Consider the following 144,179-nt stretch of genomic DNA (forward strand, 5'->3'; position numbering starts at 1 on the left):
CTTTGACAACTTTAAGACTTGTGTACTTCAACTCTCAGAAATCCTCAGCCACCAAAGCTGGCTGAGGAATTCTGGGAGTTGAATTCCACAAGTCTTAAAGTTGTCAAGGTCGAAGACCCCTGCTCTAGTCCACCTTTTTTTTTAATCCTGTAAAATTTTATGTCTTTCTTTTGTTGGGTTCCCCCCCCCACTTCTCCGTATGAATGTATTGCTTGTTCTTTAGCAATCCTGAAAGTTTTTGTATGAAATTGGGAATGGTGCCATTTGGAATAGAAAGTTCATTTGAGGTAATATATTCATTTTTATGATTGCATTAAGTCCTAGTCAGGAAAATCACAGACCTCTCCATATTTTGAGAACTTGCTTTATTTCTTTCCATCATTTGTTGTAATTGCTTTGAAATATATCTTTATTGCTTCTTGTCAGATGGAGTGCTGGTTAACTGAGTCTTTAGTTATCTCATCACCAGTTTGTGTTTTCACAGCATTTCCTTCACCAGAGGTTAAGTGCCTTAGTTTTCTTTTCATTAATTTTGAATCCAGAAAAGCAACCAAAGTCGTCGTTATTAGTCCTGCAGAGCTCTGCGATTGCATAATTCTTAATACTATATCATCAGCATAACACTTCACCTTACATTCTTCTCCTTGAATTTTAATCAGATTATTATTTTTTGCATCCAGTATGCAAGGACTTGAAAGCAATTACAGATAGTAAGGGACAGAGTGGGCACTGTTATACTTTACCTTAGGGAAAATTGCAGAGAATATCCCATTCACTATAATCTTCAGTATTTTATTGTTCATATGCATTCTCCTCCCAGGTTTTAAATTCTTCTGTGGCTTCATTTTGTTTAAAAACCTTCAGTAAAATAACCTTTTGAAATTGTCAGAATTTTTTCTTTGTTTAAAAATATTATCGTTTCTTTGCTTTTCTTATTGATATATTCTAGTGACCTACCTATCTTGGCGGCTGAACAAACATAAAAACACAAAGTGTTACCGCTCACCATTGGCACTTGGAAGGTCCTTCACATTTCTATTTATTTATTTATATATCAAACTTCTTAATTGCCCATCCCCCTCACAGATGGTTTTGGACAAACCTACAGCAGTCAGGTCAGAGGCAGCTTCAGTTAGCAAAGAGCTTGCAAGATTACAGCACTGACATTGCAGCCCTGAGTGAGACTCATCTTGCCAATGAAGCTCAGCTTGATTAAAACTGGAGGTGGACACACTTTTTTCTGGAGCAGTCATCACAGTGTTAAGCATTAAGGAACTGGAACTGGATTTGCCATCAGGAGTTACTTGGTTCTGAGACCTGGCTACTGTCTCCAAGGGTTTGAAAAACCAGTTCATGACACTGCAGTCTTCTCTACAACAGGGGTCCCCAACCCCCGGTCCTTGGACCAGTACTGGACCGCGGCATGCCAGCAACTGGTCCGCACAAACAAGGAAAGCCCCATTCACAGGATGTAGGCAGCACGGAAAAACCTCTCTCCATGTAACCAGTCCCTAGTGCCCAAAAGATTTGGGACCTCTGCTCTAAAAAACAAGTCACGGCACTCTGCATCTACACCCACAAGGACCAACCTGGATGAAATGAAAGACAGTTTCTATGAATAACTAAATACCTTACTGTCAGCAGTGAGTAGCACCAACAAACTTGGTGGATTTAATGTAAACGTAGGGTGCCATTACGTAGCCTGGCAGGGAGTTGCTGGGAGACATGGAATGGATGAGTGTAACAGTAATGACCTACTCTTACTGAAGACCACTGCTAGAATGTTCTGCCTACTTGCCTGTAACATGACTTCCTAGATCAGGGGTAGGCAACCTTGGCTCTTTTATGACTCGTGGACTTCAACTCCCAGAATTCCTGAGCCAGCACAGCTGGCTCAGGAATTCTGGGAGTTGAAGTCCACGAGTCATAAAAGAGCCAAGGTTGCCTACCCTTGTCCTAGATGCACTGCCACTCTTAACATTGGTATCTTAATGAATATGTCCTTGTCAAAAGAAAAGACAGGCAGGTTATCAGAAAGATTAAGATCATGTGTGGTGCTTACTACTGGACAGATCAAAGGCACATTGTCTTCAAAATGAAGACAATCGGAACCAAGAGGTGACCACAAGGAAGTAAGGCCATGAAAATAATGGATTTGGGCAGGCTGGAGACCCCTACACAGCCCCAGCTGAAGGCTTAGAAACTAAGCTTGCTGACCTACATTTTTCTGGCAATGCTGAGGATGACTAGTAGTGCTTCAGACATGAAGTGCATTCATCTGCATTGAAGAGGCTAGAGCCCTCTACTCATAAGCAGCATAACTGGTTCCATGAGAATGATGAAGAGACACAGGCTTTCCTGCTTGAAAAGCATCACATTCATCATGTCCATCAGAATGATTTATCATCAGCTGACAAAACAAAAAACAAAAAACATCTTCACCAATTCCAGTAGGATAGTTCAGAATAAATTGCCTAAAATGCTAGATGCCTGGATGAGCACCAAGACATAATACAGGGATATGCTGATGGAAACGACTTGAAAATGTTCTGTGAAGTTCCTAACACTCTCTATGGACCTCAGTCTCTTGGGAGTTTCTGTCTCCTGATCATGGATGGCACAACTCTCATTACAGAGTAGGTTCATATCCCACAGAGATGGGCTGAACACTTTGTAGCAGTCCTCAATCAACAGTCATATATGTACAATGGAGTGATAGATCAGTATCGACAGTGCCATGGATGATCCCCCAGTAATAGCTGAACCCATGGAAGCTGTCAGTCAGCTATTCAATAGGAAAACCCCAAGGGCAGATGTTACACCTTCAGAGATATACAAAGATGGTGATCCTGTATTTCTAGAGAAAAGCATCATTCTGCATAGCAATAAACACCATGCTGAACAATGTGTGTACAAGCACACAGCCCTATTTAACACTATTGGTGACTGGGAATGCCTTAGGATTTTCCACTGTGGGAAGAATCCAGAGAATGTTTAGGGCAGGGGTGTCAAACTCAATTTCATTGAGGGCCGCATCAGCATTGCAGTTGCCCTCAGGGGGCTGGGTGGGCGTGGCCTACTGGGTGGGCGTGGCTAGAGTGCGTATGGCCAGCTCTACATCGTTCACATCAAGGGTGCCTATGGGGGCCTGGGCAGGAGTGGGACAGATCTGAGGGTCTCTGGCAGAAGGAGGGTCTCTGGGCCAGGGCCAAGGCAATGGGGGCCGTTCCCTCACTGTTTCCAGGATGGCTTCACGGGCCACATGAAACCACTTTGCGGGCCGGATCCAGCCCCTGGGCCTTGGTTTGACATGTCTGGTTTAGGGAATATTAAAAAGGCAGAATGTTGTATTTCCCCAAAGAATCTTGAAGGCAGAAAAGTTTTTCTTATTAACCCCAAGCCAGAAAACTCAGCAGAAACCAGCCTTTAGAAATGCAGATGTAACAATCTATTCAGGAAGGTTGGAGCCAAGAAGCTAGAAGCTAATGAAATTAGGAAGACAAAGACCCCTAAAATTTACATGCCCCCACCCAATTTCTAAGGACAGGAAACATAATAGGATTAACCCACCAATACCAAAAGGACACACTCAGACTCAGGTCAAAGTACATGACACAGGAAATACAAAGCCTCAAACAGGAACAGGAAACAACCTCAGCCCCAGAAGGTATAAAAACCCACAATTCCCTGCTACACGTAGTCAGCTTTCCCAGAGCCATCTTTCTGTCTGGCTCTCCTCTCCAATAAACTACAACCTTCTTTCTAAAGCAGTCTCCATTTTGTTTATTCCCAGCTTGGACTAGACCAGGGGTCGGCAACCTAAAAAAGAAAAAGAGCCACTGGGAACCGGTTCCATCACAAATTAAAAAAAGAGGGAGCCGCGTGCGTGTGTCCATGCACGCGCATGCGCAAAAAGGTTTTTTGTGCATGCGCGGACGCACGCGGCTGCCATTTTTTTTAAAATGAGATGGAACCGGTTCCCGGTTGCCCGATGGCGACGGCCCGTCTGCAAAGCTGCCGCTTTCGGCAGCTTTGCAGACGGGCCGTGGCAGCTTCCTCAAAGAGCGGCGCCCCTGCCCATTCCGAGAGGTGCGCGCGCAGCTCTCCGAACGACCGGAGGTGCGCGCGTACCTCCGCGCGAATGGGCAGCGGTGCCGCTCTTTCAGGAAGCCCGCCGCGGCCCGTCTGTGAAGCTGCCGAAAGCGGCAGCTTAGCAGACGGGCCGCGGCAGCTTCCGCAAAGAGCGGCGCCCCTGCCCATTCCGAGAGGTGCGCGCGCACCTCTCCGAACGACCGGAGGTGCGCGCGCACCTCCCCAAACCTTTGGGGAGGTGCGCGCGTACCTCCGTGCGAAGGGGCAGCGGCGCCGCTCTTTCAGGAAGCTGCCGAAAGCGGCAGCTTCCTGAAAGAGCGGCACCGCTGCCCGTTCGCGCGGAGGTACGCGCGCACCTCCCCAAAGGTTTGGGGAGGTGCGCGCGCACCTCCGGTCGTTCGGAGAGGTGCGCGCGCACCTCTCGGAATGGGCAGGGGCGCCGCTCTTTGCGGAAGCTGCCGCGGCCCGTCTGCTAAGCTGCCGCTTTCGGCAGCTTCACAGACGGGCCGCGGCGGGCTTCCTGAAAGAGCGGCACCGCTGCCCATTCGCGCGGAGGTACGCGCGCACCTCCGGTCGTTCGGAGAGGTGCGCGCGCACCTCTCGGAATGGGCAGGGGCGCCGCTCTTTGCGGAAGCTGCCGCGGCCCGTCTGCTAAGCTGCCGCTTTCGGCAGCTTCACAGACGGGCCGCGGCGGGCTTCCTGAAAGAGCGGCACCGCTGCCCATTCGCGCGGAGGTACGCGCGCACCTCTCCAAAGGTTTGGGGAGGTGCGCGTGCACCTCTCCAAACGGGCGGTGCCACTCTCCATTTGGAGAGGTGCGCGCGCACCACTGCCCGTTGGAAGAGGTGCGCGCGCACCGGGCGGCTGGGAGCCGCAAGAGACAGCTCCGGAGCCGCAGGTTGCCGACCTGTGGACTAGACCCTGATGAAAATTTTTCTTCCAATACCACCATCCAGCATTCTGGCCATTGTGCTTTCATGGGACTGGCATACCATCTGAATCTGATGGGGCAGCCAAACTTTGATACAATCCTCCACAACAATCCTTGTTGGCTGATGGTATTGAAGGCTTTCTTGAGGTCAGTGAAGATTGTATAGAGGTCACAATTGTATTCCTGACACTTACCCAGAAGTTGGTACCCTGCAAAAATGTTCACCTCTTTGGAAGCTAATACAACTCAGGCAGCAAGCCCAGCATCAGACAACTTAGAACTCTTGCAAGAATTTTTAGAATTTAGAACTCTTGCAAGAATATTTTTTCCTGCAATAAAGAGCAGAAAGATTCCTTGGTGATTATCACGTACTTTTTGATTACTCTTTCTATTTCTGTGGTGTACAATGGATCCTTCTGTAAGTTCTTTAATAATGGATCCTGGTTTCCAGAAAGATGGGAATAACTCAGTGAGTTTCTCTAGTCAATTTATTTCATTTTTCACCACATTGCGCTTTCCCACGTACATTCTTCTTATGCTCCCCTGTAATTCTGTCTCTTGCCACTTCTGATTTCCTTTTACTGCAGGTCAACGGTGTCCCAAGGGCTTTAATCTATTCATGTCATAAGCAATAATAATATTCTGAAAGATCCTCACCTTTTCTTCAGTAGTATGTTGAGTTCCGTATGATCTAAGAGGCCTACCATCTGACATTATATCATTAGTTATTTTATCTTGTCTGACCATGTACTTTTCTTGGTCAAATACAAGAGTGGTTTTCCACTGCTTTCTCACGTACAGCATGAAACTTTGCTATTGTCATTGCAGTGATCATTCATTTCCAGCTTCTTCTTAAACTACTGCAGCCAATATAAATGCAGAGTTGCTTTAGCTGGACTAGTCATACCTTGAATGATCCTGCTGGGATTAAATAGTCTTTGCATAAACAGCTGGCATTCTTTGCTCATCCACCTACCATGATAAATAAGGCAGCACAATAGGTGTTGAGATAATTTCATGGAGCACCCTTTAATGGTCATATACTTTATCCAAATTTCTCCATGCCCCACATGATTTTTTTTCATTTAGACCAGAGGTCCCCAACCTTTTGGGCACCTGGGACAGTTATGTGGAGAAAGGTTTTTCAACAGACCAGAGAGTGTGTGGCTTTGTGTGCTGTCTGCACACCATGGATGGGGCTTTGCTTGTTAGTGTGGACCGCTTGCTGACATGCTGCGGCCTGGTACTGGTCCACGGACTGGGGGTAGGGGACCCCTGATTTAGACTGTCTAAATGATAGAAAGAAATGGGAAGTACTACACTTCAAAACAAAGTGCCATGGTTAATAAGCACAATCTTTCTTTTCAATAATGCTTCTCAGCCTGCAAATTTATTCTAAAAGCAGTCTTAGAAAAGAAAAATTATAGGCAGTTGAAGTTAAGTTTTTTGTTTCAAAATACAAGTGGCAGAAATTATCCAACAAGATAATGGATGATGGTCAGCAGGAACCTCCTAGTTCTGGTACTTAAGTGATTCACCAATTCCACAATGGTAGCCATATTGTGTGGGTTGTGTGGTCTCCAAAATTAAAACTTGTCCTAAAAATTGTGGACTCTTGGCTTAGCACGATTTCCAAACCCAACCATTCTTCTTAAAGAACATGGGTTACGTCATGTTTTTTTTTAGTTTGGCATTTCAAGTTAAGAGTTTTATAAGTGAAAAGAATCCAAAACAAACAGGATGGTGAGGTCTAAAATTATTCCAACTGAACACATTACAATAGTGGAATCCAAGTAAAAGTCCCTCTGTATAACTACATTTGTGAAGAATTAAATACATTGTTATCAGAAGACTGTTCTTCTCCTCCTCCTCCATCACAAAAACAAATTCAAATAAAGTTAGCATTCCATGTAAACACAAGGAAACTCAAATAAACTTAGAATTCCATGTAAAAACACATCTACTCACACACCTACAGCCACATACACCAAAACTAGATAAGGAGACATTTTTGGCCTTGAGTTTCTTTCTAAAGGCTGTATCTAAATTCTATTCACATACAAGACATTTTATGGTAGCTGGCCAATAGGGACATAATTCAGAACTTTTTTAAAAAATGACAAAAATCCAATATCCAAATTATATGCATCTAAGAGATGCAGGAACAGTTATGCGATGGATTTCTGTCTGTTAGAAGTACAGAAAGCCTGCTAAAAGGACAAAAAGACACAGCAATCTTATTTGTAAAACCGTAATTCCTGTGATCCAGGCAAAGGACAGCCCAAAGACGGAGGCATTCACATGTATTGTATATGCTTGGTTTATATACAAATATTGTGTAAGTTGGGGAAAAAGCTAACCAGATATAAATCTAGTTGAGAAACTTTAAAAAAGATTCTCTCCCTTCTATAGCATGTGTTAAAAATTAGTGGCCATTTTAGGATTCTTAAAACAAAGTTTCCTGCTTGTTATTTTTCCATAATGCTGCTACAAAATTCTGAACAGCAACTAATTCCTTCCTGCCTTCTTTGATGCTTCTCTCTTCCTTGGCAGAAGTGCTAAGCAGATTCCCTTCCAGTCATTAACAACTGCCAATTCTCCCTCCAACAATGATCCAAATAAATGTACAACTCTCAGTATGTTTTCATAATAACTTTTTCCAATTATCCATAAGAAAATGTTATCTTCTGTTCCACTGTGCCCTCTTTCTCCCAGCAACATCCCAAAATTTCCAACAGCCCCCCCTTCATCTACAATACAGCCTTTGTTCACCCATATGGCTTTAATTTATAATATGAATTTGGAGGAAGGAATAATTGCTCCGATAGATAGATAGATAGATAGATAGATAGATAGATAGATAGATAGATAGATAGATAGATAGATAGATAGATGATAGATAGATAGATGATAGATAGATAGATAGATAGATAGATAGATAGATAGATAGACAGACAGACAGACAGACAGACAGAGAGACAGACAGAGAGACAGACAGAGATATGGATGGACAGCATGTATTGGTGGATGCATGGCTAAAAGAGAATGAAGCACATATCACTAAGCACAGACAATATTTCACATGTTTAATTGCCTCCATGTGCATTTTAAAGACTTCAAGCAACCACGTTTTCTATAACTTAAGCTAGTTTAGATTACTAAGGGAGCAATCCTAAACACTTGTTAGGTCCTTGCTCCTTCTGAGTCAAAACACTAAGAAGCTGCCTTTAGGATTAGGAGAATGAACAACCATTCTTTTAATCTCTGACAGTTTCCCCCCTCAGGTGCCCTCCAGTTTGGTGCTACACCACAACACCAATCCTTCCCAGCCCACCTGGCCAGGCAACCACTCAGGGTAGGATGGGCGGTGTTGTAGTAAGTCAGTGAGTAATTAACCGGGCGCATCATTAACGAGCAAACTGCGGTTGGTAAATTAGCGCGGGTCGTAAACGGATTTATTTCGACCCGAGGTTAACGAACGGGCTTCCACGATTAAGCCAGCATTGTTGAGGGGTTTTCGTGAAGCTCACGCGGGCGAAACGGCTAGTAACTGGCCGGTCCTCGAAGGCTTTTCTCAGGACTCCAAAAGTGGGAGACACGGCAAGCGGAGCGAGAGTCCGCCTCACCGGCGGGGCTCCTCCTCCCGTGGCCGGGACAGGAATGGCTCTTGGGCTGGGAGAAGAGGCGCCAAGGCTGCTCTCTGGGCCGGGGCGGGACTAGAAGTTTCGGAGGCCGTCTAAGCCGCAGCGGGCGCCGTCAGCCAGCTTGGCCCACGTCCCTCCCTCTCCAGCCCGGCCCGCCCTCGCGCGCTCGCGCCCCACTGGCAGCCCGGAGCATCCAGTCGAGCGCGCAGACAGGAGAGCTTCAGCCGCGTCCCCACCTCGGGCACCGAGACCGACCCGGCGCCGCTCCCGCCGCCATGACTCACTTTAACAAGGGCCCCTCTTACGGACTCTCCGCCGAGGTGAAGAATAAGGTAAAAAAGCACCGCCAAGGAGAGGAAGCTGGAAGCGCCGCGGTCAAAGCCCGCCCGCCCGCCAGCTAGCTCCGCGGCTGGCTTTCTCTCCCGCTTTGTTTGCGCCTCGGAGGCGGGGGGGGGGGAAGGCGTGGGATGGAGGCAGGCGGGCGCGGGAAGAGTTGAGGGGAGGGAAGGAAGGAAAAGGGGTCGTCGCGGCGGCGGCGGCGGCGGCGGCTCTTCCCTGCGCGCTTCGTTGAGGGAACGGAGCCCGGCTCCTGCGCCCACCCACCCACCCCCTCTTTTCCCACATAAGTTTCAGGTTTTGGGGAAAGCCGCCTCCTGTTCGCAGCGTCTTTTGATTTTCCCCGCCTCTTCCACGACTCCCCCCCCCCGCTCCATTGTTTGGTTTTAAGTGTCCGTGTGTGTGTGGGGGGGGGGGGTGTAGGTGTGCGCAAAGAAAGAGTAGCTTCGGAGGAAGGTGTTTCTGACGTCCCTAACCTTGTCCTTAAAAGAAATGTGTTGCTTCGGTTTGGGGGAGGGGCGGAGGGAAGCTGTCCCGGTCTTATTCCCGTTGGCTGGAACCTCGGCGAGAAATGCCCCTCATGTCTTAACTCGGTTTAGGGAAACATTAACGGCAGACCTACGCGTCCCGGGTCATAGCCTATGCAGAACACACACACACACACAGCAAAAAAAAAACAAAAACCCCGGGCCTTTCTGAGGCTTCCACTCCTGGACCAAAACATGGGTTCCCTTGTCTCTCCCCCCGCCTTCTACAGAAACCCTGCCGGCCTTTCCCGTTTGCTAGACATTCTCCCTACGGGGTTTGCTCGTAAGTTACGACCAGGCGCACCTTTCTTGTAAAAAGATCCAGGACACCCAATAGCCTACACAGGCAGGCAGGCACGCACGCACACACACACACACACACACACACACACACCGCCTTCCCAGGTCCCTCTTTATGGAATAGCACAGCGCTGTCTCCGCGTCGTCGTCCTCCTCCTAAGAAAATGCATTTGTCCCGCGATTCTCCTGGCGTCCTCTGGGTCGCCAAACTCCCTTTTTACTCGGCCTTTTCTTCCGACCCCTTCCCGCCGCCTGCTTTGCTTTTCGGTCTGGAGGGTGTGTGTGTGTGTGTGTGTGTGCAGAGAAGGATTTAGGAGTAGGGTTTTCCCGCCCCCCCCCCCCCGGGAGATTTCTGTTGGCTTGAGCGGCGTTCCTCTATTGCGGCTCGCTTTTCCTCCTCCTTCGGTGTCGACCGGAGGAGACCCGCTCGTCTCTTGCCGGGTCGACCTGAGCTGGGGGGAGGAGGCCTCCCGCTCGCTTCCCTTTAACTTTTCTTGGCCTCCGCGCTGCTTTCCTCTCGGAGTGGAAAAGAACTTTCCCAGAAGGGGGGGAGAAAAGGGCCTCCCTTCCTCTCTCTCTCTCTCTTCTCTCTCTCTCGTTCCCTCCTTTCTTTCCAACTACTGTACTGCAGATGCCGAGGTGAACCTCATCAGTCCGGCGAGCCGCTGAAGGACAAGCTCCGACTGCTGGAAAGAAACGGGACAAAAGGCAGCAAAACGCTGCTTGCCCGGTGGCTTTCTTTTTTGGCTCGGGAGTTTGTGCCGGACTTGACAAACGGAACGGTGGGGGGGGGGGGAGAGGAGGAGGAGGTTCGGGGTTGGGACTGGCTCTCCTGCTGCTGCTGCTGCTGCCTGTGGGACCCACCCAAGCTCGGGAGATGGCGGCAGCCGGGGGGGGGGGAAGCGGGAGGTTCTCCCAGCCTACGTGGCTCCAATCTAGCGCTAGCGAGCGCCAGGCGACGATGGAGCGTCGGGTGGGGGGGGGGGAAGACGGATGCGCGCCTGCCTCTCTCTCTCTCTCTCTCTCTCTCTCTCTCTCTCTCTCTCTCTCTCTCTCTCGATGGAGCGTCGGGTGGGGGGGGGGGAAGACGGATGCGCGCCTGCCTCTCTCTCTCTCTCTCTCTCTCTCTCTCTCTCTCTCTCTCTCTCTCTCTCTCTCTGTGTGTGTGTGTGTGTGTGCCGCAGCGGGCTTTCGCTCCAGGAAAACGATAAAACAAACAAAACGGGAAGAGCAATCAATCTCCCAAAGCCCACAATAGTGATTTGAAAAGCCCCAAAACAGTTGTATTGAGGGCAGGCTGGTTTTCTGCTTTTGAACCATTGTGGTCTTGAAGACTTGCTGGATAAAAAAAAAAAACAAATGCCAAACCAGAATAAAGTAGGGTGGTTGCTGGAAACTAGTAGTGGAAATCTGCAGGACGCTCTGAACGTCTTGCCTCCCCACCTCCCCCCAGCACTGTAACTCATTTAAATCCTTCCATCTTATCCTGCTAGTTTAGGGATTTTTTTAAAAAAAAAACCCAACCCCTGCACTTTTATTTGATGCATCGCCTAATTTATATTCATTTCCTGTCTTAGGCGGTCATATTTCCCCAGATAACAGTGATGTACTGATTCAGGAATTGGGAGCCCTTTCTCAGGTTTTTAAGAGGAACCCTTCCATCCTAAATAGAACATATAAGAAAAGGTAATGAAACTTGGCAGACTGCCAGCTCTGCGAACCTCTTTGGTTTGCCAAACAGATGAGAAGTGTCATCTCTGTCCCCTCCCAACACTTCCAGCTCAAAACCCCAGCACATTCCAACTGCATTACATCATAGGGTACTGGGGAGAGACCAGCCAATCAATGTGGGTGTTGTGCACAGAATATTCATTGTCTCCATACTGCTGCTCTGAAGTCCAAAGTGGTGGGGAGGGATGGGGAAAGAAACACAAAGGAAGCTTCTTCGCCTTGGGCTTAAGTTTCTCTTAAGTCTCCTGGGAAATGAAGTATTCTGAAATATTGCCACTCTTCCTCTGGGAAAAAAAGTGCAGTGGTGGTACCTAATTCCAGCACTGTAATATACCCCTGTCATAACATCAAGGTGACAGTATGAATTTAACAAAAGTTTTTTACAAAATGTTACAAAATGCAAGTCTTTGGTGATAGAGCAGAAAACTCAAAAAAAATTATTTTACGGTTCTTCAATACTGCTTGATCCATCTTGTTTAAACTTGGACCACCCAATTCTGTGCATGTTTACTTGTAATTAAATCCCAGCTATTTCAATAGGTATTTATCCATACTTACTCCAAAGTAAGTATGGATAAATTCTATTTCCTAATTAAACTTCCCCATCTAGTTCTGTAAATGGTTACCTGTCTATGATCAGCCATTTTTTTATTCTTGGCATTTTGCTTTCTGGGCTACCTGTTGGAACAAACATCACTTCTGCTATTGGTAACTTTTAAGATGATAAATTATTACTCATTAACTTTTTAAAATCGCACATAAAATTGGTTGGTTTTAAATAGTCATTCCTAAATATAAAGGTATTTTAAATAATTAGTAATATAGTCTAATAAACTCTTCATTGAAAAATTATTTGTTGGCATGTATTGGAAAAGGAAAGATGCATACTCAAAAACACTTCTTAAAGGTTAATTCACTTCTGAGAATTGAACAATCACTCTTCTTTATTACGTGTAAGGAGGTACCTAATACACAAAGCATTTAGAAAATGATATATGTAGTATTTCTCCTTTAACCATCAGCATAGAAGTTCAAAGCAGTTACTACAAGAATTATAAAACACAAGTAGGTCAAAATAGACCAGCCTATAAGGTCTTTCTCTCCTATAGACAGATGTACAGATAGCAAAGGTAGACAACTACTCAGAAGAAAGTAGTTCAAGGTTTCTCTTTTTTAATTTGTGGGGATGGGCAAGATAACAGAGCTAGAAAGGCTTCCTTATGCTCTAGATCAGGGGTGTCAAACTGCCAGCCCGTGGGCCGGACACGTCATCAGGAAACCACGCCCATCCCATTGCCGGCAATAGGGAAAAAGGTTCGATAGGTTGTGCGACGTCGCGAGTTTGACACCTCTGCTCTAGATCAGACATGTCAAACACAAGGCCCGGGGGCCGGATGCGGCCCGCGAAGTGGTTTCATGTGGCCCGTGAAGCCATCCTGGAAACAGTGAGGGAACGGCCCCCACTGCCTTGGCCCTGGCCCAGAGACCCTCCTTCTGCCAAAGACCCTCAGATCTGTCCCACTCCTGCCCAGGCCCCCATAGGCACCCTTGATGCGAACATGTAGAGCTGGCCATGCCCACCCAGTAGGCCATACGCACTCTAGCCACTCCCACCCAGTAGGCCACGCCCACCCTGGCCATACCACCCAGCCCCCTGAGGGCAACCACAATGCTGATGCGGCCCTCAATGTAATTGAGTTTGACACCCCTGCTCTAGATGCTTTACCACTCAATTACATGCCCTGTTTTCTCCAATAGAACTCATAAGTTTAATGTGGTTGGCAACACATCACTATATTTAAATACAATTTTTAATAATGCATGTTTGTGTTTAATAATGGTAAAACATTGAAATAAGAAAGCACAGTACGTGATAATCAGTTTTCTTGTCTGCTTTAAAGTAGCAGCACAGCTCAATATTTTTACTGGTACATAAACCATAACTGAAGTTTTCTCATACTGAAAAATATTTTGCTATGTGACATAAAGGGTTGCAATCTTAAGAAATTTAACTTAACTGGTTGTGCCATTCTGACCGTATTTGTTGCACGAGGCAACCTTGTTAGATACTTTGTAGAAAGAATGTCTATGGAGATTCTCAGTCATCCAGGTCACAGTTATCCCAAAGATGCTTTTTCAGGAGGCAACTGGACTTTCTTGCTTTTCTTTGAAGATGTTTCGCTGCTCATCCAAGAAGCTTCTTCAGAAGCGAAACATCTTCAAAGGGAAACAAGAAAGCCCAGTTACCGGTATCTCCTGAAAAAGCATCTTTGGGTTTGTACAAAGAACCTTTTCCATATTTTTTAGTTCTGAATAATATTCTTGATAGAGTAAGAACTATGTACAGGTAGTCCTTGACTTACAACCACAATTGAGCCTAAAACTTATGTTGTTAAGTGAGACATTTGTTAAGTGCCCCATTTTATGACCTTTCTTGCCACAGTTGTTAAGTGAATCACTGCAGTTGATAAATTAATAACCTGGTTGTTAAGTGAATCTGGCTTCCCCATTGACTTTGCTTGTCAAAAGGTGATCACATGACCTTGGGACACAGCAATGGTCCTGAGTATGAAATGGTTTCCAAGCATCTGAATGTTGATCACATGACCATGGGGATGCTACAGTAATTGTGAAAAATGATCATGTCACTTTTTTCAGTGGTGGTGTAACTTTCAGCGGTCACTGTTGTAAGTTAAGGACTACCTGTATTCACACAGGAACATTTTAAATATCCTCTTTCATTTAAGCTATGGTTTTTTGTATTTTAACATTATGGATCACTCCCGTTTAGTAGATCTCTTCACTTCAATGGAGTTTATTCTAAGAGGAATTTTGAATCTCAGAGCAAATGGGTTTACTTAGAAATAAGTCAACAGAACTTAGAAGCAGGTGTGCTCAAAACTATAGTCTTAGTGGAGTTTATCATTTTAATTTGTTAATACCTATGTGCAGTGCTTTTTTTGTAAAAGAAAAAGGTGCCGGAACTCACACATGTCATACAACCTGCTTTGCCTACCCTACAAGGTTCCATCCAAAAAAGGTGCCGGGACTGTTCTGAGCGTTCTATGACAAAAAAAGCCCTGCCTATGTGTATAATACTGACCTTATTCAAGATTTGTCCTTCTATAGTTAGTTTCCAGTAACATGCAATACAGTGCAAAATCAAAGGAAACAGGAAGGGACCATCAAGTTATTGAGGAGTGAGAACTATATCCTCTTGAACTCCTTTTAACAGAAAATGATGTCTAGCCAGATTCCTGTCTTTATTTGTAAAGGCTCCTTCAGCAGGTAAATGTGTATGCTAAAGCAACAGTATGTATAAACCAAAGAATAATTGGAAAAAGAAATCTAATTTATACCCTAAGCCAATGCAGACTGTGATGTGCATAAATCATTAATTTCAGTAACATTAGATAGAACCCCTCTGTTAAACAGTTGCATGAACAACTAATAACTGTTATGATATGTAATGGCAAGGGCTGGTTAACAATGGTTTACTGCTGATCTAGGAACACTTCACTAATCCATCTCTGTCTCTCTCTGTCTCTGTCTCTCTCTGTCTCTCTGTCTCTCTGTCTCTCTCTCTCTCTCACTCTCACACACACACACACACACACACACACACACACACCCCACAGAAAAGTCTCACAAACCCTGTCCAAACACCTCATAACTTCAATAATTTGGAAATCCAATTTCAAATATTGTTACAAGGATATTCATTTGAAGTATGGTTAGGAGAATATAATGTTAGGTTGTATTGTCATAAAAGACATGGTGAATCCAAAAAAAAATTATACGATGTAGGTTGGAGGTTTTTAGACTAAACTATGCGCCAAGCTGTGATGAGTATTTAAAATATTTTTAGGACCCTCTTCTCCAATAAAATCAGTGTGTCCAAGTTATTCTTCCCTAAAGAAATTGGCTGTGGTTCTTTAGTGAGATGAGGGAGAATGAGTCCCAGTTGTGCTTCCTGTTGTTAATTGCCTTCCTCCAGCAATTAGATAAGTTTTTGACTGACTTCCAGAAAACGTTGAAAAGAGAGTTTTTCCAGAGTGTTTTCACAATAGGATGACACCATCTCTGTATTTTTTTGTTGTTGATGAAGCTCTATTATATTAATTTTGATTTGAACTCTATAATTATGTTGCTGTCTCCTGCAGGTGTTTTTATTATCTTGATGTACATATGTAATTGTTGTTAACTGAAGTCCAAGGAAATTGTGGAAGTTTACAAGGTTGATAAATAAAAGTAATAATTTTCTGATAAAACATGAAATGTTGAATATATGTGCAGGTCAGTAAAATACCCAGTACGTTTAAATAATTGTAATATTAAACTAGGAAATTTATATAATGTCTCATTAAGGAACTGAGTTTTTTTCAGAAACTTTCTAAATAATACGGATGTTAGGGCAAGTATTAGCTAGCAACTTAATGAGGGCACTCTAACATTGTTCAGTTGAATCTATATATTTAAATACTCTGTTGATTGGTATAATACCCAATACTTGGATTGGATGATTATGTAGTTCTTTCTCTTTTTATATGTCATAGTTGAAGCCTTCTGCTTGATCATCATCATAAGACCAAATATCAAAAACAATTGTAGAATTAAAAGGGATTTAAAGTCTAATGGTCCATTTCAAATGTATTATAATGTACAGTGAATGGAGAAAATCTCATAAATAAATGGAGTGAGAGGGTCGTACTAGGAAACGTCTTACAGTATTTGCTCGATTGAATAATAAAGGAATGTCTTCCATATTATTTAATAGGGCTCTAGAAGGACCATGTTGCTTGCTTGTGATTGGATGTTTAACCAGAAGAAGCTAGATTATATCAGTTTAGGAAGTAGCCTGTCCTAAATTGTTTCCAGTTTAGGAAGTTGAATCCAGAAAATTGAATTCTACTTGCAGAACTTTTTTAAAAAAAGCTCTTCAACCTAAAAAAAAGGTGTACTTCTTTGTTCTTTTAACTGAAAAAATAGCCAAGCTCAGGCACTGATAGAGCACTAGGTCCCTTTTCATTCTCCCCTCCAGTACATACATAGATTTTGCCCAGCAGCCAGCTCTTCAGAATTTCTCTAAAATTATTTTGGTATTGAGATGCCAATCTGGAGTTTTCTTTTTTACTAATTATCTTTTCTATATGACTCTGTAACCTAACGAGTTCCAAGTCTGTACAGGTTGGCCATTTTCAGAGGGAAGGAGCAAAAATTATATTATGATACCAACTGCTTGTTGTTCTCACTTAGGAAACAGTATATAGCATTAGGATTAGCACTTAGACTTAAATAACACCCCCATAGGGCTTTATAGCACTGCCTGGGTGGTTTATGGAGTTAGCATATTTCCCCTAACAATCTGGGTCTTAATTTTACTGACCTCAGAAGGATGGAAGGCTGAGTCAACTTTGAGCCGGTCAGGATTGAACGCCTGGCTGTGGGCAGAGTTAGCCTGCAATACTGCATTCTAACCACTGTGCCACCAGGGTATCCCATATCCTCAACTGGATGTTGTTCTGACGTAGAAGTAAATAATCTTGCAGTGTCCAAACCAGACCATGTCCCTTTTTTTTTCCACATGGAAAACAAAAAACAAATGAAACAAATATATGGTACTAGTTTAATAATTATTTTCCTCCAGTCAATTGGTTGCTTTTTTACAATTGTCTTTCTGTGCCTGGAAGGACTAGAAATACTGTAGCACCCATTGTGTGTGGAGCAGGGCTTTTCAACTGGTGGTATGCAGGTTTACTAACCTGCTTTCAGCTGCATTCCGTTTCTCCATTCGCTTCTCAGGCTCCAGTGTTTGTGGGACACAAACACAAAAAAAAAGTTCCATGAGACTTTCTAACTTTTCGCGAGATCTCACGAGAAGTTAGAAAGTCTCATGGAACTTTTTTTCCTTTTTTACCAATAGTCCCACAAACATGGGGAAGGCTGAGAAGGGAATGGAGAAACGGAATGCAGCTGAAAGCAGGTTAGTAAAAAAAACGCTTGGGGGAGGCAAGGGCATCTGGGTGGGGGCGGTCACCTTACCCTGCATGGTGGCAGGAGGTTAACGGGTGTGGGGGCCCCAGGAGGAGCTGTGTAAAGCAAGCGGAGGGGAAGCCAGATAGATTGTGGGCGCTGCTTGGGGCGGAGGGCGATCACACGCGCGAACAGGACAGCCACACATGGCAGAGGTGCTGCTCGGGGCTGGAGGGGAGGCCGGGCAGATTGGGGGCACTGATGGCACCGGCGTGGAGGGCAAACACGTGAGCGGGACATGTGCACGGCAGAGGCGCTGCTCGGGGCCAGAGGGTGATCACACGGGCGAGCGCCCTCCACTCCGGCACCACTGCCAGTGCCTGCAATCTGCCCGGCCCCGAGCAGTGCCTCTGCCGTGTGTGGCTGTCCTGTTTGCGAGGCCTTCTCTCACCTATTGGATATCAGCAGTCCAGATTTGGTAGCTCCACCTGCTGAGTTGATTTCACTGAGCAGGAGATGTGACCCAGGGCCTGCCGCTGCAGCTTGCTACTGTTCCCCATGATTTTCAATTGACAACCCGTAGCTGCCCTTGAAAGCGGCTGGCTGGAATGGGCAATCTAAAAGCCTGATCGGCCGAGACGTCTCCAAACCAGGGACCTGGCTGTGCGTCGCTCCTCCGTCCTCCTTCGCCTGGCTGGGAGCCAGCCCTCCCGCCTGGTTGTGACGCGGAGGCTCCCATGCAGTGTTGCTTCCAGCTGGCGGAGGCTGCTGTGGCAGCGGGCGAGGAGGCGCGGCGTCGGTGCCCTCCTCTCCTCACTTCCCTTCTCCTCTCCCTCCGCTTCTGCCCACAGTGTCCTTGTCTCGGCATAGATAAGGCTGAATGAGCATGTGGGAGCCATAGGAAGGAGCAGCCAGCCCTGGACGGAGCTGCCCCATGCAGTGCACGAGGATCCAGAACAACCTCAGCTTCCTTCTTCCCAGCTTCGGGAAACTGAAGTCTTCCGTGCCTGCTAAGGCCACCACCTGGCCTGCCGGCTCCTCCTGGGGAAGGAAGCTGTGCCACCCCGCCCCTGAGGTGTCTTCTCCCGCAGCTGTGGGAAGCGGCCTGACTACGCTTGCCTTCGCTCGCCAGCTTTTCTCTGCCACTTGGGCTGTCCAATTGCAGCAGCCGGAGCAGCCCCTGAGCAGCTATGCTGGCTCAGGAATTCTGGGAGTTGAAGTCCACGAGTCATAAAAGAGCCAAGGTTGCCTATCCCTGCCTTAGCCCTAAGCACGCACCTAACTTGGGAACCAGGCGGGCGGGCAGGCAAGCGAAGGCACCCCACTCGAAATCCTGGAGTGGATTTCCTGTTTGGTCTCCACAGAGAAAGTGGGACCAATTGGAGGAGAAGCTGCAGCCGGAGGCAGAATCTGGTGGATTCTCTCCACTCTCTCCTCACCTGTCCCCCCGCCCCCCCAAGCCTTAGACTTAGGGAGGGAGGGAAGGAAGAAAGGAAGGAAAGAAGAAAGGTAGGGATAAACAGTAACATGCCTTTTGAAAAGTTTGGTTTCCCTCCTGCCCACTCACAATAGTAACCCATAGATTACACACACACACACACACACACAGGCACCCTGCAACCTGAGGGAGGGAGGGACAATGGAAGGGAGGGAGGGAAGGAGGAAAGGACAAAGAAGGAGGAAAGAAAGGAAGGAAGGAAGGAAGGAAGGAAGGAAGGAAGGGACAATGGGAGAGAGGAAGGAGGGCACCCACCCCAGTCAAACCCCCCTCCACCAGAGACCCATAGATTCCCCACACACAGGCACCCTACAACTTCAGTGATGAGCTGCCCCCCTGCCTTAGACTTCACTTGTCAAAAAGTTGCAAAAGGTGATCACATGACCCTGGGACACTGTGACCGTCATAAGTATGAATCAATTGTCAAGCATCCGAATGTAAATCACATGAACCTGGGGATGCTGCAACAGTCATAAGTGTGAAAAATGGTCATAAGTCAGTTTTTTCAGTGCCGTCATAACTTCGAACAGTCACTAGCGAATTGTTGTAAATCGAGGACTACCTGTATTTTTATCATTTTTTTCCCTTTTTTTGGTCAAGTTTTTGACAACTTGCTGGGCAACTGGTGGTACTCAGACATTGCCTTATCCTAAAAGTGGTACAATGGGTGAAAAGGTTGAAAAGCCCTGGTCTAGAGTAATGATCATATCAGAACATGTCTAGATAAATTTGCCACTTTTAAATCTTGTCTTCTGAAGTTAATATTGAGTAGGATATAAGAAATTGACTATAATGAGTGGTTGACTTCAACTGGGAGACTCATAAGATTCAAGTCACTAGTCAGTCATGAAATTCACTGAATGACTTTGAGATTGGATAAGAGGATAAAATTAGAGTGGGAATATTATGTGTGTTGCTTTTAATTCCTAAGGAAAGGCAGGATATAAACACAACAAATAAATTAGCTCATTAGAGAGCCCAGATTATATCCTCCTTGGACATGCCTCAAGAACTTGCAATTACATAAGCTGTCCTCTGGCAAGAAAACAGTATTATTAAATTGCTGTCCTATCACAGATAAGCTCCACTACATTTTGGACACCCACGTGTTAAGGGAATAAATAACTATTCTTGTAGCTTCAAATGAGCATTTAAAACGTAGTAATGATAACCTTTTGTAGTTTTAATCTTCATATCCATATACATTTACCCCTGGAAAAATCTTTGCTCAGACTAGAGTTCTAAAAGTATTTTGGTTTATTCCCACCCAAAATGAGGGAAAACAGAATAATAGAATAACAGAGTTGGAAGGGACCTTGAGGTCTTCTAGTCCCCCTCCTCAACAAAACAGAATAGAAAATGAACTTCCAAAGACTCCAATTGGATTCTGAAACAGTTTCACAAATTCATGTCCCAAAATGAAATTGCTTCAGGAAGAGAGACTAGTGAAGAAGGATCAATGATGGACTTGTATAAGAAAGAAATCTCTGTGTATACTTCTATCTCAAGGAGGAAGAATACAGAAGCAACACTATGAGGGTGACTACAAGCAGTCATGATGATCATTCTTAGTAAACTTATCTTCTTCAAAAGTCCAATGTGAGCATATGATCTGAACCAACAGTCATGGTATATATTTCCCTCTTGAAGAAGGAAAGGGGGGAAAGAATGGGTGCTAACTTGATTTTACTTGTTTACCTCAGGACTGCAGATTTATTTATGGCATACAGTGTCAGGGAAATCTATAAATGCTAGACACGAAGCAGTTCTGACAGCCTAAATTGCTAGTTCATTCTGTTTTACGCTTGGTGCCTATCCTTGGTGCACTTCAGGGGGCGCATACCAGCTTAAACTACCGTAGCTGACTCGCAGTGCTCAAGTTGCTGGTTCTTCCGAGCTCCTCCATCGGTGTCACATTGCCTCGTGTTGCATTGCCTGGCACCCAGCCAGGTCCAGTGCTGGCTTCTGTTCTCTTGCATACATGAGCACAGGATTTTCCTACCAAAGTGGTACCCATTTATCTACTCACAATATTGCATGCTTTTGGACTGCTGGGTGGGCAGGAGCCAAGGAGCAAGCAGCGGGAGTTCACCCCTTCTTGCGGAGTCGGGCTCAAACCACCCATTTCTGGGTGCAATTCCAGGATCATTAAGCCACTGCACCATCGCATCCCCTAGGACAGCGGCTCCCAACCTTTTCTATTGCCCCATACTCCTAGAACGCTTCTGATATATTCTCGCACCCCTTACAAAAGTTCGAAATAACGGCAACGAATTATGCATATACACTATAATTTTGAAAACCCAAGTTTTCGCAACCCCTGGAATATCGTCTCGCACCTCCGGTTGGGAACCCCTGCCCTAGGACTACAGAAAGCCATTAAAGACAGTATCTCTTCCCTCAGGAGGTACTTTGTAGATTCTAAAAGCTACAAAATCAAGACAACAAGGAAGAGCAGCATGTTCCAATTATCCTTTTGGAATGACACACGATTTGGGAATTATAGGGGCTCTGCGCTTAATGTGTAGTTTACAGATCTGATGTCTAGTGGGTGGGGGAGAAAGGGGTGGGCGCTAGTTTGCAAAACCCTATAATAAGAAGTAAAGCTTCTGTTACCGCAACCAACCAGCAAATCTTAATTCAGTTCTCTTCCTTTTCATTTGCTATAAAGTAGCTGTTATTTCCACTATCTTCTCTTTAAGCCAGTGAAAGCCATCAAGCTGCAAACTAAAAGAGCGTAAAGGTAGTCTTCAACTTATAACAATAATTGAGCTCAGAATTATAGTCATAACTTATGGTCGTACGTTGAGACATCACGTCATTAGAACCATTTTTTTTTTACATTTTTAGCAGCAGTCTTTAAGCAAATGCATTTTTCCCAATGGGATTTTTTTTTTGCTAGAAATTGGATGCAAATACCTGAAACTGGCAAAAAAAATATATTGCAAATTGTGATCATGTGACTTTGAGCCACTGCGAAGATGAACCAGTTGCCTAGTGCCCAAAATACATTGATGAGACCCCATGGAGAGTGTAGCCATTGTAATTTCAAAACTGGGTTACAAGTAGCTCTGGGGAGATCTGTTGTAACTTTGAGTAGTTGTTAAGCGACAAGTCATAAATTGAAAATTACCTGTAGTTCATTCCAAAGCCAGCAGTTACTTAACTTTGCTTTGCATAGGAGGCACCAACAGAGAACATGCTTGCTTTGTAATCAGGCAAGTGTAGACAGCTACCCTGATTCCCAGTGCTCCCTCTGACATAAAGCAGGGAGGTGGATTTTTAAATCTCTAAACGTTTGGACTCAGTTTATGTGTAACACATCCTAAAAGAAAGAATCTGTCAATAAGAGCTATACACAAATAAAGGAATGCATTCTGTCAACATCAGTGGCAACCCATGAGTGGCTCAGTTAAATTATTGGTTTTACTTCTACTTGGTGACAGTCACTACTAGCGCTTGATTAATGTGGCCACCGTGCTGCAGCTGACTGGGTGGATTACAAATTATGCATACCTGAGATATAACTATAAGCCTAATTTTACACAGCAGCAATTTGTAATTTGTAGTTATAAAGATAATTGTGAGGTTGCCTACATGCAATAGTGTTCCCAAGTGCATTTGTATATTAAAGGGATCACATTTAACTTTACATAGATGCATTCTGTAATAGTTTTTCTGTGTTGTTGAAGAGAAACACACAGTTTGATATACCTGCTTCTGAACTGCAGGAGGACTAACCCTCTTGAACTGGATTCTTTTAAATAGCAGTCCTATGCCTGTTTATGCTACCATTTATTCTGGTTTCCCGAAAGGTAGCAATGAGTATGTCTACAGTGTTGCCAGTTTTTATACTTTTAGTGTAGCTTCAATATAGACATTTTTTTAAAAAACAGTCTCAGAATTAAATAGAATGTACAAAATGGTAAAAAAAAACCAAAGGCATTTCTCAAAGTGTTACTTCCAAAGTCATGATGTTGCTTGACTACAAGAGCTGAAATGCACTGTATTGTTACACTAAAATTATTTGGTGTTAGAACAGTAAGTTAATAAAACATATTCTGCTTTGCCCCAGTACAGGTAGTCCTTGACTTATGACCACAACTGATCCCAACATTTCTGTTATTAAGTGAGACATTTGTTAAGTGAGTTTTGTCCCATTTTACGACCTCTCTTGCCACAGGTGTTAACTGAATCACTACAGCTGATAAGTTAGTAAACTGGTTGTTAAGTGAATCTGGCTTCCCCATTTACTTTGCTTGTCAGAAGATGGCAAAAGGAGATCACATGACCTTGGGACCCAGCAATGGCCATAAATATGAATCAGTTGCCAAGAATCTGAATATTGATCACGTGATCATGGGGATGCTGCAAAGGTAACTGTGACAAACGGTCATAAGTCACTTTCTTCAGTGTGTTGTAACTTTGAGCAGTCACTAAATGAACTGTTGTAAGTTGATGATATCTGTAGCACGTTTCTGTTCTTTATATTGCAACATTTGTAGACTCATTTCTATCTGTTTCATGCCTATTATGTGAGCCAAACCATCATGGCCAGCTTCTCTTCTGTCCCCCAATGTACTTCCTTATCCAGCCCAATGAAGAGTTTTTTCTTGTTTTGTTAAGCTCATAAAAATAAGGGTGAGAAGAGCTATTTTCTTATTTTGTTAAGCTTGTAAAAATAAGGGTGAGAAAAGCTAGTGTTGTTTAAGTGTTTAAGGTACTTGACCAGGATTAAGGAGACACAGGATTAGCTCTGCCTCTCGGCCATGGACATTTTGGGCTATTCTCGGTCAAGCCTATCTCACGAGACTGTTGTTGTAAAGATGAAACAAAAAGAGATCTCCAGGAATGCTCCTATATAAAAGACATTGTGATATACTTTAGAATTATTTAATAATAAAACGTACAAAAAGTTGCAAGAATTCAACTACTTGTCTCTGTTTTTATGATATCTCGACTAATTTTAATAAAGATATCCCACTAGATGTTTTTCAGTTGATTCCTATCAACAGCGTAGTTAGGAGAATTTTGTGTAATTTATCCAAGTTTGTGTTTCTTATTACCCATTTTCTTTTTTCTTTTATGATTTTATTTATTTTGGATACTGATAGTAGAATAGTAGAACCTTCATTAACTTTTCTCTTGCTATTATTCAAGTTGTGATAAAGAGATGAGCCTGAGGTATGCAATACTTCTAATTCTGACTTTTCAGAGAAGCCTCAACTATAAGGATAGATAAACCTCAATTTTGTTTTAGCATTTCAAGTTAATTTTCTAAACAAACGCATCCTTCTTAAATATACAAAAATATGTGTGTGTGTTTTTTAAAAGTATTCTTAAAGTTTTATTACAAGGTTTGGGAGGATGTTTTTTAATGGTCTGACTAGTCCACCAGTATATTGGTGAAGTACAGGTAATCCCCCAGGTACGAATGGTCATTTACCAAGTTTTTACAAAAACAAATTTATTCAGAAAGGGTACTTACAATGCAAGTTTACATTGCTTGCAAATATTAGAAATTCAAAATTGCGACCAAAAAGAGGCCTCGGTAGCCATGTGACTTGGATTCAGTCACTGCTGCAGTGGCAGCCATTTTTAACTCTGTGACTTGCCTATGCTGTTTGGGTTACCCTGAAGCCAGAAGGGTTTTGTTTTTTTGTCTCTGGTCACATGGACAAACAACAGCCAGTGAGTTTTGCAGCCAATGCTGCCTGGACTTGACTCGAGTGCTAGAATTGCTTCTGTAAGTATTTTAAAATATTTTATTTTGGTTACTGTATAGCGCAGACATGTCAAACATGCGACGTTATGTGACATCGCACGACATCAGAGCTTTTTCCCCATTGCCGGTAATGGGGTGGGTGTGGTTTCTTCAAGATGTGTCTGGCCTGTGGGCTGGCAGTTTGACACCCCTGGTATACTGTAAACTGCTCTTCTTTTTAAATACTGTACTTTGCAAACTATTCTGTTTGTAAGTACAGTACTTTGCAAACAAAGTTTGTTTGCATTGTCCTTGAAACTGCTTGCAGAAAGGCTAGCCAGCATCTACACCCGTGATGGCAAACCTATGGCACGCGTGCCACAGGTGGCACGCAGAGCCCTCTCTGTGGACACGCACGCCATCACCCCAGTCCTAGGCGTTCAGCTTGGGTTTTATAAAACCTTTTCACTTTAGGCCTCCGCTGCCGTGTGCAAAAAAATAAAAGGTTCAATCAATTAATTTCAACTTTTTGCGGGGGGGAAAAAAAGATCTCACAAAGTTGGAATTGATTGAACTTTTTAGTCCCACCCACCCAATGGGCCACGCCCACCCAATGGGCCACACCCACCCAATGGGACACGCCCACCTGGCACCCAATGATACATAAGTGGGTTTGGGGTTGCAGTTTGGGCACTAGGTCGCTAAAAGGTTCGCCATTAGTGATCTACACAAAGCATTCTATAACATTTTGTTTACTTGCTTTTATTTTGGAGATTAGCATATATTACTGTAGTTTGTAGGTTTTAAATTTAAATTGCCTCCAGAAGTTGTGGGTGCTGAAAGCTTTTAAGAAGAGACTGGGTAGGCATTTATCAGAAATACTCTCTAGTGAGAGCAGGGGGTTAAATTAGATGACCTCAAAGTCTCTTCCATCTCTGTTACTATTGCAAGGAGACAGTTCTGTAAATTCCTCCCCCATCTCTCTCTGAGTGCCTGGCTGGAAACTCTTAAGCTAATTAGTGGCAAGTGGGTTGTTTTTTTTAAAGGAGACTAGCAACAAATGGGTTTTTTTAAAAAAAAAAGGTTGCACCAGAAACAGCTGATGGGTGGTGGCATGGGAAAGCCTCTCAGTTCAGGCAGCAATCATATAGGAAATAGTAAGTCAGATCTGCATTCATTTAACAATCCATTTGATTCAATTAATGAGTTTGATTTTAAAAATTTGTAAAATTGAGTCTCATTCATTTAACAATTTTTTTCACTTAACGAGGCTCCATTAGGCTTGTACCTCAAAAACTACCTGTACTTTTTATTATGTCAAACATGAGCCTGAAAATAATGTTATACCACCCCACCTTTAAGAGTCACATTAAATGCAAGCTACTTCATTGATTTGGTTCATTAAGGAAGTACGGTCTTTTTCTCAGGCTTATTTAAAAGCTTGAAGGAAACCTGCTGTAATGAATAGCAGGGAAATGCTATGTTCGTGAAAGAAAGTTCAAAGAAATTCTTCCAAATCATTTTCAAAGTGTGCCCAGACTTATTGCCTGCATCATTTTAACAGTATTTTTGGGTTTGCATTTCGTCTCTTATGTTGCTACATATTGATGTATTTGGAAAAACGAGTGATTATTGTCTAGTACAGGTGTTGGAAGAAAAGTCTTCATCGTGGTTCAGTCCAAGCTGGGAATAAACATGGCGACTGCTTTAGAAAGAAGGTTGCAGTTTATTGAAGAGGAGAGCCAGAGAGGAAGATGGCTCTGGCAGAAAAGAGAGTGAGCACAGAGAGTGGAACCTTTTGTTTGGAGTCGTTTCCTGTTCCTGTTTTGAGGCTTTGTACTTCCTGTGTCATGTATTTTGACCTGTGTCCCTTTGGCATCTGTGAGATAATCCTATTATGTCCTGGCTTATACTTTGGGTGGGGTATGTAGATTTTAGGTGTCTTTGTCTTCTTAATCTTCTAGCTGGGGGCCTACATCTGCATTTCTACAGAGCTGGTTTCTGCTTGGGGGAGGGAGACCTGGGGCTATTAAGGAAAACTGGGCATGCTTTTCTGCCTTTTAAGATCCTTTGAGGAAATATATTTTCCTTCCCTTTTAATATTTCCTTCTCTGGGGGGGGCTGACTTCCCACACAGGGATGTCCAATCCATGGCAGGTGTGCGAGAATGGGACTTTCTTTCCCATTCTTTTTGGAGACTACAAGGCGACAGAAGAGCATTTGCTGAAGTTTCCAGGCTTCATGCAACCAAGAACTGCCTCAGGCATATTAAAAATATTTACATTTATTTATTAAATAATAAATTTGAACAATTTAATTCATTAATCTTTACTGTGAATTCTCTCTCTCTCTCTCTCTCTCTGTGTGTGTGTGTGTAAGTTTGTGTGATTGGACAAAAATGGGTAAAATGGAAAACTGATTGATGGGGGAAGAGGAGAGGTGATTTTGGCCAATACCAAATCAAAGGATTAAATGGTCTAATTGTTTTAATTCAGTTGAATGCATAAAGATTTTACGTACATTTTGTTAATGTATTAGTTAAACTGGCAGGTCAGGGCATTGTGTTTTTCCTAAATCATGCTTAATTTCCAAAGCCAACCTCTGCAATTAGTGCTTGCAGACAAACAGTATTGACGTGAATTTTGTCTTTCAGGGACCTGTTTGGCAAAATCATGTTTTAAAGTTATCAAATGATCTGATCTTGGACATTTCTACCCTATATGTGATTGTCAAATTGTGAATGCTGGTTCTTGTGGATATAATCCAATATCAGTCTTCATTCTTGATTTTGATTAAATGTTAGCTTTATAAGAAATTGTCATCTTTGCATCTTAAGAAAAAAAAGAAAGGAACTGAATTCAGACTTGTAGCCCATATCTTCAATTTTTAATTAAATTGTGGTTTTTGTCCATATTTTTAAGGTTGGTGTGATTGATTATGTCATAGTGATCCTTTTTTGGAGCCAAAATGACAGATTTTCATTTTAGAAACCTAGATGCTTCCTGTATTCTCTTCAACTACTTGTGTTTTGTATCCTCTTCCCAAAAATTCCAGTGCTATTGGCTGTTACTTCATATTGATTGACGATATGGGAAAACCTGTGTTTGAAACTATAAGACGTTGCTATTGAGTGTATCTCCTCCACTTAGTTTAAAAATTAGAGATGAGATTTGAGATATTGAGACTTCACCTCAAATGCTTTCCATTATTTGATGGGCACACACATACAAACACAGAGATTCCATCCATCTGCTTGGCATTTTTACAAGAAAAGATTGTTGCTCACATTATTTTCCTTTTTCACAGGCAAATTAACAGAAGTGGTCATTCTGTTACCGGTTACATGGCAACTAGCTCATATGTTTTTGACAGGATTATTTTGACCCTAACTCTTTTGGATGTCTTTCCAGTTGTCATTTGAGGACAAAATTGTATGAGAAAAAATAAAGGGAAAAATCTGAAATATCATACTTCAGTGTTCTGAAATATAATATAGAAAGTGGTTTTTCCTTCAATATTTTCAGGCTGTGGTTGACATTTAGATATGGAAGCATTTGACTAGAAAGAAAGCAGAGTCCAGCCTGGGAAACTCAAACTTGAAGAAACTAATAAAAAGCAGTTTTATTTTTTCCTTAGGCACTTTTAAAAGAGGAAGGAGGCAGATCTATTTTTCTTTTAGATTTTAGTCATGTTGTGTTGTGCTGCTGGCTACACCAGCCCTGGAATTTGCACTGCTTTATATACTCCTTATTAGATTTGTGGCTGGATTGAATCTGAGACAGAACAGTTTTTATTAACGTATATTTTCACTGAAATCTTTAAAAAAAATTCACTGAATTCAGTTCTTTTGCAAATGTCATCAGATACCAATTAGCTTAAACTTTTTTTTTACAAAGTCTGGAATGATACAGCTGGCAGCTTTTAGGTGAAGTAAATGGGTAGTATTAATAATAATTTATTAAATAAGGATTTTGGCTTACTCAAGTACATTTTGGCAAACTGTAATCTTGCTTTTTTATGTCTCTGTGGCAGCAGTGGGGTCCTCCTGGGTCTCCTGCCATAGCGTTTCATTTCATTTAAATGTCGACGGATAGTTCGCGCTGACACTGATGCTCCCTGAGCCTGCAGGACAGCTTGCATTCCTTTGGAACTTGTTTGGGGCTGCTTATCCACCATCCAGACTATCCTGCGTTGCAACCTTTCATCAATTTTTGTCTTCCGTCCACGACCAGGGAGATTAGCTACAGTGCAGTGCCATGGGTTGCAAACTTCTTGATAATGTTGCGCACTGTGGACAAAGGCAAATCTAGATCTCTGGAGATGGACTTGTAACCTTGAGATTGTTGATATTTGTCCACAGTTTTGGTTCTCAAGTCCTCAGACAGTTCTCTTCTCCTCTTTCTGTTGTCCATGCTTAGTGTGGAACACACAGACACACAATGCAAAGACTAAGTGAACTTCTCTCCTTTTTATCTGCTTTCAGGTGTGATTTTTATATTGCCCACACCTGTTACTTGCCCCAGGTGAGTTTAAAGGAGCATCACATGCTTGAACCAATCTTGTTTATCCACAATTTTGAAAGGGTGCCAATAATTTTGTCTAGCCCGTTTTTGGAGTTTTGTTTGACATTATGTCCAATTTGCTTTTTTTCCTCCCTTTTTTTGTTGTGTTCCAATACACACAAAGGGAATAAACCTGTGTATAGCAAAACATGTGTTCCTGCAATACTTTTCTGTGAGAAATACTTGATTTTCTGGAAAAAATTCTGGGGTGCCTACAATTTCGGCCATGACTGTATGTGCAGAGTTACTAGACTAGAGTGCTGGTTAAATTTTGAAATGCATGTGACATCTCTGCATGCTTTTGTGTTAATTGGATATTGAACTTCAGAGTACATTAAAAATACAATGAAATACATCTATAATGAATTGAGTTGGTTTATTGAGATGCATTAATAGAAAAGAATATTAAAGTCATAGCTTGTTCTCTAATCTACTAGCTGAGTAACCCAAAGGGGATCTTTAAAGAAGCTGAAAAGCTTGCCTTCTGTTGAGAAGGCGGGGAAGGAAAAATTGAGAACAGTTTCTGATCCCAAACAGATGATTTTACTATGTGAAAGCAGAGCTGTATTAATATTGTAATATTAATATTGTTTTCTATGGGAGTTATTTTGGTGGTTCAGAAATGTTTTTAAAATAATCCCTCTGGCCAGATTTCATGATTTGCAGTGGACTACAATTTTACCTACTGTTTCACCTAGTGTGAATACAATGGAGCTGTAACTTGCCCCATGTTCCTATTTCTTTCATGTGGAACTCAGAATGGTCTTCCCAGTTTTTTTGAGGTAGGCAGAATCCTATGAACAGAACTAAATATGTTTACTTAAAGAAGAGAAGTGGGGGGGGAGTGTAAGAGGAGACATGGTACCAATCTGCCAATATTTAGCCATCACTGGAAAGAGAATGTGGATTTATTTTCTGTAGCACCTGAGGGTAGGACAAAAACCCAACGGGTGGAAATTTTCCAGAGATATCCAAGCTCAAAATGAGGAGTAGTTTTCCAATCATGAGAGCTATTAAACGGTGGAATAGACTAGGTAAAGGTAAAGGTTCCCCCTCACATGCGTGCTAGTTGTTTCCAACTCTAGGGGCCGGTGCTCATCTCCGTTTCAAAGACGAAGAGCCAGCATTTGTCCGAGGACGTCTCCGTGGTCATGTGGCCGGCATGACTAGACGCCAAAGGCGCACGGAACGCTGTTACCTTCCCACCGTAGTGGTCCCTATTTTTCTACTTGCATTTTTTACGTGCTGTCGAACTGCTAGGTTGGCAGAAGCTGGGACAAGTAACAGGCGCTCACTCTGTTACACGGCACTCGGGATTCGACCCGCCAAACTGCCGACCTTCAGATCGACAAGCTCAGCATCCTAACCCACTGAGCCACCGCATCTGGAATTATGGGTGTTGCCTCACTGAAGGTTTTTCAGAAAATGGACAGTCATTTATTTCTCTGTGCTGGGCAGGGGGCTGATTAGAAGATTTCCTAGGTGGTTTTGATTCTATGGTTTTGGTTGGCTGATCCTGAAATAAATGAAGAAGAATTTGCCTTGGTTAATACCACCATAAAATCAGAGCTGTAGACTAGAAGAATCCTGAAAAAGAGTCAGTACTTAAATCACTTCAATACTGTTGCCAAGATTACAAGATGGGCATACCCAGTTTGTCAGTGGGAATTCAGCTGAATTTAAGAATTTAATTTTTTAATGAGAAGATTAACAAAATATGCTGACTACAACAGGGCAGCTGTAGTGTATCTAATCTATGACATTGCCAATAAAATGGAATTATGCAGATTTCAATGGAAGAGAATAATTGTAGCTCAGAGTTGAATTGTGTGGTCCTTGGTGCTCTCTGAACTTAGTTGTTTTCTTGCAGATATTTCAGTACAGACCAGGTATCATCAACAGTGCTGGAAGGGAGTGAGTGCAGTTTACTCCCCTTCTTCTAGCACTGATGATGTTACCTAGTTTGAGTAATGATACATCTGCAAGAAAAAAATCAGACTCAGAGAGCACTAAGGACCTCATGCAGATTTATTTTGCTTGTCTTTTATAACAGTAAAATCATGTCATAATAATCACAAATTTCAAGGGCTTCTGCTTAGATCAGGGGTGTCAAACTCACATTTCACTGAGGGCCCCATCAGCATTGCGGTTGCCCTCAGGGGGCCGGGTGGGTATGGCCAGGGTGGGCGTGGCCTACTGGGTGGGCGTGGCTAGAGTGTGTATGGCCTACTGGGTGGGCATGGCCAGCTCTACATCGTTCGCATCAAGGGTGTCTATGGGGGCCTGGGCAGGAGTGGGACAGATCTGAGGGTCTCTGGCAGAAGGAGGGTCTCTGGGCCAAGGCAGTGGGGGCCGTTCCCTCACTGTTTCTAGCATGGCTTCGCGGGCCACATGAAACCACTTCGCGGGCCGGATCTGGCCCCCGGGCCTTGTGTTTGACATGTCTGGCTTAGATCATACCTGCTTGCTACCTGTTGAACTTATAATTTTTTTTCTATCAATGTCCCTGCTTAACATATATGTAGTGCTTTCTGATAGGCATTTTAACACCATTGATTTGAAATTTGGGTCCATTATAGAATGACAGTCACTTAAGTCTAAATTGAATAGGAAGGAATGAGTATAGTTTCAATTAAATATAATTCTGCAAAAAGACAGTGGGCTGTTCTAATTTTGTATGAAGAATAATTGAATAGTGCTACCTGCATAATTCTTGGAGACTTTTAAAGAAACATTTTTAAACATGTTAATTTTTCCTAATTTAATCTAGTTTTGGTAGCAGTGAGGACAAAATAAGCTTAGAATTTAGTATCTTGGTGCTTTCAGACATTGCAAAGTTTCTCAGTTGCCTGAGATTACTTAAAATTCATTCATACTCTTTTACCCCTACTCAGACCTTCACAGAGGTGAACTCCAGAGAGGAGATAGAAATAGGGCTATGTCTACAGTGTGTTATATCTTGCTTATCCTGTTAAAACAGGAGTGAGCAACCTATGTTCTTTTTTCTTTCAACCTCAAATCGCTCTTTAATTAGGTGGAAAACTGGTAGCAGAACTTTCTGCTATGTCGAGAAATTGGAGACGTATGGTGGGTGCCCAAAAGGAACCCCTTAAATGTTCCCTGAAACTATGCCCACATAAGTGATGTATTCCTACCCCCTTTTTACCCCACCCACCTCAATTTTAAATTTGATCTTTGGCCACCAAAATTGCTTCCTTCTGCTGTTGCGTATCTGTAACAATATCCAAATAGAGCCTTTTTCAGACTCTCACAGGATACAGTAGGAATGGGGGGGGAGCAGCTTCATTCCACTTCGCGCCTCTCTTCAATATATTCATTATATACACACAACATGCTTGAAATACTTTTATGTAGTTGCAATCATAAAATATATAAGCAATGAAAAATAGAATTTCAGGTTTTGCTCCCCTCCCCCCCGCCCCCAGAAATACAGCATAGTATCAAACCCATAAATTGAAATGCCATTTAGGACAGCCCTTCACTAATTTACTGGGGGAGCTTTCCCTTAGTTTTCCATCTTATATTGAATCATGAACAAATATCCCAGCCTCCTAAAGATGATGTAATCCCATACTGTACTATATTTCTTATTTGCAGATTAAGCTTCTTGGTAACTTCATGATCACATCCGTTCAATATCTCTGGCAATATACTGAAATTCCATCATCATCATCATTATTATTATTATTATTATTATTATTATTATTATTATTATTATTATTATTATTATTATTATTATTATTATTATTATTTAAAGATCTTGCACACATGTATATGATGCATCCATGCATTGCTCTGGACAAATAATACATTTGGAAGAAAAGTTGAATTAAGTGGGACAAGTACTGAGAAGTTTTGCATGTATGTTGTCATGACATAACATAACAACAATGTATCAAAACAGAAAACTATCCAAAGAAATGATGAGCATAAATGGGAATAGATGGCTTGGATATTATGTTGGAATTATAGACACAGGAAAGCAGCAGACATAATAATAATAAACACATCCTACGCCTACACAATTATTTTGTGTATATTGGAGTCTCTGAAGCTCTAATGTACACATTGAGAAAATTTAGAAAAATGACTAAAGTTTCATAACACAGTTTGTCTGATACTGCATTGGAACTACAATATAAATCCTTTAGAAATTTCAGCAATATTGTAGAAAACAAATTCATATACAAAAGTAAAATACATATTTGCAGCTTTTGGTAACATTCCATATGTTTAGCCCAGTATTGTTACCTTTATTTTTTAAGTTTTATTAATTTTATTCTAATTTGATAGTTGTGAGCCACCTAGTCATTGAGAGTCAGATGGCATACAAGTTTATTAAACTTCTATTATTGTTGTTATTGTTGCTGGAACACTGATGATAAGTGCATCTCAAGGCAATAAGCATTTTATTCCATAATGGAAATATTGAAATTCAGATGTATACCAAACTAGCAAAATGAACACTGGAAAAATTTCATTTGCCAATAGGTATGGAAGTATGTAAGTAAATAAATAGGGATAGAATAGATTGCTCAATTTGCTTTACTAACTTTTGCTAATATTGCTCTTTGTGGTCTTTAATATAGAATTCATCTCCTTCTAAATGTCTCTTGTGTTGACATTCTCTTTTAATTCTATATCTCTTTTATTAAGAAAGATTCCAAGCTTGATAAAGAAATAATGAGCTCTAAAGTACATTTTTAAAGGCATTGATTTATAAAAGAATTATACAGTGTGGTTCTGTATTACTGTCAAAACAGAAACAGAGATTCATTGACTATGAATGTCTTTTTTGAGTTTCTATATTCACCCTTTTTGTATTCACTGACTGTTTTTCCTCCCATATCTGTGATGTAGAGAGATAGCTGGTAATGCGTCCTTTAAAAGCCAAAGTGAGTTCAAGATGAACTGTAGAGAATGAAAAAAATAAGATGTTAATTACTTGTGGGACTTAAATATGAAGAACTGGCTTGCTTGTTCTATGCAAAGTATAGGAGGATACAGTTATAATGAAATGTTTGAGTATAATGGTGTGGCTTTAATTTACTCCCACAAAAGTCTTGAGTAGTGGAGGAGTAGAAGGTTTCTTCTTGGCTCCAGTAAAAATCCATTTTGTCTATGCATGCAGTTCACCAAGGAAGAGGTTTTGTTGTAAAGATAGCTCTCAATTAATTAACATTTTAACTGAATTATTTTTTTTGCTTAGGCAGTACCCATAAACCTAGATTCAAACTTTTTAGTTTGCCATGGAAAAGGCATCTCAACTGGGAGTAAGTTGGCAGAATTGCCAAGAGCAAAAGGTGTTGATTGCTATTATGCACATACCTCAGTTGTGCATTTTAATTCATGATAATTTCAAGGTGGGATAAGCAAAATCTTAATTAAATTGAAAGGTTTTTCCAGTGGGATAGTTATGCTGTGCCCGATTTTATTAATTAGAAGCAACCACCCTATCTGTGAACCCATTAGGGAATCTTCTAATTTGCTCAATCCAACTTCTCACCAATTACAGGGGGGAAAAATACCAATCCTGAGCCATTGTAACTTCCTAACAACCATGATGTTCAGTCGAGTGATATTTGGAATAGTATTGGATTGTCACAATGGTGTGCAGTGACATCTTGTATTTAGCAGATTTTTTTTAAGCAATCAAATTCTTTGTCACTTTTCAAAATGGTCTCCTACATTATTGTTTTTTTCTCATGACCCAAGTTAAGCATTGCCAGAAATAGAAAGTCCTTCAAAGATTCTGTTAGAATTTTTGGCCATTTCTTTTATCTTGCTGTATCCATTGTGCCTGGCTAGACTGTTTGTTTGTTTTACTTATTGAAAACCTGCTGAGTTCTGGGCCTAGTTTTGTGCAGCAGGATGTGATTTAATTGCTTTTTTTTCTTGTTTCTTTTGCTGCCTGCTATGGTGCTTTTCCTTAGTATGTTATAATGATCCTGGGAGCCAGGAAGGCAAATCATTACACTACGACTTAAATTCTTAGCCAATAATCGTGTTTTGTCCAGTTTTCAATCAATTTAAAGTAGATGTTTATCTCTAGCTTCTCTAATATTGTTTAACCTCTGCTTAGTTTCCTCATCACTGAAAGCGTTGAAAGGAATAATCCTTTTTAAATATAGTAATTACTGTATTGCTCTCAAACGTGGTTGATCTCAGATAAATATTGATTCTAGAGCCTATATTTTAGAATTGTGCGTAATTATTTTCTTTCTTTCTCAGCGTTGCCTTGATAGTTGTTGGAAAGGGGAGGCAGATTTCCACTCTTTTTGATACCATCTTTATGTCTGAATGCTTTGTAATCCTCTGTTGTTTTCTCTCCCCATTGATCCTATGCAGAAAAATAGAGGTTTTTGAAGTTAGGCTAAGAGTCTTATATAGCAGAAGAATGGCAGATATTTCTCATTAACTTAATTCAGCTTAAGATTGAAATAGGTTATCCAAATAGCCACTTCCAATTTATGCACGCCATCAACTGTCAAAGCCATAGCAAAAATATATGGATTTCATTTGATAGTAGTTTTTATTTCATTTTATTTGAGAATGGTGCTCATACAGCCTCTTGAGAATCAGACTTTTGCCTTGGTAAGAGGAAGAGATCAGAGCCTCTGATTTTGCATATTAAGCTAAATAAACCACAGGCAAAGCCATCTAAGTTTGTTAGTCAGGCTTGTCTGTGACAGGTTCCTCTGGGTATGCAGTATTTAAAAGACTTACATCAGCATTATGCAGACTGGCTCATTATCATATAGTCTAGAAAATCTGATTAAGAATGAAGTGAAAGGGAAAAATGATCCGTAGTGATTTAAACTCTTAAAACAAAGTCAGCATATACATTCTAAAATATCCACTAGTTTAATTCCTAATTTAGAAAAAGCTTTAGAGATAATTACACATTTATTTTTATACGGATTAATAATAAAATCGATGATTGAAATAACATCCATTCCTCAAGGGGTGTATCTCAAGTATAATTGCTTAAGCAAATGTGAAAGTAATTAAAATGAGAGAAGAGACATTAATTCTTTACTTGTTTTTTTTTCCCTTTTGGTTTTGTAGATTGCTTTGAAGTATGATCCTCAGGTAGAAGAAGATCTCCGCAACTGGATTGAAGAAGTTACTGGCATGAGCATTGGCCCAAATTTCCAGCTGGGCTTAAAGGATGGCATTATACTATGCGAGTAAGCAACACTTTTTAAATTCTCCTTCAGGTAGATTCTGTTTAAGTCTAAAACAGCAGCTGTCGGGCACAAAACAAAATGTATTTCTGAAACGTTATGTACACATGTCTGCGTCTCGGAAAGGCTATGTATGTTTTCCAGAGATGTGTGTATTACGTAATTGTCAAAAGTGCAGGGTTGAAGAACTGAACATAACAAAATAACTGCAGCTCTTAGAAACAACAGAATATAGTTCTCCTTTGTAACTGTCTCTTTGGCTGACTTAGCATTAAAAACTTTTTGTGCCTTTTTCGTTCTCAACGAAATAAGCTTGCCTATTACTAAAATACCCTATAATGTTCATGTCAGGTTTCTAACAATTGGAACTTTAAGAAACTTCTTAAATTTTGCATATAGGAAAATGCAATATATTGGTTGTAAGGTAGCTACTACATGGAATATGTAAAACTTATGCAGCTTGTACATAAGATCATTTTCTTGTATGAAAAAAAAACATAAAACGCCTTCGATAGCAGGATTAACCCCCTTTTTTTTTTAGCGTGGTGCTAAAATAGATTATGGCTTTGTAAAAAGAGAGAAAATTTAAAAAAAGGCCCTTTATACTTCATCACTTTTGCAGGCTTATCAACAAACTCCAGCCAGGATCAATAAAGAAAATAAACCAGTCCAAATTAAACTGGCACCAGGTAAGCTATGTTTTATGTTTTATTTGTCTTTTCTTTAAGGAGAATTGTAATGAATATAAGTTAATGGCCCATGGTTTTCAAAAAGAGACCAGCAAAGGTTTATTTTTCAAGAACAACAAATGGTTTTAACAGTATTAACTGCTGTAAAGCACTAATGTTCAAGCGACAGGATTACTAATTTTAGTAACTAGAAAGTATCATCCCTGTATATTTATTTCCCACAAATATAAAAGCAAGGAGGAAGATAGTTCTTAAGAGAAATCAGAGAAGCAGAAGTTTTGTTAAAAAGCTTTCTCGGAACGGAAGAAATTTCTATCTCTTGGCAGTTTTTCTCAAAATTTTGATAGCTGAATGAATCTGATACTGTGCACTCACTTTCCAAACAAAGGGGCCCTGTAGTAGTACAAGAATGAAAACCAATAACGGCATCTTTTTAAAATTAGAAGTTTGCCCCATTTTCTAAGGAAATGATTTTTCACGTTATATGTAGCAGGAAAGATTAAATGGATGTATTCCCACATCCAACAAAATATACCTTCAAGTACAACATATGCTGAAGCAAAATTATTTTTTGCAACTGTAGTATAAATATGGGACCATATTAGTTGAATAAAATAAAATTGCACTGTTCTGATGCCACGTTAATCAATGAAATATTCTCTTCCTGTTTTCTGTTACGCTTGATTTGCAAGCTTCATTTAAATACCATTTTCCTCAATTAAAATCTTATTTACAAATAAAGGTAAAGGTAAAGGTTCCCCCGCACATGCGTGCTAGTCGTTTCCGACTCTAGGGGCCGGTGCTCATCTCCGTTTCAAAGCCGAAAAGCCAGCGCTTGTCCGAGGACATCTCCGTGGTCATGTGGCCGGCATGACTAGACGCCAAAGGCGCACGGAACGCTGTTACCTTCCCACCGGAGTGGTCCCTATTTTTCTACTTGCATTTTTACGTGCTTTTGAACTGCTAGGTGGGCAGAAGCTGGGACGAGTAACAGGCGCTCACTCTGTTACGCGGCACTCGGGATTCGACCCGCCAAACTGCCGACCTTCTGATTGACAAGCTCAGCGTCCTAACCCACTGAGCCACCGCGTCCCTATTTACAAATATGTGTGCCTAAATCATAACTGTCATTAAAAACATCCTGAACAATGATTTGAAGCAGGATGGTGGCAGCTAGCATTTCTCCCCTCCAAGTAAATTTCACCTCATTTTGCTTTTCTCAAACAATAGCCCTCCACAATTATTGGTTTCAACTAATGTATAGCTCCAGTTTAAGTAAACAAACATTAACAAGCCCTAAGAATGTGACTTCCTACATTTGTTTTTAGCTGGAGAACATTGGAAATTTTATCAAGGCCATACAACATTATGGCATGAAACCACATGATATTTTTGAAGCAAATGATCTCTTTGAGAATGGAAATATGACACAAGTTCAAACATCATTGGTGGCACTTGCAGGCTTGGTAAGTATATTGATCTATGGAGTCCAACGCACAATTTACCATTCTTACTAAATAACAAACCTTATAACGTTGGTTCACATCATTTGTTACCTAAAGAAATATAGAAATATGTTTGGCGTTTGTATTAAGGTAATGGCTACCTTAAGAATTAAATTAATGGATCCCATTAATTTGTCTGCGCAAAAATCATCACCATACCATGTAACAAAGCAATAGGTCAAAATGTCAAATCAAGGATCTGATAACTAATTTTGAATAAACATGATAAACCTTCATTCTTTCACATGGGCTGACATTCCTACAAGTGCCATGCCAGAAGTTGGCTGTTGTGAGACCAGAGTGTTTGGGGGGGCATTTGCATGATGCCGTCATTCATGCCATCATTGCAATTGGTTACAAATGCCACTATATTTCATATTTGTATCTCAATAATAAGTGATTAGAAAAAGTACAAGAAATACTGAGAGGTCCTTGGTATTCTCTAAGCTTGGTTGTTTTCTTGCAGACATTTCATTACCCAAACTAGGTAACATCATCAGTGCTGGGAAGCAGTGGGGTTTCTCTCTGTTTATATTCTAGCACAGAGATGTCAAACACAAGGCCCGGGGGCCGGATCCGGCCCGCAAAGTGGTTTCATGTGGCCCGCGAAGCCATCCTGGAAACAGTGAGGGAACGGCCCCCACTGCCTTGGCCCTGGCCCAGAGACCCTCCTCCTGCCAGAGACCCTAAGATCTGTCCCACTCCTGCCCGGGCCCCCATATGTACCCTTGATGCGAACGACGTAGAGCTGGCCACGCCCACCCAGTAGGCCATACGCACTCTAGTCATGCCCATCCAGTAGGCCACGCCCACCCTGGCCACACCCACCCGGCCCCTTGAGGGCAACCGCAATGCTGATGCGGCCCTCAATGAAATTGAGTTTGACACCCCTGTTCTAGTGGCTTGCCCTGTCAGTGTTGGTGGGAGTGATCTTAGAGGTTATTTGGTTGGGCTGTTTACTGTTAACTTGTTTGGCAGTTCCTTGTTTGGGATATTGTTTACTTCTTGATTGTTGGCCTGAGGTTAAGATAAACCTCAGACCAACAATCAAGAACTAAGCAATGCCCTTGTTTTGGGTTATTGGATAATATAAACTGAGACAACCCCCCCTTTAACTAGTACTCATGATGTTACCTAATTTGGGTAATGAAACGTCTGCAAAAAGCCAACCAAACTCAGTGACCCCCTCCTTTCAACCCCGAATTCCAAATATTCTCCTTCATTGGTACAAGAAATATTAAATGTAATTTTAACCTATATCTAGGCAAAAACCAAGGGATTCCACACTACAATTGATATTGGTGTTAAATATGCAGAAAAACAAGCGAGGAGTTTTGATGCTGGAAAACTCAAGGCTGGACAAAGTGTGATCGGTTTGCAGGTAAGGAAAAAGAATAAAAGGTACTAAATTAATATAGAGAGCAAACTTTTGGGATTGTCTTATGATTTATACCGTATTCTAAAAAAAAGTAATGAGATTTACATTACCACAGAGCAGTTTTCCAATAGTTCCAAGCTGAACTACTTTTAAGCCGCACTTGGCAGTAAGGCCATGTTTTTTTTTAAAGGCGCTCCAGGTAGAGTCTTCATCTCAGAAAAAACAAGCCACAGTAAAGCAGCTGTTTGTTCCAGCATAGGCTACTTTATTTGTTACTGTCACCCTTCAAGATGAGGTTAGAAATCCAAAGTTATGGATACTAATGCTACTACTGTTATTAAATTACAGTAATAGAATCTTGCAAGTTCTCCCTCCCCCCCCCCGCCCCCTTATCTTCTTGAGAACTAGGGTTTGTGTCTGAAGCACTTTCTGCTCCAGACTCAAATTTCTGTCATGCGAACTGTTATCTTGGTTGCTGCTTCCTCCTCTTCCTCAAGGTTATTCCTTATGCTCGTTGCATTTGCAATGAGGTTTACAGATATTGCCAAAGTATATCTGAAGCGGATTTTGCCATAATTTGGAAGAATTCCGGTATCACCACAGAGACGTGGATGGTGATGGTTTTTTCTTTGGGTATCATTAGGTAATGTTTGCCCAGGAATATCATTTTTGTGAGCTAAGCACGGGAGGCTGCGTAGTCCATAAGTCTTAACTAAATTAAGCTGAATATAACTAAAGCCAAGGAATATTAACTGTACCAGGGAACAGAAAAGCTAATGGTGATGGTGATGAGTGATAGCGTAAGGCTTTGAGGTAGAGGTGAGAACATCCTGAAATTTTAAGATGGTGGATATGGCAAGGGCAGTTTTTGTTTCTGGTCAGTACATCTTGTTCTAAGCCTTATTAAAAAAATAAGCTGTGTTTAGTATATTTTGTCTTTTTCTTTTTTTCTATACTTGGCATCCATGATTGTTTATTTTGTTTCTATTACCATATGTACATGTTCGATTTTGATTGAATTTTTTCATAGATGGATCTTGCCTTGTTTTTTATGGATATCCATCACATGCTTGTGCATACTTTTTTTAAACATCAGTTTCTGTTAAATGAATTTTTGGGCAAGGCAAGTATTTTGGTATCATTTAAGGACTGCAAGCCCCCCCTCCCTCCATCTTAAGGTCAAGTTCCTTGGCTTCAATTCTTTAGCTATGCAGGTAGTCCTCAACTTACAGCTGTTCATTTAGTGACCAAAGTTACAACGGCACTGAAAAAAGTGACTTAGGACCATTTTTCACGCTTATGACCGTTGCAGCATCTCTATGGTCATGTGATTTACATTCAGATGCTTGATAACTGGTTCATATTTATGACAGCTGCAGTGTCCAAGGGTCACGTGGTTGTACTTTGCGACTGTCTGACAAGCAGAGTCATTGGGGAAGCCTGATTCACTTAACAAGTGTGTTACTAATTTAACAACTACATTGATTCACTTAACAAATGTGGCAAGAAAAGTCATAAAATGGGGGAAAACAAATTTTTCACTTGCCAACATAAATTCTGGGCTACCTGTACTACTTTATTCTCTGTAATTGATGCTTTATTTGGATATTCGTCATACCTATCACAACAAACATTTGGGGAATTTTTTTCCTTTTAAATTGTATTCTCTAATTGATTGTAGATGGGGACTAACAAATGTGCCAGCCAGGCAGGAATGACAGCTTATGGAACTAGGAGACACCTCTATGATCCAAAGATGCAAACAGATAAGCCATTTGACCAGACAACAATCAGCCTTCAGATGGGGACTAATAAAGGAGCCAGTCAGGTAGGAAATATCTACTCTCTGACCTTGATTTCCAAATTTCCACTTCTGAATTGTACTTAATAGTCTAATTATTGGAAAGGTCGGACTCTGGTTTAGTCTCAGTACATTTTGATCCTTCAATTAAATCTTGAGGAAAAGTAGAATATCCTGAAGACTTTTCTTTGTATTCTTTGCATTATATAAGTACCGAAACAGCAAGATACAAATAAATTAGTTCCCCCATTCCACAGCCATGTTCTGCGTAAAACTATTGAACAACACTGTTTTAATGAACCTTAGTTTTACAGTCTTTCACAGGTTTCCTAGTTGTACAGATAGAGTGGTACCTTGGTACTCATCATTAACTGGTCCTGGGAGGTACAATGGATACTAAAAATGAGCACCAAACAAACCACATGATTTACCATGACCCTTTGAACTTCCTGTCTGTCCCTCTTCCTATGTCAGTGGCATTTCCAGCATGGCTGACTTCAGCCATCCCCTGCTTCCTTTTGCAGTGACCTTCCCAGCATGGGCAACTTCCTGTCAGTTCTCCGCAGCCGTCCCCCTCTTCCGATCATAGAGTGTCAAGTACTAAACAAACAATGAATACTGGGACATTTTTGCATCAAAATACCAAATTCAGTGAGTTTTGAAGCAGTTGAGTACCGAGGTACCACTGTAGTCCTCAAGTTACAACCACAATTGGGACCCAGGTCTCAGTCAGAGTAAAATAAGATGTCACATGATTGCTTCAGTCAGTGACAATCTCTGCACTCCGTGTTGTGGTCATTAAATGCTGTTGCAGATTGTTAAGCGGAGTCCCACGAAAGGAATGTAATATGCCTTGGAGGGTGGGAGAAGCCTGTCGCAGGCCACTTGTGAAAAACTTCCTGCTGAAACCTAAGCAGAACTTTCAGCCCAAGCAGAGACCTGCAACCTGCACTGGATCAAGACCTTCCTCACCCTCTAGAGGCACCTCACACACCTTATCTTACTGCCCTGCCTCTCCACTCAGGCGCTGAAAATCCTCCCCACCAACCAAGCAGGATTTTCAGCCCAAATGTAGCGATTTGCACATGTCTTGGGCTGGGCCTTCCCCACCCAGAAGCACCCACATTCCTTACCTTAAACATGCTGCTTCTCCAGTCAGGGACTAAAAATCTTGCTGATTCCAGCTCACTTTTGTCTCTGAGGGCTGGCTGAAAGAGCACCCTGTAGGATTTCAGCTGTGTGGCTGCTTGGATTTGGCATGGAGATTTTCAACCAGTCCCCAGAGAGTCCTCTTGGCAGGTGGCAGCAGCTTGCATTGATTTTCTGGGGAAACCAGAGAAGTTTGCAAGGGGCAGTCACATGATCACGGTGTGCTTGGCAATCAATCAGAAATGCCAACAGGTTGCCAGGCACCCAGATCATGATGTGATCAGGGAGGGGATGCAGTGCTTTAAAGGTTGTAAAGTTCCCTTTCTGGGGCCATCATTAATTTGAGCCAACCTTAAGCGGGCAGTCTTAAGTACCAACTACATAATCCCTAAAGTTTTGTTTTCTTTTTTAGGCAGGGATGCCTGCACCAGGAACAAGGCGAGACATCTATGACCAAAAGCTCACATTACAGCCCATTGATAACACTACAATATCACTACAAATGGGCACCAACAAAGTGGCTTCGCAGAAGGGGATGAGCGTATATGGGCTTGGACGTCAAGTGTATGATCCTAAGTATTGTGCTGCACCAACAGAACCTGTCATTCATAATGGGAGCCAAGGAACAGGAACTAATGGATCAGAAATCAGTGATAGTGATTATCAGGCAGAATATCCAGATGACTATCACGGCGAATACCAAGATGAATATCAGAGAGATTACCACGGTCAATACAGTGACCATGGCATTGATTACTAGATTGGCCTCAAAAGCTCAGTATTAGTTTATTATTTTATTCAAGAAAAACGAAACTAGCCTTGTGGAATTGTTACCCATCCTTTTACACATTATGCTTCATGTACTTAAGGAAATATTGCCTTAACATAACATTCCTTTTTCCTTTCTTTGCCCTTTTTTTGTCTAGTTGCCTTTAGTGCTGTAACATTTGCAGTCTACAGCATAACCAATAACAGCATTTATGAAGTAAAAAGGAATACTGTGAAAGGGAACTTCTTGTATACAGCCAAGTCTTTTAATAATAAGGAACTATGCATTTTTTTTTACACTCTAGTTCTGAAATAGGCATTTTACACACTATACCAAGCTCTTCCTTTTAAACTTTTTTATTTACAGCTCCATTCTGTGGAAGACTGTAGATGCTTTTATTCACAAAGTTAATTCTGGAGCATGCCATCAAAATAAAGGTTACAGTTGATAGTTAAAAAATGTTGGTTATTTTGTAAGTACTTGCTTGCTTATCTCCTGAAGTCATAGTAGAAATAATAAATGTGCATTTGTAATTGTGTATGTTTCATCACAATGTCTAAATTCACCAAAATTGTAGGAAAAGCTTTCTTAGAAGGCAACTAAGTATTAAGTTGTGAGCCCACAAAAATCTTTACATTTTGAAGGTCATTGACTTTATTTTCTGTGCCATAATATATCCATGTAGAATTTCCTTTCCTTTGAATTGTATTTATTGCCACATTTCTCATCATCAACTGATCTTGTTGTATTTTTTATAAATAAATGTTGTTTTCTTCAAATAGAAGAACCTGTATTATTAAAAAAATATATAATCACAGAATTATCAAGGAGTCAGATGCAGCCAAGCAGCTTCAAAATCAAATTAAGTAAAATTATAACATACAGAACAGTAGAAGACAACTGCCCATAGTAATGGTGTTCAACGTGAAAACTAGAAAAGTAAAAATTCTACATTATGTTAATGCAACAGCAAAATAGAATTTAACATTGCTGCTGATTAAGAGGTCAACTTGCCTATTAGAAAATACTATTATTTTCTACTAACGTTGGATGTAGAGGCCACACAATCAAACTTTGTATTTCCATTTTTTATTGCTGCCAAAGGATTTTTCCAACCTAGCAACCATACTTTGGATTCAATTGCAGGTTTAATAGAAGACACATTTATTGGGATTCTATTGGTTTTTTAGCTTGCTTATTATATTGAAAATGTGAAACTAATATCCCAGAATTTCTACATGAAATACTAAAGGGTTACAAATACCTACTTCAAAACTTTAATTCAAGGGCAATTTTGATTCCCTGACATTCCAAAATAAAGCAGTCTTACAATTTATTCCCAAGGTATGTTATGTGTACAAAAGTATATTTTCTCCATATCAAATCTGATTTGACTCACACAGATCTATAAACCCATCTTTCTTAGAGAAATTCAAGAAAATTCTATCAATTCTCTTCAGACTTTATTACAAGTGTATTGTTTACTATCAGATTGCCTAAGGGGGAAAAATTGTCAATCTGTTGGGAGGAGGGGATTGTGGATTTATGAAAACATACTACCGGGTGTGTATGTCAGAAATTACCCATTTATTAAAAGCCAACATGCTGCTTTCTTGTTCAGTTTATCACTCTCGTTGTCGGGCACACTTCCAAATATAGTAAAACCTCAGTATAATGGACCAGTCACAGGAAGGATATGTAAGTTAGCTCTCTGTGTGTATTAAACATAACGTTATGTCATTGGCCTAAATATGTGGTTGAGGTAAATAGTATCATTTGTACTAAAACTTTTATGTAACAGGCAATGCTTTCATAATATTTGAAATCTGCTAACCCAAGGACTAAACCAAAGATTTATTTCAGAGAATTTCAGTCATCCATTCTTTATTTTCTGTAAATAACTTTCAGGTCACCAAGGGTCCCACTGGCATTTCTGTAAAAAATATCCTTGGTATCGTAACAGGTTTCCATTTAATTTATTTATTAAAACAATTCTTACAATACACAGGCAACCCTACCCTAGGCATTTCTTCAGTGTGAAAATAGAAAATACTGGTAGCTCGAGTTTTAGATTTTGGCAGTGGTTTGCTTTCTGAGGTTGTCATTTAACTCCTGAACGTTTCATTACCAAGCTAGGTAACATCACTAGCAGGGCTACCAAAATCCCATTGATGATGTTACCTAGCCTGGTAACGAAACATTTGGGAGCTAAATGGCAAGCTTGGAGAGCAAACCACTGCCAAAATTCCTAGTGTCAATGTATTCTCAACATACATTTGCACACAATTTTTGGAATTCAGCAGTTTCTGGTGCTTCTGCAGTGTCTGTTATTAATTTTTTAATACAAGTCAACAGTGCTTATTCAACAAACATGTTGTCTCGAGTTCATCATTCACTAATGCAAATTAAATTCCTAATCCTTAGTTTGTTTCTCCAACCATTGGTAAAATAGGTCCCAAGTTTGAAAATATTCTGTTGTTGCTTTTTCTTTCAGTCTCAAAAGTACGCCTGTCCATTTTGGCACAATCTAGTATTTGAACTTTGAACGCATTCCTCTTCAACAAATACAGAGTTAAGGAATGATCGCACAATTATCTTGACTCTTACTTGCTGCTTGACAAGTTTTGACAAGGGCATTTTTCCCAAATCAAACTTTTTACTCCAAGTAATTGTAAATACTTGTACATATGTGAGGTGGGCAACTCAAGGGGTATTCCCAACCACATATCCCACCATTTTTGATGTTGCCTGACCCGTCGAAGAACACTGCCACTGACCCTCAGCATCAAATCATCCATTTTTTGTACTACTTTTGTTATTTTTAAAGCTTGTATGTAGGTAAAGGGTTGAAAATTCCATACTCTCCAAAGATATCCCAAGTGTCCCAAGACACTTATGATCCTTAGAAACATAAGAAAAGCTATTTACTCTTGATCCATATAGAGCGCTGGATTAGTCTCATTTCTGCAGTTATACATAAGAAACACATTGTGTCTCTCTCATAACCTTGAAAACTGGGATTTAAGTTGAAATTAATAGTGAAGTACAGGAAGTTCTCAATTTATGATCCTAATGGAGCCTGCTGTTCATCTCATTGTTCGCTATTGCTCATTTTTGCCAGAATACTGCTGGTTTTCCACAAAAACATAAATGGAGGCCGGTTGCCAAATGCCTAGCATGCAGTCACCTGACGGGTTAACAGCCATCAGAACTTCAGAACCAGGTTGTAAGTAGCCCTGGAGAGGTCTGTTGTAACTTCCAACAGTCTCTAAGTAATTGGTCATAAGTCAAGGAGTACTTGTGTACATCTACATCTAAATACTCAGAAAAAAAGGCATATAACGTCTTAAAGTCATAACATTATGGTTAATATATTTTCAACCCAACATTGTAGGCTAGCACCATATGCCTAACAATTTCCCAGTGTATTCTTTAGCGAAATAAACTGGTTGCTGCACCACTGTATCTGAGAAAATTGCAGAACTTGTGTAGCAACACAACCCTCTCCCCTTAAGGCACTTGGATGCAACATATCAACTGAAATAAGAAGAGGGTGGAACTTGTGACACTGGAACAGATGTGTAGTCATTTTGGCAATGTGGCTAAGAATTGATACCTAAGATCTAAATGAAACTGACTTCCGGTGGCGACGCGACGCCGAAGACAGCCGTTTTCGGGCTGCCCGCTCCGCAGCTGTGTTTTTCCATCGTAAACAGCGCCGATCAGCTGTTTAGATGGATTTGAAGCCCCCTCCTCGGGAGAAGAGGAGGGGGTGAGGCCCCAGGTAGGGGTTGAGCTCTCTGGGGCCGCCTGAGCTGAGAGTTTGGGCGGCTGAAGGATTGAGCCCCCCCGAAGCCTGGGTTGCTCCGAGCTGCGTAGCGCCCCTGCTCCGGGATTTATGGAGCAGAGCCAGGCGTTAGCAAACACCCCTGCCAAAAGGAAATACTTTTGATTGTCAAGATGCAGGCAGAGCGGTACAGGAGGTCAAGGTGATGTGGACTCTTATCTTTACTCTCTAGCTCAATGGATTTTATAGCTTTAAAGTGAAAGTGCGCAATAAGTGAAAGTGGGGGAAGATGGCGGCTAAAACTTCTAAAGCTCTTCGGAGTGCGGGGTCTTCCCTGGTGCAACAGACCTCATTGCAAGCTTTGCTTCCTCCTGCACCTCCTCCGGCATTGACGCTTAAGGATTTACAAGATGCTCTTGGAAAGCATTCACAATTGATGTCTGACATGATGGATGAAAAGTTGAAAAAGCTGGAGGAGAAAATGGAGGAGAAAATGGAGAAAAAGATGGAAGAGAAGTTTAGAGCAATGAGGGTGGACATGTTGTCTATGATTGAATCTGTAGCTGAATGTGTGCAACAGCTGGATGTAAAAGTGAAGGATCTCAGTCAAAAGAACTCTATATTAGAAGCAAAGGTATTAGAAAATGAAAATATAAGGGATAAAATGGACGGAGAATTGAGCCTTGTTCAGTATCATCAGATGCAGTATGCTATTAGAATCAGGGGTTTAAAGGAGAATTGTAAAGAAGATTTAAAGCAGCTGATTTCTGAGGCTCTGGAAGGGGTATTGGGCCAGCCAGCATCTGAAATTGAGGGAAATATGGACAAAATTTTTCGTGTAAATTCATGGATTGCAAGACAGAGGAAGTTACCCAGAGATGTGGTGGTCTATTTTACAAAGAGAGTAATTAGAGATGAAGTCATTCAAGCTGCTTATGATACTAAATTGGTAATGGCTGAGCAAGAAGTCTTGGTTTTAAAAGAGATTCCTCCGAAGATTTTAAAGAGAAGGAAAGATTTTGCATTTCTTGTACAGGAACTTAAGAAATGTGATATTAAGTTCAGATGGGAGATTCCAGTTGGACTGGTGGTGATGCATGAAGGTAAAAGACATCGTCTGGTTACTGTGGCCCAGGCACGTGATTTTTATAGCAATGTGTTAAAAGCAACCCCCCTATCATTTTTGGAAGCTGTAAAGGGATACGGCGAGGGAAAGCTTCAAGATGTTGCAAATAGACAGATAGAGGACAATGGTGTTGGAGGGGATCAAGATACAGTTTCATCGGATGTTGCAGGAGGCCAGAGGATGACGCGTGCCGCCCTAAGAAGAGCGAGACGAGAGCAAGAGCAAGACCAGCAGAAAGTTATGGAATCTCCAAAGTGTACTTACAGTGAAGCTGTGGGAGGGGCGCGGTCCAAAGAAGTTTTGGGGGTCATGACAGACATGCTCCAAAAGCTTTGGAGTGTTAAGATTGGTGATTAAATTTTTAAATTAGAATGTCAATGGATTAAATTTATCATAGAGGAGAAAGAAAAATTTTTTTTTAATATTTAACACAATTTAAGATTGATGTTATTTGCTTGTTAGAGAAGTATATTAGGGTTATGGACTAAAAGTATGTGTTGAACTAAGAATGGGTATGCAAGCTCCTAATTAACAACAAGTTGTCTTACAGACTGCTTAAACCTTTTTTTTATACTCTTTTTATTTGAACTCAAGGATGATTTGGAACTGCGAGACATTTGGCGTGATACATGTAAGAATTATATTTGATCATAGTTTAGTTAGGTTGGAGATTATTAAGGTTAATAGAGATAGGCACTTTTGGCGCGTAACTGAGAATTTGTTTAGAAATTAGAGAAAGGTTGGAGAATGTAAATAGTAGGTGAAAGTTTTTTTTTCTTTTTTTTTGAAATTAATATGAATAAGGACTGGGATTAAGAAAATCTATTCTGAGTAAAGCTCTTTTTCTGTTTTCCTCTTTTTCTTTTTTACTTTATTTGTAATATTAATATTGTTTGTATTCATTTTATATGAGCTAGAGGGAGATAGAATTAATAGTTTATTGCTGATAACATAGGGGTGCTTATGTTTGTTTTTTGATTTTATACCCTGTATTTAGCTCTGGGAAGTGGGGGGGGGGGAGGAGGGAATGGGGGAGAGGGATAGGGAGGGTTGGGTGGGGGTGGGGGAGGGGGGGATTAAAGTCAAAATGTATTGTAAAACTTTTTAAATAAAAAAAAAGATCTAAATGAAACCATAAAATGGACACCATAGTTGATCATTAGTTTAATAAAAAGACTTTAAATATAATTTTAACAAAATCATAAAAGCTGAAGACATTTTTTCACAAAGTGAAAGTGGACCAAATCGTCTCTTTTGGTGCAAAATATATCAATCAATTCAGAGAATTATTTTTTCAAAGTACTGGTAATCTTCATCTTTGCTACATGTAGTTTTAAAGCCATCTTGATTTCAACTCTACAATAAGGAAAATAAAATATGAAATTAGCCATAATGATAAAAACAGGGAAGGAAAAGTTTAGTATAACAGTATTTTTGAATTCTATCACTGCCTATGTAACTTTTTGAGGATTTTTTGGGTGGAGGCAGAAATGCACAAAGAGCTGCATATGATGAAATAAACCAAGCAGAGGCATATATATAAACCTAATCAACTTAAAACCACAGATTCTCGGCAGCGCAACCCACCTACCGTATACTATTTCCAAACTTCTAAAATAGACACAAGGACCTAAGCCCTCCAGAGTGTGCACCATGAACAAAAAGAAATCCAGAAATATGACTCCTACGTGCAATTTTCTTTTCTGGCATGAAAAAAATTGGCAGAAAAATGATGGCTGCTACTGTAAATCCCCTGACAGCAAAATGATACTTTGGGAAGCATCACAATGACTTATTTTGCTCAAATGCCAAAAACGCTGCACAGATGTTATTTTAAAGATTGTGTTACTATTTTACAGTGAAATTATGTATCTGAAGTCGACTTTATGACACTTGGGAAAAGATTAATGCAGCCAGCAATGCAGTGATCATAGCAGTGTTAATTTTAACAACTTGATACTGCTGGAGTATTGTTATTTTCTGCCTTCTTATATTAATATATTTGTTATAACTTTCTAAGTAACAACTTGCCAAAGTTCCCAAATCCCCAGGGAATTCTGCTTTCAGTTCATCCCAGTGGAATGAACTTAGGCTTGGTTATTCTGATTAAAAATGTAGACTGGAGTAATTTATTTAAAAACATATTCCCATGTTCTGTTCTATCCAGATTTCAGATGAAGAGAGGTAATATCATATACAAGATCAGATGTTCTCATCTCTTCTCTGTTACTGACCCACATTTGGTTGAGGGACGTCTGTTATCCAATGTTTAGCTATGAGAAAACAGTGCAACGCAGTGCAATTAGCAGTATCTACTGATGTTTAGAATTGGTTTATCTCTTACCAATAGCTGGAGTTCAATGCTGCATTCATTGTTATAAAATATTCTTCTATTTCTTTGTTTGGTCTTTGCAAGCTTGCTGTTCTGATAGACAAAGCTCTGCAAATAATAGCAATTCATTATTCAGACTTATTATATCTAATACTACTATTATTTGAGCAAACTCAAATCAATAGATTAAGATTACCAAGCCAGGATTAAATTTTAACACTACTTTAACCAAAGGTTCTTTGTATTCTGGGTGAAACATATATCCTGTAGTAAATAAAAACTGTATATTCTTGATGGGTTAAAAAAAAGAAGACAACGACACGAAACAACAGTAACAGAACTAATTTCCCATAAAGTGCTGTTTTATTTGTCCTACAAACAATTACATGACATATTTTGTTGCACAAATTTAAAACTATGATAACTTTTCATCAATATAGAAAACGTGATTAAACCACAGTTCTAAGTAGAATGATTCTGAGCAACTGAATCTATAGGTCTAAGGTTGGACTTGAAAAAAGAAATTATAAGTATAATTAAAAGAAATCCCCCCTCAGTTAAATAAAATTTATATATAATTAGCAATAGCACTTAGATTTACATACTGAGTCATAGTGCTTAATAGCCCTCTCTAAGCAGTTTTCAGAGTAAGTATATTGCCCCCCTCCCCCAGCCATCTGAGTCCTCATTTTATCAACCTCAGATGGAAGGAAGACTGAGTCAACTTTGAGCCGGTCAGGATTGAACTGCTAAATTGCTGGCAGCTGGCAGTCAGCAGAATTAGTCTGCAATACTGCATTCTATAGGGACTCGGTGGCTCAGTGGGTTAGGACGCTGAGCTTGTCGATCAGATGGTCGGCAGTTTGGCGGGTCAAATCCCGAGTGCCGCGTAGCAGAGTGAGCGCCTGTTACTCGTCCCAGCTTCTGCCAACCTAGCAGTTCGAAAGCATGTAAAAATGCAAGTAGAAAAATAGAGACCACTACGGTGGAAAGGTAACAGCGTTCCGTGCACCTTTGGTGTCTAGTCATGCCGGCCACATGACCACGGAGATGTCCTTGGACAAGCGCTGGCTCTTCGGCTTTGAAACGGAAATGAGCACCGGCCCCTAGAGTTGGAAACGACTAGCACGCATGTGCGGGGGAACCTTTACTTTTACCGCATTCTAACCACTGCACCACCACGGCTCTTTTTATCTATTTAGCACTGTATTATTATCTTGCAAACTTTAAAACAGGTATGTTTAGAAAATCACATTAAATGCTTAGCCTATAAAGACATAGCATTTGACATCAGCAGGAAAACCCTTTTCATTAATAGATTTTTTCTTTAGACAGTTTTAATAAAAATGGTTCAGTTATCTGAAAAAAATATTTAAAATGTTTTAGGACAATGTTAAACTTTAGTTTTGGGGGAAATTATTTAAAGGAATATGAAATGAGAAGAAAACAGTTGTGACAATTGTAAGTGATGCTTTTTTTTTAAAGCTGTAGTTTAGTGGGGAAATTCTTGAAGCTTACCTTTTATGACAGTCACTGAAGCATCTATGAAATTCTGAAAACCTAGAATAGATTCTTTCTAATAGCTATTCCTATTAGAAAGCGGAATAAGTTTCACAATATATTTGCCACCATATTTAACTGGAAAAAAAGAATACTAAACTACTTAGGAATACAGTTGTTTCTAAAAATGTTACTATCAATATTTGACACAATTGCCTCATTTTAAAGAATTAAGGCATTATAAATTGCTTTTGGGGGGTTGCTTACCATTAAATCTTGATCCATTAGGTAGGGTTTATCTGAAGAGCCATCATTTGTTTCTACATCAACAGCAAAGCAAAGGAACAGAACATCCACTGTAGTCTGAAATACTGATAAGAAGTTATGGGCAATGAAATAAGCGAAAACAGCAGCCAGAAGCAGTGGCAAGGCCCAAACTTTTAATTCCTGGTGGTAGTTAAATGCCATCAAGCCCCCAAAAACGGTGAAACAAGCTACGAACACCTATATTAGAATAAGATCAGATATATTTTAAAAGGTGACTCATCCAAAGAAGGTACCAACTGTATGTAAATGCTTAGTATTAATATCAGTATTAGGGTTGCTTGGATAGTGAGATTGGGTGACATCTAAATTTAAATAAATAAGTAAATAAATTAGTATTCAGATTATGACTGTTTTCAAAAATCTGCTAGGACATTTTCACCTAAACCTTCTGTTTTGTCTCAATAAATATTGGTTGACTATTTTCTTCACTTCTGTTTGGCTTTTTAGTCCTGCCATATGTTGCTTTAAGTTAACTGAAGAAAATATCTTCATTGTTTTAGTTCTTCCATGAATGAATCTGGGTTTTCCATTAAGAGGCATCTGTTCTTTCCATCACTTGGACAAATGGTTATCTTCTTTGAACTCCCCCCCCCATTCACAGATTTCCAGTGTGATGGAAGCAGCTACACTGTGGTGCAGCAACTACTGTCAGACCCCATTGGATACCACAGTCAACATATGTATGTACCAACTGTAGTAGGTCTAATCTAGCTACAAAATATATTATGGTTAGATGAATTAAAAAAATAACGAGGGGAGTTCTGCCAACAGGACCCAAGACTAACATAACACCCCAATGCACACTATACTTTGACATAATTACCAGCACAAACAATACTTTTTTGCTTGCTCAGTGATCAAGTCGTAAAGATAGTCATGGATTATTATATGTATCTTCTACTGGCTTCCAGAGAACAATTTAATTTCCATAAAATTTGAATTTAACCTTGAATTTGACTGATGCATCATATAGACTAAACAAGATTTTCAGTGAGAAAAAAGTTAATAAATCTTTACCTTTGAAAGAAAGACAGCAAAGTCACTGAAGCAGTTGATTGCCATGGTGCTAGTTACATTTTTTGATAAAATAACACTGGCATCTTTAGCCGAGGTACAAAAATTTGTCCCATTTATGATAGTTGCCGCATATGCGTTCTGCAATCAGAACATTAATTGGTAAAATAGCAGAAGTAACAAGGCAGAAAGTAGGAAGTACTAGGCCAAAATTACTTTTATAAATATATTTTATCGTATTGTGGAAATGAAATCATTTGCTTAACTTTTAATCCATTGGCAAAACCTATATTTCGTTCAATTAAAAATATTTTTTACTATGAGGACAAACTTTTCTCTAGTTTTATTTAGAACTCTGGAGATCGGTAACCTTCATTCCTCAAGACCCAAATTAATTAAGTATCTAAATAGGACTATGCAAAAGTCTACAATTACTTTTCCCAATACGCTATAACCATCCCTTATTTTATGTAGTGAAAGATGAGCCATCCTTGTCCTCTTTAAAAGAAAATTTTTCCCACTGACATATTTAATAAGTACCCAAATCTGCAGAAGTTATTCTTAAAAATAAATGTATATTCTTCTAATGCTCAATTTGGAATTAAAATTCTGATTGTTGGCATGAATGGGTCTGAAAATGCTCACAGCATCTGTTTAAATACATCCTCCAACAACCTAAGATTAATACTCTGTTTTTACTTGTTTCCTGGAGCCTATGAAAATTAAGTCAATGCACACAATGATTTCTTTTCATAAGAGTTGGGAAATATTAATACAGAAATATAAATCTACATGTCTATAATAAATCATACTAAAATAATACACTGTAAAACACACATACATGAAATCAATTGTAACCCATGGCACCTCTACGTAATATTTATGCTGCAGTGCGGGGGGTAATATGACAGTGCCTTCCTGGACATAGGATACACACAGCATATCAACAATTAAAAAAAAAACAATCTCTACCATCTAAAATATTGTGCTATTAACTTAGCTCAACTTAAGTATTTTAGTACTTTTAAAATAATACAAGTAAAACATTTCAACATGCAGCATTAATATATATTATTCAACAACTTTCTTTCTTCATGGAAGGAATTTTCTAAAAAGAAACTTGTGGGTTTTTTGTTTTCTTCCTAATACAACTGCCTGCAATTTACTCCCAAGGATTGAGAACATCTTGAACATTATAGGATGGGGCAAAGGGTGAAACAGCAAAGATGGGATCTCTTTCCCATTTAAACCATTTTTTTTGTCTCTCTAGCCTTCTGCATCCTAGTTCAAGCTCTCACCTTTGGGAGCAGATGCCAGCTAAGCACAATCTAAAGTCAAGAAAAGACAAAAATAATTCCTACTATACAAATCCTTGAACTCTAAAAAATCTACCTAGTAATAGTTACAATACTCTAAAAATAATACTTAAATAAAAGCACTTGTAAAACAAAGCAGCAGTCAAGATAAACACTTCAAGTAACAAACATTGATTCTCCCAAAAATTGACTAAGTTAAGGGCATTTTGTTAAAGTTGAAATCTTTCTTTAATTCATGCATCATAGCTAAATATCTCGATCAAGGGAAAATTACAAACCAGTAAGCCTTTATTTGTGACAAACCAATAAGCTTCATATATTGACTGTTTATATTTGGATTTCACTCTGGGCTTTTTTGCATTAATATGCATGGGAACCAAAAAAACCCAGATAAATAAGGAATGGGATTGTTTACATACTTCAAGTTTAGTAGGCAAAGAAAATATTTAAGGAAAAAAATACATTTACACTTCCCAACACAGAGAATGTCAAAGGTCTTGGAAAAACTGACCTGATAGCTTCATGAGAAACACTATATGGCACAGCTCCAACCTTTGAAAAATCCTTCTTGTGAAAAATAATTGCTACTTTGCAGAATAGCCAAATTCTATCTTCCATTCTAAGATTCTAAAAATTATCCCAGTGAAAGGAACGGCACCATAGCACAGAATCTTCTTTTGAAAGTAGCCGAAAATAAGCCAGGCATAAAACTAAACCCAGCTTCCAATCCACAGCCTGCCTGCATTTTTAGAGGGGTTGGCTGGCTCCCACTATATAAAGAGCTCTCCCAGAGACCTAATGGTACAGCAAAATGAAAAAGTAATGATCCAGAGACTGTGACAGATGGATGCTGTAGAAGGAAGCAGGGTTTTTTTTACAGCAGGAACGGAAGATATTAATGGGATAATAACACAGCCTCTTTCAGATATGAGCAGGGAACAAAACGGCTATAGCAGGGGTGTCAAACTCAATTTCATTGAGGGCCGCATCAGCATTGCGGTTGCCCTCAGGGGGCCGGGTGGGTGTGGCCAGGGTGGGCGTGGCTAGAGTGCATATGGCCTACTGGGTGGGCGTGGCCAGCTCTACATCATTCGCATCAAGGGTGCCTATGGGGGCCCGGGCAGGAGTGGGACAGATCTGAGGGTCTCTGGCAGAAGGAGGGTCTCTGGGCCAGGGCCAAGGCAGTGGGGGCCGTTCCCTCACTGTTTCCAGGATGGCTTCGCGGGCCACATGAAACCACTTCGCGGGCCGGATCTGGCCCCCGGGCCTTGTGTTTGACATGTCTGGGCTATAGCGTGAAATAGCAGGATTAATTGCTCCTGCACATAAGGTAAATATATGCAGCCCAATGGCTAGTTCTTAATTGCATAATGTGGCTTCTTTTAAGTGTCCTTCCTTGAGTTTGTAGAGATGCCAGAAAGTAGATATATTTGGAGTATATGATGTTGGACACTGGAAAGAATACCAGTCAATGCAGTTCCCCCAGAGTACTGATAAATTGGTAGATAGAACTGAAGCAATAGCGCTAAGAAATTAAGAGAGAATGTAACAGTTGTATCTCTATAACAGAAGCAGGACAAAGTTATGCATGACTTACAAGATAACAAATTTCTGCTCTAACCCCAAGTAGGTAATTATTTTCCTCTTTTATCTTAACAGGCCTCTGATACCTTCCCGACATTTAATCATCATTAATATGTAACCTTCCCTTGCTGATGACCAAACTAGGCAATTCCAGGGGCAGATGGAAGGGCTATAAATTAAAGTATCCCCTTTGTGATTCGAATTCCAGAGAGAGTGCCTACTGCTTGGACTCACTAGACTGGGATTTAGAAGGAAACCTGGCACTGTAAGAAATTACTGTGAAGAGTTTTATTAAACAGGATTCAGTTTATGGCAGTCCTGGTGCCTTCTTTGATGTCTTCTGGCTTCAGTACCTGTCCTGCAAATTCTAAATTTTCCAGCAACACAGGAAATTCAGAAAACAAGATTAAATGATCTAACTCATTGGAGTAGGCAATCTTGCAGACATCCACGGTCTCAGCCACAAAGGGATTTATAGGGTAAAACCCAGCGCCTTAAATTGTATCCAGAAACCAACTGGTAAAGAATGCTGGATCTGCAAACTAGGTGTTATATGCTCCCAATGGCAGCAGCCAGGAAGCATGCAGGCCACTACCTTTTTGACCAACTGTGGGTTCAAAGCAGTTTTTAAAGGCAGACTCAAACAATGCATTTTACTGTGGTCAAATTAGGTAGTTACTGTAGCCATATGTGTACATAAAATCCTATGAAGATAGACCTAGAAATATCCCCAAGCCATGGAACGACTTCTTTATGGATGGGGACATCAGCTGGAACCACTTTATAAAAAGCACCACTCCTCCACACAAACCACCCACTAACTGAACTCCTTATCTGAACCGAGTTTCAGTTTATTGCCTTTTATAACATCTGTCATATAGCCAGATATTATTTAGCGTTTCTACTGCTTCAACTGAAAACAGTGCTTTGGAATGAATGGTTGGGCTTCGCCTTCCACGGATACAGCTTGAAACTCCTTCTCAGCTTGCCTTCATCTTGCAATTGTCATCTCCCCTATTTTCCTTATTGCATTAAACAAGGAAATAATGTTTCACCAATGCAAATCCTGCAGATGCTGTTTCACTGATTTTAATTTCTTTCCTGCCAGAAAAAGCAACATGAAAATGTTTCCTGTATGTCAAGGAATGGCAAGCAGCAATCTTTAGTCGAAATAAGAGGAAGGCTTGCAGCAAACCAATGTGCCCACTTGTAAAAATCAGGACTCAAGCCCTAATAAGCAGGCATATACATAGAATGAAGGCTATTGCTAAGCACATTGATTTGTGCTTTAAATTGTAAGCCGCCCTGAGTCTTCGGAGAAGGGCGGGATATAAATGGGATTAAAATAAATAAATAAATAAATAATTATGTTATTATATTAATCTGCATTCCACAAAAGTCTAAAATAATTCTGGGGAAACACACACCTGACAAAAAGGTATGGAATAATAATATATATTCCCAGGTTTGAACAGCTCAGGATTTTATAGAAATAATGCCACGAATGACACTGATTCCAGCCAAAAGGTTTCCTTTTAGATTTTTCCTGAAACTGATTATATTCTCATTTTGTGGACTATAATTCACTAGCTGCTTATGTCTGGCAGAATGAAATAATCAGATTTAGTTGTAATCTCGTTAGTTAAGTCAGTCATTATAAATCATAGTGGCTATTCTATCCCCATGTAACTCTTGAATACATCTATTGAACTCAATGTGATTTATTTCAGCTAAAATTTATAGCATAGTACTGCATGCTTTCTATAAAATCAGTTGGAATGAAAAGGGTGACGGGTTCTTAAATAAAGATAATCCTTCTTTTCTGGTTGCCACAAAACAGGGATAGTAACTGCCTTGGAAACATTACTCATCAGCATACCATTTCTTTTTCATATAACTTTCATTTTTATGCATGTGATATTACCCAATTTATATAATATACCTGGTTTAAATATCCAAGAAATCTTTCTAGGCACCAGAAACTGCAAAAACAGCATTTGTAAATACACTTTGCACACGTGTTCTCCTGGGGAAAAAGCACAAGTTGTAATTAATCATCAAAGATGCCAGAATTTAAAAAGCAAGTGTTTCACATTCTTCTAATATTTCACACTTCCCATGCACAGAATAGAAGATTCATATTCATCAATTATATTCATGATTCATGAAGTATCCATGGGCTGTCAGGCTCCTAAATGGGAAATAACTCTTATGTATGATTGACTTGTGAGGCCGGTGTATTGTGCAATTAGCTCACATGGTGTAACAAGATGGTAGGTTTGTTGTCACTGTGAGTTGTGGTGGTGGTGGGGCACGAAGGGAGGCTCAGCCAATCTCACTGTATACACTTTGTACTTTGATAATAAAGGTTCATTCATTCATTGAAAAGACTTTGGAATTTTGGAATTAAGGCTCCTGTAATGATAGATGGCATCTTTGGTTTTTATTTTACTTTAGAAACATAAGATTTAAATGTAATTTTCCCTTATTTCAGGACCATTTTAAGTGTCACATTTCTGACATACATACATACCATTACATTATATTATTATTATTATCATTATCATATTATCATTATAAAAATTTTATTCATAAAACATGAAACTCAGTCAACTGAACACTCAAATTGACTGGCACTAATGGTTGACACGGGCTGCTGCCAGCATCCTAGGTATCAACCAGGTATCTCCTTAAAATATAAGATGTTCCGAATAGCGCAGTTTTTTGTAGCTTTGTTGGAGTTATTGCAGGAAGTTGCAATTTCTTGATGTGTTTTGTAAAGTTTTTGGACATAGTTTTCAGTGCCCCGATGACAATGGGTATCACTGTTACGCGTTTCATCCATAATCGCGCAGTTTCGATGGCCAGGTTGCGGTATTTCACAATTTTTCCCAGTTCTTTTTCTTCGACTCTGGCATCTCCTGGTACAGCGATATCAATCAGCTGTACGCTTCGGTTCTCTACAACTGCGATATCTGGCGTGTTGTGTTCCAAATTTTATTTATTTTATTTATTTTAATCCCATTTATATCCCGCCCTTCTCCGAAGACTCAGGGCGGCTTACAATCTAAGCACAAATTAAATGTGGTTTGTCGCGTCGAGCGACCGATCAGGGTTCCGGCCTCAACTCTTAGAGCCCCGTAACAGGGGTGAGAATTTAGAGGGACCCTCGCAAGGGTGAACACCTTGAATATGGAAGGATTTTGCCCTTTGCCACCGACCCAGTGTGCCGGACGTTCCGACGGTCACACTTGGGAACTGCGATAGCGCAGGAACAGAATCCTAGGACAAACTGAGGCACCAACACAAGTTTGTTCAAGGTGAGAGAGCACAGAGTGCCCGGGGTGGATGGTGTTGCCCCCCGAACAGCTTTGCACAGCACTCTTTTATTGAGCAGTTTCACCAGGGAGGGGGAAGTACACACATGAGGAAGTAACATATGGAAGGTCATAGGAAAACATAGCTCATAACTTTCAATATAGAAGGCAAAAAGGTCTTTGGGAGTCTAGGATAACTACAGTGGTTAGCAATGGCGATCTGTCTGTTTTCGGAAGTCCCACAAGATCTTCACCCTCTCATTCTCGACAACTTTTTCCACCCTATGTTCCCACAACTTTCCGGACACAGGCTAGTCGTATTTTTTACACAATGCCCAGTGGATTAGTTGATGATGATGATGATGATTTATTATTCTGATACATACATTACATTCCTGTCCCATCCATCTCCCTCAAAGAGGGAGCCATCATTCTCTTTACCATTCATCAATGTTAAATTACCCAAACTAGGCGTGTGTCTTCCTGGCAGTCATACCAAAGAGGCTTCTGTTTTGATTTTTACATTAATAATATGCTTTGAAGTATAAGATAGGATATTTCCCTTTTCTCAATGAGAAAATTCTTTCTTTTTGCCCTGTTCACTGTCACTGCTTTTCCTGTCTAGAAGTGCTTCTGCAACATTTGCCCCTTTTATTTTATTGCTACTTTCTTCTATCTGGGGAAATAAGATAAGCAATTCCAGGCAAATAAGTAAGTTTAAATGGAGTAACAAAGTCAGATTTAATAATGGAAACATCACCGATGATCAAAAAAGTATAGGCGATAGAATACTAAACAGCAATGTATATGAACAGATAAACAAGTTCACAGTCATTGCTGAAATATATTTAAGGGATCTTTGAAAAGTTCCAGCACTATGGGGAATAATTTTGGTTCTTCTACAAAACATTTCACTCATTTGCTACTGAACCAGAATAAAGGAATATAGTATCTAAAACACTACAGGGAGTCCCTGAGTTAGGACTGTAATGGAGTCTGCCCATTATGGTCGTAAGTAATGATCGTAACACAGGTTATTCATGTGATCAACCCAATTTTTACATTATTTGGAGTAGTTGTTAAGTGAATGCAGGGTTCATAAAACAAAGACCATGGTCATTAAATAAACAATGGTTCGTTTATGGGTGTGGTTCTGCCGAAAACCAGAACTGCTGGTGTTTAGCAAAAATGTCATAAACATCATCCAGGATGTTAAAAACGGCCATAAATGTCATCGGGAAGACCTCACCATCAGAACTTCAGATCTGGATGGTAATTCCCCTTTTTTGGATCCATGGTAATTTTGAATGACCGCTAAGTGACCAATTGTAAACGAAAGACTACCTGTATCACCAAACAAGTTTACATGTAACTCATTTTATGAAGTGTTATGCACCCAAAGAAATATTGGCCAAGGTCACGCAACGCATTTATTCAGATTCCGGATAACCAAATCCATGGAAAGCAGCAATTAATACAAGGTAAACTGCTCACTGCCCAACCCACTTCTTCCTGGCTGGCATCCGAATAAACCTCATGAGCTGCATCCAGCAGCTCTCCCCACTAAACTTTTTTAAAACCTTAAGAAAGAGATGCAGAGTGCCCTGATTATGGCCAAAATTACCAAGAAGGGAAAGTAAATGTCTAATCTTTCCTTTACTCTTTTTTTTCTCTTCAATTTAAAATTCCATCATATGCACTTATGGAAAATTTCAGTATGATGAAGGGGAAGAAGTGGTTCTGGTTTGTCATGCAAATACTGTACATCCAATAAAATGGCATAATTAGTTTGCGAAATATTATCAAACCATACTTCTTTCCTTGACACCTAACTTATAGCTAAGTACAACACGAATGAGCAAGATGCAAGACTGCACATTTTCTTGCTACTTTCTGCCCATAGCTTGATCTATGGGTATAAACCTGATATTGCATATATGCATGTTAGCCTTCCATTTCAATATATGAAGTTCTAAAAATCTTTTTCATTATGTCTCACTGGAACCTTAAGAACTCACGGGGCATGATAGTTTACACCACAGGTGTCAAACTCGCCGTGTCACGTGATGTGTTGCAACGTATTGCAACTTTTTTCGCATTGCCGGAGCTGGGGTGGGCATGGCCTCCGTATGATGCAACCCGCTCACAGGCTGGCAGTTTGACCTCTGGTTTATACGAACAAAGCTGAAACATCAATCCACATACCCTCCATTTCTGATGCACTCATAATAGACATTCCCATCCTCTCCTCAAAGGTAGTTAGTCCCTTAGCATAAACAAACTTTGTAGTTTGTGCAGAATTTTTTTTTCTAGTTATCAGGGATTAGGAGTAAATCATTAGGATATGAATCCTTTTCATAGTAAGCCTGTTACAGTGGAATTTATTGCTTTTTAAGCTGTTGCCTGCTAAGTTCCTTTGAATAACGCTAAGTAAAAAAGTCCAATATAAAATTAAGCAAATAAAGACTGCATTTTCATTTCTTATTCAGGTATTAAATGTCTACATTTATGTGCTCGATTGCTATGCTATGGTGAAAATGAAAGTGGGAGCCTACCTTATTTTTCAGAATGTTATAAACAGACAATAGAATAATTCTTGGAGCCCTCATGATTGGGATTATCAGGGATCCTTTCACAACTGTTCCCAGATGATAGCAAAAAAGAACTGATATGGAACATAGGATTGGATGACTTGGTAGTTTACTCTTATTTCTACAATGAAAAATAAGCAAGCATGAAAAACTGTACAGAAAATGAAATATAAACACAATATAACTATCAGAATCTTCATCCAATAGTGTTTCCAAGTGTTTACAGTACTCCATTTTTAATGCACCAAGAATGAATTGGGGTTTTATCCTTGCAAACCACCTGAAGTCACTGAGAGTGAATTGGGTGGCCATATACATTTTGTTAATAAATGAATAAATAAAATCTCATTTTTGATCAATTTAAATTTTGTGTAATTTTATCATTCAATCAATTCCATTTCAGAAGCTATACTATATAATGTAAGGACTCAATTGCATTATGCTGGTCTTTAGCCATAATAAAAGCTTTTAATCTGTTGGACTCTGCTGCTCTCAAAAAGCATGTATATGATACCAAGACACTCTTAATTTCAATATGTGAATTTTTCCTTATATAGACTCAAAAGATTCCAGTGATTTAAAAAACCCTGTGTTTTAACTACTATTTACACATAGCAATCAGGGAAAATCTGAAAAATGGCTACTTACTTTCAGTTAACCTTTTCTCTTAAAGACTCTATGGGCATTCCTGTTGCACTTAATCATGATATGAATATAACCTGGAAATAATTGTTTTCTACAATTATTTTCTTCATGAAGCTGCCTTCATTTCATCCCCATCCTTTTAGACAGGCTTAGATCCTCCTTAATTAAAGGTAGTCTTCCACTTACAATAGTTCATTTAGTGACCGTACTAAGTTACAACGGCACTGAAAAAGTGACTCGTGACCATTTTTCATATTTGCGACCGTTGCAGGATCCCCATGGTCACGTGATCAAAATTCAGATGCTTGGCAACTGGCTCATATTTATGACGGCTGCAGTGACCCAGGCTCATGTGATCATTTTTTTTTAACCTTCTAACAAGTAAAGTCTATGGGGAAGCCAGATTCACTTAACAACCAGGTTACTAACTTATCAATTGCAGTGATTCACTTCACAAGTCTGGCAAAAAAAGTTGTAAAATGGGGCAAAACTCATTAAACAAATGTCTCACTTAACAACAGAAATGTTGGGCTCAATTGTTGTTGTAATTCAAGGAGTACCTATAAAGTCATGTTAAAATAGTATTCTTTCCCTTTTACAACAGACCCAAAACAAACCTCAAGATTTATGAAAATCTCTTTAAGGTCTGGAGTGAAGTTAGGTAGGTAGCAGGCAGTGATTGGGAATAAAGGCAAAAGAAACAAGCTGAGAACCTTCAGAGGGAACAGCAAAGGATACGGAATGTAGCTCCTAGTTCAGATCTTGGTGGATTCCGTAGTGGGGAAAGGCTCTAGGCCAGGGGTAGGCAACTTTGGATCTTTTATGACTCGTGGACTTCAGCTCCCAGAATTCCTGAGCCAGCGTGGCTCAGCTTGGAAACCTCTCTCTTTCCCCTCAGCATGGCTGGCTCAGGAATTCTGGGAATTGAAGTCCACGAGTCATAAAAGAGCTAAGGCTGCCTACCCCTGCTCTAGGAGAAACTTCCAAGCATCTAAATGTGCTGCTTCTACTGTGTTTTCCCAAAAATAAGACGGGGCCTTATTTTTTTTTCCTCCAAAAGAGGCACCAGGTCTTATTTTCGGAGGATGTCTTACTCATCTCTGGCACCGACAGCCCCACCCAGCAGGTGCACTTCTTCTGGGGCTGAAGGGGCAGCTTCATTCTGCACTGCAGTCAGGTCTTTCTGGGAGGCCTATGCAGCCGAGTACCGAGCTATGGATTCAATCCACAGCTTGGTGCTCGGTTGCAGAGGTCTTGCAGAACTGAATTATAGATTGAATCCATAGCTCGGTTCTTGGCTGCAGAGGCCTTCCAGAAAGGCCTGTGACTGAGGAATGCAGGTCTGGCTGCAGAAGACGTCTCAGAGGAAGTGGGCCGGCGAGGAGAGGACTGGCTGCAAGGTAAGGGGGTGCAGGGTGGGTGGAGCAGATCCACACTCCTACCCCCGCCCTAGCTTGATTTTTAAGTTTGTGCCTCACCCCAAAACCAGGGCTTATTTTGGGGGTAGGGCTTAGTTTTGGGGTAGGCCTTTCGGGGAAACATGGTAAGTAGAAAGTAACTTACTGAGGTTTATAAATAATCACAAAATACCACAGAACATCTCATACAAGGACAAACTGCTATGAAATTGGAATATGTATATAATTGAGTAAGAAGGCTTCCTCTTTCAAATTCAATTCCCTTTCTGACACATTTTTGGAAAAGAAAAAATGACTGTACTACTCAAGATGATTACAACCCTTTAGTTGTAATCTTAAGTGTAGAAACCTCCCCTAAAAACCCTAAAAATGAACACAAATGAACAAGGAAAACCATAGAAACTATTTTTAATAAAGATATTATTATTATTATTATTATTATTATTATTATTATTATTATTATTATTATTATTATTATTATTATTATTATTATTAAAGTTGGAAGGGATCTTGGAGGTCATCTAGTCCAACCCCCTGCTCAGGCAGGAAACCCTATACCATTTCAGACAAATGGCTGTTCAGTCTCTTCTTAAAGACTTCCAGTGTTGGAGCATTCACAGCTTCTGGAGGCAGGTTGTTTCACTGATGAACTGTTCTAACTGTCAGGAAGTTTCTCCTTAGTTCTAGGTTGCTTTTCTCTGGTTAGTTTCCATCAGTTGCTTCTTGTCCTGCCTTCGGGTGCTTTGGAGAATAGCTTGACTGCCTCATGATACTGCTATCATGTCACCCCTCGTCCTTCTCTTCATTAAACTAGACATACCTAATTCCAGCAACCGTTCCTTATATGTTTTAGCCTCCAGTCCCATAATCACATTGGTTGCTCTTCTCTGTAGTCTTTCTAGAGTCTCAACATCTTTTTTACATCTTGGTGACCAAAACTGGATGCAGTATTCCAAGTGTGGCCTTACCAAGGCATTGTAAAGTGGTATTAACACTTCATGTGAACTTGATTCTATCCCTCTGTTAATGCAGCCTAGCACTGTGTTGGCTTTTTTTGACACTTACAGCACACTGCTAGCTCATATTTATGTGATTGTCTGCTAGGACTCCGAGATCCCTCTCACAGTCACTGCTATTGAGCAAGGTACCACCTATACTATACCTGTGCATTTGGCTTTTCTTCCCTAAATGTAGAACCTTACTTTTTTCACCATTGAATTTCATTTTGTTAGATAGCGCCCAGTGTTCAAGTCTGTCAAGATCCTCCTGTATCTTAAGCCTGTCTTCTGGAGTGTTAGCTATTCCTGCTAGCTTGGTGTCTGCAAATTTGATGAGTTCCCCATCTATCCCCTTGTCCAAATCGTTGATGAAGATGTTGAAGAGCACTGGGCCTAGAACAGAGCCCTGGGGCACCCCACTACACACTTCCCTCCATGTAGATGCAGTTCCATTGAGGACCACACTCTGAGTACAGCTGGTCAGCCAGTTATGAATCCATCTGTTGGTGTCTAACCCACATTTTTCTATCTTATCAAGTAGTAGGTTGTGGTCTACTTTATCAAATGCCTTACTGAAGTCCAAGTAAAATATATGCACAGCATTCCTTTGGTCTACTAATTTTGTCACTTGGTCAAAGAATGCAATAAGATTTGCCTGGCATGATCTGTTTTGGACAAGCCCATGTTGGCTTTTAGTAATGACTTTGTTTGCCTCTAGGTGTTCGCTGATTCGTTGCTGGATTATCTTTTCCAGAATCTTTCCAGGTATTGAGGTCAGGCTGATAGGTCTGTAGATATATTTTTTCCCTTTTGAAGGTGGGAACTACATCAGCTCTCTTCCAGTCCTCTGGTAGTTCCCCAGTGCTCCAAGATCTTTGAAAAATATAGTTCAGTGGTTCTGAGATCACATCTACCAGTTCCTTGAGAAACTTGGGGTGTAATCCATCTGGTCCTGGTGATTTGAACTCATCTAGGCTGGACAGGTGCTCACTTACCATTTTCTTACCTATCTTAACGTGTTTCTAATCTGTTTTTTATGGCACTGTTTTTGATAGGTTGGACTGTTTTTTCCCCTTTGTGTAAAGACAGATGCAAAAAACAAGTTAAATAGTTCTGCTTTCTCCCTGTTGCTTGTCACCTTCTTGCCACTTTCCCCCACTAGTGGACCAATCATTTCCTTATTTTTTTCTTGTTTTTACATGTTGAAAGAAGCTTTTGTTATTTTTGACTTTGTTTGCAAGCCTTAGTTCATTTTAAGCCTTAGCTTTCCTCACTTCATCTTTGCAGGCTCGGGCTATTTGCTGATATTCTGCCTTAGTTATCTGCCCCTCTTTCCACTTTTTATACTTGTCCTTTTTATCTTTCAATAAAAAACAAACACTTTTCATACCTTCCCTGGATTCTGCCTGCATCTCCTCAAAGCTCACAGTATGGGAAAACATGTTTCAGAGATCAGTTTCCCATAGGAAAAGGAGACTTATTACTGAGCTATAATGAAGGAGGAGAAAAATGTAGACTTAAATTCTGAAGAATTCTTAACAGGAGAAAGCAGGAAACTAACAAACTAAGAGGGAGCTAGACAATACTGGTTGTTGAAGATTTACTGTTTCCACACAAATTATCATGGGACAGACCTACTCTTTACAGACAAAAGGCTGAAAAGAGGGGAAAAGTAGCCATGTGCAAAGAGCAACAGCCAAGCCAAGAGAGAGAAAATGCAAACTAGTGTAATTTCCACCCATCTGTCTCCAAGTAATCTCACCTTAGCTATGAAAGCTGGCTAGGTAGCTGTGAGCCAGTCACTCCCCTCTCAGCCCAACTTACTTCGCACAGGGTTAAATAGGAGAAGGAAAGAGTATTAGCCGCTCAGGGTCACCTTGAATAGTAAGATGGGCAGCAACTAAATTTAATAGTGGATAGGAAGACCAGAAAAATAATGACAACGAAACATACCCTTCATCCTTGCAACTATGTTGACAGGTTCTACTTACAAAAGAAAACAGATAGACATGGAATGTTGCAAATACATCAGAAAACAGAGTAACAGAAAATGAAGAAACTAAAGTGCTAAAGAAACTAAAGTGAAACTAAAGAGTCAGAAAAGAAAAGGCATCAAATTTATAAGTGACAGGCAGGGGCAAAAATTCCTAGTCACTTTTCCTTCTCCTCTCCATATTCTCCCCTCCCAAATCATAAACCCCAGGGGAAATCTTACCAGTCTAGGCACAACATAGAAATAGTTTGACTGTGGTAAAACAAAGTAAAGATGGTACCCATAGCAATATCAGCCTGGGTGGTGCAGTGGTTAGAATGCAGTATTGCAGTTCGACTCTTCCCACAGCCAGTTGTTCGATCCTGAACGGCTCAAGGCTGCCTCAGCCTTCTATCTCTTCAAGGGTACTAAAATGAGGAGCCAGATAGTTGGGGGCAAGATCATTGTCAACCACTTAGAGTGTGCTATAAAGCAGTGGTCCCCAACCCTTTTGGTTCCGCGGACTGGCAGCAACGGCAATGGGGGCAGGGATGGTTTTGTGCATGTGCAAATGAAGCTCCCTAATCCCATGCGTGCCTAAAGGAAGCTTCACGTGCTTGCCTGCCGCTTGTGAAGCGCTGAGGCTTTTTTTATAAAAATGGTAAAAGAGGAATAAATTAAATAAAGTAGGAAGAACAGAATTTAGAATTAACCATACTCCTATTTAGCTAGTACTGAATACTACAGCATAGCAAAGTAGACTAAACTAGATTCAATAAACCTTATTTTGCCAGGACAAAAAGAACACCCACTAAAATGCCTGTTATTTTTTATTTTAACATAAAATCCCAAGGACTCACAAAAATTTCTTACTGCTACACTACAGCTAAATGGCTCTACTGCATTCCTGTGTTTTAGTATTTTCAATAGGAAATACCATAAAAGTGGTATGCATATTTTTTAGTTATTTCAGGTTAGAAGACCATTTAAGGGCAATGATTGGATTTTTGTATAACATAACTATCATACTTCAAAGGATTTTAATTCTCTGTCTTAGATTTTTTTTCTAACCTTTAATTGAGATAAATCAAAATGTCTCCTGATCAGAACTCACATTTGAAACTTCAAATTAACACCTGAAGATATTATAATCTCATAGTTAAAATTAGTACTGAAACCAATGGTATAATATTTGATATAAGAGGGACTATGTATTCATTTGTAGTTAAATTTCTTACAGGCATTAAAAGAATTAACTGTCTTTGCTTGATTACCTTTTACTTGTATGAATAGATAATTAATGTGCACAAAAGGTATGTTCTGAAATGTCTAGGAAAAGATCCAGAAATTCTTTAAGTGATTCTAACCAATAATTTCCTTACCTCTTTCTTGGCAAGGACCTGATATTCTTTGTATCAAAGATCAAACTAAATATACAAAAGGAATAAAGCATGCGAACCTTATCAAAAGTAATAGGACTTAAGGAATGTCTTAAGCTGGTCTACTGACACATAATCCTTTGTAGAATTACAGATTCAAGGTCATATAATATGCTGAAGCTAGAAACTAGGGCAATTCTCATGGTGTTTCTAGTAGTGCAATCATGTAAATATTGTATGACATTTAAGAGGGATTGAAGGAAACATCACCATGAGAAAATGGTCCTGGGCTGCTGTCTTAGCAACATTTTTCTGTACTGTCTTTGTGATTGATATAGTATAACTACTCTTAAATGCGCTCTATTGTTCTTGTTACGATTTTAAAAAATGCATTAATAACATTTTCTCTTTATTTGTTTAAATCTGAGAAGTACTTAATCCCATAGCAGCAGCTTCACAAATTTAAAGCTAGCTTCCAGTATTCCTACTACTGATTTTAGCAGGAGAGAATTATATAGTGCTTAATTTTCCTCAGAGGTCCTTAACAGTCAAGCAATATTTTTGCTACAAAATAATACTGGGAAGAGTATTATTAAAATTGTAGAAACAGAATGGTGATATAGAATAAAAGTCTTCCCCCCAATGAGAATCAATAAATATGATGGCTGAGTTGGGATTCCAATGCATGTTTACTGAAGTCGTCTACCAATCAACTGAATTTCCAGAAATGTATTATCTATTAATGTAAAATTCGAGTTATATATTTGAATACACATAGCCCATTTGCGCAAACTATATTATAGCATGCTGTTATCTGAACCTATCGTTTTCATTACAGTTTCTAAGGAATGCATCTTTCATCAAAAATAAAAGAAAGCAAAGCATGTTTCATTGTTATTGTTTTAGGTAAAAACAGATGTCTCCTGAATAAGTAATCCAGCTGGAACAACTTACAACTGTCCCCAGTTTAATTCTGCTTAGGAGAAGACAGCAGAGTGCCTCATGGACTCTGTAGTAAGGAAGCAGATTTGCAAAACTGAAAGTCTCTCCAGTTTCCTGTAACTGCTTACCAGCTTAAAAGGAAAGCTTTTACACCAGACTACAATAAACAAAGCTCTTGTTCACGTCACTCCCACAAAGTATGTGAATAACAATTGTTTTTCTTTTCTATATTTATGACATTGTTCTACTGTATCGATTAGTCTCATCTTCTACATGCTGACCAAGCAAATAATAGGAAGAGAGATCAACACCAGGGGACTGAACATAGTTCCCTCTGGTAGTGGAAGGTTTTTGATTCAAATGCCTATCATGTAACTTTTACAATTATCAGTGCTATTAAGATAGTCAAGTTTAGTTCTGACATGATACAATCATATTTGAAAGAGATTCAAACAGAAGGGTATTTCGTTAGAGGAAGTACTGGTAAAATCAACATTTCTGGCTGGAATTAAACTAGTCCAAAATTATTTATCCTATACATTCTGGTTAAAAGGATGGTAATAGGATGCAGTGTTAACAATTAATGTTTTATGAAAAATTTGCTATAATTCTCTGTGTTCTAAAAGTATCTTAGGCAGTATGTGTCCTGTGTAGATGCTCAGAATCCATAGTTTTGTTCTGAAAGAATGTGTCTGAAAAGCGAAACTGTTTTTCAGACATGAGACATAATATTTACATTACTTTGCAAATTGAATACAAATCTAAATTACATATTTTGTGGCAAAACAAAATTAAAATATTATGCGTCACTGGATATAATTATTGTGAATGCCTTCTTTCTCCTCACCAAGCTACTGAAGTAAAATAATTACACCATGTTGACGTTTTGTGAAAATTATGAAAGAAAAAGAATTTAACCAAAATCCTTCGTATCCAACAGGGGTGAGGCATCCTTGCTATAAATAAAACTGAAACCTTATGAAGTAGTGATTCTGTAATGCATGAGCTCAACCCCCAGGGCCTTTTCAATGGAAGCAAACAATAGCAACAATACAGAAGCACTTAAATATGGGACTAAAAAGTACCATTTAGCTTATGAGTAGATTTTAGTGGGATATTGTTATTGGTACGTTGTTGGTAGTTATGTTAAAAGAGAGTTAAAGCGCATTATGAATTTGGTTAATTGTATATTATGCATAATTTTTATTTAGAATATGATTATTGTAACTATAATCCTGTATTTAGCTCTGGGAAGTGGGTGGGTTTGGGGTGGGAGGGATTTGGGGATATATTGTAAAATTTTGTTTTTGTAAAACTCTTTAATAAAAAAAAACAATACAGAAGCACTTTACTAGCGTCTCTTCTGCATCTTTTCTAAACTTTCCAAGCTTAGCTTACATTCCTGGGATTGACTGGAGATTCCCACTCTGGGTACGAATGAGCTACTGGGGCCATGTAAGAATATTTAAAGACAGAAGCACCTGCCAAATGAAACTAGTGTTCGTAATCCAACAAATCACAGACTAACCATTCTGCATAAGCCAGGCAGGTTAATTCAAACAAACAAATCTGTTTACCTATGCAAGAGGATGAGAACCACAGGAGAAAATCTAAATCTATTAATACAACTTACAAGCACTTCGTGCTATTATCCAAATAGTAAAATCTAAAAATTAGAATTCCCAGTTCTAATTGTGGATAATATCAAAGTTTCATGAAAACAACAGAAAACTGTGAAAACCTATGAGGGTAGAGAATATTGCACGTTTGCAATATTTAATGAAAAAAGAAGCTTTTTAGGGACTGCTGTCTGATAAAATTCTTCTGGTAGTACAGGTAGGCCTTGAGGTTTGACCATAACTGAGACCAAAATTTCTTTTGGTGAACAAGACAGTTGTTAAGTGAATATTGCCCTTTTACAACCTTTCTTGCCACAGTTGTTAAGTGAATCAGTTCTTCCCACAGTTGTTAAGTTAGTAACACAGTTGTTAAGGGAATCTGGCCTCCCCATTGACTCTGCTTGTCAGAAGGTCGCAACAGGTGATCACATGACCTCAGGAAACTGTAACCGTCATAAATGCATGCCAGTTGCCAAGTGTCTGAATTGTGATCAGTGGCCATGGGGAAGCTGCATGCTGGTCTTGTGAAAACTAGTCATCAATCACTTTGTTCAGGGCTGCTGTAACTTCGAACAGTCACTAAACGAATGGTCGTAAGTCAAGGACTACCTGTATTTCTTCCAGGCCGAAACTCAATAAATCTTGCCTGACGCCAGAGGCACTGATTTCCTTCTTCCTCTCTGATAGAATTTCTAGAACATAGAGCCTTATCACCCACATTCACTCTCTAATACATGTATACACATATAGCTAAAAAAAAAGCAACTTATTATACATTAAACAGACCGTTAGAAGTAATTTATTTATTTAGGCTTTTATATAACTCTTTTAAGGTATTAAATGTGCTGTGCATTCAGTGGCCTGTTCATGCATATTATTAAGCTATAATATGATTGGTTTGTTTTGGCCTAATGTGAACGAAGCTACTATGGCTTATTCAAAAAAAAACATGGTCAAAAAGTAAATACTGGTTTAATGTTATGTGTGAACCATGCCATATTACCCTAATCCCAACAAATCTTATAGTTAAGTATTATTTCAAAATGAAACAGAGCAAGCTTGACTGATTTAATTCTAAATCACTGCTCAGTATCATTTACGAGTCTAATTTCTCACCTGTAAGTTAACAGCATCTACTTTGGTTTTCTGCTACCTTTTGTGTTATGTTTCAAAACAATATGCAATTATTTTAGATGATAAATAAGTAAACATGAATGGTTAATTTATCATCATATTAGAAGTTTCTCAAGAGAGTGTAAAATAAACTCAGAAGATTTGACAATAAAAAGATTACTTATCAGTGATCTTATATACAATTATCAGAAAGATCTGAAGTGGATAAAAGATTTTATTGTTTGAACATAGGGCTGAGTTTGAAACAGAACTATATTAATGATCAAGATGATATTGTTAAAATGTATAAACTTTTGTTGAAATATGTGGCAGAAAAACAAGTAAAAGAATGTATGCTAAAATGGATTAGAATTTCTGGTTATTATATATAAATAGAGCAATGGAGAAATGGGTCATTGAAAGGACTGGAAATTATCTGGGGGACATATAAAAAAGCTAAAAACTTTTAGATATAAATAATAATTAATTCAAAAGATTTTAAAGATTAAAGTATAATTGAAGCCAAAGGCAGTATCTATGGTCGACTGGAAATCCTTAATGTTTTTTTTTGCATGAAACAGAAAAAAAAATCACTAGTGATTTGTTGTTTTGATTAGAAAAGAAAAAAGTTAGCTTTTTGGGGTAACCAAACAGCAGAGGAAATCAGAAGCTTCCTTGTATCGTCTGTACTTTTGTTTTTCCTTCCTCTCTATCTTCTCCTTATCCTGTATCAGTTTGTTGGTTTTTATATTCTTTTCAGTTTTTTTAAAATAAAATGTATATAAAGCACAATCTGCAATAGTTTAACTATGGTTTAATCACAATCTTGAATTACAAAACATGATTTGAGCTTTCTGGATGTAAACAAGCCATTAATTTAAAGCCAGCTCTAGTTTCTATCCAATGGAAAACGGCTATTAGTTGAAAACACCAAATGTTTCTAATCTTTTCCCCAAAGTCATGCCAGAGTAGCAGAAGTAGTGTGGGAAAGTCCAGAAGTCTGAATCCTGTTGATGTACTACTAAATTGTAGATTCTGTTATGCATGAATGCAGACACTGAATTAATGAGACAAGCAAGACTTGCAAGAAAGCTACTTAGTTCACAGAATAGAACATCAACCAATAAAGATCAACGGCTCTCATCACATTCCTCATTAATTATATAATCTGTTTATACTTACAGAGAAAGGAATCCACTGACTCCAAGAGGGCTTGTTTATATATACTTAAGAGGATTATTTGATATTTTTTTCCCGTAATCCCTTAAAAACACAGTAAAAGTAAGCTAAAGAACAAGTTTCCAGCAATTAGTTTAACTGTTGTACATACCGGTTGAAGAAGCAAGTAACTATAGTCCCAGCCACAGTCATTTGCTGACATGCTAGAATAAATTCAGTTGTCCAGATAAGCCCCAGTAAATGATACCACCACATGTAGCGGATTCCAAATCGAATTTTGTATTTCACTTGGCCTCCTGAAATGACTTGCGCATTGCCTATAAATTTAAGGCAAGAAGAATAGGCATCAATATTCTTCTAAACTCGTTTTTTAAAAGTTTGGCCAGCTGTTATTCAACTGTTTATCATATTTTAGAAACAATTTATAATGAAGATATTTGGAACTGATTATAGATAAAAAAGAAGATAATAAAAACAAATAAAATGTCAGACTAAGACACAATGTTTATGCTAAAAAAACAAAAAAACTAGGGATAGATTAAAAACAAGGAACAAGGTGCAGCCCCAAAATGTTTAAGTTACATCAAAGTAAGATACAAGTGTAACTATAAACTTTTAAAACACTGAGACAGCTTTGCAAGTGTGACTAGCAATTATTCCATTATTAGGTGAAATGGTCGCTAAGTGAAACAGCAACTGTTCCTATGATCTTGATGCAGCTTTCCTTTGCTTTACAGACCAGTGAAGGCCATAAATGTAAGGATTCATCAGAAAGTTACTTTTTCATATCACTATAGTAAATGTGAACAGTCGCTAAACTGCCTGCCTGTGTCAATTAGAAATTAAGGTATTAAGTATAGCTAACATAACTTCAACATTCCATGGAGATAAAACAAGGATTTATAAAATTAAAAAGATTGCAAAAGGAGATAAGAATATGGATCTGTACTAGAAAATAGGTACATACAGAGAAAAGGGTAATGTATTCGTGTCACACTCTATTTTTTTTTCTCAATACCTTACCATGGGAAAGAAATGCAAAACAAACAAGGTAACTTTCTAACAGATCTAGTGGCTGTTACCGTTCTATCAATTTCAGACATTAACATGTCCATTATGAATTAGAACCTCTAACTGCTTCTAAATGGATGGATGGGCAGGGACTGAAAGAGAAAAAAACGTTGTAAGTATTCTAAGTGAAGCACATTGTCTAGGAAATATGTGACCTTCAAATCACACTCCTACATATAAAGGCGAGCTAGCTGTCTTTTCAAGGTTATAGAAAGCGTTTCCTTGTAACCTAACAACACATTCGCTAAGGTCAGCTAAAGGAAAACTGCACATGACTACTGATAATGCCAATTTTCTTTTTCAGTCAAACTAATTTGTATTTCCATAGATAGAACACAATAAATAGAGTGTTAAATAGTCATTGTAAAATATCTACTAGAGGTTTAAGTGTTAGAACAGAAAGAGCAGCATTTAATGTCAGCTTTCAGAACTCCCCACTTCAAGCAATGGTTTGGCTTAGATCCTCATACAGGGAGGAGCAAGTCACATCCATTAGTCTTGGGGGAAATGAGTCCAGAGCTACTTGAATCTTGAAACCTAAACCAGCATCATAATTAAATTTGGATTGGAACAGAGCAAGATCGCTTGAAGATAAGGGTCCCACTAAATGACTACATTGTGAATCAAAGGCCACATTTTTTTCCAGGAGGACGGCATCTGCCAAGGATACCTATATAAATATAGGTTTCACTGTTAATATGAAAAATAAATGTCCTTGCTCACCTCGTTTTCATTACCTTAATAATTTGCAGACTATAATAAAATTAATTATGTTTCACTTCAATCCACAGAGTATTCTATAAAAGGTAAAGGTAAAGGTTCCCCCGCACATGCGTGCTAGTCGTTTCCAACTCTAGGGGCCAGTGCTCATCTCTGTTTCAAAGCTGAAGAGCCACCGCTTGTCCGAGGACGTCTCCGTGGTCATGTGGCCGGCATGACTAGATGCCAACGGCGCACGGAACGCTGTTACCTTCCCACCGTAGTGGTCCCTATTTTTCTACTTGCATTTTTACGTCCTTTCGAACTGCTAGGTTGGCAGAAGCTGGGACGAGTAACAGGCACTCACTGTTACGCGGCACTCGGGATTCGACCCGCCAAACTGCTGACCTTCTGATCGACAAGCTCAGCGTCCTAACCCACTGAGCCACCGCGTCCCCAGAGTATTCTATAGTCATTTTTAAATATCAACAAATAATTTCCCTCATGGCTTTACTCTTGCAGAATGGTCTTATTATTTAAATTTGGTATTTAAATCCTAGCATTGGCATTCCTTTTGGAGAGGGGCAAATGCACCATATAAAACTAACCCACATGGATACAGCAAGTTCTATCTCACATAATGTAATTTTAACAGAAAACCTCATACAACAGAAACAGTATTAATAGGCATATCTGTTCAAATGCAAAGTTTTGATAAAAGAAGAGCATCATTGTGACTTTATGCCTCAATGTTTTTTTTTTATTTGGGAAGGTTTGGGGATATATCTACATCAACTGAATAGTTTTTCAATTACTTTTTCATTCTGAAGTTTTGAAAATAGAAACAAAATTAAGTAATAATGGATGCTTCACACTAAAGAGGCAATTAGCTGGCTGACTGTTAATTTCTGCATTCATATTGTATTCTCATACCATTGTACTCATACTGATCCTTACCTTATGTATGATCTGTGGACTTCTGACCCTCTCCTTTATTTCCACAGTAGAAACAAAACACCGCCTTAGCAGGTGTATTAAATCATACAATTAAAATTATTAAGTTTTCTTAATTCAAGCAATACTATGCATTTTGACACAAGACCGTAATCATCCAGGCCTCCTTAATTGCAAGTAAGAGAAAATGGATATTCTTTTTGCAGGAAATGCTGTTTTTATCTTAAGGTCAAATAACGGAAGACCAAGATAAGTAAATCTACATGGCTAGGATATGCTGTTTATAAAAAGACAACTTAAGCCAATATCAATGTTAATCAGATAAAAACCAATTTAGGGTCTAGCTTGACTGGTTCTAGATCAACAGTAAAGTAGATCCAGATACTAGAAAACAAAATACAAACATACTTACACACCTTGACAATTTTAAAAAACTTTTGATCACCAGGGGAAAATGATATATTTATGTAGCAAAGAGGATTGATGTAACATTACTGACCTGCAGTTCCTAAGCTCAGGAGCACAGCCACCCAGTTCATCCAGAACAAAATAAGTATTGCAAACGTCCAAATGGGTTGAAAATACAAAAAAGGGGCCTTGCCAATTATTTTATTGGCAGCCTGAAAGAGCTGAATAATCAAGTGAATCTTCTTCCTTAATAACACTATCAGGGCAATAAGGATCACCTATAAAAAGAAAAACAATGCAGTAGAATGGTTCTATTACCAAATGAGAAACAGTCTTTAGGAACTGGACTCAATAATTTTGAGATGGGTAGTCTTACAAATCTATATTATAAATACACCAACACAGAGAGGAAAATTTCAATATCGTATTTCAAAATCGTACAACACGTCTGCCCAAGAAAATGTGTAGAAGATACACTATAAAAAACATAGCTTCTACACAGAAAGAGCTCAAATATAATTTCAACAATGAGTATTTTTTTTTAGTTGGATGCTTTTTAAAAGTTTTTTCTAAAACTTTTTTTAAACTTTTCTTACTGATCTAAATATAAACAGCTACAATTATACAGCAGGAAAATGCAACAACATAAAGACCAATCATATGTACGATTATAGGTATGATTAAAAATGAGGTACAGAAAGATCTCTATCTTAAGAATACAATGTTAAAAGTATTAAGTAAAACAAGCTTATTCAAAATATATTTTGGTGTATTTTATTGTTAATACAGCTCTCCTCCTCGATGTATCTGCTGCCCCCTTCTGCCAGCAACTGGGTATAGTGGTTAATGAGGCAAAAACATTGCTAGTACTGACTCTTGGTGTCCCCAAATCTCTATTAATTGAATCTGATGATGGACACAAAAGCCTAATTCACATTGGTACAATGCACGTGTGAAGCAACTGTGTGCTTTCTGTCCCTACAGCTTAAATATGTCCTATTCCATTCTAATCTGATATTTATTAGCTGGTAGAATCTATCAAGTAATTTGATTTTAAAAATTAATACATTCCGAGCCCAATACTACAAGGTTTGAGTCAGTCATGTCGAGTGTATTTTACATCAAGTTCCATTACTGACCAACTGGATCTTCTAATTGTCTTCATTAAAGATTCTGAAAATTATAGATTAATTCAAAACAATTAAGTTGTATCCAGGCATCCCTGCAATCTGACTTATTTGGATACTATGACTGATGCTATTACTTTTCATGTATCAGTGCTCTGAATGTCCTTAAATAAAATCTTACCAGCAATTAATACAAGAAGGGTATCGTGAAAAACAAATGCGTCAACCAAATATAATTTCAAATGTTTGAGATTGTTAAACATGAGATGTGTTTATGATGTAAAACAGAAACAGCTTAGGAGGTGGATCATGGCAAGATCCAAGATAACAGGACAGCCCCATATCTCCTAGCATTCACTAATGAGCAACAGATAGAAGACAGAAGGTGAATATTTCTATGTTATTGTTGTTCAATAATAGCCATATCAAGGAAGGATAATTCACCTGAAGCAAATGCTGATTTCTGTCTGTTCAACTGCACTAACACTGGCTTTTTACAGGTTATGTATACCTACTAGAAGCAATTAAAAATAAGAAATTAATTATAGGCTTTCAATTTAGCAAATACTTCTGAGGAAGTCCCATCTTATATTAAATAAAGTATCCACAGAATATTACTGATAATATACATAGATGTCTTACCGCAACAAATGTAGATATAATAGAAAGTCCACATAATAATTTCATATTGTCTTTTTCAGTTTCTAATTCTATGATGGGCCCACTGCTGTTACTGTAATAAAGCCACCACATAACACCTGAGACAACTAGAACAAACACAGAGATCCAGCAATGTTTATTTAATTTAAAAGACAAAGGGCAGCACTGGCATATTAAGCTTATCATCAAGCATTTTTTCAGCATGATAGTTCCAAAGAGACTAAAAAAATAGGTTGGCACAAAAAAGGTAGCACAAACTAAAATTCGACTCTAGTTTGCATTTTTGTGAGACAATACTGTCGATGCATACAATATCACCTTCCACTCCAACTATCTGCTAAGAACGTTTGATTATAACTGGGTTCTTTGCTTATGAAGGCACACGTGGATCTGCATCTCCTTAGAGAATCTTAAGCCAAGGAATTTCAGCCAGCAGGGTCCAGAACAAGAGGATTTTCTGCCATGGCACATCCTGCCCTGCAAAGTCAGATTTGCTCCTACCCTTTTGGCCCTCCAAAAGGCCTTGAACACCTGGCTGTGCCAACTAGCCTGGAGGCCCAATCGGGATGTGGCACTTTGGAGGTGGCTAATGGAGTAGATAGTAGATCCTACCTTTTCTCTGTGCACACTTTGCTCCCTCTCTCTCTCCATCCTGCTTAATTTTATTTTAAATTTTAAATTTAAGATCCTCGTATATTGTTTTAATGTTTTATAGTGCACTTTAATCAATGCCTGTAAGCTACCTAGCTCATACCTTTCGCGAGATGGGTGGCATGCAAATTTAATAATAAATAATGTCAGTTACAGATCATTCTTGAGTAGTAGAAAAAATGTTGGAAATATGGCAGGAAGAACTACTAACTGATTTAAATGGAAATCAAGCACTACTTTTGAGAGGCAATTTTAGGGAGAGAGTCATTTCCTCTCTTTAGATGCTGTAGAACTGAATGTCTGCACAAGCAAAATTTGCAATGTGCACGCGAATTTCAGTAAAACCTTTTTCCTCCTTAATTTGGTATGTGGTAAAGTTAGGTAACATTTCAAGTTCTTGGTAATATAGCATGTTTTTTGGATGCTGAAAAAGCTGGTCTATTAGTTCATAACTTAACAATAAGGGAGAGGTTCAAATTTCCCCCCATTTTATTTCACAGAGTACTGAACAGGATGACCTGTCTTATGTTGTGAATTTTCTTGAATAAAAGACATATTGTCATCATTAGACTTTTTTCCTTGATCTCAATATTCCGGGCAAGAATAAATGACAAAAAAGAGAAAAGAATATAATCAATGACATCTTCTCCCCTCATCGATAAACAACTACATTGTTCTATATGATTACCACAACAAACATAATTGTAATTATCATTCCAAATTCAAGACTGATTCCTGGAAATCAATTCATAGCAATAGGTATACAGCTTTTAAGATGATACACCTCTTAAGATTATATTCAAAATGGTTAATAAAAGCTTCCCAAATGTTGTATTTGATGGATTCTTGCAAATATTGGCATATCCTATAGTACTTTAATGCATGCAGGAAAAAATGTTATAATCACATTACTTATCTCACCTAAGAAAGTTTGCCTTCTGCAGGAGGGGTATAAACTTCAACACAATATAAAGTATGCCTGTTTACCCATTTTAATAGGAGAATTTGGGGGGGGGGGAAATGTGTCTGTTGATGCAAAGATCTATACAATTTCTGGGAAACTAACATAGGGGAAACTCCTAAAAATGAAATATCCCAATACGATTCCCATAGGTATTAACTAATTGTGGATATCCATCCTAGAATTGCTAAACTGGTCACCTTCCCTGAAATTTCCCTTAAGTTTTATTTCCAATAATTATGCTTCTTTGGTTTTGCTTCTGTAAAATGGAGCAAAATAAATATATAAATTAGAAATGAAATAAAGAGCTTGGTGTTTGCAACTTCATTCCAATTTTGCACTTCATTAGTCAATTTACTTTCCTTTACATATATTTGTCTTTTGGAATACAGGTATTTTTTTTACTAATTCTCTCCACCACCACCCTACACTATGAAAAACACTTATGTTAAATATACTCAAGAGTCAGAAATGCCTGATCAAATAATTAAGAAGAGAGCAAGAGTTCTCTCCAAGATTTAATACAAAGTTTTCTTATGCTTCTGAATTCCTTCAGATGTCACGAGACTTTAATATTCAAAGTATTTGTTTGGGTACTAACCTATGAATCCTATTGAAATTATTTTTAATTTCCTAGTAAACTAAGTGACAGAAGAATCAGATCTATTTTTTTCATTAAATTATTTTTTTTATTCGTGGCTTTTGAATGAAATATAGAAAGAACCATGAATGTTCAAAGATTTTTTTTCTGCAAGTAGCTCTTTACACTGTAAGTTTTCTGATTATGTTTTTTCAGGGTATGAGAGTTTTTCATCGGATGAAAGGAAGTGAAAAGCCCTCATGTTAATGTATAACTGGTAAAATAATTTGGCATGGAGGCCAGTTTTACTAAATTGTAAATTAAATTATGATTATAAATACTTACATAATAATCCAAATACAAGTAATGTAAGAAAAATATGGACCACGAGCATACTGATACATCTGAAGGCTAACATCATTAGGGCAGACAAAACTGCAACGAAAAAAATTGAATAGATTACTTATTTTAACAAGCTAATTAAGTGGAGTACATGGAAAGTTTCTTTGTATCTAAAGATGGAAATTGCACTTCTTGCCAATTTAATTGCCAAATATTACAGGATCCAATGACATCCTTACTGTGCACATACTGTCTTTGATTTTAACAATAAATTCTATATATCTTCATGCAGGTCTTATCACTTGGAGATAGAAATTAATTCAATTTCTCTTCCAATTCAATACAATATTTTTATTTAGATTCTATTAGACTTATTATTGTTGTTTATTTTTAAGGATTCATGATCAACTTTCCATTTTTCTTATGCTGTTCATTTCATTTTCATTGCATTTGTATTCAGAATTATTTCTCTCTTTGTAAAAACTGAATTACATAATTTTTAAATATCATGTATTAATCTTTCTGAATCAATAAAAAGTGTACATGGTAATCGTTCATAAATATATAGGTGCATATGTGTGTGTAAGAATCATGGGTGTGTGTGTATTTAATATTAGCAGATTATCAATTGCTAAATTCTGAAAGAAAGTAAAGGATGTAATTAAGGAAAAGATCAGAATTCACAATATTTTAATAAACTACAGGTAGTCCTCATTTACCAGCATATAACTGGGACTGGGTCATAAAGTTCACCATCACATGATTGCACCAACTTACGACAGCATTTCTGACAGTCTCAATTGCTGTTGTTAGGCAACCTGAAACAGTGAAAGAGCCACTCGGAACCGGTTCCCTCACAAAATGAAAACCTGGGAGCCGCAAAAAATATGTGCGCACGCGCATACATGCACACATGCGCAGAACAGGTTTTGACTGAAGAGTGGAGCCAAGGCGAGATATGCACCTACCCTGCATATTTGAATTGATTGATTGAACTTTTTTAGTCCCACTTTTTTTTTTGACTGCACATGGCAGAGGACTGGGAGCGGCAGGGGATGCCTGAAAGAGCCGCATGCGGCTCCGGAGCCGCGGGTTGCAGACCTGTGTGTTAGGCAAATCCTGTGGGTCAAATCTGATAGCCATTTGTGACCTCCTTGTTGGAAGCCATCAGTGAAAGTTGCAAATGGTGTTCACATAATCCTGGGACTCTATGACCACTATAATTGTGAGTTGGTTGCCAAGCGACCAAAGCACATTACTGTAGGCATGCTGCAACGGCTGCAATGGTGAAGACCTGTTGTAAGCCCCCCTCATTCATCACTATAACTTCAAACAGTCACTGAATGAGTGGCCGTTAAGTGAGAACTACTTGTATTCTTTCTTGAAAAACAAAAATTTTAAAAACATACAATTCCTAGGATAATTCTTATTAAGAAGCTCTTGTTTTGTTTTTAATTAATCACATCAATTAATACTGAGATAAAACTGTTTTTCCTACTTTACTTTTTGATATTCACACTGAATATCAAACTACTGAATGGAACTACTGTGTATGCTCACAAGCACTTCAAATTTATACCTGAATCTCATTTGCCTCTCACTTCTGAATGTGTTAGAATGAATATTTTGACTGGTAATTATCATGCACATCATAAATGGTGAAATTCTCCCCAGCAGCAGCTGTTTTATGAAGAGGTATTTTAAAAATTACCTATGAGCTCCTATTCTTCCCCCTCTACTCCATTTTTTTGTAATGTACCATTCAGAGAATTTTCTGCAGAATTCCAAAGTTTGCACACCTCTCTGGATTCATCTGATCAGTCTTCTAAAAGTCTGGCTATGTTTTTGGATAGATTTTGTGTCCCACCCCCTCCGTTTGCGCAACATTATTACAGGTGGGGATGAGACAGCATATAGGGCGGAGGTACAAAAACTATCCATATGGTGTAGTAACAACAACTTGCACCTAAACATCGGCAAGACAAAAGAGATGGTGTTAGACTTCCGGAGAAAAAAGGAGGAACCTGCCCCACTTTACATCAGGGAGGACTGTGTAGAGAGAGTTTCCTCCTTTAAATTTCTGGGAGTCTACCTCTGTGAAGATCTGACCTGGAAAGTCAACACAACCCAGGTGGCTAGAAAGGCCCAACAGAGGCTTCACTTTCTTAGGATCTTGCGGAAGAAAAGGGTAGAACAACAGCTAATGACCCTCTTTTACCGGTCTACCATAAAGAGCGTCCTCTCGTATGGTATTGTGGTTTGGTATGCTGGTCTGACAGCCGCGAATAGGAAAGTATTACAGAGGGTAGTGAGCACAGCACAAGACATTGTGGGCTGTTCCCTGACACCACTGGATGACATCGCCAGGGCTCGTTGCCTTGGAAGAGTGAGGAAGATTCTCAGGCATGACTCACACCCTGGACGGTATCTCTTTACTCTCCTACCATCCGGTAGGAGATATAGGAATATAGCCAGCCGTACCAACAGGCTGAAAAATAGCTTTTATCCGTGGGCTGTTAGGCTTTTAAATGGGACATAATCTTATGCAGAATTGACTTGGGAGGCTGGTGTGTGGTGTAGTTGGTTCACATAGTGTGGTGGGATGGAGGGTTTGTTGTCACTGTGTGTTGGGGGGAGAGAGCACGGGGGGAGGCTCAGCTAATCTCAATGTACACATGTTGTACTTTGACAATAAAAGTTTATTTATTTATTTATTTATTTATTTATTAATATGGGTATATTTTTCTTTAGGATAAATATTATGTATTTTTTCTATACTTTAGTAAGAAGAAAGTCTTCTATTACTTATTGAGATACATTACTGATATGTAGAATGGAGAATTTTCCAACTAAATATATGATCAGATATTTTTTTCTTCATGGGTAATTTTATCTTTATTTGTTTGAAGATAACATAACAGAACAAAGTTGCATATATCTTGTAATGCACTAATAGCTTTTTAAAATATAAAAACAATTAATGTTTACATGAAACAAACAGACTCAACTTACCTACTGAAAAGATGCACAATCCTGTTACTGTATCTCTTCCTGCCATAAGCCCACCCAGAATACGATGAAAGAGATCCACCTCATTTACCACATCTATCAATACAGGTGCGAAATTGGAATAGCATTTGCGGTTCCACGGAACACATCGATTAAACAGTGGAAAAGATAAGCTGGGATGATTAAAATGTATATATAATAAATGTTAAAAAGTGAACACATTGGAATGAAAGTCGCACCCTCCCTTGCACCTTCATACACTTTCCCCACAGCCTCTCATGCACCTTCCCCTGCACCCCTTCTCACATCCTCCCCATCTGGTAGCAGCCACTGATTGCCTGAGACTTTCAACTTCCTACTGGCTTTCCCATTGATTTTGGTTGTGGGAAGCTGGCAATAAGTTGTTTCGCCTTAACAATTATAGAACTTAGTGAAAGATGGCAAGTGGACTGCAGGAGTTGCCATCGCTAAGCAATGTAGTTCCACTTTACATCGGGGAGGACTGTGTGGAGAGAGTTTCCTCCTTTAAATTTCTGGGAGTCTACCTCTGTGAAGATCTGACCTGGAAAGTTAATACAACCCAGGTGGCTAGAAAGGCCCAACAGAGGCTTCACTTTCTTAGGGTCTTGCGGAAGAACAGGGTAGAACAACGGCTTATGACCCTCTTTTACTGGTCTACTATAGAGAGCGTCCTCTCGTATGGTATTGTGGTTTGGTATGCTGGTCTGACAGCCGTGGACAGGAAAGTATTACAGAGGGTAGTGAGCACAGCACAAGACATTGTGGGCTGTCCCGACACCACTGGATGACATCGCCAGGGCTCGTTGCCTTGGAAGAGTGAGGAAGATTCTCAGGGATGACTCACACCCTGGACGGTATCTCTTTACTCTCCTACCATCAGGTAGGAGATATAGGAGTATAGCCAGCCGTACCAACAGGCTGAAAAACAGCTTTTATCCGTGGGCTGTTAGGCTTTTGAATGGGATATAATCTCTGTGAACTTATGCAGAATTGACTTGGGAGGCCGGTGTGTGGTGTAGTTGGTTCACATGGTGTGGTAGGATCGAGGGTTTGTTGTCACTGTGTGTTGCGGGGAGGGAGCACGGGGGGAGGCTCAGCTAATCTCAATGTACTTTTTATTATTATTATTATTATTTTAATTCCATTTATATCCCGCCCTTCTCTGAAGACTCAGGGCGGCTTACAAGCTTAGCAGTAGCCTTCATTCTATGTATATGCCTGCTTATTAGGGCTTTCACACACACCCCAAGTGGCATTATTACAAAGTCAGCTTAATTGCCCCCAACAATCTGGGTCCTCATTTTACCTACCTCGGAAGGATGGAAGGCTGAGTCAACCTTGAGCCTGGTGGGATGCGAACCTGCACTAATTGCAGGCAGCTGGTGTTACTTAAGGAGGCATTAGCCCACTGCTCCACCAAGGCTCTTACTTTGACAATAAAGGTTTATTTATTTTTATTTATTTAATGTACATTACTTAGCAACAGAAATTCCAGTCATAATTCCCATTGTTAAGTCAAGGACTTTACAATGCGGAGTGCTTAGAACAGGCAGAACATTTAAAATATTCCTTCCTTGAAACTATTGAGGGTTTCTTTTCTGAAAAAGAGCAATTTTTCAATGCAAAACTAGTAAACTGCAAAATGTGTTTCATTCTAGGTAAATAATACCCCCGTTGTTCTTACCTTGGTGGCACTGGTAGGGTGGGACAAAGTTCAGAAGCTTTGGATCCATCTACACAACTGCTAGCATTCAAACTGTAAACACAAAGGCAAGATCCTACAGAAAACAAAGTCATAAAATATGTTCATTATCACGTGCAGAGTATTGGAATTATTTTTACTGATTTGTTCCATTTTTTAGGAAAATGTAGATCACATTTTATAATTTCTTAAAGATTATAATTAAAAGACATAAAAATGAAAAAAGGGAAAAAGCAGAATCAGTAAATTGGGCAAAATATTCATTACAAAAATCTATATAAATTAATAATTTTAAAGCCAATGTTAATTTTTAGAAATTTTAATAAGCAATTGGTTCCATAGCTCTGACCATCTTGAAGAAACTGTTCTGTACAATGGCAATAAAATAATGCGCCAGGGCAAAAATTATTTTCAACCATGTTTATATGAAGTCAATAATTTTATTCAATCTTTTATTGATCACGCAATTATATTTTTATCAGACTTCAAAAGATATATACACAAAACCATGCATATAAAGGAACTCATATATATGGTCTCATACCATTGTTATTTGCAAATAGCTGAATATCTTCCAAAGAATTCAGTTGCTCCTGTGGACAGCTTGATACACATAATGCAGTTGATTTCATATTAAGGTTTTTTATTTTCAAACCACATGAATTCAAATAGAACACAAATCTAAGGATGAGAGAGAAAATCGCTATTTCAAAATGAAATGTGCATTTTACTTTACCTACAATTTTCACCTAGGCATCAAAAGCAGATTTTTTTTTAAAACTGAAACCAAAAATGAATTTCTATTTAATATTGTTTCATACTGCATACTACTGCAATTTTATTCTGACTGATATTGTATATAGGCTAAACTCTAATATTTTATTAAACAGGAAGATGATTTTAAGACTTAGAGGATTTCCAAGTATACTAGATCTTAGCAAAATATTGTTATAGATAGTTGTTACTTTAGGATATTTATGCATTTTTTTTCTTTGTGTAAAATACCTGTAGCCCCACCACCAATTATGGATTTCTGAGGAATCAAATTTCACTTCAAATATAATGGAGGTAAATGTTAAAATAGTATAAATAATAATCTGCTCACTTTTTGTTTCTCATATCTTGTCCTGACAAAGGTGCACCAACCACAGGTGTGTTCCTCCGACCACAAACATTTCCATAGCTATCATATCCAAATATAAGCCTTTCTGTAGCTCCAGCTGTTACAGCATAGCCTGTTATAAACATCTGTAAGCACATGGACACTACTTTATTCTTGGAATTCACATCAATCTGCCCTACTTATATCATTCCTTCTACTGAACATTATGGGTCATCTGTTTCAACCTTTAAGAATATTTATGATTCCTTTATAATGCAATTATGTCAAGTGAAGTATTTATCAGAAGCTGCAACAAAATATTATATATGTATTTAGTGTATAGTTTTCCCTTACTTTCTGGTTTGTTCAGAATTACGGTATATGGTGCTTTTCCCAATTCAAGTCCAGAAGCCACTTAATGACTTCAGTAGCTGATAAGATCAGCCTGAAGAATCCCAGATAATCACAAACAGCAAAGTTACTGACAATTGGAATCTCAACTATTTCCAGGAGTCAGTGATTATACTGAAAAACAGTTTTGCTTTACATACTTGTTACTGTTTACAATTCCATAGACTTTTGGGTTGAAGAGAAAGAGAGGAAGGATAACAAAATGTTCTGCTTACAATTATAGGGGGGGTGTATGATAAAGTTGAAACATTTTCTTCTCTGCTAATATGGAGAACTTTAACGTATCAGGAAAGGCAAAGATTATTTATTGATACCCATAAAATCTCTCCTCCAGATAAAAAGAGAAATAAAACTTCAGATTAGTAACCAGCACCAGTTTAACGGAAAGCGACGGCCTGATTTTCCTTTCCATTCCTGAGCTTGCCCCAAACATGACCTTAAAATTACTAATAAAGGAAAATAACTCATTTATTGGTAAATTTAAGAGGGGAACAGCACAGTGGAGATGGTTGATGGAGTAACAAGAAATCCCACCTCCCCACCTTGCCCTCATGTGTCCTTGGTTTTTAATTCTTGCTTTTAATTTATTTATGTTTTAGCATATACATTTCTAGACGGTAAGACTCCCAGAGTTACCTTTACCCAAACTAGGCAACATCATCAGTGCTAGTTAGGAGTAGGGTTTGCTCTCAGTTTATATTTTAGTGACCTGCCCTTTCACCATTGGTGGGGGGCGGAGAAAGGAGGGACAGGCTTAAAGGTTCTTTGGTTGGGCTGTTTCTTGATTGGGATATTGTTTACATGATTGTCGGTCTGGAGTTAATTAAAGAGTTTTCATCAGGTCTTCTCACTGCTAGTTGGTGTTCACAGATGCATTCTATCAGTCTTCTGCCTGTTTGTTCTACGTAGTGCCTGCCGCAACATTACCCTATATGTTGTAGATGACTCGTTTTTTTCTTCTAGGGCTGCAGAGTCTTTTGGTTTACTCAGGATCTTTTGAAGAGCTTTAGTTGGCTTGTGTGCTATGCTGCTTCCATGTGGTTGCAGTTAGAAGACATGATGAAAACACTTTAAATTCAAAACATTTGGACAGACTTAACCATAGCTTCGAGGGACGCGGTGGCTCAGTGGGTTAGGACGCTGAGATTGTCGATCAGAAGGTCGGCAGTTTGGCGGGTCAAATCCCGAGTGCTGCATAATAGAGTGAGCACCTGTTACTCGTCCCAGCTTCTGCCAACCTAGCAGTTCGAAAGCATGTAAAAATGCAAGTAGAAAAATAGGGACCACTACGGTGGGAAGGTAACAGCGTTCCGTGCGCCTTTGGCATCCAGTTATGCCGGCCACATGACCACGGAGACGTCCTCGGAGAAGCGCTGGCTCTTCGGCTTTGAAACAGAGATGAGCACCGGCCCCTAGAGTCGGAAACGACTAGCACGCATGTGCGGGGGAACCTTTACCTTTACCTTTAACCATAGCTTCAATTGAGAAACTGTGAGCATCCAAGACCAAGCCAAGTCTAAAAACGCTAGGGAATTTTTAGAAGCCTGACACACTATGACAAATTAGCCATCAACAGACACATAGACATAAACAATATCTACTTACTATCTGTATGCAAAAGAGACAATCAGCAAGCCAAAAAGGGAACAAAAACAATAAACACCTTCCCACCAGCAACCAGGACCCAGATGAGCACAGATTAACTCCAAAATAAACTGAGAGCAAACCCTACTTCTATCTAGCACTGATGATATTACCTAGTTTGGGTAATGAAGCATCTGCAAAAAAAACAACCAAGCTTAGAAAGGACTAAGGATCCCTGACCTTATAATTATTCTAGACTATAAGAATAAGGGAGAGGGGAGGAACTCTTGCTAAAAAGGATTAAACAATCTAATGTCAAATTTGATTTTCCCATATCTATATCCTTATATATATAGCAATCTGGCAATGAACTGGGTCTACTGGCAAACAACACAGCTATTTTCTTAGGAGAAACAAATGCAGTAGAATACTGAAACAGCTATGTTCCTGCATCCTGCTATAATATAATCAATAGACAGTCGCAAAACCAGTTTAAAATAGATTGCAAAATTTTGCTTCCAGAGAAATTTATATGCTCAAAGATCACCCACTGCAGTTGAATAAAGAAACATTTTATCACATTATTCACTAACAATTTCAATCACATCTCATTCTTTTCAACATATTTATTTCAATGGGAACTCTACTTACCAAACCTGCCCAAAAGAGGAAAAATATTATCAACCAAAATTTGTCTGTGCACTTCCTATGTATCAATGGTCGCCACTTTCTTGATTCAGGAAATCTATCTTCAGAAACCTAAGATAAGTATATATTTTAAGATAGGATATATTTTAAAATTCATTAAAGGTTAAGGATGTTTAGATAAACAATGTATCTTTCGCATGCCATCCAATGGACAGATATTGGTCACTCAATTTAATCTGCACAAAGCAGACAAGTGTCAGATTATAATAATTTTAGTTTAATCTGTATCAAGCACACAAGATTATAAACTTAAATGTTAAGGGTATTAACAAAAAAAACTTTTGAGTCCATAAATGAACTGGAGGAATTACCTGAAAAAGTAACTTTTCTAATAGTTATCCTATATACTTTAAGATTTTCATATAAGGTCCTTGTCTCTCCTGCCAATTGAAGAGTGCTATATGGTTTTAAAAGAAAGCAATCTTCAACAGGAATATCCTTGAGTTCTACTGTAACTGAGATGCTAAACTTTTGCTGCAGATTTTACCAATAATAATTTTTTACAATTCATACAATGCTTTTTGGCAGATTTGTTGTATGCCTTAAGAAGTGCTGTTCGGATATTTATTTATTTATTTATTTTATTTTATTTAGATTTATATACCGCCCTTTCCCGAAGGACTCAGGGCGGTTTACAGGGCATTTAAAAAACAGTCAATACAAACGGTAAAACAAATTAAAAGAGATTAAATAGAACCCTGAGAAAATTAAAACCCAGTTAAAATTACAATTAAAAATATCCTCAGCCTGGGCCCGAGAGCTCGAAGAGCCAGGTCTTCAGGTCCCGGCGGAAAGAACGGAGGGTGGGGGCAGTCCTAAGCTCCGCAGGCAGCTGGTTCCACAGGGCAGGCGCACCCACTGAGAAGGCCCTACCCCTGGGTGTTACCCGCCGGCAATCTTTAACTGGCGGCACCCTGAGGAGACCCTCCCTGTGGGAGCGCACTGGACGAAGGGAACTTGATGCTGGCAGCAGGTGTTCCCTCAAATATCCCGGGCCCTCGCCATTTAGGGCTTTAAAGGTCATCACCAGCACCTTGAATCTCACCCGAAGGGCAACTGGAAGCCAATGCAGCTCGCGGAGCTCTACTCCGTGTTACATGGGAGTATCGGGAGACCCCCATCACGACTCGCGCGGCTGCATTCTGCACCAGTTGAAGCCTCCGGGTGGTCCTCAAGGGCAGCCCCATGTAGAGAGCGTTGCAGTAGTCTAAACGGGAGGTCACGAGCGCATGAGTGACTGTGCGTAGGGCATCTCGGTCCAGGTAGGGTCGCAACTGGCGCACCAGGCAAACCTGGGCAAAAGCCCCCCTGGTCACAGCTCCTATATGGTCTTCAAAAATATATATGTAATATACCGTATATACTTGAGTATAAGCCGACTCGAGTATAAGCCGAGACCCCCAATTTCACCCCCAAAAACTGGGAAAAGTTGTTGACTCGAGTATAAGCCGATCCGCCGTTCTGCATGCCTCGGAGGCTGGATCCGCGCTCTGCAAGCCTCTGCCGCCAGCAGAGGCTCGATCCGCCATTTTGCAAGCCTGAATACACAGGAATACCCTGTGTGGCCGCGGCTCTCGGGGAAGCCCTGGCTGTCCGCTTCCTCACTCCACGCTGCCATTCGGGGCCCGCGCGTTCCCCGGGCAAATCGCGGCGCCCAGCAGGCGAGGAAACACGCCCGTTCCAGTCGCCCCCCCCTTCCCTCAGGAGACGCGAAGCAAGTGACCGCCCGGAGCTTACCGAGGACTTGCGCGCGGCCGAGGCTTCGGTACTTCCAGGATCGCGCGCACCTCTCCCAAGCCGCCGCCGTCCGGAGACCTGCCAAAGTTTGGGGAGGTTTGGGCGCCTCCCCAAACCTCCCCAGGTCTCCGTTCCTCCTGCCGAAGTTTGGGGAGGTTTGGGCGCCTCCCCAAACCTCCCCAGGTCTCCGTTCCTTCGCGCAGACCTGCCGACGTTTGGGGAGGTTTGGGCGCCTCCCCAAACCTCCCCAGGTCTCCGTTCCTCCTGTCGAAGTTTGGGGAGGTTTGGGCGCCTCCCCAAACCTCCCCAGGTCTCCGTTCCTCCGCGCAGACCTGCCGACGTTTGGGGAGGTTTGGGCGCCTCCCCAAACCTCCCCAGGTCTCCGTTCCTCCTGCCGAAGTTTGGGGAGGTTTGGGTGCCTCCCCAAACCTCCCCAGGTCTCACTATACACATTCACCCAGAAGTGACTCCCTCTGTCCTGACAGGGGATTATTCCCCTCCAAGTACATCTAGAATGGTAGTCAAAAGAATTGTTAAGTAGTTTTTACCTTTCACAAATCTCTTTCAACTTCTTTAGTTGATTGCTTTGGCATTCTTCTGCTACATCTGTTAGCTTTTGTATAAGCTTAGGAGGGGGAAAAACAGATATGTCATAGACTGTACCAGCCACACATTCTGTTGATAAGTATTGCACAGATAGTCTTCAGGTTGTGACCCTAATGGAGACTGCCATTAAATAATGTTAAATGAACTGCCTCAAGTAATGACCAGCCATACGTATTCTCCTCAGTGCATTCATTAAAGAGTGCACTGGTCATTAATTGAGGGTGGGGGAGATCCTGGGAGGCCTAATGCAAGCACCAGCCCGCCTGCCTCAGGTCTCCCCCACCCCCAGATACTGGGCTTCAGCACAGCTGGCTGTCTTGCCAAAGAGAAACATCTGGGAAGGAAAACCCTGTCTTACCTCTTTCCCAATTCTGCCTCTGCCCTTCCTCCTACCAAGGTGTTCTGGGACTAGTTCCCTAGCCTTTTGGAGCTTTTGGTGTTCGCCCATCAGCTGTCTACGGGGAGGCAACAAAGCTGCCTCTCTAGGCTTTGAGAAAAGGCCCCTTGCACAAAAGGCAGCTTCAGGACGAGCTTCCAAAAACCCTTTCCTTCCTTAACGCCCTCCCCACCTTCCCCCAGAAAGCCATATTTCTTTTTTTTTATTGAAAATTTTTATTGAAGTTACAATATTATCCCCTCCCCAACCCACCCCAGAACCCCTCCCCCTCCCCCATATTTCTTCAATAACAAAAACATAAAAAGCTGGTTGGGATGTACTCGCTGATTTCCCCCCCCTTTTTTTTAGATGCTAAAACTAAACTCTCCCTCTGCCTTCCAACCAATATCCCTTTTTAAAATCTTACCTTGGCTCCAGATGGAAGAGTAGAGGAACTAAGCTAGTAAGGAGAGAATTTTTTTCTGCAACTTTTTACTCCTGAAGGAGTAGTAGTAGTAATAGTAGTAGTAGGAATAATAATAATAAATCCCTAAAAGTTGTGCCAGAAAATGGAGGACGCTGGGTCTTTGCAAGTTTTAGCTGTCTGTCAGACTGCCTGAAAAGGGCGGCCTTCAGGCAGCCAGGCGGACAGCTAAAGCTTGCAAAGACCCAGCGTCCTCCATTTTCTGGCATAACCTTCGGAGATTACTTTAAAAAAAAAAACAAAAAAAAACTTCAGAGGAAAAACAGCTGCAGAAACATTTTGTCTCCTTGCTGGCTTGGTTCATCTACTCTTCAGCCAGGAGGGAGTCCAAGGCCTAGAGAAGGAGAGCTTTGCAGCATCCCTATGGACAGCTGATGGGCAGACAGCTGAAAGAAGCAGGCAGGCAGGGCGCGGAGGAACGGAGACCTGCAGGTCTCGGACGGCGGTGGCTTGGGAGAGGTGCGCGCGATCCCGGAAGCACCAAAGCCTCGGCCGCGCACAAGTCCTCGGTAAGTTTTTTTGTTGACTGGAGTATAAGCCGAAGTGGAATTTTTCAGCCCAAAAAGTGGGCTGAAAAATTTGGCTTATACTCAAGTATATACGGTATATATAAATGATCCATGGACATGGTTACTTACAACCTTTTGTTGTACCATAAGACTAAGTAAAACATCAAAACACATGCATGTACACAGCATATATTTTGCTTTTCTCTCCTGCAAATAGCAGTGCATGCAGAGACATCTGGGAAGTACTTCTAAAGCAGCCTTACAAAACAAGTGGCTGCTATAAAGCTTCAAAGAGTTTTTGTTGTTTCTACTCCTGCATGTTGCAAACCACCTCTTTCAAATACTATGAACAGCTTTACTGTATTGCATAATTGCTCAATATATGTTACTGAAACAAGCAAGAACTTACCAGTAGTCCTTGACTTATCACCACAGCTGAACCCATAATTTCTGCCATTAAGCAATACAGTCAAGTGAATTTTGCCCTATGTTTTGGTCTTTCTTAACAGTTCTTAAGTGAATCACTGCAGTTAAGTCAGTAACACAGTTGTTAACTGAATTTGGCTTCCCGTCGAATTCACTTCTCAGAAGGTCCCAAAAGGTGATCACATGACCTCCAGGATAGTAAAAACCATCATAAATACATGCCAGTTGCCAAATGCCTGAATTTAGATCATATGACTACAGGGATACTGCAAAGGTTGTAAGTGTGAAAACGGTCATAAATCACTTTTTTCAATCCTGCTGTAACTTCAAATGATCACCAAACAAACGGTTGTAATTTGAGGACTATCTGTACTCTTAGGACAGCATTCTCTAGAACTCAACTGATATGACATCAAAAGATATTGTAAATAAAATTACAGCAATTATATGGCACGTAAATGTTTTGACTAATATAAAGTTTCAGGGCAAATCACTGCACTTGCCACTCATGACCCCAAAGAGCTAGAGACCCTGGTTCAGATTTCTCTCTTTTTAAAATTAATTTATTAAATTTATATGATGCCCATTCTGAAAAGCAACTCTGGACAGCTTACAATTAAAATTTAGCTGTGGGGTTCTTGGTGCTCTCTAAGCTTGATTGTTTTCTTGCAAAGGTTTCATTACCAATCTAGGTAATTTCATCAGTGCTAGGAGGGAGTGAAGTTTGCTCTCATTTTATATACTCTGGAGACCACTTCTATCAACACTGACAGGGCAAGCCATTAGTATATAAAATGAGAGCAAACTCTACTTCTCATTAGCACTGTTAATGTTACCTAGTTTAGTAATGAAAACGTTAAGAAAACAGAGCTCAGAGAATACCAAGGACCCCACAAATACTACAAATACTCTCTTGTATCCGTAAAATAAGAAGGTAACTTGAGGCTAGCTAGTCACTAACTCTCAATATAATTAACTCTGGGGGAAATGTGGATTACAGAATGTGATTTCCAACATTTTTAACCCTTGCAGAAAACATGGGATAGGCCTTTAATGGATAAATAAAAAAGCTACACCGAAGCAAGCGCAAATGTTTACCAATCACATTATTTTTATACCGTCCCTTTCTTCCCCCCCCCCCAAAAAAGAGGACAAGGCAGTGTAGATGGTACTTCTTCATTCTATCAGCCCAATTTTGCCAAAATGATTTAGTCTGACCACTAAGGATGGATCCAACACCATTCAGCGATCATTACAGCTCAATGGGACCTAATCACAGATCCGTTAAGGTCCAAGGAGCCAGGGCAAGGCAGGGCAGGGCTCCTTCTTTTAAGAATCCCTGGAAAAGAACCGATCTTTGCTAATCGCACCCACTGAGATACGGAGAACTCTGCTTTTCTCCCACATTGCAACTTTCCCCCCCTCCCCCCCCCGCGCCCCTCAACTTGCAAACCGAATTGAGTTCCCTTGCAAAACCAACTGGGGGGTTGTCCCTTCCTCCCGCGCTACAAATGCACAAGAGAGGGGGGGAAAAACAAAAAAACCTCGCCGTAGAAAGAGGCTCCCTTTACATCAGGGGTCTTCAAACCCGGCCCTTTTGTGTCTTGTGGACTTCAACTCCCAGAATTCCCCAGCCAGACACACTGGCTGAGGAATTCTGGGAGTTGAAGTCCACAACTCATAAAAGGGCCGTGTTTGAAGACCCCTGCTTTACATGCACCTGTCGGCTTGGGAGGCGCCGCAGTCCGCTTTGGCGGGCAGCGCCGCCTCCGCGCGTAACCATGGGGGGGGGGGGGGAGAAAACGCGACTTTCTCGTTGGCGACGTCCCGGACTTCTGCCAAGGGGCCGAAGCCGTCTTTTCCCTCTCCGACCTGCCTCAGAAGTTCTTCCTGCAAAGGTGACGGGGGGAACGCCACCCCTCCAAGCTCCCCTCAAGGAAACGCGGCGCTCGCTCTCTTACCAAATACTCGCCTCTGTAGCACGCCATGCTGCTTCCCTCCCCTCTCCCAGTCCCGCCGCCTTCGGTGCTGGGGTTAACTTGGGCGGCTCCTTCCTGCTTTGCCAGCTCCGGGAAGCCAGGCCTGGAGGTGCCGGGTCGGGCCGGGCCGCGCTGCAGCTGGGCGCGGACTACGGGTCTTCCAAGTCAAAAGCTGTCCCAGGCTCCGGCTAGCGCGCTGCCTTCCCGGTCCGCAAACCGGCGCTGGAGGGCTGAAAGCGCCGCCCTGCAAAGAGTCGCCGCGCACCTTCGCGCCCGGCTTTCTCCCGCGAGCCTTGCCTTTGTTTGCCTTGCTGGGAAGAAGGTGCTCGCGCGGGGGGGGGGTTTGGGTTGCGGCAGCTCCCGGGAAGGAGCGGAGTTTTGTGTTTGTGTGTGTGTGTGTGTGTATGTGTGTGTTTAACCACAACTCCGCGTTCTAGGGAGGGGCGCTGGGAAGAAGGTGCTCGCGCGGGGGGGGGGGTTTGGGTTGCGGCAGCTCCCGGGAAGGAGCGGAGTTTTGTGTTTGTGTGTGTGTGTGTGTGTGTGTGTTTAACCACAACTCCGCGTTCTAGGGAGGGGCGCTGGGAAGAAGGTGCTCGCGCGGGGGGGGGGTTTGGGTTGCGGCAGCTCCCGGGAAGGAGCGGAGTTTTGTGTGTGTGTGTGTGTGTGTGTGTGTGTGTTTAACCACAACTCCGCGTTCTAGGGAGGGGCGCTGGGAAGAAGGTGCTCGCGCGGGGGGGGGGGTTGGGTTGCGGCAGCTCCCGGGAAGGAGCGGAGTTTTGTGTGTGTGTGTGTGTGTGTGTGTGTGTGTGTTTAACCACAACTCCGCGTTCCAGGGAGGGGCGCTGGGAAGAAGGTGCTCGCGCGGGGGGGGGGGGGTTGGGTTGCGGCAGCTCCCGGGAAGGAGCGGAGTTTGTGTGTGTGTGTGTGTGTGTGTTTAACCACAACTCCGCGTTCCAGGGAGGGGCGCGCGCCTCCGAGCCCGCTTGTCCCGCCACCGCGAGATGGGCGGCACAGAAATGTAACACGTAACACATAAAATCAATGGGACCTTTCTTGACGAAGGACAGGAAGGTGACACGCTTCCCATTCTCCCGATTGGATTTTAAGAGATTGCGGCACCTTTTTTTATCCTCCCCCCCCTTCCTCCTCCTCCTCCTCCCGTGCAAGTGCAAGGAAATGCCCACCCATTTTAGTAAAAGAAAAATCCTCTCACAGCCTAATAAAGCGCTTCTTTTATTGCACCCTTGGGTAAAAACAGGCATTCTGACACGGCGAGGGGTGGGCAATAGAGAAGGAACGAGAGCCGCCAGAGCTGCGGAGTTATTCCTCTTCAAATGTTTTTGTAGTCCTGTCGTTACTCTTACTCTCGTAATGGGGGAAGGGGGAGAAAGTCTGCTCTGGACGGTTATGCAGCTGTCTATGTGCCTTCCAATCGTTTTAGTTCGCTTAGTGACGTTCGAAGTTGCGACGGCACTGAAAAAAATGACCATTTTCACACTTAACGATTGTTTTTTTTTTTATTGAAAAGTTTTAAAATACAGTTTTCCCTTAAGAAACCCCCCTTCCCCCTCCCTGCTCCCCCCCTACCTCCCCCCAACCTCCCTCCCTCCCCCCCTCCCCCTCCCCCCCCCACTTCCCAGAGCTAAATACAAGGTATATATATAAAAAGCAATCATAAACAATCATATACTAACAACTATAAGTTCTAAAATCCATCACTCTCTAGCTTATATAGGATAAGACACACCTTAACAATATTAAATATATATAAAAAACTAGAATAAAAAAAAGAAAAAAACACGAAAGAAGACTTATTCAAATGCTACGTAAAACTTCTTAACCCTATACTTGTTCTGGATAAACTCTATCCATTTTCTCCATTCCATAATATAGCGTTCTTGCGAATGATCTTTCAAATAAGCCGAAATCTTCGCCATCTCTGCCAGGTCGGAAACCTTTAAAGTCCACTCTTCTATGGTCGGCAGTTCCTCTTTCTTCCAATATTGGCCTATCAAAAGTCTTGCCGCCGTAATTAAGTTCAACATCAGCTTAGTGTCCACAACTGTAGCGTCTGCAATTATTCCCAACAAAAAAAGTTGCGGACAAAACTTTATCCTCTGTTTAAAAATCTTCTGCATATTCCACCAGACTTTTATCCAAAAAGCCTTAACCTTTTTACAGGTCCACCATATGTGGAAATACGTTGCATCTTCATCACCACACCTCCAACACTTAGGCTGATAATTCGGATACATACTTGCAAGCTTTTTAGGATCTAGATGCCATCTATAAAACATTTTGTAAAAGTTCTCTCTTAAATTTTGAGCTTGTGTAAATTTTACGTTCCTCACCCAAATCTTTTCCCACATGTCCATTGTAATAACTTCCTGGATATTTTGGGCCCATTTTATCATACAGTCCTTAACAAGCTCTGTTTCCGAGTCAATCTCTATCAATGCAAGGTATATCCGTTTAATATGTGCTGACCCCTGATTTCTAATCTGCTTTATCAAATTTCCATCAGTCATTGTAAATCCATTTTTCTGGTCTTCTTTCCACCTGGCCTGTAATTGAATATATTGAAACCAAGATTGAACAACCTTCTCTTCTCGCAAGAGGCTATATGATTTCAAACACCAAACATTCCTTTCCAGGCTTAAAATTTCCTTGTACGTAGTCACATCATGTTTGAAACCAGCATGTATATTTTCTATTGCGTGTTTTGGAATTGCCCACAATGGTATCTTGCTGCTTAACTTATGTCTATACTTCTTCCAAACTCTCAGCAATGCCTGTCTTAAAATATGCATCCTAAACACAGTATCTACCTTCTTATCATACAACAAATATGCATGCCAGCCAAACAACAAATCATGGCCCTCAAGATTTAATAACCTCAATTGCGTCAAATTAATCCAATCACTTATTTCTACTAATGCAGCAGCTTCATAATATAATTTGAGATTAGGCAGTTTAAGGCCACCTCTCTCACGAGTATCCTGCATAATCTTAAGTTTAACTCGTGGCTTTTTCCCTGCCCACACAAATTTATTGATACCTCGCTGCCATTCCTCCAGATTAGAATCTTTCTTAAGAATCGGTATCATTTGAAACAAAAATAAAAATTTGGGCAGGACATTCATTTTCACTGCTGCAATCCGTCCCAGCAAAGACAATTGCAATTTTTGCCAACTCTCCAATTCCTTTTGAATTTTCCCCCATAGTTTTTCATAATTATTTTTATATAGCTTTGTATTAGAGGGCGACAAAATCACCCCCAGATATTTAACCCTTTTAACAATCTCAAATCCAGTTAATCCTTCTAAGAGAGCCTTCTGTGAAACTGTCATATTTCTAGCCAAAATTTTAGTTTTCTGTATATTTACTTTAAATCCAGAAACCTTCCCATATTGTGTTATTATCTCCATCAGGTCCACAACAGAGTTCTCTGGCTGGGTCACTGTAACAACCAGATCATCTGCAAATGCTCTCAATCTATAGTCCTGATCCCCAACTTGTATCCCTTTAATTTTTTCCGAGTTCCGAATCTTAACCAATAGTATCTCTAATGTTAACACAAATAACAAGGGCGATAACGGACACCCTTGCCTTGTGCCCTTCTCAATATTACATGCTACTGTCAGGCTATTGTTAACTATGATTCGGGCAGTTTGTTTTTGATATAATGCCCTAATCGGCTGTAAAAAATTTTCCCCAAAATCCATTTTATCTAAAACTTTCAACAAAAATTGCCAATTCAATTGATCAAAGGCCTTTTCAGCATCTAAAAAAATTAGCGCTGCAGAGATCTGGTTGTGCCTTTCCAAAAACTCTAACACATCAACTATATGTCTCACATTATTTTTCATTTGCCTACCACTAATAAACCCCGTTTGATCCCCATGAATCACCTGTTGCAGAACCCTCATCAGTCTATTAGCCAAAACCTTAGCAAATATCTTATAATCTGTATTTAAAAGCGATATCGGTCTGTAATTTTTAACTAAAGTAGCATCCTGGTCTTCCTTCGGAATCAAAGAGATAAAAGCTGTTCTCCAAGACGGAGGCACCTTTCCCCCCCTCTGGATTGTCTGGAACAGTTCCTTTAACGGTTTTATCATCTCTAATTGTAAGTTTTTATAATAGGCCGCAGTCAAGCCATCCGTGCCTGGTGCTTTATCCACCTTCAGTTCCTTAATAGCTATAAAAATTTCTTCTTCTGTAATCAGTTGATTAATCCCCTCTTTTTGTACTTGCGTAAGAACCGGGATGCTAGCCTTCTCCAAATACGTATCAATATCTTTTGCATTAATGTCCTCTTTAGTATATAATTTCGAGTAAAAATCCACAAAGGCATCCTTAATAAGATTCTGTTGATACACAACCCTTCCTTTATACTCAATCTTATCTATATTAGATGCCCTTTGTTTTTTCCTCAGTCTATAAGCTAACCATCTGCCTGGTTTATTAGCATTGCAGAAAGTATTATGCCTAGCAAACCGCAGATTGGTCGCCACTTGATCAGCCATTAATTTATCAAATTGTCCTCTTAACAATCTAATAGCCTCCTTGATCTTCACATCCTCTGGGTTCAAAATCAAAGCCTTTTCTTTTTCCTTTATTTCATTCTCCAGTTCTTTCCTTCTAGTTTCCACTGCACGTCTATGTCTATTATTCATATATATCAGCACCCCTCTCATATAGGCCTTGCTAGCATCCCAAACCATATCCATAGAGGTACCCTTATTCATATTAATCTCAAAAAAATCCTTCATCCGCTGTTTGCATTCTTCCACATTTCTCTGATTTCTAAACAAATTCTCATTTACGCGCCATGAGCGCCTATCTCCTTTTTCCTTATCAATCTCCAACCACACTGGACTGTGATCGGAGATAGTTCTTGCGCAGATCTTCACCTTTTTAGTTCTCAAAATAAAATCATTAGTCAACAAAATAAAGTCAATCCTCGAAAAAGATTGGTGTCTATCAGAATAAAAAGTATAATCCTTCTCCTGCAGATGTCTCTCACGCCAAATATCTCGCAATTCCAGGTCATCCTTCATTTCAAAAAAAGATTTAGGCAGTCTAGCGTGACTTGGAATGCGCTTAAAGGCTCCAGCCTTATCCAACTGTACATCCATAACTCCATTCCAGTCCCCCATAAAAATAAAGGATTTATAATCCAACTGGGTAAGCTTTGTATGAAGTAAACTAAAAAAGTCAGCTTGTTGTTGATTCGGTGCATATAATCCAACTAAAAGCGTCTTTTTACCTGCTAACAACAGCTCGATCATAACATATCTTCCATGCTTATCTGCTTCGATTAGATCCGCTGTTAAGGCACTTTTGACATAAACAACCACTCCATTTTTCTTATTCTCTGCAGAAGCAACAAATTGCGTACCCAGCCTCGAGTTCAATAAGTACTTTTGATCCAAAACTCTAATATGCGTTTCTTGCAGGCATATAACATCTATCTTAAATTGTTTTAAATATTGAAAAACTTTCTTCCTCTTCTGCGGTGAGTTTAGTCCATTAACATTCCAGGTTAAAAATTTAGTTGCCATGTATATCCTCGAAAAGCTCTTGGACCACAGCTTTGATAGGACTAGCTTCCTTAGGCCGTGCTCCTCCCACAGCTTGGCTATGAATGCGTTGTGAAGAATCTGAAGGCTTTTGCTGATCTTGTTCTTTTATTTTCTTTGCTCGTTTTAAAGCAGCACGTGTCACTCTTTGCTCTCTAGGATCATCCAAAGAAATTATAGCTTGATCTCCTCCAGCACCAATTTCCTCTGTTTCCTCCTCTTGTTGTTCTTCTTCTCCAGATCCCTTTCCAGCTTCCAGAAGCGTTAATGGGGTTGCTTTTAAGACATTATTGTAGAAATCACGCGCTTGTTTCACAGTAATCAGCCTGTACCTTTTACCTTCATACATCACCATCAGCCCATCTGGAATCTCCCATCTGAACCTTATATCTCTTTGCTTAAGCTCTTGCACAAGAAATGTATAGTCCTTTCTTCCCCTTAAAATCCTTGGAGGAATTTCCTTTAAAACCAAGACTTCTTGTTCAGCAATCACGACCTTAGCATCATAGGCAGCTTGTATAACTTGATCTCTAATTTCTCTTTTTGCAAAATAAACCACCACATCTCTAGGCAGTTTTCTCTGTCTAGCAATCCATGAATTCACCCGAAACACTTTGTCCATAGCTGCTCTTATTTCAGATGCTGGCTGGTTCAATACCCCTTCGAGAGCCTCAGAGATCAGCTGCTTTAAATCTTCTTTAACATTCTCTTTTAAACCTCTAATTCTGACAGCAAACTGCATCTGGTAATATTGGGTAAGGCTTAACTCCCTTTCCAATTTGCCTCTTACATTTTCATTCTCCCGTGCTTTTACTTCTAATATAGCATTCCTTTGAGCCAAATCATCCACTTTTTCATCTAAATCTTCCACACATTCCGCCACTTTATGCACTGAAGTCAAAATGTCTACCCTCATCACGCTATACTTCTGTTCCATCCTCTCTTCCATTCTTTCCTCGAATTTCTCCAATTTCTCCTCCATCTGTGCAAATTTATCAGCAATTGATTGATTAATTGATTCCAAAAGTACCTGGGCATGTTTATCCAGAGCATCTCGCAAATCCTTCGATGTCAGCACTTCAGGAGGGTGCAACGCCTGTAATGATGATTGTTGCACCGGCGAGGATCCTCCACTCCGGAGAGTTTTAGAGGGAGGTTTAGCCGCCATCTTTTAATCCTCAATTATGACGCACTTTTAATTAAAGTTTAAAAAGTCCAACAAGTTCGAGAGTATAGTAAAATAATCCTCTTCACCTTTTTCCCTCTTGTACCGCTCTGCCTGCTCCTTTAAATCATAGTCCTTTCTTCAGGCAGGGATGGTTCGCAGACGCCTGGCTCTGCTCCAAAAAATTCGGAGCAGAGACGACGGCCAGCTGGGAGCAACCCAGGCTTCGGGGGAGTTCGATCCTTCAGCCGCCCAAGCTCCAAGCTCAGGCGGCCTCGGAGAACTCTACCCCTACCTGGGGCCTCACCCCCTCCTCTTCTCCCGAGGAGGGGGCTTCAATTTCGCCCGAACAGCTGATCGGCGCTGTTTCGGGCGAAAAAACAAACAGCTGAACCGCGGGCAGCCAAGGGAGGCTGTCTTCGGCGCCGCGCCGCCACCGGAAGTCCCACACTTAACGATTGTTGCAGCGTTCCCACGGTCATGTGATTTACATTTGGATGTTTGACAACTGACTCACCTTTTTGATGGTTGCAGTGTCCCCGGGGGTCGTGTGATTAGCTTTTGCACCCTTCTGACAAGCAATGGGGAAACCAGATTCATTTTAACAACTGCAGTGATTCACTCAACAAATGTAGCAAGAAAAGTCATAAAATGGGCCCAAACTCACTTATCAAATTTCTCACTTAGCAACATGAATTTTGGGCTCAATTGTGGTCCTAAGTCGAGGACTACCTGTGCTTATTTTTATTTATATCCTGCCTTTATTATTTTTATAAATAACTCAAGGCAGTGGACATATCTATTATTCCTTCCTCCTATTTTCCCCACAACAACAATCCTGTGGGATGGGTTAGACTGAGAGAGAGTGATTGGCCCAAAGTCACCCCATCGGCTTTCGTGCCTCAGGCAGGACTAGAACTCATGGTCTCCCACTTTTCTAGCCTGGTGCCTTAACCATTACACCAGACTGGCTCTCTTTTAATGCCTCTCCATTAGAATAGTCCTTGCAGTTTTCTTGGCAAGTTTTTTTTGGAACTGGTTTGCCATTGTCTCCTTCCTAGAGTTGAGAAAAAATGACTGGACCAAGGTCACCAAGTTGCCTTCGGTCTCCTGGTTTCTAGTTTGGTCATTAACCACTACACCAAACTGGCCCTCTGTTCTAATCTTAGCTTGTTATTTTCAAGTTTGGCAGGAAAACATTTCCCACCACAATTATTTAGAGAAGTTCCCACTATACCTCTGCACTTGGAATAAAAAGCATCCTAGTTAAATTTGGCTCCTAATGACTTGACGGACATATTCATGCAGTTTGAATGTGGGTCGCCATTGCCTTCTTAAAACAAAATGCTCGTAAGTCAAGCTCAACTTCTGTAGTTTTATTAGTACTGTACAGAAGGGAGGTGTTGTGATTCAGGGTCAGCCTGTGGGTTCGGCAGTTGGGTCGGACGACTCAGAGGAGGAGGGGGGTGTTGAAGAGCTTGCTGATGATGGCCTTGAGGCTCCTTAGAGCCCTCAGCCAGGCCCCTCCCACCTGGTCACGACGGAGACCCAGCTGTGTGAGCTTGACAGTGTGGATGAAGATGACCCACAGCTGGCCCTGTTCAAGGACGCCCGACGCAGGAGGCAGTCAATCAGGAGTAAACAGAGGAAGGCAATGGGGAACCTCGGAAGGAGGCAGAGAGAAGCCACGCCCTGAACTGTATAAAAGGGGAATGCATGGGAGGGCTGGTTTGCTGAAGGCAACCGCTTGAAAAGCTCCTGTTTCATGGTTCGTGTTTGCTCTCTTTGCTCTGTGTTTTTATGTTAATAAATTTGGCAGGCTTAATTCCAGCCTCTTGCCTTCTTGTAAAAGGGGTTGTCCCTGCCTTTTCTGCAGGGCCAGTAGCAAGCTGGTACAGAACAGGAGGTGTCATTGCCTTCCTCCAGGATCTTCTCGCAATCTATGCTACCGGTTTGGACATTCCATATAACCAGGGATGATGACCCTGCTTAGGCTTTTAAATTGGACAGTTATGACTAGGAGCTGCTTTCTGTTCAGTTTGTCACCTTTGACTGGGATGATGATGCTATTCACCTTATTGTGTACCAGGTTCTTTGCTGGAAGCAGGAGGTGAGAGAGTACAGGCAGGAACATGCTTTGTTGAATGCAGGAACTGAACTGAGAAACGGCTGCAACGCAGCTATTTATACTCTGGCCAGTAGGCGGCGGCCAATCGGATTAAAGCAACCTGTTGCCGCCCTAGAGCCAACCAATGGCGGTCCTGGAGACTGACTGTCTGAGGAGCTGGCGACGTTATCAGCTTCCTGCTTAAGCAATCTCACAGCATTCAAACCCCACGTGGTACAGCTCAAGTTAACTAGGCCCAATACATTACACACCTCTTACTGCGAAATGTATCTGAATGGATGACCCTCTTTTCCAGTCTTATTTCCTTTTTGCTTACCCCACCCTACCTGACATGCATCTATGTTTTGGCACTTTCTAAAATGTTTCTCCCAGAACACCATGTCATTTGGGCTATATAATGGTTTTTGAAATGCTGATATTTTAGCATCGTCATAAGTAGTCCTTGACTTACAATCACTCGTTTAGTGCCCATTTGAAGTTACAATGCCACTGGAAAAAAAGTAACTTGCGACTGGTCCTCACACGTACAACTTTACTTTGATTTATTTTTTAAAAAATGGTAGATCAAACCCTGTGTTTGGAGACGGGATTTTGAAGTATAATGCTCTTTTTTAAAAAAAGTAAAAATATACTACCAATTTCAGAAGATCATGGCCTTTTCCCATGGTCGCATGATTGCATTTTGAGTGCTGGATAACCTGATCACATTTATGGCCATTTGCAGCATCCTGTAATCTCTTGACTACAATCTATGATGTGTTTTTTTGCCAGATACCAATGTTTACTTCCAGTTTCCAGCAAAAACAGCCACTGTGAACAATGGGTTAATTTAACAACCAGAGTGTTAGCTTAATGACTGTTGCAAAAAAGTTTTAAAATTAGGTTGGTCACATGATGACCTGCTTAATAAACAGTATTACTTATGACCGTAATTCTGGGCTTAATTATGGTTGTAAATCACAGACTACTTATAGGCAAAATGGTGAGGGAAGCCTAGTGTGAATTTTGGTTAATGTTCTTACAAGCCTGGTCATTTTTAAAAAAAAAATTGTGATCACCCTTGTCAATAACTTACACACTTTGAGAATCCCTCCATCTACTTGGATTCTGCATAATGCTTTCTAAGGTTTATCTGCCTAAATATCACAACTGACTTTACTTATAATTGCATTTATCACGGGAAGTTTTTCTGAAAAAGTTAAATTCTAAAAAGCAAAGAAAGGAAAGTGTTCTACAGTTTGAAATTATGCAGCGTGATTGTGAAAGCACTTACAACTTGTAGATTTCTCCCACTCAGAGCTGGGATCTGTCTTGTCAAAACACCCTCCCAGAGTAACACATTAAGATGTATATTTATGACTCAAAACTCTATGAAGTACATTTTCTTTTACTGAACTTTGACCTCATGTAAAAAAAAGTGGAATAGAGGCAGTCCTAGAACATTCAGACTGCAATCTGGTTATAATTTCTTTCCAGCTAAGAGTAAAGCTACAAATCTAAGTTAAGCACTGCTTGCTAACATTAATCTTTGCAGTAGGAAGTAAGGTAGCAAAACAATTATGTCTGTTTGTTTAGCATCAAGTTACTAATCGTTCATGCAATTTAAGCAGAAACCAAAATTTTGCCAATTATAAAATTAAACATACTTCATAACAAAACTGTTCCGATTAATATGCATTAACTTTTATGTGGGTTTTATGACTATAATTTTACAACATATCTAGCATCACGTGTAGTAAATTTTCCTACATTCTTAGGAAAATGAGATTGTACACTACAATCTCCTTGTTTGAAGGACATGGGCAGTTCAAAAATATGAAAAACCGATGAATACGTAAATAAAATGGAAAATATTTTTCTTTGTTTCTGAATAAGACAAAAAAAAACCAAAGATTTTTTTAAAAATAGGTAAAGGTAAAGGTTCCCCCGCACATGCGTGCTAGTCGTTTCTGACTCTAGGGGCCAGTGCTCATCTCCGTTTCAAAGCCGAAGAGCCACCGCTTGTCTGAGGATGTCTCCGTGGTCATGTGGCTGGCATGACTAGACGCCAAAGGAGCACGGAACGCTGTTACCTTCCCACCGTAGTGGTCCCTATTTTTCTACTTGCATTTTTACGTGCTTTCGAACTGCTAGGTTGGCAGAAGCTGGGACGAGTAACAGGCGCTCACTCTGTTATGCGGCACTCGGGATTTGACCTGCCAAACTGCCGACCTTCTGATCGACAAGCTCAGCGTCCTGACCCACTGAGCCACCGCGTCCCTTTTTTAAAAATAGAAAAGACTTAATACTGAGAAAAGTGGAAGGAAAGAGAAAAGGATGACCAGCATCAAGGTAGATGGACTCAGTTACACTGGCAATAAGTATACAGTTTGGAGATTTGAAAGAATAGGTTAGGGCACAGGTCTGCAACCCGCGGCTCCGGAGCCGCATGCGGCTCTTTCAGCCGACTCCTGCGGCTCCCAGTCCTCTGCCATGTGAAGTCCAAAAAACAAAAAACTGGGACTAAAAAAGTTCAACCAATCAATTCAAATATGCAGGGTATGTGCATATCTCGCCTTGGCTCCACTCTTCAGTCAAACCCTGTTCTGCGCATGCGCGCATGTACGCGCATGTGCACACATTTTTTGTGGCTCCCAGTTTTTCCTTTTGTGAGGGAACTGGTTCCGAGTGGCTCTTTCACTGTTTCAGGTTGCTGACCCCTGGGTTAGGGACAGGTTGTCACGGGGAAAAAAATCTATCTGATCACATTCAAAAATGTGATTATTATTATGGCACATAATAATAATAAGCAGAAGAGAAGAGAAAAAATTGGAGAAAAATCACAAAATACAAAGACCTGCAGATAGAAATAGAATGACTGCAACAAAAGAAAGCAAAGATAGTACCAATAATAATAAGCACCTTGGGGGCAATCTCAAAACTTCTGGAACACCAGTTGAACAGCATCAGCATGGACCAAATCATCATCAATCATTTGCAATAGTCAGCTTTACTGCAACAGATGACATCCTGTGACAATCCCTTTTAACACCATCAAATAACAACATCTGTTTCTCCCAGGTCCTTAGGAAGGACTCAATAGGTGAATAAAAATGCCAAATCCAGCCAAAGCATCTGGCTGACAGTACAGTTGAACCATAATGAATAAATAACAACAGTGGTTATTAGCACACACTGTACCATACCAAAAAATGTTGAACAGCACTTAGAAAATCTGTGCATTACTAAGTTGATGCTGAACTTAATTACGGCAGCAAGACTCTTAATAGGTCAATATTGGAAGAAGGAGGAACTGCCGACTATAGAAGAATGGACTTTAAAGGTTTCAGACCTGGCAGAGATGGCAAAGATATCGGCTTATTTGAAAGATCACTCGCAAGAACGTTACATTATGGAGTGGAGAAAATGGATTGAGTATATCCAGAACAAATACGGGACTAAAAAGTTTCATGTAGCATTTGAATAAGTCTTCCTTTCTTTTCTTTTTTCTTTTTTTATATATTTAATAGTAATAGTGTTTGTAGTTATCCTATTTGAGCTAGAGAGTGATAGATTTTAGAGTTTGTGGTTGTTAGCATTTGGATGCTTATGACTGTTTTTATTTGTTTTTATACCCTGTACTTAGCTTTGGGAAGTCGGGGGGGGGGGAAGGGGGGAGGGGTAGGGAGGGATGGGTATGGGAGGGGGAGGGGGGATTGTTAAAGATAAAATGTATGTTAAAACTTTTTAATAAAAAAAAAAAAATCTGTGCATTGACCACATTTATGTCTATCAGTTACAAAAGGCCATTCTACCTGGGTCTGGAGATATACTGTGCCAATACATTATGACATCTTAATTTCTTGGGAAGAGCTTGATATGTATGAAGGCTAACTCAGTGGGTTAGGACACTGAGCTTGTTGATCGGAAGGTCGGCAGTTTGGCGGGTCGAATCCTGAGTGCCGCGTAGCAGAGTGAGCGCCTGTTACTCGTCCCAGCTTCTGCCAAACTAGCAGTTCGAAAGCACGTAAAAATGCAAGTAGAAAAAGAGGGACCACTACGGTGGGAAGGTAACAGCGTTCCGTGCGCCTTTGGTGTCTAGTCATGCCGGCCACATGACCACGGAGACGTCCTCGGACAAGCGCTGGCTCTTCGGCTTTGAAACGGAGATGAGCACCGGCCCCTAGAGTCGGAAACGACTAGCACGCATGTGCGGGGGAACCTTTACCTTTACCTTTATATTATAATAAAAGGTAAATGCAGCCTAATACCCATTGAAATTATGGAAATATAGTTATACATAAAAATCAAATTGATACCTACTGTTTCTGGATTCTGTGCAGAACATTTCATTTTGTGATTGCAAGCTTTGAATTAACATAAGCTAGTGAGATATTTCGTTTGTATCTCCCATTAGATAAAAGTACTTTTGTACACGCTTGTATTTTGTTTTTCCCCCACAAGGTGGTGCTATCTATCATAGAATATATAGCTGTTTAACTAGGTTGGCAAAAGAAAACAAAAAGTTTTTATATCACTAAGAGAATTAATGGACTACGTTCAAAATATTTAGAAAGGTTTGCAAAGGGAAACAAATTCATTTTGCTGACAGATGCTGGTCTATGATAGACAGATTTCCTCATACAACCCATGGTCCATAATCTGGCATAGAATTAAATAGAATTAAATAGACATATTTAATTGTGTTTTTGACTCTCCTGGGTTATGAACAGTTATTTGAAACCAATTTTCTATTTGCCTCTAGGTTCTGACTAATAGAAGGAAATTTAAAATGTTGATGTCTTCCATAGAATTTTGAAAACTTGTCCTGGATTTTATTTGCCAGGTTATTTTTGAATCTGTAAATATCATAGCAGAAAGTTCAAGCATAGTTTTGATTTGGAGAAAATTCCCAAGTAAGCTTTATGACTGAAAATAAATGCTTCAGCAGGAGTCACTTTTGCAAACACAGAATGTTAGGGTTCAAAATTTTATTAGTAATGTCATTTTTGCAGAAGAATTTTATCTAAGCAAGTGGGCAGTAATCCAGTATTGAAAGTGCCGTCAAAGAACTACAACAATCTGAGAGAGAGCTGCTTGCCCTTCAAAGTCCTCATCTCTTTGGAACTTGAAGATCTGAACATGTTCATATTTTGTTTACAACTCAAAAGGTGTTCAGTGTATTAAGTAAGAGCTAGTGAAATTGCTCCACAACGTCTGCCCCCAGATTAGATACAGATTATCTAACTGTGTCCACATGTCTGTGCATAGAGTTGTGGATGTCTGCCAAAAGCATTTAGGCTTTATACCCTGATGGAAGCTTACATGGGCAAAGTCTGACAGAGCATACCAAAATATGGACATGCAGTTTTTCCTGGGATTACCTTTGCAGAATTGCCCATGATCTCAGAAAAAGATGCCGCTCTTGCAAACAGAAGCTACATTCATGGTCTTCGTGTTCTGAAGCGTGTTTTTGGAACTGAATTCAAAATATTGTGCAGGTCTCAAATGCACTGCGTATAATTTTCCCTCTTTGCAGATAGCATGCAACTATCCTAATCCTGGCATAACAGTCTTTATAGTGGCTACAAAATAAGTAAGTGGTCTTTTCCACGTGACAGAAATTGTGTTCCAAGCAAGCTTTCTGTTTCTCATTTGATACTGTACTCCCTTAACTGCTACCACCTTTGTTTCTAGAAATCCATCATGTCAATACCCCTTTGAAAACTGAAAACGTTAAATGGGAACGCATGCAGATGACAGGTAGTTCCCAATGTAAGTCATTAAACAAATGGTTGAAAGTTGAGGACTATCTATACATATAGTTGGGGGACAAGTGAAATACAAATCTGTACCCCGGGAGACAGCATCTTTCTGTCAATCCCTAAAGACTGCTCTCTCGCTCGCTCTTTTTCTCTCTCTGAATGCAAGTTGGAAGCTAAGTGATCTTTAATATGCAGAGGTGGACATGGGAAAGTAACCTAGGAAAAAAAGCCAAATTGGGCTGCCAAGGGCACACCAGCCACTCGCACATTCTCTGGCTATATCCATGATACAGGACAAGGAGTTCTTGTCTGATAATTGACTAGGGTTTCTGTAAACCAGCACCTATATCAATAACTATTCATCTCAAAGGAATGCAGCTGAACTGGACAAGGACCAGCTATTGGTGGCTGTTTGTTAAGTAAGAGAACAAAAGGCGAAAGAGGTCCCGTGCTTTTATGATTTTCATTCTTAGAAACAATTTTTTTCACACATAAAAAATGGAAAATTCAAAGCAGTACTTTAGCTTATAAAACATTTGTATCAATAGAAACACCAGGGCAGCTTTAATCGGTAGTAGAATTAGACAATTTTGGATATCTATTTAACATCTTTTTGAGAAGTACTTCTTTCCATTTGTGAAAATGGAACTGAACTTAAATTCAGGAACAACGTGGTTAGAATGTCATAAATTGTTAAGCGGATCTGACCTCCCCATTGATTTTGCTTGTCAAAAGGTTGCAAAAAGTGATCACATGGGACACAGGAAGTATGAACCAGTTGCCAAGCATCTCAATTTTGATCACATGATCATGGGGCTGCTACAAAGGTCGTAAGTGTGAAAAATGGTCATGTCACTTTTTTCAGTGCCGTTGTAATTTTGAAGTCACTTAAATGAACTGTTATAAGTGGAGGACTACCTGTATAATCAATACTTATTGTAACAGGCAAGGACTTACCTATTCAATCAGTTCTTTGTTACTATGCTTTTTGATATTATGATTTTGTCCTATTTTCTGAAAATGCTGTTTATTTCATATGAAGGATAGGTAAAAAAAACTATGGCAAGATGGGCAGCATAGAATATAAATAAATAATAAATATTTTTACGCTGTATTATAACGCTACTTTGTGCTTATTTAAAAACAAATTAATAGCAAATAAATGCAACTATTGGGAATAAATTAAATCTCATTTCCCACAATATAGTTATTCTAAGCAAAATCTTCCCCAGCTTCCTGTTAGTGGTTGTATGGAAAGGCAGAGTTGAGGACCTTGTACGTCACCCATAATGTTCTGTCCTGCCACCTAAGATTCATTCAGGGTGATTCAACTTCAATGAAGTTGGTTGTTGTAGTACTAAAGATGCAATCAGGGATCATGGTCAAATCCCTGGATGCTTTACAGGTGTTCTTTATCACTCACATTTGAGAAGGGAGGAAAGAACAAATGCCTGCAATTAAATTTTGTTGGACTACCTATAAAAAAGTGTATAAGGAACCAACTCTAGTTCTACTTCTAGGCATTTCTTCTCAAAAAGTCAAGTCCATATCTTGACTATTAGCATTTTTGTCAAAGGATATCGAAATGTGTGGAAAGGTATGCTGGGGGGCACACTTTTCAGAGGTTGCCACCAAACTATATAGTTTTTAGTTTGGAATAATAATAATAATAATTGTTATGTATTAAGCTTTATTGCAACACCTAAAGCTGTGTATAAGAGTCACCACCAGGAGGCGTTGAACTGTAACTGTTTTGGCGGGAAGCATTTCGGTGGGAAACAGAGGTTCAAACCGATTGGTTGGTTGAGTACCTGGCCAGGTACTGGCCAGGTATATATAAGAGTGCAGGTAGCCCCTATTCCCCAGTACAATCCCTTCCACCTAATAAAGAGCTGCTATGCTGTACTCATCGTCTCGGCGTCCTTCCTGCTCTCCAGAACCCACTACACAAAAACAACAACAATAATAACAACAACAACAACATCATTAAATATAGTTGAAGTGCAAAAATAGTATCAGTTGTATTTAATTAATTAAATCAAATTTATGTCCCCTTTCCGCAGAAAAATAGCACCAAAAGTTGTACACTTCTATTTACTGTTTTTGTAGTGGAATGTCAAGATGAGGATCATGGTACAATGCAGTAGGCATTCTGAAAAACTTTACCTGGCTTCAGTTATCTACGCCTTATTCTAATATATCCATGTCTTAATATAAATTATTGCTTTATGCTGTATATTAAATCACGTCCTCCTTGCTATAGTTCCAAATATTTGGGACTATAACCCTCATTCTCAGTCAGCAACATTGCTAACCCAGACTGGGAAAGGCTACAATATTTGCTTACATATGAATGCAATCTAGAAGCTTCAGTTAGAACAAAGAAGGTGAGAATAAGACTAAATAGAAATAATATTGCAGAGAAGCAAAAACCTCATCATCTTGCACTGCTAATTTTTCATACTGTTTAAATTACTGTTTACTAGTGAATATTAGTTTTGCGTGTTTCTAACAAATACTTATTTGGAGTCTGTGTGATCACGAATGGTGCTATTACACCATATATTTTACAGGAAATCTATCCAGAGAGTAAGTTTTTCTAAAGAGGAAGCTCTTGCCTGCAACATAGCATGCTTTTTAATAGATATATTATTTTTGGCAACAGGATGTTGCATAGCTTTTTAAGCAGCATGTTAACCCATGGCAGAACTTTAGAGCAATGGGTACTGCATTGCCACAGCCTTACTTAAATCATCAGAAAATGACGTTGATAAACTCCTGAGAAAATTCTGAAAAGCAGTAATAACCTCATAAATCCCCTGGACTCTGTATTCTTAATCATACTAAAGTTTATTATGAAGGAAATCATTTTATTATGGGAAATGACTGGCCTTCACGAACTCATTCACCTATGCAAAATGTTAATCATGGGATTTCCCCCATACATTCTACACATGTTGCCCACTTTTCTACCCATTTGGGAAGGTTATCAAACAACTGCAAATGCAGGACAGCTGCTTCCTCATTACGAAGGAGGGGTCCAGAAACAAGAGCGGGATGGAGAGCCTCCATTAGTCATGGTTCTGAAACATTATTCTGTCAAATGGAGAAAATCCAGCTTCTTTGTAGAGAGAGGATTCAAAAGGAATTTGTCAACTTGAACACTCCTCTCTTATCTCTTGATGTCAAATATTTTCCAGGAATCCTCAGTGAAGCAGAAGGGATGGTGGGAACATCTCCCACGTTTGTGCATCACATTCTCTACTTTGAAGTCCTGGTTTCTTTTCTTTTTCCCCTCTCCCTTAGCCCAGCTACCTCTTCACCTGACCTCATCTCCTTTCTCTCCCCAACTTTACTTTTCCCCCTAATTTTCCCCCCCTCACACCATCTCCATTCTGAGTTCTTTGCTGTTTCTGAGAGAATGATTTGTATGCATATTTGCAAATAGCAAATCAATTTTACAAATCATATTTTATTGGCAAATATGGTTATTCTGTTTTCAAGTACAAGTAGTTCTCGACTTATGACTATAATGGTAAAGGTAAAGGTAAAGGTTCCCCTGCACTTGCGTGCTAGTCGTTTCCGACTCTAGGGGCCAGTGCTCATCTCCGTTTCAAAGCCGAAGAGCCAGCGCTTGTCTGAGGATGTCTCTGTGGTCATGTGGCCGGCATGACTAGACACCAAAGGCGCACGGATCGCTGTTACCTTCCCACCATAGTGGTCCCTATTTTTCTATTTGCATTTTTACGTGCTTTCAAACTGCTAGGTTGGCAGAAGCTGGGACGAGTAACAGGCGCTCACTCTGTTATGCGGCACTCAGGATTCGACCCGCCAAACTGCCAACCATCTGATCAACAAGCTCAGCGTCCTAACCCACTTAGCCACCACGTCCCTTTTGACTATAATGGAGCCTGTCCTAAATCATGATGGTTTTAAGCAAACATTATGTGATCAGACATTAAGTGAATCAACATGAACATTAAGTGGTTTTATGGTCATTGTTCACTATGGTGCATTTTTGCTAAAAAATTGAAATAAACGTGACTTTGATAAAAATGTCATAAATTGCGGTGACTTTTGAATAGATAGAATATCCTAGTGTTCTTCATTAGGATAATAAGAAATCTGTTAACTGAAATGAACACAAAAGTAAGGACGTCCAAAGGCCATGTTGGCTGTTGGCTATGAGACTTTGGTCCAACACATTTGATGGACCCCAGGTGAAGACCTAAATTGTACTCAAATAATGTAATTTAGGTATTGTGTAATGCAATAATGTTTATGTATTACGTTACATAAAACTGTGAGCCAGTTTCCTGTAGTGGTCTGGACTAGAAATTGGGAGAGGGTGATCCTAGGCCTGACTTAAGTGATCTTGGGCTAGTCACTCCCTCTCAATCCTGAGAAGAAGGCAAGCCTCTTCTAAAAATGTTACCAAGAAAACTCCTTGCTTTTGCCAACTTGGTGGCCAGGAGTCAAGATCAGCTGGAATCATCATCGTTGTCACCATCACCACCACTGATGAGCACAGATTCAATGAAAAGAGTTTTTATTACAAGTTAGATGGCTTCCATTTATTTTGCCTCTTGGCCTCAATGGAATATCATTTCTGAAATTACTTAGTTGTATTATTCAATAACAGCTTAGACTTTTCCCCTCATATTTGCCCAATCTCTTCTGAAACATTCTTTGGGACAAATCAGAACAAATAACAATCTTATTTTAAGGGCTATGACAGAGGAAGATTTTCACTGGCACTACAGCACAAAGTAAGTGAGCAGTTATTATCACATTCTCTCTCTCTCTCTGTTCTGTACCAGCCTGCTACCGGCCCTGCAGAAAAGGCAGGGACAACCCCTTTTACAAGAAGGCAAGAGGCTGGAATTAAGCCTGCCAAATTTATTAACATAAAAACACAGAGCAAAGAGAGCAAACACGAACCATGAAACAGGAGCTATTCAAACGGTTGCCTTCAGCAAACCAGCCCTCCCACGTATTCCCCTTTTATACAGTTCAGGGCGTGGCTTCTCTCTGCCTCCTTCCGAGGTGCCCCATTGCCTTCCTCTGTTTACTCCTGATTGACTGCCTCCTGCGTTGGGCGTCCTTGAACAGGGCCAGCTGTGGGTCATCTTCATCCACGCTGTCAGGCTCACACAGCTGGATCTCCGTTGTGACCAGGTGGGAGGGGCCTGGCTGAGGGCTCTGTGGAGCCTCAATATTATTCTCAGCAAGCTCTTCAACACCCCACCCTCCTCCTCTGAGTCGTCCAACCCAACTGCCGAACCCACAGGCTGACCCTGAATCACATCTCTCTCTCTCTCTCTCTCTCTCTCTCTCTCTCTCTCTCTCTCTCTCCTCTCTCTCTCTCTAATGGGAGAAAGTGAAGAGGAACTAAAAGGCCTTTTGATGAGGGTGAAAGAAAGAAATACAAAAGTTGGTGTGAAACTCAACATTTTTTTAAAAAAGTAGATCATGGCACCCAGTCCCATCACTTCCTGGCAAATAAAAATGGAAGAAATGGAAGCAGTGACAGATTTTGTTTTCTTGGGCTCCAAGATCGCTGCATACGGTAACCGCAGCCATGAAATCAAAAGAGACTTGCTCTTTGGGAGGAAAACTATGGCAAATCTAGACAGCCTATTAAAATGGAGAGACATCACCTTGCCAATAAAGGTCCTTATAATCAAAGCTATGGTTTTCCCAGTAGTAATGTATGGCAATGAGAGGTGGACTAAAAAGAAGACTGAACGCTAAAGAAATGATGCTTTCAAATTGTGCTGCTAAAGAAGACCTGGACACTGATGGTATGGTTGGTGAAACACATACAATTTTATAGGCCTTGCAACTGTCACTGAATAGGAATAGCACTTAGACTTATATACTGCCCCATAGTGCTTTACAGCATTCTCTAGGGGGTTTACAGAGTCAGCGTATTGACCACAACAATCTGGGTCCTCATTTTACCAACCTCAGAAGAATGGAAGGCTGAGTGAACCTTGAGCCGGTCAGGATCGAACTCCAGGCTGTGGGCCTGGAGAGTTTGCCTGCAATATTGCGTTCTAACCACTGTGCCACCACGGCTCATGCTGTGAGCTTAAGAGGAAAACAGTACTTTGACATTAGTACAGCTAAGGATGTTTTAGGGCAGGGGTAGGCAACCTCGGCTCTTTTATGACTCATGGACTTCAACTCCCAGAATTCCTGAGCCAGCTGGCTCAGGAATTCTGGGAGTTGAAGTCCATGAGTCATAAAAGAGCCGAGGTTGCCTACCCCTGTTTTAGGGCAATCTTCTTCACTGATTGAAAGGAGCGTCTTGGCAACAAACCATAAAAAAAGATGTGGCAGGTTCGTGCTGCAAAATTCAGAGTATGTTGAGAGAACAGGAAGGCATTATATTTTCCTATATATTTATTTATTTATTTATTTGTTTGTTTTTATAAACCGCCCTTCTCCCGAGGGACTCGGGGCGGTGTACAGAATAAGGTAGGTATACAGAATGAACAATAGTGAAAATAAAACAATAGTAAAAAACAAACTGGGACCCCAATTAGAGCTATCAGGCCAGGCCGGACTGCTGGAACAGGTAAGTTTTTAAGTCGCGCCGGAAGGTGCGGAGGTCGGGGGCCATCCGGATTTCGGTTGGTAAGCTGTTCCAGAGGGCTGGCGCACCCACTGAGAATGCCCTCCCCCTGGGGGCCACCAGCCGACATTCATATATCTTTGCAGCCGTTCAGTAGATATTGGATTTATGCAGCCTAGATATGGTAGCCTTAATGGTTAGCTACAAGTGAAGAGAGCCCATAAGCACAATTAAAGGTAGTTTGGGGTGGGTGGGTTGTTATTTAAGAAGGCCCTTAATACAGAAAGCTGAAAGTTTCAGATTCTCCACCTCCAGATGGAAGTATAGTATTAAAGGAGGAGTACTACCATAAACAAATCAGATAACTATTTCATTTCCTTTCTCTTAAAACAGCAGACAAACTCACTCTCCTGCCCAAAATTGTCTTCCCACAGGCAAAGAATCTAGTGCAACAAGACCTTGGGGAAACACATCTGGTGTGGTTAAACATGATGCTTTACTGTTGACACAGCTGTGATCCCTGAAAGAACCAAACATTCTACTTTTTTTGTAACTCTCTTTATTCAATTATTGTGCATAAGCAATAATCAAGGTAGGGTCCAAAATAAATACATTAACATCTCTTTAGCAATATATATTCAGCATGTAGGAATCTAGCTGGAAGAAACTCAAAGAATTCTGGTATTCATCTCCAATACCTTTGCTAAACACAACTGTGCTTCAGATCTCTGGAGCAGCAGTGTTCTAGTAACCTTTTCCTGAAATGGTCAAATATGGAATATTTTTACATTTTTCCCAAAATAAATCCATCCTATAATTTATACAACACAAGTATTTCAATGGGTGCACTCTAAGCGAACAATTATAATTTACTTAATTCACTTAATAGGCTTTCTTGGAAATTCGTCTTTTAAAATCTGATATTGCAGTAAATCATTTAGCAGATTGTCTTTAGGAAAGCATAAGTGCTATTACTTCTTGATCATAGTAAAGATATGCCTTGTTTGGCACAGGATTAATTCTTCAAATATACAGTTACAATTGTTCTTTTGTTCTCATATCAGATGAAAGAAGCTTGTTTGTGTGACTAGCTTGTTAAGAAAACAATGCTCAGTAATGTATAAAATGCACTGTAATTTAAGAGTCCTGAAATAAATAATCAGGACTACTACTTCTGGTCTGCAAAAATCCAAATCATCATGAGATCAAAAAGATCCAGATTTTGGCAGCTTAGAAAGAGTAAGTCATAGTTATATCAGAATTCTTTAACCATAGAAATGTTGGACATTGCTAGGCTTTGTTTACTGCAAAATCCAGCAATCATTTAGAGGTTAAAGAGGTACAGAATCTTTTGCTACTGTCTGATGGTCATCCAGATCTTTGTATGTATGTATGTATGTATGTATGTATGTATGTATGTATGTATTTATTTATTTATTTATTTGTTGAATTTATATACCGCCCTATTCCTGAAGGACTCAGGGCGGTTCACAGGGCAATTAAAACAGTACAAAAAAAGAATAAATGATATACAGGCAGTTCTCAACTTACAACCATTCATTTAGTGACCATTTGAAGTTACTACGGCACCGAAAAAAGTGACCTATGACTGTTTTTCATACTTATGACCATTTCATCTTCCCCATGGTCATGTGATCAAATTCTTTGCAACTGGCTGATATTTATGATGGTTGCAGTGTCCCGGGGCCATGTGATCACCTGTTGTGACCTTCAGACAAGCAAAGTCAGTGGGGAAGCCAGATTCACTTAACAACCATGTTACTACAGAATCTAGTGCTACCGTTGGTCTCCCCCACACTCGCCATCCCATCCCTCCTGCAAAAAAATGTTGTCTAGATCTTGGAGATAAACATTTCCAAAAACCTAAGGTGCAACAAGTTTCAGCTCCTCTTGGAGAGAATTCTGCAGAGCCATCTCTCTCTTTTGGAAGGAAGTCATCCTCTAATCTGAAACTACTACTCTGAGCACAGCCCAGTTCTAAGGAGTGTAGACCACCAAGAATGCAAACACAATTAATGGCTGGGAAAAGCATGCCTATCTGGAAAAAAAATCCTTGAGAGAAATGGTTTCCTCAAAAGTAAATAATTTCCTGTCAGTATACAGTAATTTTGGCAGATGACCCCATAATTAAGCCTTGCTGGTTTGAAGAGTTCAGGAATGAGCCTTTAATTTCAGATTAATAAAACTGTCTGCCTTATCCAGCCATTTCCCCCCTCAGAGGCTACAAAAATCAGTGCAAAATCATTGAAAAGCAACAGAGTTAGGGTTTTCACCAGCATTTTACTGTCATCTTGTGATTGTCCAGGACTACGCAGCTTTAGACCTGGTAGTCTAGCTTCCCATTCTAGATTTTGGACTTTTTTTTCCTTATCAAATATCATTCTGCCCCAATGAAAACATTTCCTTTAGATATAGTGGCTAGATTTCTAGCATCTGACACAGTGTGGGGAGTTTTCCTCACACTGAGGCATCCCATGAAACATGCTAATTTGGAAATATATTGCATTTCTTCTTAACGGGCTTTTCTTGTTTGATTTTAGGCTAGCAGGGTGTAGTTCTTCTGGAAGGAGCAGAGAAAGCTCAGCATGTGGACTTCTTAAAGCTGGCCACAGGATCAGTTCCAGGACGAAGCCTTACACAAAGAGGGAAAAGTTGGGAAGTAGCGTAGATTCAGTACTTCCCTCTGCTTTTGTAAATGTATCTGCCTGCAGCTTTTCATTTGACTTTGATAGTATTGTTCTTTATATTATGTATGCTTCCCTGAGAGCTTTATTTATAGGATGGGTCTTGTTGAACAAAAAAAAACCCCCGACTGTCTCCTTGTGTTTATACATCCACTTAGGGAAACTCGGCTGCCAGTTATTGACTCACTAAAGTTGAACTGTTTATTCTTCCAAATAACTTTTTTTTAAAAAAAGAAGAAGAAGAAAGAAACAGAGAAGAGGGCAGACGAATGGTGGCCTTCTCAGCTTCCTTTATAGTCTTTGAATTGCATTCTTCCTCTGATTAGGTCTTTTGGCACTTTCTGTCAAAGGAAAAAAAATAACGATACAGAGGAAACGAAGGAAGGCAATGGGGGTGAGGAGGTGAAATGGACAGAAGAGACTGACTCATCTCCACTTGCATAATATCAAAAGCTTCCCCCAGCCTCAACCCCCTCCCCGCTTAAATAAACCATAAATACAGATAGTATTTTAAGAAGTAAAACTTGCAAGTGCTGAATAATCAACAGGATATTCTGTGGCCCATTTATACACAGCTTGAATTCAACATGCAGTCATACATTCAATGTTTAGCATGTCTGTCTTTAAATAATTACCGCCATAATGATGTCCGTATACAGCAAAGATAAAGCCTATAGAATCTAGGACGGGATGGGGTACTGTGTAACAATCCTGGTCTTTGTACAGCGCTAGTAAAGATCCCCCACCAGAAATTAGCCTTTCTTTCCAATGAAAAGGCAATTTTCAGGGAGGTCTAGCATGGGCTGGAAAAGTAACCCTTTATTCCCCTGCAGCTACAGAGGGTTTTAAATAGAATTAAATCTTAACTTGTGTTTGGAAATGGACAGACTATATTTTATTTGTATGTTTATCACATTTCTATACTTCCCATAACACTTGTGTGCCTCAGGGCAGTTTACAGATAACAGTAAAAGGGTACAAAAGCTACAGTTAAAAGCAAAGTTAAAAATCAGATTAAAGCAAAGTTGAAATGAACAAATTGCAAAGTTAAAAGGCAGAGGGTGCCTTCGACCCACCAACCACCCCAAGGGTTGCATGGCACTCTTGGAAGCCCCCAGGCCAGTTGGCAGAGCCAGGAGGCTAGGAGAGTCAGGGGGCAAAGTTACTGTATTTCCTAGGGCAGGGGCAATAGCAGAGAAGGCTCTCTTCCTGGACCCTGCCAGTGGAAATTCTTTTATATATATACATACAATAGTAATTTTTCAACCAATGTGCTGTCTAAGTTTACATGCTAATACATATTTAATTCCTAATCCTTTCTTCTTTCCTCTAGCCAATGGTAAAATAAGTCCCAGGTTTGATAATAGTCCGTTTCTTCCTTTCCTTTCAGTCTCATAGTCAATCTGTCCATCTCTGCACATTCTAGTATTCTTTAAATTATTTCTTCATCTGATGGTATTCCTTCATTTCTCCATTGTTGTGCAAATATAATTCTTGCCACTGTTGTGACATGCAAAGTCAACTTTGTTTATTAGTCTTTTCTGGCATTATACCTAACAAAAAAAGTTCAGGTTTAAAATCAACATGTTCTTCTAACATCTTTTCTAGCCAAGTATGTATCTTTTTCCAATAATTCTTTGCCTTATCTCATGTCCGCCAAACATGATAATATGTGCCTGACTTGTGTTTACATTTCCAACATCTATCTGACATATTTTTGCACATTTTTGCTAATCTTGCTGGTGGCAAGTGTCATCTATAAAACATTTTGTATAAGTTTTCTTTACAGGAAGTTGACATTGTCAATTTATAGTTTCTTTCCCATAAATTTTGCCATTTTTCTAATTCTATATTATAACCAAAATTTTTCGCCCATCTTATTATGATTGTTTCTTTGACTTGCTCACTTTCCATTTCTAAAGTTAATAAAAAAATGGAAATTCTTTAACCAACTGGGTCCATAACATTCCCTTTCTGCCTGCCATTTCTATGGCTGTTAAACAATGCTTAAAGCCCCTTTTTACATGGTAGTGTGTGTTGCTATAGGTATGTTCAAATAAACAAGGCAGTCCAATTGACCTTGCACAAAAAAAGAGGTGGGACTTTGATCAGAGTGACAGAAATCTTGACTTTTTGAGAGTTTCCCCCCTTCCCTCACACACAACCTAATGCCCTTGTTTGCATTCATTCATTTCAGACTCCAAATCTTTATTCTAAAATTTTATCATGACAGTAATGTTGAGTGTAACATAATTCTAGGAACAAATTCATGTTGTTAGTTTATATATAAAGAGAATTCATTTCAGAGTCATTTAATCAAACCTGCCCGTTTGTAATCACTTTATTGTGCAATTTCAGTGCAATTATTACATTTTACTCTTGTGATTATCATTTCTACTGGTTCCAAACCAACTGTGGGAGGTGCCTTTCTCCCCTCTCTTTATTTAAGATCACTTTTAATTATGGAGCTAAGACAGTTGCCTGGAAAACCTGTAGGAGTACTGACTGAAGATAACCTCAAGAATAAAATGTAATAATCAAGTTGAAATTACATGACAAAGTGATTGAAAAGGACTGCTAATTAACTCTTTCCTGGAAGAAGTAATACATATTTTTCCCCAGATAACTGAAATGCCAGATGCACTTTCTGGGTTTCTATTGACCAAAAAATACTAAATGTAACATTTTTCTGGTTAGGTAGGCATTTTCTTAAAATAGTAACTAATGTGAATCAATATAAAATCTGCATTTCACAATCACATGCTTCATCAACTCTTCACCCTTAATTCACAAGAAGGGCTGGCATATTACCGTATATACTTGAGTATAAGCCGAATTTTTCAGCCCACTTTTTGGGCTGAAAAAATCCACTTCGGCTTATACTCCAGTCAACAAAAAAAAAGAACTTACCGAGGACTTGCGCGCGGCCGAGCTACTTTGCCTGACGCTGCTGGGGTCGCCCGGGCGCCTCTGCTCGCCCTCAGCAGCACCTGGCCCGGAATCACATGGGAAACAAGCCCGGCAGAGGAGCCGGAGCGGCGAGCAGAGGCGCCCGGCCCAGATCCTGCAAGGCCCGGCCGAGACACGCCCCCAGCAGCGGAGCTGCTCCGGCTCCTCTGCCGGGCTTGTTTTGCATGTGAGCTACTTTGCCTGACGCTGAGAAGACCCGCTTGGGCACTCGGGTTGGTGTCAGTCTCCGCAGGCCCTTCTCGTTTCCAGGAACGTCAAGCGCGCTTGGCTCCCCACCCCCACGGCAGGGCAGGGCAGGGCAGAGACTTGCTCGCCCTTCTGACGACCCTGAAGAGAAACGAAGGGCTTGCAAACTCCCCGCGAGAAGCTGGGCGAAGCGCGCGGCTGGGCGAGTGTGTGCCTGCGCGCGTATTTACGAAAGAAACGCTCCGAGAGTTCTTCTTTCTCCGCCCCCTTGGGGGGAACTCTAGCGACTGCTGTAGCCGCGCTTCTCTTCTCGGCTCCAAAAATAGGGATTTCTACTCTCTCTCTCTCTCTCTCTCCCCTCCCCACCCCGCATTCTCCTGCCTCTTCGATTGCGACAATAAAAGGGCGAAGGGTGCACTGGTTTCTTCCTCCCCCCCTCCCCTCCCCGATTGTCAGGTGAGGCAGCTGGAGGTCTGGCCGGGAGATTGTAGCCGTTTTGAAACGCCGCGGCTTGAAACGCCCGATCAGCTGATTTTCGGGTGGAAGAGCCGCGGCTTGAATCTGTTTGCATCTGCCTGAATTAGACCGAAACGGCCTGAATTTGACCAGAGTTGCTTTGTAATGGCTGGAGGAACTGCAGAGGAGGTCTTGCTGGGAGATTGTGGCCGTTTTGAAACGCCGCGGCTTGAAACGCCCGATCAGCTGATTTTCGGGGCGGAAAGAGCCACGGCTTGAATCTGCTTGTATTTGTTTGAACTTAACCAGAAACGGCTCGTAATGGCTGGAGGAACTGCGGAGGGAGTGAATGCTCTTCTTTCTCCGCCCCCTTGGGGGGAACTCTAGCGACTGCTGTAGCCGCGCTTCTCTTCTCGGCTCCGAAAATAAGGATTTCTACTCTCTCTCTCACTCTCTCTCTCCCCTCCCCACCCCGCATTCTCCTGCCTCTTCGATTGCGACAATAAAAGGGCGAAGGGTGCGCTGGTTTCTTCCTCCTTCCTCCCCCCCTCCCCTCCCCTCCCCGATTGTCAGGTGAGGCAGCTGGAGGTCTGGCCGGGAGATTGTGGCCGTTTTGAAACGCCGCGGCTTGAAACGCCCGATCAGCTGATTTTCGGGGCGGAAAGAGCCACGGCTTGAATCTGCTTGTATTTGTTTGAACTTAACCAGAAACGGCTTGTAATGGCTGGAGGAACTGCGGAGGGAGTGAATGCTCCAGCCTGGAATATTTGGAAAGGCTGGGGGAACCGGATGAACTGCAGCTTAAGTGACTGTTGCCGGAGGAGCCATGGCTTGAAACGCCCCAGTTTTGGGGCAGCGTTTGCTTGTTCCGGGTAGAAAAAAAGCTGTCGACCCCGGCATCTTTTGCGGGGATTTCCCATTTCCCGTTGCGAAACCAGCCGAGCCCAAGTCCACCCTTTCTTTTTTTTCCACGGCACGCTCGGTGCCTTTCCCACGATCGTGTCTCCTTCAGATCTTACGCAAGCTCCCTCGATTTCCTGGTGTGTGTGTGTGTGTGTGTGTGTGTGTGTGTGTGTTTCTTTCTTATTCCTCCCTTCTCTGGTGGTTGGAAAGGCGTGTGACGTGCTTCGACAACAACTCTGCTGGCTCTCTCGGTGGGAACCTCCCACCGAGGTTAGGCATATGGTGTTAGCCTACAATGTTGGGTTGAAAATATATTAACTATAATGCTATGTCTTTAAGTTGTTAATTGGCCAATGGGTGTGTAAGTGTTCTCATGGCCATAAGAGGAAGCTAGGAACGTAGCTTCTCTCTCTCTCTGAATTCACTGATCTCTACTATTACTGTTTTTGCTCTGCTGTTGGTTTACTACTGTTGTAAACCTGAACTGTGTATTGACCTCTGGACCGGTAAGAAGACTTTGTATTTTGGATTGCTACTTGGACTGTTTATTTTTGACTGTGCATTTTTGTTTTTACACCACCTCAAAGTAAAATACTTTTTGCTTTTAGAACTCAGTGTATTTCTGTGTGTGATTTTTACTGCTCTCAGTGCCCTTCCTTGTCTGTGCAACTCTTTGGTAGCACAAGGAGACCTCTGCACAACAAATTCCATAAAACTGGTTATGGGCCCAGGCCTGTACTGAGAGTAAGTACACACAGTATTCCTAGCTGAGTTTGTGCTAGTTGTTTTGGTGTAAAATGGCACAGGAACTGTTGTCAGGCATCTCCTGGATAACCCGGTTGGATGGGACAAACTATGTTTCCTGGTCCACAAAATGCTGCTTGCTTTTGCGCAAGGAAGGACTATGGGCTGTTGTAAATAACCCACCAGATACTACTGCTTGGGATCCAGATGACGAAGAGGATGCAAAGAAGTTAGACAACTTTAAACGTAGCAATGAGAAAGCTCTTTGCATTATTGGACTAACACTGAATGACCAGCAGCTTGTCCATATTCGTGGTGAGGAGTCTGCTGCTAGGTGTTGGGATGTTTTGCGAAGGCTTTATGTTCGTGACAGTGTGGGTGCACATATACACCTTACACGTAAGCTGTTTAGGGCTCGTCTGCAGAAGAATGGAGATATGCTGACCCATTTAAATTACATGAAGGCAACTTTTCAAGAGCTTCATGAAAAGGAGCTGATTTTTTCAGAGTTGCATCAGGTCTACATTATTCTGTCATCTTTGGATGAGAGTTATGATGAGTATGTTTCTTCTTTGGAAGTCCTGACCAGAGAGGAACTGACATTGACTAACATTACTGGGAGACTGCTGGAAGAGTCCAGAAGAAGGCGTGACAGAGACCAGCTGAGAGAGACACAGCCACAAGAGGAGCAGCAATTCACCACTGCTTACAACGTCAAGAAATGTTATTCTTGTGGGGCTAGAGGGCATATAGCCAAATTCTGTAGAAAGGGTAAAAAACAGAATGTGAATAGCAGTGGGAAGGCTAAGAAGGGCATTGGTTTGGCTATTTCTGGTGAATCAACATCCAGAAACAATGAATTGTGGGTTGTTGATAGTGGGGCTTCACAATGCATTACTAAAGTGAAAAAGAGGTTTGTTAATATGAAAAACAGCAACCAATATGTTTCACTAGCCAATGGTTGGAGGATGAAGGCCTCTGGTGAAGGTAATTCCTATTGTCCATGCATTGATGAACAGTTACCTATGTTATATATACCTAAGCTAAGATTCAACCTGTTATCTGTAAGGGAATTGGTTAAGGTTGGGTTTGTGGTAACATTCAGAGGGGAGCAATGCACTATTGAGAGGAATGGAACCTGTGTAACTGCAAATTTGAAAAATGGTTTATTCGTTCTCACAAGTAACCAGGTTAGTACAGTTAAAGCTAACTCAATATGTGAGAACAAGAAGCCACATGATGAATGTATACATTTATTGCATAGGCGGTTAGGGCATGTAAACTTTAACTCACTACGTAAAACAGTGGAATTAGTAGAGGGAGTTAAACTGAAGCCATGTAGTAAGTATTTGAATTGCAATGCCTGTAATCAGGAAAAGAGCAAGGCAACTCCTGCAAACAGGATAAACGGCTTCAAAACAACTGTTCCTTTGGAAGTTGTGTTTGCTGATTTAATTGGACCCATGAAACCAAGTTTAGGAGGGTCATGTTATGTTTTAAGTATATTGGACCACTACTCTAGATATGGTTTTTGTTATCTGCTTAAGTCAAAGGCAGATACTTTCCAACAATTTGCAAACTGGCTGAAGTTCGTGGAGAGAAAAACAAAGAGAAAGGTTCAGTGCATAATTACTGATAATGGTACTGAATTTACAAATAAGCGTTTTGTTGATATGCTAGAATCAGCTGGCATTGAGCATAAACATTCAGCCCCTTATAGGCCTCAACATAATGCTTTTGTTGAGAGACGTGGGCAAACGTTACAAGCCATGATGAGAACTATGTTAAGAGATTCTGGCTTAACAGATAGACTGTGGGGGGAGGCAGCAAAATGTGCAAACCATGTTCTGAATTTAGTTGTTAATACTTCTACTGGTAAAATACCATATACAATATGGCATGGTAGAAGACCAAACCTTGATTACCTGCACACGTTTGGCACCCCAGCTTGGGTCCACATTCCTGCACAACTCAGGAGTAAAGGCCAACATAGGGCTAGGCAATTATACTTCGTAGGTTATGAAGCTAATCACAGATCCTATCGTTTCTGGGAACGAGGCACAACTAATGTATATAACAGTGCTAGTGCAAAATTCCTTGAGCACGTTGGTTGGGATAGGTTAGAGCAAGAAACTGTTAATACTGATCCTCTAGTGTTTGAGGACTCCTCTGATAACGTAACTAGTAATGATAATACATCTCCTGTAAATATAAAAGATGAAGAGGAGATAGGGGAGATAAAAGAGAAATCAGAGGAAGGAAAGGAGACAGAAATTCAAAGCCCTGTAATTCCTTGGCGTTCAATGCGTATCAAACATCCACCTGATCGCTATGAAGCTAGTATAGTATGTCAAGTTAGTGTAGAGCCTTCTAACTATGATGAGATCAGGATGTATCCTGAAAAGGAACAGGCATCATGGAAAGCTGCAATGAACAGGGAGTTGAAGTCTTTGCAGGATCTTAATGTTTATGAGAAAGCAAAACTGCCACCTGGTGAGCAAGCTATAGGTTGTAAATGGATATATAAAATAAAGAAGGGTGTAGACGGAACTATAACCCATAAGGCACGTTTGGTTGCACAAGGTTTTGCCCAAACTACTGAGGATTATGACGAAGTGTTTGCACCCAGTCTAAGGGCAACTACTTTAAGAGCAGCTTTAGTATGGGCGGCTAAAAACCAATATATGGTTAATCATGTAGATGTTGAAACTGCATATCTACATGCTCCATTGCAACATACTATTTATTTAAGAATACCACCAGGATTGACCAATGATAGAGACCATGATTGTTGGGAATTAAAGAAAAGCCTCTATGGATTGAAACAATCAGGCTATGAGTGTAATACATGTTTAGTTAATGAGTTAAGTGCAATAGGTTTTGTAGCCAGTAATGCTGATCCTTGTTTGTTTAGAAGAGAACACAACGGAGCATTATCTTTTATTTTATTATTCACAGATGATATTGCAATAATAACAAAAACTGAGTTAGAAGCACAAACTATCATTTCAAGATTGCAAACTGAATTCACAATTAGAAATCTTGGGGAAATAAGCCACTATTTGGGGTTAGATATTGTGAAAACGAATAGGGGTTTTAAGGTGTCGCAAGCCAGTAAGATATCTCAGTTATTAAAGAGATACAATATGGAAATGTGTAAACCAGCTAAAACTCCGATGGCTATGGATTTTAAGGACACTAATGTTGAGAGTCCTGTATTTGATAAGACTATGTACCAATCTTTGATAGGAAGTCTTATGTATCTGAGTAATTGGTCTAGACCTGATATTTCTTACTGTGTAAATCAATTAGCTAGGTACAACAATAATCCAACTGTTAGACACTGGCAATCAGCTAAACGAGTATTAAGATATCTGAAGCAGACTATTCACTACTCGTTATATCTAGAGCCAAATCGTGAGTTAATCCTTACTGCATATGCAGATGCGAGTTTTGCCTCTGATTCAAACAGTCGTAAATCTACCTCAGGGTTGGCTGTAATGTTGGGTGATTCTTTGATTGGATGGAAGTCTATTAGACAAAAACACATAAGCTTATCTACAATGGAGGCTGAATTTTCATGTCTATCAGTGTTATGTACAGAACTGCTAGTGTACAAACAATTATTGTTAGATATGGGTTTAAATGTAAATGATCCATTTATTGTGTATGAGGACAATCAAGCTGCGATAAAGATGGCTAATAATGCTGCAGTAAGAACAAGATCTAAACATACTGATCTTCGTTATTTGAATGTCAGACAATGTATCAAAGATAAATTAATACAGCTAGAGTATTGTTCATCTGATGTAAATATTGCAGACCATTTTACGAAGGTACAAAGTGCTGTGAAACACAATGCTAATTGTGAAAGAATGTGCATAAGATTGTAAGAGTTATATATTATTCTACCCAAAGGGGAGAATGTTAGGCATATGGTGTTAGCCTACAATGTTGGGTTGAAAATATATTAACTATAATGCTATGTCTTTAAGTTGTTAATTGGCCAATGGGTGTGTAAGTGTTCTCATGGCCATAAGAGGAAGCTAGGAACGTAGCTTCTCTCTCTCTCTGAATTCACTGATCTCTACTATTACTGTTTTTGCTCTGCTGTTGGTTTACTACTGTTGTAAACCTGAACTGTGTATTGACCTCTGGACCGGTAAGAAGACTTTGTATTTTGGATTGCTACTTGGACTGTTTATTTTTGACTGTGCATTTTTGTTTTTACACCACCTCAAAGTAAAATACTTTTTGCTTTTAGAACTCAGTGTATTTCTGTGTGTGATTTTTACTGCTCTCAGTGCCCTTCCTTGTCTGTGCAACTCTTTGGTAGCACAAGGAGACCTCTGCACAACAAATTCCATAACACTCTATAACCCCCATTTCGGCTGCTTCGCAAACTGCTTCCTCCACCCCACCCCACCCCACCTCACCCCACCCCTCCCCGCAAAAGATGCCGGGTCGACAGCGTTTTTTCTACCCGGAACAAGCAAACACGCAGACAACCCTGCACTATTCAGCTCAGTGAAGTCACGCTTGGTTAAAAAACAGATTTAATAATAATAATAATAAGAAGAAGAAGTTGGGCTGATCAAATGTTTCAATAATGACTGAAGGAGAGCTGCTTGTACCTTGGTCTTTGTGCTGGTGTCTTGACATGCCAGTGTTTTTATTTATTCCATTTATTCCATTTGATCAGCCCAAAGTAAAAAAAAAAAAAAACCCAAAGACAAGGTCTAGTTTCACGGCGATGAGCGACCGGAGTGCCAATCAATTAGTTAACAGACTTCATCAGTTCCAAAATCAAGATCACACCGGCAAGCTTTGTCAGTTGTCATTCGCGGCAGTACAAATACACTAGTACGGAAAGCTGCCGTTCACTTTCGGGTGGAGGAAAAAAAAACACAACAACACCGCATGCTTTCCGCCCCGAAAATCAGCTGATCGGGCATTTCAAGCCGTTTCAAGCGTGACTTCACTGAGCTGAATAGTGCAGGGTTGCCTGCGTGTTTGCTTGTTCCGGGTAGAAAAAACGCTGTCGACCCCGGCATCTTTTGCGGGGAGGGGTGAGGTGGGGTGGGGTGGGGTGGAGGAAGCAGTTTGCGAAGCAGCCGAAATGGGGGTGTCAAGCCCTACGGGGACCAGGGGAGCACTTCCAACAATGCCCGCGCAGCACCGAAGGCCCATTGGCACCCGCACCCCCCAACTGTTCGGCGGGCGAACGCCAGACCCGCTGCCGGACTTACAGCTGATCGGCGGCCGGAGGAGATTGCGAGCGGCTGCGGAGGTTCCGCGGCCGCATCAACAGCTGATCGGCGGCCGGAGGAGATTGTGGACGGGCGCAGAGGGTCCGCTTCAGCACAGACAGCTGATCGGCGGCTGAAGGAGACTGCGAGCGGCTGCGGAGGTTCCGCGCAGGCACAAACAGCTAAGGGGCAGCCGGGGACGTCTACCGGTGGTCACGCAGCGTGATCAACTGAGCGGCAGCTAGAAACAGCCGCCGACGGTCGCACGGGCCTCACGGGACTTTTCGGGTCCGATGGCGGCTTGGAGAGTGTGGGTGGCTGCTTCGCAGACCTTGCATAACCGCCAGGTCTGCGAAGCAGCCACCCACACTCTCCAAGCCGCCATCGGACCCGAAAAGTCCCGTGAGGCCCGTGCGACCGTCGGCGGCTGTTTCTAGCTGCCGCTCAGTTGATCGCGCTGCGTGACCACCGGTAGACGTCCCCGGCTGCCCCTTAGCTGTTTGTGCCGGCGCGGAACCTCCGCAGCCGCTCGCAGTCTCCTTCAGCCGCCGATCAGCTGTCTGTGCTGACGCGGACCCTCTGCGCCCGTCCACAATCTCCTCCGGCCGCCGATCAGCTGTTGATGCGGCCGCGGAACCTCTGCAGCCGCTCGCAGTCTCCTTCAGCCGCCGATCAGCTGTCTGTGCTGACGCGGACTCTCTGCGCCCGTCCACAATCTCCTCCGGCCGCCGATCAGCTGTTGATGCGGCCGCGGAACCTCCGCAGCCGCTCGCAATCTCCTCCAGCCGCCGATCAGCTGTAAGTGCGGCAGCGGGTCTGGCGTTCGCCCGCCGAACAGTTGGGGGGTGCGGGCGCCAATGGGCCTTCGGTGCTGCGCGGGCATTGTTGGAAGTGCTCCCCTGGTCCCCGTAGGGCTTGACACCCCCATTTCGGCTGCTTCGCAAACTGCTTCCTCCACCCCACCCCACCCCACCTCACCCCTCCCCGCAAAAGATGCCGGGTCGACAGCGTTTTTTCTACCCGGAACAAGCAAACGCTGCCCCAAAACTGGGGCGTTTCAAGCCATGGCTCCTCCGGCAACAGTCGCTTAAGCTGCAGTTCATCCGGTTCCCCCAGCCTTTCCAAATATTCCAGGCTGGAGCATTCACTCCCTCCGCAGTTCCTCCAGCCATTACGAGCCGTTTCTGGTTAAGTTCAAACAAATACAAGCAGATTCAAGCCGTGGCTCTTTCCGCCCCGAAAATCAGCTGATCGGGCGTTTCAAGCCGCAGCGTTTCAAAACGGCCACAATCTCCCAGCAAGACCTCCTCTGCAGTTCCTCCAGCCATTACAAAGCAACTCTGGTCAAATTCAGGCCGTTTCGGTCTAATTCAGGCAGATGCAAACAGATTCAAGCCGCGGCTCTTCCACCCGAAAATCAGCTGATCGGGCGTTTCAAGCCGCGGCGTTTCAAAACGGCTACAATCTCCCGGCCAGACCTCCAGCTGCCTCACCTGACAATCGGAGAGGGGAGGGGAGGGGGGGAGGAAGGAGGAAGAAACCAGCGCACCCTTCGCCCTTTTATTGTCGCAATCGAAGAGGCAGGAGAATGCGGGGTGGGGAGGGGAGAGAGAGAGAGAGAGAGAGTAGAAATCCCTATTTTTGGAGCCGAGAAGAGAAGCGCGGCTACAGCAGTCGCTAGAGTTCCCCCCAAGGGGGCGGAGAAAGAAGAACTCTCGGAGCGTTTCTTTCGTAAATACGCGCGCAGGCACACACTCGCCCAGCCGCGCGCTTCGCCCAGCTTCTCGCGGGGAGTTTGCAAGCCCTTCGTTTCTCTTCAGGGCCGTCAGAAGGGCGAGCAAGTCTCTGCCCTGCCCTGCCCTGCCGTGGGGGTGGGGAGCCAAGCGCGCTTGACGTTCCTGGAAACGAGAAGGGCCTGCGGAGACTGACACCAACCCGAGTGCCCAAGCGGGTCTTCTCAGCGTCAGGCAAAGTAGCTCACATGCAAAACAAGCCCGGCAGAGGAGCCGGAGCAGCTCCGCTGCTGGGGGCGTGTCTCGGCCGGGCCTTGCAGGATCTGGGCCGGGCGCCTCTGCTCGCCGCTCCGGCTCCTCTGCCGGGCTTGTTTCGCGTGCGAGCTACTTTGCCGGCCGCTGCTGAGGGAAGATCTCTGGAGAGGAGCATAAGGTGAGCTGCTGCATTTCCCAGCCTCGGCTTATACTCGAGTCACCAACTTTTCCCATTTTGGGGGGGTAAAATTAGGGGTCTCGGCTTATATTCGAGTCGGCTTATACTCAAGTATATACGGTATATCTACCTCTTAGGGTATTAACGTATGTTCTTGAGAAGGTCCAGATGTATTTGATAGGATCAAAATGGACAGGAAGAAAAAGGGAAGAGGCGAAAGAAGCTAGAGTTAAAAGCAGAGTGAGTAAAGGGAGAGAAAGCATGAGTCCCATAAGAGAGAAAATACAAGAAAATAGAGTAATGTCCCAAAAGAATGGATGGAAAGCAAGGGTAAGGAAAATAGACGTGGAAAATGCTTGAAAGAGAATTGCATTACAGAACGCCATGGAAATGTGTGGAACCACAGCAGTATATTGAAAAAAGATGCACGAAGGAGTGGTAAAGTCATGCACGGCAGAGAATAACTGCTGCAAAAAATAAAATGAGAGTAAGATACTGTATAATGAATTGGGGGGCGGGGGGCGGGGGAGAGCTGCAAAGAATGTAGCTAAGAAGGAAGAGTGAAGTTGGGAACTCCTAAACTGAATATTTGCCTTATGTTCTTATTCCTGTGAGGCTTAGAATTGGGCTAGTAAGATTTCTAGCATGGCTCAACAATTTTTAGCTAGTCATTTTTGGTAGTTGCTGTTCTGTTGTGGTTTTTGTAGCAATGTTTTTGGAAGTGATTTGCCACTGCCACCTTCCTAGGGCTGAGAGAGTTCACCCAGCCAGATTTTCATGCCTAAGGCAGGACTAGAACTCACAGTCTCCTGGTTTCTAGGCCAACCTCTACACTACATTTGGTTTCTAGGATGGTGTGAGAATTCGACCAATGGCCCAATAAGACTGCATCTAATAAAGGAGGTGCATCTAATATTGCATCTAATAGAGCAGTCATCTCTGGGAAGACTAGCTATCCGTTTTGTCAGTGTGCTCCAGATCTTCTGGAAGAATTTAATTTCACCCCTGGGAATTTAAAAAAATTGATCTTATAACCCAAAGGGATAAGGATGACATTCAAGACTATCTGTTGCAATTATAGGTTCTTGAACAGTTCCTCTGATTTTTACTGGAGAAGCTGGTGGTTTACAGATCTGGTAAACAAGTGGAAAATTCCTCCTTAGATTAAAAACAATTGGGGCATTATGAAGAGAAGTGATAAAAGTAAGCTGGGACTATCTTCATGCTGTGTCCACAGGACTTTGAGATGAGTCTAGCTGTCTACCTCTTCTTCCTTTCACCTATTGTGTATTTCTGAAAGGGGGTAATAAAAGTAATGGATGTTTCTATCACTGTCTGGTTTCTAGGATACAACTTTAGCCTCCTCTGATATTGTTTCTCTGCTAATAAAGTACTAATGTTCAGAATGGATCATCTTTTTTAAAAGAAGGTAGTTAAAGAGAGCAAGAACTGATTCAGATGCAAGAAAACCCATCTTTTTTTGTTCAATATTTTATTATTTTTTATAGTCAGAAATCCTTAATATTTTATCAGCAACATATTGTCTGGGTTTCAATGTTTAGTTTACTAATACATATTAAACTCCTTTCTCTCTACCTTGTTTTTCTAGCCATTGATAAAATATATCCCATGTTCTAAAGTATTCTGAATCTTCTTTCTCTTTCATTTTCAGTGTCACTCTGTCCATTTCTGCACAATCTATAATTTTCTTAATTATCTCTTCCTCCTTCATCTTTCCAAAGTTGAGCAAATACAATTGTTGCTGGAGTTAATACATGTAACATTAAATATACACATTCCTTCTCATAATTTCCTACAATTATACCTAACAAAAATAATTCTAGTTTAAAATCTGTGTTTTTTTAGTCATGTTCTCTAACCATATATGTATTCTTGACCAACATCTTTTGGCTTTAGGGTATGTCCACTAAAGATGATAATATGTGCCTGGGTTTTGTTTACATTTTCAACAATTGCTAGACATATTTTTAAATATTTTAGCTAACCTCACAGGTGTTAAGTGCCATCTGTAGAACATTTTGTATAGGTTTTCTTTGTAGGTCCCCACTTTTGTTATTTTAGAATTTCTTTCCCAAAGGCTTTGCCAGTTTTCTAACTCTATGTTATGCCCAAAGTTTTTTGCCCGTATTATCACTGTTTCTTTAACTTTTTCCTCTTCCATCTTTAAACTTAACATATACTTATACAGTTTCTTAATTTTTCATCTGATGTCAATAATATGTAGTCAAATTCTGTCTGTTCTTTATGTAATCCAGATGTTTTAAAATCTTTTTTATATCTCATTTGAATTTGCATGTATGGCCATCATGATAGATCAATGCCCTTTTCTTCCAGTTCTTGTCTGGGTTTGAGTTTCCCTTCAGTATTCAACATGTCTTTATAGGTCACAATTTTCTCATAGTTAATTAAGTTTGGGTAAACAAACACTTCCATTGTCGAAAGCCATCCAGATATTTTCATGTAGATTTTTGCTTTTACTTTTTCCCATTCTAGAAGTAGTACATTTCTTATGTAGTGGTTTTGAAAGTATCTATGTATTTTATTCTTCCCATACCATAGGAAGGCATGCCATCTGAGTTGTAGGTCATGCCTCTCTAGGTATAGTAATCTTTTATGCCTAAGAGTTATCCATTCTTTTAACCAAATTAATACAGATGCTTGATAATATAAAGCCCAATCTGGCAGCCGAAATCCTCATTTTCTTTTGCTTCTTGTAGCATTTTCAATCTGATTCTCGCTTTTTTTCCTTGCCAAATAAATTTCAAAATCAATTTCATTAATCAGAAAAAAATTTCCCCAGTTTTATAGGTATTGTTTGAAATAAAAAGAGTAGTTTTGGTAAAATATTCATCTTCACCATTACTATTCTCCCTAGTATTGAAAGTTGTAGATTTTTCCATTTTTCCAAGTCTAATTTTATTTTTTTTAATAATTTTACGTAGTTGTCTTCTTTTGTTGTTGCACATCTTGCTGTTAAATATATCCCCAAGTATTTCATTTTCTTAACTATTTGAAGGTTTGTTTTTTCTGACAATTGATTTTTTTTGTTTATCTGTATGATTTTTAATTATCACTTTGGTCTTTTCTCTATTTTCAGTCCTTCCACTTCTCCAAATTCTTCTATATTTTTCTTAAGCTTGAGGCTTGTCTCAAGCGGCTCTTCTAATACAAAAACCAAGTCATCTGTGAATGTCTGTAATTTATATTTTTCATACTTTATCTCCAGTCCTTTAATTTCTGAGTCTTGCCTAATATTTATATTCAATACTTCCAATGTTAATGTAAATAATAATGGGGATAATGGACATCCTTGTCTTGTGCCTTTTTTAATATTAAAGTTTTCTGTAAAGTCTCCATTTACGATTACTTTAGCTATTTGTCTATGATAAATTGTTTTAATTATATTTATAAAGTTTTCTCCAAAATCCATTTCATTTAGTTGTTGAATCATAAATTGCCAATTTACTTATCAAAAGCCTTCTGTGCATCTAGGAATATTAGCGCCATCTGCTTCCCTGGGTGCATTTCACAGTATTCCAAAATATCTAAGATCATTCTTGTTATTTTTTATTTGTCTCTTACGTAAAAATCCACTTCGATCTGTACGTATAAATTCAATGAAAAATTTCTTTAATCTTTCTGCTATTATTGAAGCAACAATTTTATAGTCCACGTTTAATAGAGATATTGGTCTATAATTCTTTATCTGTGTCAAATTTGGATCTTCTTTGGGTATTAAAATAATGTTGGCTTCTATCCACATTTCTGGTATTTTAGCCTCTGAGAGTACTTTATTATACATTCTTTCATTAATGGGCTTAATGTATCTTGTAGACATTTATAAAACTTTGCAGGTAGCCCATCTGGACTTGGAGTCATATTATGAAGAGAAGAGTGAGGGGTGACATGATAGCAGTGATCCGATATCTCAGGGGCTGCCACAAAGAAGAGGGAGTCAAGCTATTCTCCAAAGCACCTGAAAGCAGGACAAGAAGCAATGGATGGAAACTATTCAAGGAGAGAAGCAACCTAGAACTAAGGAGAAACTTCCTGACAGTTAGAACAATTAACCAGTGGAACAACCTGCCTCCAGAGGTGGTGAATGCTCCAACACTGGAGGTTTTTAAGAAGAGACTGGACAGCCATTTGCCTGAAATGGTATAGGGTTTCCTGCCTGAGCAGGGGGTTGGACTAGATGACCTCCAAGGTCCCTTCCAACTTATTATTATTATTATTATTATTATTATTATTATTATTATTATTATTATTATTATTATTATTATTAGCCTTTTTATAGCCTCTATTACCTCCATCATTGATATTTTTCATTTTGCATGTTTTGTATGTTCTCTGGAATTTTTAGTAAGTCAGCTTTTTTATGTATTGCTTTATTTTTTCTTGAGAAGTTTCTTCTGTGTCATAAAGTGTCCCATAAAAGTCTTTGATTATTATTATTTTTTATATCATTTTGGAACTATAAATCTCCTTTTGAGTCTTGCAGTTTATTTATCAATTTTTTCTCTCTTTCTTTTTTCAATTTGTATGCTAACCACCCACCCAGTTTGTTAGCATTTTCAAAGAAATTTTGTTTTGCCCTTTTAATTTTTTGGGCCATTTTTTTTCAGCCTCAGCTAAGTTTAATTTATGTTTTATTATTTCCATTTGTTTTTAAAGTGTTTTCTTTTGTGGATCTCTTTGTAGATTTAATTCTAATTTCATAAATTCCTCCTTTAACTTTGTTTGTTGCTGCTTTTTTTCTTTGTTCTTTTTTGCCATATAGGTTATAGCCAGCCCTCTAAAGTATGCTTTAGCCATATCCCACACATTTTGAAGAGATGTCTCTTCTTTTTTGTTTATTTTAAAGCAAAATTCCATTTCCTTTGTTGCTATTCATGGAAATTCTTTCTCTTTCAATAAAGATTGGTTCAGAGCAATCTTAATTTTTTTCTTAGCTCCTCTCCAGGTTATCTTTATCGGATTGTGGTCTGCCCATATATTGGTTTCTATCTCAATCTCTTTTATAATCATGCTTAATTAAGGAGATATCCATGTCGTATCAGTTCTGGACCATGATTTATGCCTTTTTGAGTAAAATGTATATTGTGGTTTTTTTGGATTCTTTTCTCTCCATATATCCTGTATACAGATTTCTTCTGCCATTTTAAAGAAAGTTTTAGGTAGTATATTCCTTCCTTTCCACCCAATTTTACTGCTTCTGTAATCCAGCTTCCCATCTACATTGCATTAAAGTCTCCCATTAAGCAAATATACTGCTCAAAAAAATAAAGGGAACACTTAAACAGCACAATGTACTGTAGTTAATAGTAGGATGTCTTATCTTGTGTTCCCTTTATTTTTTTTGAGCAGTATATTTTGATACTCGTTTCACTATTTTTTTATGTAACTTTTGATAGAATGCTTTTTGTTTGTTATTGGGTGCATATATTGTTACCATCAGTATCTGTTTTGATTTATCATTATTTCCACCATTAATATTCTTCCCTCTTCATCTGCATAGATTTGTTTGGGATTCATTATTTCTTTAATATATAAAGGTATTCCTCTTTTTTTGTTGCGCTAATGTGAAGTGGAGTTTCCCAATTTTTGGTTGTTCCAACAGTTTATCATGTTATCTCTTAATACAGACATATCAAACACAAGGCCCAGGGGCCGGATCCGGCCTGTGAAGTGTTTTCATGTGGCCCGCGAAGCCATCCTGGAAACAGTGTGGGAACGGCCCCCACTGCCTTGCCCCTGGCCCAGAGACCCTCCTTCTGCCAGAGACCCTCAGATCTGTCCCACTCCTGCCCAGGCCCCCATAGGCACCCTTGATGCCAACGATGTAGAGCTGGCCACGCCCACCCATTAGGCCACACCCACCCGGCCCCCTGAGGGCAACCGCAATGCTGATGCGGCCCTCAATGAAATTGAGTTTGACACCCCTGTCTTAATATGTGTATCTTGGAGACAAATTATATCCATTTTTAGTTTTTGTAGTCATGTAAAAAAAATCTTTTTGTAGGGGAGTTCAATCTGTTTATGTTCATTAAAAAAATCCCATTTTCCTCCTCCATCTCCTTCAATTATATTTAGGATTTATTCTTCTAATTGTACTTATCTGCCTCTGTTTTCTTGCTTTTGCCCCTTCTTCTATATTTGTGTTTTTTTTTTTGTTTCTTCCTCTTCTCTTGGTTTGGCTGCTCCTTCTGTTGCTGCCTCTTCCTGTTTCTTTGTTTCTCTCTCTGCATGAAATTCCAGACTTTCCCCTTCTAAAAATGCTTTGTATTTCTCATAAAATTCCATTGCCTTGACTACAGTGTCCAATCTGTATCTTTTCATGTCCCAATTAATTAAAATCCCTTCTGGAATCAGTATTCTAAAATTTACTCCTTTTTTGATTAATTTTTTGGTCAGGAATTGATATTCTCTTTGTGAATCTCTTGTTCTCCTGGGGATCTGCATCAGGAAAATGCATCTTGATGGAAACAAAAAAAATGTTTGTATGTGCTTGAAGAGGGCTAAACAAGGAATCCCTAATGCAGTAAACAGAAATAAAAATAAACATTTTAGACCATATGTTACTATAGAAAGCGGGAGAACATCTTTGAGAATGAAACAAAAACCATAACAAATAAATTAACTTCATAATCCAGCATGTGTTTCAAAATCCATTCATGTCTGCATGAAACAGATTCAACTCCTTCCGGTATTGATTGTGATAACGCAAAATATTTCTGAATTGCCAGATATTTCACTAATCTAATCCTTTAAATATATTTTTTGATTGGTGCCATCCCAAACATTTGCTTCTAAGAAGTCTTAGATTTGTATAATATATAAGATTCAAAGATAAATTCAAAAGAATATGTGCAGAATAGGTGATCACTTCCAGCATGTAAAACATGAACAAAGTAAACATCCTTTTCTTAATAGCTTAGCCGGATCCACAGTATTATTTGAAGCTACTGTTTGCTTTTGCTAGACAACAACCTAATCTTAGTAACAAAGGAGTAATTCTATGTTGGTGGTTTATGGGAAGCCCCAGCACTGTTAAGATCTGAGTGAATATTTTCCAAATTGTGGGCTGAATAGCTCATATGCTGGCTTCTTTCTTTGTACTGCGGTTACTAGAAAAAGCCTACGTATGAACTTTCAATGTGGGTTATTAACATATTGTAGTCAACTAAATTAACCCATGCCATGAGATCCTGGCTGTGTAATACTGACAGAAAAGGAGCCAAGCAAGGAATCCAGAAAATATGAAAACCACAGACTTGTCAGCCTTAATAAAAAAATGAATGGATCATGTAAGTCACAGAGAATTTGTGGCTAGAATTCAAGGACAGATGGTGGACGTGAGCAAGCACCTCATTAGTAACTAGCTGTCTTTAAGCAACTAAGACTCACTTAAAATTCAGTGTTTTTTTCTGATTCTGCTCTCAAACATTAGAATAGCTGAATAGAGTACTTTGTGCTAGCTCCAATCCCATGTTAATCACCCATTTCTTTATTCACAACAGCACTGTTGTGTCTTAAAGGGCCTTAAGCAGACTTAGAGGAAGTGATTAATACCTAGGTGGTCCCATCTTCCTCCAGGAATTAAAGGCATCTTTTAACTGGCCTCCCTTCATTTTGTCCTCCCATCAATATTCCTGTGAGGTGAATTAGGTCAAGAGAGTAACTGGTCCAAAGCTTTCATGCCACAAGATGGACTTGAACGTGAGTCTCCCAACCTGCAACTACAGATAATCCTTGGTTTACAACCAGTCAGTTAGTGACTGTTCATAGTTATGACAGCTCCCCGCTCCCCCCCCCCCAAAGTACAACCTGATTTCAAAGTTTCTATGGCTGTGAAAGTCGACGCAAGTTAGGTGATTAGATTTTGGGAGCTTGGCAACCTGTTCACCTTTGCATCTGTTTACAGTGTCCAAAGTCATTGGACCATAATTGTTGACATTTTTTTTACTACTTTTTCCAGTTTCCAGCAAAAAACTGCCATTAGATAATTGGATTTTCTTAACAGCCACTGTGTTTGCTTAATGATCACCACATTCACTTAACACTTACTACAAAAACGTTTGGAAAATCGGGTTTGATTAACTATGATTTTAAGTCAAATAAGAATGTATTAACCATTCTGGCTCTTGGAAGTTATTTCAAATAGCCCAGGGCTTTTCAACCAGTGGTACAGGTACCACCTGTGGTACATTGGCACCTGGCAGGTGGTACGCGACCATCCTAGAAAAGTGGTAGCTGGGGAGGGAAATGAGCTGAACTGGTGAAAGCACCGCACAAGCCTGAAAAAGAGATGGCTGGAGCTGCAGGGCTCTCAGGGCTCAGCAGAAGCGCCAGGCTCAGCAGAAGCGCCAGGATCAGCGCCAGGTTCCAGCTGGAGCTCGGTGCTGATCCTGGTGCTTCTGCTGAGCCCAGAAGAAGTGCCAATCAGCTGGAATGTCGCAGCATCTCCAGCGTCTTGTGATTTACATTCAATGCTTGGTAACTGATTCATATTTATGACGGTCACAGTGTCCCAGGGTCATGTGAAGTGACCAAAACCTGCTGCAACCACCCAGCAGAGGGGGGGTGGAATAAAAACCAAACCCCCGCCCCCTCCCCACCCACACTGCCAATCCTCAACAGAAATGCTCATAACAATGAAAACCTCGGACAGGAGGAAGAGCGCCGCAGGGCAGGCAGGCAGTTGTCTTGCTCGGCTGTGGCTTGGGGGGCCCTTTTTTCAGTGCCATTGTAACTTTGAACAGTCACTAAGCGAACTGTTGTAAGTCGAGGACAACCTGTACTTCATCACTTTTTTCCTTTTTGGGGGGGGTCATCAGGTTTTTGACACCTTGCTAGGCGACTGGTGGTACTCAGATATTGCCATATCCTAAAAGTGGTACAATGGGTGAAAAGGTTGAAAAGCCCTGAAATAGCCTACTGTGTTTTTGTCCAAGCAAGCAAGTTGGCTGTAGATCATTTTTTAAAGCACCTCATATGTTCCTAGACTTATGAGATGGCCCACCACATGGAATAGTATATGGACACCAGACATTTGAATCCCTGTGGTTGGTACCAGTATATTGTGAAAAATGTCTGTTTGAAACTTGGGAAAACAGGTATGAATGGATTGTGATAGATCACTGGTGGTGGTGGTGAGGAGTTGTATATTCAGCTTCTTGCTAACTGTGGAAAGTGGTGTTATCATGAGATGTGTGATAATGTAATACCAAAAGAATGCTTGGCCACTGATACATTCACAGTGGAATTAATATTACCCTCTCATCTTCTCAAGGATTGCTAGGCTGAGGAAGAAGCTGGCTCCTGTTTTAGAATATCCTTAATCAAAACTGAATAGCATGGTTTATATAATTTAAACCTCTGGATATATTGGAGCATAACTGACTTCAGTGCAGCCACCTTCTTTTTCTAAATTTAGATGAGTAACATTCTTCACCCACGGGCAATACTCTAGACTAGAGCCTTCCTCAGAATGAGCACTCTAATTATGAAAAGTTTCTCTGCGATGCCTTCTTCATTACATGCATATTTAATTCCCCCAGGCTCAGTTATACTGTTATCAGTGCTAAATATCTAGTCCATTTAAAAAAAATACTTTAGTCCTACAATTATACTAACAACATTACTGTTTAGACAAACACATGCCTTATTAGGATGAATATATATTTCCGTTTTTAAGAATCTGAAGGAAGCTTGAAAGGATAGTTCTGGGCGTGGATCTCTGGTTACATAGCAGAGGAATCTGTTCACCAAACAGTCACAAGAAAAATTACATAATCTTTAGATGGAATGAGTAGGCAGACAAACTTCTAAATGATTCCTGATGTTTAAATATCAGAAGAGCTCATTGCATACTATTTTCTCACGGATTTAGGGAAGAGGCTGGAAGAAGATGGATATTTTTTTTTGTATGACATACATTGGTATTGGGTTTCCTGCCTGAGCAGGGGATTGGACTAGATGACCTCCAAGGTCCCTTCCAAGTACTACTACTACTACTACTATTATTATTATTGATCATCGCAGTCAGCCAGATGTTCAGACTGGATTTGGTACTTTTGAATACCTATCGAGTCCTTACCAAGGACCTGGGATAGGCAGATGTGGATGTTTGTGGGTATTACAGATATCGTCGCAGGATGGAAGCAGTTCCTAGTAAGGCCACCTTTTGCAATTGACTAATGGCAAATTTGTCAATGCCAATGGTGTTCAAGTGGTGCTCCAGATGTTTTGGTATTGCACCCAAGGTGATTATTATTATTATTATTATTATTATTATTATTATTATTATTATTATTATTATTATTATTATTAATTATTAGAAACCAGAAGTACTTTAATACACATCCTACTTCTTGAAACATTAAGGAATTTCAACTGTGCAGTAATTATTCATTAATTTTAATCTCATCTTTATTATTTTTAGAATAAAAGGTTGCAAACATATGTAATACTCCTTCCTCCTCCTATTTTTCCCACAACAACCTTATGAAGTAGGTTGGGTTGACAGGTCCGAAGTCACCTAGCAAGCTTTCATCCCCAAGGTGGGAATGGAACTCAACCTCTCCTGGTTTCTAGTCTGATGTCTTAATTACTAGTCAAAATTATAAGGATTGATTCTTCTTTTCGATTTCAGGCACTGAGATTTAAGGAATTTTGTCATATGTTAGCGTATTTACACATATCTATATTGATAGCAGGCAAAAGAAGAGCCAGAACATTCTAGTAAAATAGCCAAATCCACTCTTCCACATATAATGATGTGACTACCAGAAAATGTTTTGAATTTATAATTCTGTGAGTCCTATCTGAAAATTATAGTTTCCCCCATTTCTTTCTCAAACAGCTAACATATTCTGTTTTTACATAAGCCCACTTATGTCCCATTCGGAACTGAAGATAGTTTCTATGCACATGTAAGAGAAATAGCTATTCAAATTCCTTTGATTCTAAAGTTCTGCCAAGATGCTATCTAAGAACAATACAAAGGATAATTCTGCTCATGTTCTGGACATGAAAATAGTCCAGAAATAAGGTTGAAACACAATATTTAATAGAAAATCTGACTTCATCACACTACAGCCTGTTCTGGGTCCACTTCAGGGTGGCCATCATAATTATGGGCTCAATAGCTGCAGAATCATTTTCCCCCCCTATATACTTATCAAGACCCAGCAATTTCTGGAAGCAAAAGAACCTCTGATAAACACCATTATGTATTGATAAAAAGAAACAGCTCTTGGGAGATGGAGTCCAGGTTATTTAATTCCAGAGATATGCTAATTTGGAGATCACCTACATGTCTTTCTAGTATCAGGCAAAAATCCCCTATCTTCCCTGGTCTTTTAATTTACCTTAGCTTGGAATGGTTATCCTTTCTCTTATCATTTATTTATTTATTTATTTATTTTATTTATTTTAATTCCATTTATATCCCGCCCTTCTCCGAAGACTCAGGGCGGCTTACAAGCTTAGCAGTAGCCTTCATTCTATGTA

General features: G+C 40.3%; 2 protein-coding genes across 3 annotated transcripts; one reads left to right on the forward strand and one right to left on the reverse strand.

Moving 5' to 3' along the window:
• The first annotated feature begins 8,830 nt into the window (after window positions 1–8,830).
• Window positions 8,831–45,443, forward strand: CNN3 (calponin 3). The gene is made up of 7 exons (XM_081322906.1): window positions 8,831–8,999; window positions 36,388–36,509; window positions 37,129–37,195; window positions 38,524–38,661; window positions 39,965–40,081; window positions 41,760–41,906; window positions 43,441–45,443. The coding sequence occupies exons 1-7, from the start codon at window positions 8,943–8,945 to the stop codon at window positions 43,786–43,788; spliced, it is 996 nt and encodes a 331-aa protein (XP_081179032.1). The 5' UTR covers window positions 8,831–8,942; the 3' UTR covers window positions 43,789–45,443.
• A 4,418-nt stretch (window positions 45,444–49,861) lies between these two features.
• On the reverse strand, window positions 49,862–96,408 carry SLC44A3 (solute carrier family 44 member 3). 2 transcript variants are annotated; one of them, XM_081322905.1, is made up of 16 exons: window positions 96,046–96,408; window positions 89,890–89,997; window positions 87,247–87,389; window positions 86,686–86,822; window positions 86,124–86,217; window positions 84,422–84,591; window positions 81,413–81,502; window positions 78,858–78,982; window positions 77,180–77,366; window positions 74,108–74,273; window positions 62,656–62,812; window positions 58,726–58,809; window positions 53,887–54,024; window positions 52,810–53,046; window positions 51,055–51,150; window positions 49,862–50,066 (listed from the first exon to the last, which is right to left on the reverse strand). In XM_081322905.1, exons 1-16 carry the CDS (start codon window positions 96,070–96,072, stop codon window positions 50,061–50,063), a joined length of 1,965 nt encoding a protein of 654 aa, XP_081179031.1. In that variant the 5' UTR covers window positions 96,073–96,408; the 3' UTR covers window positions 49,862–50,060. The 2 variants fall into 2 exon arrangements, 1 of the variants encoding a protein (XP_081179031.1); XR_014025837.1 differs by having other exon boundaries at window positions 49,868–50,066; window positions 52,810–52,913.
• Window positions 96,409–144,179: the final 47,771 nt, after the last annotated feature.

The sequence above is a fragment of the Vipera berus genome (assembly GCF_964194415.1).
Source record: "Vipera berus genome assembly, chromosome: 3".
Classification (NCBI taxonomy): Eukaryota; Metazoa; Chordata; class Lepidosauria; order Squamata; family Viperidae; genus Vipera; species Vipera berus.

Excerpts from the sequence above, each read along its gene's own strand:
- CNN3 (XM_081322906.1), top strand. The coding sequence starts at position 8,943 with ATGACTCACTTTAACAAGGGCCCCTCTTACGGACTCTCCGCCGAGGTG. Across the intron at positions 9,000-36,387 it reads CCGCCGAGGTGAAGAATAAG|ATTGCTTTGAAGTATGATCC; the intron begins GTAAAAAAGCAC and ends TTGGTTTTGTAG. Across the intron at positions 36,510-37,128 it reads GATGGCATTATACTATGCGA|GCTTATCAACAAACTCCAGC; the intron begins GTAAGCAACACT and ends TCACTTTTGCAG.
- SLC44A3 (XM_081322905.1), bottom strand. The coding sequence starts at position 96,072 with ATGGCGTGCTACAGAGGCGAGTATTTG. Across the intron at positions 78,983-81,412 it reads ACTTGTATTTGGATTATTAT|TTGTCTCAGGTGTTATGTGG; the intron begins GTAAGTATTTAT and ends TGTTTGTTCTAG. Across the intron at positions 53,047-53,886 it reads TTGCTGTCTTTCTTTCAAAG|GTGTTCGTAGCTTGTTTCAC; the intron begins GTAAAGATTTAT and ends ATTCTAATATAG.